This window comes from the organism of the source record quoted next, unplaced genomic scaffold, assembly GCF_019419815.1.
Source record: "Pyrus x bretschneideri cultivar Hongxiangsu unplaced genomic scaffold, Pyrus_bretschneideri_v1 Contig37, whole genome shotgun sequence".
NCBI lineage: Eukaryota > Viridiplantae > Streptophyta > Magnoliopsida > Rosales > Rosaceae > Pyrus > Pyrus x bretschneideri.
The window spans coordinates 2,488,356-2,632,534 of record NW_025999690.1 but is presented as its reverse complement, the minus strand read 5'-3'; the positions used below and the strand labels follow the sequence as shown (position 1 = coordinate 2,632,534).

Here is a 144,179-nt window from a genome sequence, read left to right as displayed (position 1 = left end):
TTATCCTTTTTGGAATTAAACAAGCTAAGTACATCCTTAGCAATTGTCTTATGACTAGGCACTCTCCACATAAGACATGCTTGCATGCAAAAACGGCGAAAACCTTCTCCTTCAACAAAAGTAAAAGGCAACTCATCTATAATTATCATCTCTACACAAGCCTTAGTTACTTCCTCTTGAGAAAAACCTATAGCTTCCAACTTATCTTTCATCCCGACAAAGGTTAAGATCTTTTGCCTATTTGCGGCAAATATTTCCTTATTAAGATCGTAGCTTCTACATCTTGCCATATGGTTTCTCAAATTAGTTATACCATTTTTATCCGGGCCGGCCATATATGATTGGGCGCAATACTTGCACAACCCCTTAACTCTACCACCCTCAATTTTTCTTTCAAAGTGCTCCCAAACTGTAGACTGTTCATGACTTTTTAATGATTCCAAAAGAGCTTCTTCTTTACTTATTTGGTCACTTGCATCACCTTCTTTTGGAGTTGCATTAGAGGGATTTCCGGAACCACCAAGAGAAGTTGGAGTTTGTCGAGGTGCCACCACGGTGTTTTGAGGCGGAGTTGATTCACCAACAATGTCCATCTAAAATAAGAGAATCGTACAATTGATTATTCAAATAAGAAAATCATTACAATTAATGAATTAATTATTAAACATAAGGGTTAAAGTAATAGAAATATATGACTACTTACTTCCAATGGTATACTTGAAGATGAGTATGTTTGATCATGAGAGCTATTTGATTTTGATGTCATTGAGTTTGAACTTGAGCTTGAGGCCTTTGAGACCTTTGACGCCTTTGACTTCATCTAATTCACACAAATTAATAGTAGTTAGTACTACAAACTTATACAAAAGTAAATGTTAATCTAACTGTAACATTCACCGTCAATACTCAGTAGTAGTAGAAAACTAGTAAGCATATGAAATATGCAGAGTGAAATCATGCAGCAAAACCTTAATGGTAAATCACCCTAGTTATCAAGCACATTATTAAATTTAAGTCATAAACAAAACCTTAACAGTCTCTATCTTAATTGCAATGTTCTCACCTAATCAACCTAAATCAAACTAATGAAGAAAGGCAGTTTATAATGCTATTAACGAAAGGTTGAATGTATTATGAGCCAGTTGATGTATTCATATCCATTTGCATTCTGATTATTGCGAGTTGATGTCATGTTTTAGAAGAGAAAGTTACTAGAGGCAGAAGCTAACTATTCAAAATTCCCAATACAAGAATGACTGAATGAGTGCTAAAGTATCGACGAATTTGGGAACATAATCAACATGCATTAATACATCATTTCTATGCCCAACTAGGTTAAAATTGACAAGTTGTATACCATATGTTTTAGTTGATGACTATATATAAGTATTATCACTGAATGGAAGGATTTGTCATTCATAAATTTGATTGGACTATTATGGTGATGGGCTCAAATTGTTTCTTTCTTGCAGGGGTGACGTTGTTCAAGTTGACACTTGAGTTAGTGCCTCTGGGAAGAATGGAATGCGTCGTGATTGGATTATCCAGGATTTGAAAACTGGCCAAATTCTAACAAGACCCTCCAGGCACTATCTTAATTGCAACGTCCTCACCTAATCCAAGATTTGAAAACTGGCCAAATTCTAACAAAACCTTAACAGTCACTATTTTAATTGCAACGTCCTCACCTAATCAACCTAAATCAAACTAATAAAGAAAGGTAGTTTATAATGCTATTAACGAAAGCCTGGCAATGAGTAAAAATAAATAAACGAAAGTTTGCTTAGTGCCAAGAATTACGACATACTTTTCAATAGAACTACTTTCAAAAGCAACACCAGGTTACAATGCTATTAACAGATTTTATAATAGAACTAGTCTAAAGCAACACCAGTTTCAAAAGCAATACTAAGCTTACACTCTATAATCCTCCGTGACAAATAAGGTCTTATTTGTTGAGAACAAAAACGAAAACAGGAAAGATCTTTCCCGACAAATTCGAACATACTGTCACCTAAACAATTGCTACGAATAAAGTCTTAATTGTTTAGTACAAAAATGCACATAGGAAAGATCTTTCCCTTCAAATTCGAACAAAGGAGATATTTAAGTGTCCAAAGAACAGCAAATACAGTTTTTGAAACATTTTTGGCAACCAAGTAAATCCTTTAGTATCCCATTCAGGATAACAAGTCCTCATCATTCTAAGTAAGGCAATAAGGGAATAATTAAGCATCAAGCACACCAACTTGTATATATAAATCCAAAAAATGCAAAGTATGAATCCCTTTAATCTTTATCGACAGAAAATGCAAACTAATAATTGAAAATCTGTAAAGGCCACAGTATGAATCCTTCTCTAATCTTTATCTAATCAGAACCAATTTGAACTGATAAATAGAATAGAAAATTAAACACAGAGAATTGAGAGTTTGAGACTAACCTTTTGGTGTCGAGACTCGAAACGACAGAAGAAGCTAACAGTAAGGTGTGAGAGATTGAAAGTGAGAAAGGTCGCAGGTCGCCGTTGGGAATAAGAGCAGAGAGTTTGAGAGAGTGATTCAACTTTGAAGACCGAGAGAGAAAGAGGAGGCTCACGAACGAAGACACGAAGTCGAACTGGGAAATGGGAGAGACAGAGTCACAGAGAGTCATGAGAGGAAATTAGGAATACGGGAGGACCTTAGGGTTAGGGCTGGGTAGTGGGTAAAACACTAAAATGTTGCCATTTAGAATAAAGACTATTAATTAATAAAAGAATTACAAAACGACGTCGTTTTGAAGAACTTCGGTTCGATTCGGTTCGATTCAATTTTCGAACCACAGAAACCGAAATCGAACCAATCATATTCGGTTCGGTTCGGTTTAACAGATTTGGTTCGATTTTTTCTGCCTCGGTTCGATTTTCGGTATGGTTTTTTTCAATTTTCGGTTTTTCCAACCTACCCCTATCTGGCAAGCCTAACTCTTATGGCTCTTCTCTAAAGTCCTATTGGTGACTGGTTCTCACCTGCTCATTCTTCTTTCCTTTATCCTATTTCTTCCTAAGTAAGGGAAACTAGGGGGTAGTTGGTTCTTTCTCCAGATCTAAAACTAGATCTCCTTCATTAACAACTCCCTTATCTGATGGGGAGTATTCTAACTCTAACTTTTTCTGTAATGTCCCCGTCAAAGAGTGTAGCCTGCTAATCTCCCCTAGTTTATAGGGGATTTTTTGCATACTTTTCAGCACTTGCATCATGATTTCTTGCAAGTCTTCTTTTGTTACTTTTCCTCCAGACTTTTTAGAATAAGTCAAGCTTTCTATGATCCTGGACTGAGTGGGCAGGAAAAATGTCCTAGCTGATCTGTCATGTCTGCTTCTACTTGGCAAAGAGGTTGCTCGAATTCTACCTTCCACTTGAATGTCTGATCATTCCTTCGTCTTGGCATACAATATTACAATATTAGGTCCCACTGGGTGTGCCAAAATTATGTTCGGGCTAGATTTGTCCCTTGCATAACTCTCATTGTCTTGCATGTCAAGCAAAGTTTGGTGCTTAGTCTTCTGCAATATAAGTTTGTTATTAGTTTGAATGGTGCCTTTGTTAGGCCTTAAGGCTCACTATCAAACCTAATTTAAGTCTAAGCGTGCCACTGTTCTTTTTATTTAACATATTGTTTTATTGGTTGTTTAGTTCATTGTTTACTTGCGCCACAAGTCATTTCAACTCCTTGGTTTATCAAGATTGTTCACAGATGTGTTAAGTTTGTATTAAGTTATTTTCTTGCCTTTGGATTGGATCAAGGACTTTTTATTATGATACCATATGTTCGTTTATGAAAGAAATTAGATCATTCAAGTTATTTCCTTAGTTTTCCGTTTAGGCCGACAACAATGAAACAAAAGTTATTAGTTTGATAGGATTAATCATGGATAAAACTAATATGAAAGTAGTTAAAAATGACATAAGATATAAAGAAAGATGCAAAAACAATAGATCTACTTTATGGAAGTGCACATAAGGGAGATTCGGGCAAGGTTCGTTTTCTTGCAGACATTTCTCCTTGTATTTTATAGAGATTAAAGTCTGGGAAAATGAAAATGTAAACAAGGTTTACTAAAGGGATTGGATACTACGACAAAGGAATGGTAGCAGAGCTTCTAAAAACTGACAAAAGGTAGCTTTCTATGGTGGATCTGCGATTAGAAAAAGGTAAGGGGTGAACAAACTAAAGCTTTCTGGTTTCTCACTGTTGAGTGCAAAGTTGAGTGTTGCTTGATTGATTGGTTGCAAGAGAGTTTTCTACTTGCATCCTTTGCTGTTTTTATAGACTTCTTAGCCCCAATGTCCAAGCCTTCCCTTTTGGTGATGACTTCCAAAGCACGGTGAGTCATCATTTGCTTTGTTAATTACCTACCTATGCCATTGAAAAGTGCTTTTTGCTGAGGGTGAGCTGCCCTTTGTCACTTGTCACTTTTCACATAGGCTTACTGCTTATTAGTTGCCATAAATGGTTAAATTCATTTTGAGGTGCCACCTTTCCCCACCCAATTCCTTTCTAATTTTTGCACATCTAGACCTTCAATTGCTTTGAGCTAAATGTTAAATATTCACCCAAGCAACTTATAGTGTGATTATTGATTTTATTTGATTAAAGTTTTCACCTTTGTTTTTAGAATTGGTTGATTCTTTATACTTCTTAACGTATACTCAGTTGAATGATGAGATGAATTATTTTGTCGGCAAAATTTAGTAGGGAGGCTGTCCCTATATGTTGTTGTCTCATTATCATGCTTCTTAGTCTGTCACTGCACCAAATGTTTTACTAAGTTAGTTCAGCTTAATGTATTCTAAACCAATCCGGCTTAGTCCTTAAAGATAGTCAATTCTAAGATGGTTTAGTCTAAGAAACGTACTCTAAGTGAACAAGAAAATACACCCACAAAGTGAATGCAAGTATTGTCCCTCATAAAAACTCGTCACACATAAATAAAGAACATCTAATTTATTAACAAGCGAATGGATTTTTATTAATTACATCATAATAACAATAGGCTAGATCAGGAGCTATTAAACCTCCATTGAACCTTCTAGCCCTGAACCTTTCCACCTCAGAAAGCTTATTTTAATTTATGACCAGATCTGCACCCTTCCTCCTTCTCGCAGCCTCTTCTACAAGGGTTGGATGGTGGAGGCATCCAACGTGAAAACCTACAGTGAAACGACTAGCTGGTCGTACCTCAACAGTGGATACTTAAGAAATTTGGCATTTGTCATTTCAATGCAAAGTGAGCACATTATAAATGTCTTGGTTAGTTAACTTCGAGCAGTTTCTTTGGTAACTGAAACAAAAAAGTTCTTCCATCCTTCGAACATTTGAACGTAAACAAGATAGTTAGTAATAAGTAATAAGTTCGTTAAACAATTACATGTTTACATGTTCTATACCAGCTTTAGGTACGGCCTACCTTCGTGAACGTTAAACTTAAGAGTAAATTGTAGCAATGGTCACTTAACTTTAACTTAATTTGACTAATGGTCCCTCAAATTAAAAATTCATTACCATTGGTCCCTTAACTCATCAAAACGTGCAGCTATGGTACCTCAACTAAAAATCCATTACCATTGGTCACTCAACTTTAATCCAACTGGAGAAATGATCATTCAACTTTAACTCAATTGTAGCAATGGTCCTTCCAACATAACTCATTTTGACAAAATTCTGACGAAAAGGATTATAGCTACACATTTTGATGAGTTAAAGGACCTCAATTGTAGCAATAGTCCTTTCAACATAACTTATTTTGATAAAATACTGACGAAGTTGATGAAAAGTGTTATAGTTACACATTTTTGATAAGTTGAGAGACCAATGGTAATGCATTTTTAGTTGATGGACCATTGCTACAGTTACTTTAGTAAAAAAAAGGAGGCAAAATCGCACTGTAGAAATGAACAGTGTTTTGGACGACATTTCAATTTATTTACGAAGCTGCTACTGTCTCTCTCTCTACCGCTGATCTTGATGCCGTGTGTTGATGATCGTGGAAAGGCAAGGCGCAATCGTTACTTTACCATTCTCTTCCTCCCCTCTTTCTCTCTCCCTCGAATCCTATTATCTTCATCACTCGCTTTCTCTCTCCCTCAATTTCAATCTTGATACAACCCAATTCTTAATTCCCTTAATCAACCTGCAAGTAACATAAGAAAACTTTGGAAGAAAAGGGAATGAAAGATGGAGGAGCAGAGCTCCAAATATTTTTGTATTTAATTTCTTTTTTATCAAATTTACCACTGGGCAAAGTCATTACACATTGGACTATTTATAGTACTCAGAACCCTACTGCCAGCTAGCAGAATCTAACAAACTTTCCTAATTACCTGTAATAGTCTCATTTAACTAACTTATACAATGACTAACTATGATTAAGCTAATCAGGGTCATAACATTGCCTACCTCTTAAGAACAACCTTGTCCTCAAGGTTGAAGGATTGAAAAACTTGTTTGAAACGAGCAGCAACTGAGTATTCCAACATAAGTGTGAATTTCCTATTTTCGTGAGGGGTGTGAGAATTCTTTTGAGCCAAAGCTGTGTTAACATCTCCAAAACAAGGGAGAAACTTGTTGATATACTGTGTTTTCCTCCTATCTCCTGTAACTCTAGAATTTTCCACTTTTAAACATCCCGTAAGGTCTACTAAATGAAGGTAATTGCGTAGAGTGCCTCCAAAAGTATCTTTCCCTTCACATTGACTATTAGGACATTATAGGAACGACTGTTGCAGTTACTGAATATGGATGAACTGACCATATGATTCCTCTCACCAAATTTCATAAGCTTGAAGGCATCAGTAGTAGACTTCATTGAATGCATCGTAGCATCTGAAATACCCCAACCATTATCCCCAGTGCGGCTACTTCTCTTTAATTGGGCAGTGTGTAAGTCTTTTGTCAAAATCTTGATGTGATATAAACTAACACACAAATTAAACCCTCTTTTTGATAGTTGTAGTATGTGAAAGTAGGGATCGTTCTAGGCCGGGATCAGGAGGGCTGCTAATCTATACAAATTAAACTCTAAATCACTAAACTAGACTAAAAAATAGAAAACTAAACTTAAACAACTCAAAACAAGCTAAACTAACTCAAATAACACAAAACTGACTCAAATAACCCAAAACAAGCACTAAGGAGTGATTTGGACGAAAATCTAACTAAATTGACTCAAAACATGAACTAAAGAGAAGTGCGGATGAAATTTAAACTAAAAAGACTCAGATTACTAAATGGGGGTTGTTTTGACGAATTTAACTAAAACTAAGTGAATTGCAGAAACAAACTAAGTTTGGTACGAAATTGAGTGAATTAAAGGGTGAAAGGCTAACTAAAGGGTCCTTCTCAACACATGACACATATGCATACAAATCGTTTTCCAGTTATTATTCCAATAAACCATGAATGACAATGCCCCAAATTAATTGTGAACAGCACTAATTAACTCTCAGATTTTCCTAATTTCATTGAATTAGACTCAGTGACGCAACCAAATTATTCTTATCAAGTTTCCTACATGAACTGCATAATAGAGATACATATCAAAGATCATTAAGTTCTATGAAAATCATAAGCATTGACAAGGCATTTGTAACTATGAACTGCATGATACTCCTGCCATGAATTTACTTAACACAATCATGACTAGTGACTTCCATTACTTATAAATATAAGTTCATAACGATTAGGTGAAATTCCCTTATATTTTAGCATCAGATTCATGCATGCAAACTAAGTAGGCCTCCTTAATCAACATACAAGAATAAGTTATCAATCAAACAGATAAGCAAATCGCATTCATATTTTACGAAACAATAACTGAAGGAAATCAATTCCTATAAAACATATGTTCATGGCTTCAAATTCACCTCTAGCTAAAAAGAAATTTAGTTACACATGTTTGTCATAGTTGAAAAGCAATCTAAAATAAACATCGAAACTAAAACTAAGGATAGAAAGAACCCAAGACACTCTAGCACCAATGGTAGATTGCACAATCCTTAGATGCAGCACAGCTCAAAACTCTGTCTCTCATTCCTTCCTTGCTGCGGCACAAATTGAAATTTTCTAATTTTTTCTCTCTAAGCTCTCCCTTTTCTACGGCAGAAAATATGTATTTATATGCTAGGGTTTCATGGTACCAATCCTTGGAGGACAACGATAGGCACAACACAAGTCCAGAAGGAAAAGGACTAGGGTTAGGTGCTGCAGAAACTAGGGTTTCTAGAAGGGGGATATTGTGACAGGTTTCTAGAAGGACAAAAGATAGGGTATGCGGCACCAATCTAGGGCAAGGGATAGGGCTTCTAGAACAAGATATTTAGGTGATTTAATGTGAAATTGAGTCCTCTTTGCAACTGGAATTAAGGTAGGATAAGATTAGGTTAGGATAAGATAAGATAGGTTTGGATAATGTTCCTTCCTTTTAGCTGATTCCTTATCTTCAATATCTTTAATTAATTCTTCCAGATGTTAAGCACATTCCTAGCAAAAACGTCCATCCACCTTGCTCATGCATGTATTATCCATTCCAAGCCCAAAACTGCTCTAAAATGCTCCAAAATGCCTTTTCTTGCCAACTTTGCCATTTGGACCTACAAACACACGAAAATAACTTAAATCACTATAATAAACAGAAACTAACTCACTAAATGTAAAGAAACAAGCTAAAAAAGTCGCATAAATATGCTCCTATCAAATTCCCCCACACTTAGCTTTTGCTAGTCCCCGAGCAAAACAAAGAAAACAAAACACAACTTAAACCTTCCAACAATTGCCTCAGAGATTTCCAATGAAACATGACATGTAAAAAATCACTACTTCCACAGATTTTAGCTATCCTTACCCTCAAGCTCATACTTAACCGCAGTCACCACTCACTAGCTTGCATTTAATCAATTAAAACAACATTTTGAATGTAGTAACATGCCTTAGAGAATCCCTCAATTCCTCACCGAATATACTCTCTATTTTCACACAGATTTTCTGACTACACTCTCTATACTAAGTATATGTGAGAAGATTGATGTAAACATGTAGACTAACACTCACATATGTTATAACAAAGAAGGCATTTTCTGGAATTATTAATATAACATGTGTATGATCTCATGAATGGAATGCCACTACTTAGACACGAGAACCAGGGATACCATATGCTCGTACCAATTTCAAATTCCACATATTGAAAAACATAACAATCAAGATAGAAGTCTAAGGGTTGTAACGGGGCTAAGGGGTGGATGGTAGAGGCATGCAACATGAAAACCTGCAGTGAAATGGCTGGCCGTACCTCAACGGTGGATACTTAAGAAATTCGGCATTCGTTGTTTCTATGCAAATCTATCTAATTTCGTCCTCGTTATCTAATTAGTCGGTAGAGATAAAGTAGAGCCATTTGTGATCAATTTGTTTTGAAGAAATGGTCATGTCCAAGGCATTAACAGTCTGCATTGTTGCTCTCTTGGTCTGCTCACTTTGTACACCAAGAGAGCAACAATGTAGATTGTAAATGTCTTGGACATGACCATTTCTTCATAACAGCTTGATTACAAATGGCACTACTTTGTGACTAATTAGATAATAAGGGCTATGGGAAATCAGATAGATAGCTAAGTACTAGAAGAGGTGATGATCATAAGATTCAGAAAGTGTCTATTTAATGTGATGGTCTTTGCCAAATTTAGTAAAAAATGTGACGGATTGAACTAGAAATATCGATAATGCTGTTACTTGGTGGTGTCTTTGATTGAGTGCCATCGGTTCCTAGCGGGAGGGATAATTAACCTAGAAATTTAATTAGTTTCAACTTCGGAACTAAAACAGAAATGTTCTCCCTATCCTTCAAACATAAACAAGACAGTTGGCATCGGTCATTCCTTGAACTGCAAAAGGCAGTTGCATAGGTACACGCCAATCCACAGAAAACATGGCTTACCAAATCAAACTTAACCGTATCCACCCATATCACAACCACTCACATCCATTACATCAAAATCTATCAAGCGGTAAAACAAAATTATTAGAAAACGTAGTTACAAATATACAATGTACAGTAAGTTCAGAATATAAAATAAGAAGAACAATGTATTCGAAAATACAACAGCTCTAAAATTATTGAACATAAGTGTCAAATACCTTTGTTGGCCGGTGAGAGATGGAGAGATTTGGGAAGAGAGGATGATTTTGGAGAGAGTGAGAGTGAAGTTTCCAATGAATGGCATAAATGGAGGGCTCTCGCTCTGATATATAAGGGAAGCAGGATTTTACCCGAATGGAAATTGTGTCGGTTAAAGACATTTTTTACACGTGTGTATGTAGTTTACATATCGGTTAAGTAAAAGCATTAAAAGCCGCAAACTGGAACGTTTTGACTAGAAAAAAAGTGGGGAAAAAACTTGGCCGATGGAATAGATCAAAGGTCGTTAGGCAAAATCAAATTTTGGAGGGACGTTTAAGCTTTTGGGAAAAAGCCAATGGGAGGAATTTTGAAGGTTTACCCGACGAAAAAGGGGAGTTAAACGACGGACAAGGTAAAGTTCACCCTTTCTTTTCCGTCGCGTAAAATTAATAATTATAATTAAGAAAACCCAAAGCTTTGTATTTTGTAATGTAGAGGTTAAGCGATAATCGAATTTGAAGATCATGTGTGTTCAAAGTCTGTTTCAACCCTCAAATAGCAATTTTTTCAGAAAATAACCGAAAGCAAAAGTAATATAGCTATTAAATCATGATCCAAAATTTGTAACCGTCCATACTTTTGGATTGATCCTTTGTTTGTGCAACTTTATTTTTGATGATTTTTATCGTATGCACTCTCGTACTATATTCAAACTATACTAGTTGTATATTATCATTCCAAAATCTTATAGTTGCTGCATACCCCACAATTAGCTCACCACAGATTACACCCAATCCTCCACCCACACACTTTGATTTCCTAAAACACAACCTCATTACTACAAACCCTCCCACCACTCACACAGCTTTACGAAACAAAATCCTTCCCTAAGTTCTCTAATCTATTCCATTTTACCACTCAAACACATTTTACAAGACTAGTATATATGAAAATGAAGGAGGAAGAGGAAAGCACCAAGTATGGAAATGAAGAGAGGAAGGCATTGATGAGAAAGAAGAAGACGAAGGCATTGAGAAGACAAAAGGAGGAGGAAGGAAGACATAAATAGTTGCTAAGTACATCTTTACCCAATAGAGATCCATCGGGCAATAACTATGTCAGTGATTTTCAGCATTGTGCGTAGATAGTTGTGACACTTTGAAATTCGTACTGGTAATTCTGACCTTTTCAAGTTTACCCAATGGATTTTCGTCGGCCAATAACTAGGACGCAGATTGTCTGCCCTCCTATTTGGGTGTCCTTCCCATCCCCTTCTTTTGTGCGGTCACAGTTAAGCCACGTCAACATTTACATTCGTATTGCTTTTTGTCTTCTTATCTCTATAAAAAAAAAAAATCAATATAAAATGTTGACGTGGCTTAATCGTGATTGCACAAAATAGGAGGGGATGGGACGGGCACCCAAATAGAAGAGCAGATAATTTACCTCCCAATAACTATGTCAATGGACTTTTCTACACCATTGTGTGGTACGGTGACACTTTCAAAATTAGTGCTAGAATTTTGACCTATAAGAGTTTAACTGACGAAGATAAGTTGGATAAGACATTGTCAGTGAACTTCAAAACCCATGTGTCAATAGGCCTGACACTTCGATGTGTGGAATTGGACCTATAAGGGTTTAACCAACAGAGGCAGATTCTCTGCCCTCCCACTTTCCGTGCTCTCCTGTTTGTGTGGTCACAGTTAAGCTACGTCAACATTTTATATTACTATTCCTTTTTGTCTTATTATCTCTATATAAAAAATAAAAAAAAACAATATAAAATGTTGACGTGGCTTAACCGTGACCACACAAAACAAGAGGGGCACGGGAAGTGGAAGGGCAGAGAATCTACCTCCTTAACCAATAAAGGTACACTGTGTAAGATTGTGACAGTGAACTTTCAAAACCTGTGTGTGAATAGGCCTCACACTTCAATGGGTGGAATTGGGTCTACAAAGGTTTAACTGTTGGAAGTTCATCGAGTAGGAGAGATTTTTCAGTGTAACAAGTTTGTCAATACATATTTAGGACTCGTGGACGTGGGTGGATAGGTGGAAGCTTCGGAAATTGAAAATTTGACCACCGATACATGTACGCGTGACGAAACTCCATCGGGAAGAGTATAATTACAATATATTTACATACATACATACATAATATAGTGACAATGTATATTTACATAGTATCCCAAATTTTTTTTATATAGATTCCGTACTACAATCCAATTTGATACCATATTATAATTACAAATAGAGTTTTCAATTAGAATTGAACTTTTGAATTTTTTTACCACTACTATCAATCTTTAAGCATATGCAAACATGTTTAACAGTATTGTGGAAATTTAGTGCTTTTTCTATACTTTCATTAAGTAAATGTAAATTTTCTTGAGCAAAGACTCGGTCATAGGGTTTACAGCTTTACAATCCGTTCCAAAATACTAAGAATAAAAGAAAATTTTGCGTGATACTAGCCAATGATGTGATACAAGACAAATCTCATTTTGTAATGCCTAATGCATTTGTTGGGGACTGCAAAAATTTATAAACTAAAAAACTAAATAAAAAACAAAAAAGGGCTATGAAATCATAAGGAAACTCTTTTCAAAACAATTCCGCTTGAGATTTAGAAATAAAATAAAATAAAAGGGTGAGCCATTTTTCTTGAATAGCCCAGCCCTAGGATATAGGGCTTTTCGCCCATTACAGTGGTATCCTCTCCATATACTCCCTAGACCTCCACCCACAATAGTCATGCTTTTGCTACTAGTGTTTTTCATGACCTTGTGCAAAGTGGTGAAATGGTAAGGTTTGGGTAAGGGGAACAATGGGTCTTGAACGAAAGAAGAATGGAGAAGGGAGACAAATAAATAGGAAGGTATGGAGTTGAAAGAGGAAAATAAAGGTATGGAGGAGAAAAAGGAAGAGGGACGCATGGACTTATAAACCGATGGCCATGTATTTACCCGATAAACACATCCGTCGGGCGTATATAAAAACAGACATCAAGTAAAATATATAGCAATGGACATTTACTACACGTACGTCGTTGGTGGACTTTTAACCACCAACATATATAGTTTTTAATTGTTGAAAACTCTTCCTCAGGCAGTAATTTCCTAAACGACGATCATGGTATTTGTTGGGCAAGTTTTTTCATCTTCGCACCATAAGGCCATCTCCAACCGAGGGCTGGCCAAATGGCTCATTTTAGCCCTCTGGCCCTCTAAGACCATCTCCAATGGTGACCTAAAACCTAAAAATATTTAGCCCATAAAATTTAGGTTTTAGCCCAGAAACAGTTTTTCTACTCCAACCATTCTGACCTAGAATTTTAGCCCCAGATTATCAAAGAATGAATTAAGGCTAATTTTTTTTTAAATTAACTTTTTTTTAAAAAACAAAAATTATGTGGACTATCTTAAATTAATTTTATGAACATTTTAACCTAAAAATATTTAAATTCCGATAAATTTTGAAAAATCACTAAATCAATACATGAAAATCATGATAAACCACATAAACTTAAAAAAAAAAAAAAAAAAAAAAAAAAAAGGCAATTAATAAACCACATAAACTAATACAATCGAAAACTCATAGACTATATAAATTTAATAATGATATCCATCATCTTGACTTGGTGATGGACTTGGGTGATAGTCTTGAGATGAATCATCATCTTGAAATATACTCCTTGTGGCATTCCTTCGTAAAATTTCCTTTTGTTTACCACGTAAGTATTTCTTCCTCTCTGGAGTGTATTTGTCGAGATCCTCCATTATCAAATTAGTTTTGGTTGAATTTTAAGTTAAATAATTTTTTTAAATTATTTTAGTCGTTGGATTTAAATTTGGACCGTTAGATCTTTTTTTTTACCGTTAGATTTGATTATATTCGATCTAAGTCGTTGGATTCAATAAATATATAAATATAAAACTTAAAAAAAATAATTTGAACCTAGACCGTTGGATGAAGAAAAGTAGCCGTTGGGCTACAGTGAAACTGGCAGCAGATAGGACAGCCTACGTGGGTGGGCTTCTGATGCACTTTTCATCCCTATTTGGCAGATTGGATTTTGGGTTTTGGGGTTTTGGGGTGTGGGTCCCACTTCAATTTGTGGGCTAAATTTGTGACTGGTATTTGGGTTCATTTTAAGTTTTAGGTTTTAGGTTTGGTTTAGGTTTTGGGTTGGAGTGGATTTTTTTTTGGGGGGGGGGGGAAGGGAAAATTTAGGTTATAAGCCACCATTGGAGATGGTCTAAGATATTAATATTTTAATGAACAGTACAAGGCCAAATTTGCCTCTGTCTCCAACCAATGGCCAAAGGGTCATAGGGCTCGTTTTAGCCCTATCACAAAAAACCGTCCCCAACCGAGGGCCAAACATAATTTACTATTTAAATTTAAAAACTACAACAACTTAAATTTAAAAACTACAATGGTAACTAAGCCCAAAAAACCAAAAAAAATAGAACTTAAATTTAATGAATGGCTTAGGTATTTATGGGAAAAATAAATTAGAATTTTTAAGAATTTACAAAAAAAAATTGACCCAAAAAACCAAAAAAAAAAAAATTTGAATACAACGGCTAGCTGGCTAGCCATTGGATTCAAATTTTTGTTTAACCATTCCTGTCGGTTATATCTGATAGGATTTTTTGAATTTCTAGCCAGCCCTTTGGCCCTTTCAGATTCCGTGGGGCCCACGAGCCCTCTGGCCTAGTCCTCGGTTGGAGACAGTTTTCGGGTTATTTTCGGTCCTCTGGACCTTTCGGTTAGAGATAGCCTAACTTTACCTGACGACCGTAATTTTTCCCTATGAATAGTTGTCGTCATGTACGTGAATCTGCTCAGTAAACCCAATGTGATTGAAAGGCTTCGCGTTACCAACTATAATTTTCATCGGTAAATAGATTTTAACCAACGAAATTTGGTCCATCGCAAAAAAATTTCTAGCACAATCTATATTTTCAGGTAGTGACTGGACCCCAAGAGAGTTTTTAATAAGGAAAATGAAGGATTTTCTGATTTATAGTAAAAGATTGGATACACAACTCTTTTGTTACAAAATTATTGTCAGAAGAAAATTTGAGTTAAACCACAAAATATATATGATGATGAAAACAATTGAAGGCTATTAGATCTTTCTAACTCTCGTGTCATCAACCCCATCACGTGTCCTTAGATGAACATCTCATCCATTCTATACGAGACCAAATTTTTTAACGATACTTGTGTTCCCTACATGGGTGCACATTCTTGCCCTTCCAGTTGTTATTAACGTATTTTTATTGTATGAACATTGTAATTAAAAATGTTCATTTTCCTTTATTATTATTCAAAGATATTTCTGAAATAAAATCAACCAAATTGTACATTGTCCAACCATTCAATATGCATTTGAAGAATTAGTGGACGATTTTGATAGATGATTGATTCTTTCCTACGGTTCATTCAAAGATATTTCTGAAATAAAATCAACCAAATTGTACATTGTCCAACCATTCCATATGTATTTGAAGTATTACTGGACGATTTTGATAGATGATAGATTCTTTCGTACAGTGAATATATGTTAATCACAAATAAGTGGAGAAGAAAATGCACTCATAGAGAATGGACGCAAATATTGTCCCTCATAAAAAAGTGGTCATTCATAAATGAAGAACAATGAATTTATTAATAAACGAGTATTTTTATTGGGAATTGTTCCAAAAATCTCATTCTACAATCCAAACTTTCTATATTAGGAAAGAAAAATACACTTGTGAGGAGTGTCGAATGAAATTTTTGGAGTACCAATAACACTTCCCTTTTTATTTATTACATGATAATAACAATAGGCTAGATCAAAAGCTATATAGCATCATTGAGAAAAAAAAGCTATATAGTATAGGGGTGTGCCATTTTACTTCTCACACACCCCTTGATAATTTTTGTCCGTTGATCTTCTTCAATTCATCCGATCCGACGGTCGAAAATTAAAAGGTATGTGAGAAGTAAAATGGGGTGTGTAGATATCACACCCCTATAGTACATATGTAAGTTCATATCCTCTCTTTGTTGTAATAAGCCCCATACCCTCCATTGAACCTTGTAGCCTTTAACCTTCCCACCTCCGAAGACTTACTTTAATTTACGACCAATTCTGCACCTTTCCTCCTTCATGAAACCTCTTCTATAAGGGGTGGATGGTGGAGGCATACAACATGAAAACCTGCAGTGAAACGGCTGGTCGTACCTCAACGGTGGATACTTAAGAAATTTGGTATTTCTTCGTTTCGATGCAAATCTATCTGATTTCCCGTGGTCCTCATTATCTATTTAGTCGGTAGAGACAAAGTAGAGCCATTTGTGATCAATTTGTTTTGAAGAAATGGCCATGTCCAAGGTATTAACAGTCCGCATTGTTGCTCTCTTGGTCTGCTCAATCTGTACACCAAAAGAGCAACAATGTAGAAATGTCTTGGACATAGCCATTTCTTCAGAACAGCTTGATTACAAATGACACTAGTTTGTCTTTATAGACTAATTAGATAATGAGGACATGGGAAATCAGATAGATAGCTAGAAGTACTGGAACGTGATGATCATAAGATTGTGAAAGTCTCTATATCAAGTGATGGTATTTGCCAAATTTGTTAGGTACTCAAGCTCAAGGGAAGAGCCCAACCCACAAGACTAGTCCAATAGGTGGGAGGACCCCAAGGACTTAAGAACCCCTACACCCCCATAAGTGTAGTCGATGTGGGATCATAACATTACATCACCTTTCGGAAGCCGACACCCACGGCAGCCCTTACTCTGGTGGCTTTCACTCTTAACGGCGGCACACCCTTTGGTCGTCCCGTTAAGGTAGCCCTTTCCAGGTCTCCCCCTCCGTCGCGTCGGGAACCTAGGCTCTGATATCAATGTTAGGTACTCAAGCCCAAGGGAAGAGCCCAACCCAAAAGACTAGTCCAATAGGTGGGAGAACCCCAAGGACTTAAGAACCCCTACACCCTCATAAGTGTAGTCGATGTGGAATCATAACATTACACCACCCTTCGGAAGCCGACGCCTACGACGGTCCTTACTCTGGTGGCTTTCACTGTTAACGGTGGCGCACCCTTTGGCCGTCCCATTAAAGTAGCCCTTTCCAGGTCGACCCCTCCGTCGCGTCGGGAACCTAGGCTTTGATACCAATGTTAGGTACTCAAGCCCAAGGGAAGAGCCCAACCCAAAAGACTAGTCCAATAGGTAGGAGGACCCCAAGGACTTAAGAACCCCTACACCCGCATAAGTTTAGTCGATGTGGGATCGTAACAAAATTTAGTGGAAAATGTGATGGATTGAATTAGAAAGCTGTTACTTGTTGGTGTCTTGATTGAGTGCCATCGGTTCCTAGCTGAAGGGATAATTAATCTAGAAATTTAATTAGTTTTGACTTTGTAACTGAAACAGAAACGTTCTCCCTACCCTTCGAACATAAACAGGATAGTTAGCATCGATCATTCCTTGAACTGCAAAAGGCAGTTGCATAGGTGCACGCCATTCCACATAAAACATTACCAAATAAAACTTTATAATAACATGATAATACCCGACGGATTAAGGGCTCATTTGGATGTGCTTTTAAAAAACTGAAAACACATTTAGTTAAAATTGATTTTGCGTTCCAAAAGCACTTTAAGTGCTTTTTAGTTGTGCTTTTAGCAGGAAGCACTTAAAGTGCTTTTTCAAGATCCATGTGAGATTTTATTAAGGTGATTTTAAAGGGAATTGTTATTAGCACTCCAAAAATCTCATTCTACACTCCAAACTTTCTATATTTGGAAAGAAAAATACACTTGTGAGGCACTTAGAATGAGATTTTTGGAGTGCCAATAACACTTCCCATTTTGAAAACATTTTTAGCAAAAACACTTTTAGTTATTTTAAAAACACTTCCAAACGAGCAGTAAATCCCCAAGTTTAATGAGCCAGCTGACTATATTAATGATCAATCATTAATATAGTAAACAATTCAATCAATAAACACAACATGTTAAATCCCCAAGTGGTTTTATTAACAAAAACATTATTAGATCATCTCTAATGGACATGTCAAATTTTAAACATAAATTTAAGGATAATGCTAGGAAGACCAAATTTTTAAACCAAATAATGTGTCCCCAATAAGAAACAAGCATGTTAAACGACACTTAATCAACAATCTAATCATCTACTACGACATCATTTGGTTTGCAAATTTGATTTTAAAAATTTGGTCTCCCTAGCATTACCCATTTCCATTAATGCTAGGGAGACCAAATTTTTTAAATCAAATTTGTAAATTAAATGATGTGGTTATATATTAGATTAGATTATTGATTAAGCGTGTTGGTTAAAGTGCTTGTTTCTTATTGGTGACCATTTAGTTTGCAAGTTTGATTTAAAAATTTAGTCTCTCTAACATTAAAATCGAATAAAGGCCGCCTCGGAATACTCCTATAAGAAAAGCTATAAAATTTCTCCACCGAACTCGATCAAGTAATTAAGATCGAACGAAATGGGGGATAGACTCGCACAATATTGTTAATTGATTTTGGATCGAGAGCTATACTTTTGGTTTGAGGAATCCCTTTGTGTAGTTGATATGTTTTTAGAAGATAGTATTAATGTGTAATTTTTTGGTCTATGGTATTTTACTTTGATCAGGTTGAAATTCTCGACAATATTCAAATGAGGTCACATTTCGAATGACAAGTACCCTTCTAATGCACTTTATTTTTTTTACTTAAAGCGAACACAATAGTAGTTCATTCACATAATCTCACGATTAAAAAGAAAAAAAAATTCTCATGATAAGATCGATTGCAATAAAATATTTCTTTCATAATTTGATTTCGAGTTACCTACTTCTATTTTCTTTCTGTCATTTCTTCTTCCTTGCTTCGGGTTGGAATGTTAAAGAATTGAGTGAATTAAAAATCACAGAAGGTTCATGACTTAAGGGTAAAGATGTCTGAGTAACAGTTATTTTGGAATGTACCAGTTGTGTTCGAAATTGCGTTAATAAAGAATGTTTTTGGCACCTTATCCTATGTGTACATATTCTTCTTACCATTAACAAAGATCATACTGCTTCAAAAAATATAAAAAGAATTAACAAATAGAAAACGATCATGTTGCAGTCTAAGATAGAGCAATGAATTTCCATTAATGAATGGAAGAATTATTTCATGTGTTACATCATGTATGCAATATGGCGTGATAAAAGAATTACTATAATAAATATAATGTCGTTATATTGTCTCAGTGTTGTAAGATCCAGTGGCCTTTCCGACGACTTATTTCAATTTACGACCACCCGTGCAGTACACGCTCACCATCTGGCAACTTTTGTTATTATAAACAAGGGATGGCGGAGGATTGGATGGCGGAGGACTGGATGGTGGAGGCCGCATGCAATTTGCCTCCCGGCAAGGAGACGGCTGCTCGGGCACTGTTACCGGTTTACTAAAATCGGCTTTCGTCGTTTGAATGCAGAGTGAGCACACCAAGAAAGCAACAATGCAAACTGTAAATGTCTTGGACATTTTCTTCGTAAAATAAAATTGCAGATTAACGATATAGAGATATCGTATTTGTGTAGACTTGGAGAATTGGTGAGGAGGTGATGGTTATGTGATTGAGAAAGTGTCTATTTATTGTGGTCGTCTTTGCCAATTATAGACAATGTGGCATGATGAGTCGATATTGTAAAATATATTTTACCCTATTCTTAGTTATAGTTTATTGGTTATTTTGGTAGAATTTTGATACTTTATTATATCTTTTCAATGTAGGACATTCGATTTCTTCTGAAACAAAAGTTGATCAAACGGATGAATTTTGAAGTGATTCTAATTGGAGGATGTTCATGAGTCTTTGAAGATGATTGTATCAAAATTTCAAATTTTTCTACCATGCCGTTTGACCGTAGTGAATAAAAGAAGGCCAGTGCGTAGTTTTCCCAGATTGACGTATTTTGAAGGTCAAGATAGCATATTTTGAGGAAGATTTCTTCTGAGGATTTGTTAGGGACATCTCAAGCTTAAAAAATAAAAATAAAAAAATAAAAAAAATAAAAAGACCTTTTAGGACCAAATCGGAGTTGATTTGGTCGGTCAAAAGTCTAATTTTCTAAGAAGTCCGAATTTCAATTTAAATAGGAAACCTTTTATTTTCTAGTTATCTTATTCTATTATGTTTCCTAGTTTTTAGAAGGCATTTTCTAGTAAGGATTTTATTTTGTAGTAGTATAAATAAGGCTTATTAGCCATTAGGAAGAAAAACGAACGCATCAATTTGGAGAACTTAGCTAGGCTTTGACGATATGTATTTCAAGGTGTTTTCTATTCTTTTGCTATTTCAATAAAATTCATTTTGTTTTATGGTTGTTCATAACTAATTTCCGTTTGCTAGGGCGATGTCTTGAGCCTTAGTATGAATATGTAGTCTTTATTCAATTGCTTATGATATGACATGCATACTTTGAATTATTAATCACTGTGTTTAAACTGTCTCTATATCTTAATGCTTAGCTACCATTAGGATGTTTAGATAAATAATCGGATGCAATTTGGTCGGAATGTCACCGGAGGATTGAATATTGCTTCTTGTGATTGATAGTTGTAAGTTCACCTAGGGTGAATGCCATATCTCAGGGGTTGCATGGTTTTTTAAAGGGTTTTCACAAAGCGTAATGAGTCATGCATGTTTATATTTGATTTGAATGCTACAGACGGATTGCATGTTTGATATACGTTCTAGCTTGAATGCCATAAGTAGAGTATGCATAAGGAAAACCTAACCTTCAAAGTTGCATGTGTAATTCATAAGTAATTGGTAAAACTACATAAGATTGTTAAGGTAATGGCGGAACCCTAGTGTCCTTTTATCATTATTTTCTAAGATTGTTCGCTTTCAAATTGGTTTCTTTAATTGTTTTAATTTAAAATTCGTTTTGAATATTCGAGATCATAAAATCAACCTTTCCGAAACTTTGTTTTAAATAGTTAATTGAGAATTAGTTTAAATACAAAATATTCAATCAATCCCGGTGGATACGAGCTTGCTTGAGCTGCTATACTACGATAACCTTGTACTCTTGCAAGTATTTTCAAGTGTTTTTATACCTACTTTTGCAGGTGGTAAAAATCTCTATCATGGCAGTAGGCAGATAACCTGGAATATTTGTTATAATTCATTTTAAAGCTCAATTAGAAACAATTACAATCTGGTTTGTTAATTTTGACTTAATTTGTAGCTGGTAAATTTGTAATAAGACAGTTTGGCTTGAACAAGCCACACACTAGAAAATTGTTTCAACTTTGAATTGATCTTGGTAATTCAAACAAGAAGCTCTCCCAGTTTAGAATATATATATATATATATATATATATATATATATATATATAAGGAAATAGACAAAAATGACTCATTTTTTTTAATCTTGGAACAAAAATAGGACAAATCGATCGTGCACAAGCCATACACATCATGCACAAAAATAAAATGACGAAAATACCCATATATAAATTGTATAAACTCACAACTCATGATATCATTTTTCTGATTTCAAGGAAAGATGTCGAGAAATTGCCCCAACTCCCGCAACAAATTTCTTCGACCGCCCAATATTCTATCTTCTCCCTACCTCTTTCTTTCTCTTTGTATTTTTCATTTTTTTAATCTTTATTTTAAAATCAATTTCAATGTTCCAGATCTTTAATTAATTAATTAAAGTTGTTTGTGTCCATTGTGACACCATCTCCAATCAATTTCATTGGTTCAGATTTTTAAAGATGGAGGTAATTTGGGTGGGAGGCCTGCGAATGGGTGGGGGAGAGGAGATGGGGACGGGAGATGGGGGAGGGGGAGGGGTTCGGGAGATAGGGGAGGGGTCGGGGGTCGGGGAGGACCAGCAAAGTATTGCAGGCAGCTGCAGTTCCTTACAATTTTTTAGTTTTTAAAATTTATTTTTCTGATAATTTAACTAATTTAAACAGCATATACCAAATTGATGTGTGTGAGCAAACACGAAGGAACAAATTGATTGAATTAAAACATAAGGGACCAAAACTATTGGTCCCTAACATCTGTGAGTCTTTCTGATTTCTGGAGGGAGTTTGTGTTCAGAGAAAATGAGTTGAATGTGGATGCACATGTCATGCTCATGCATCCTATATGGTCAAAGAATGATCATGTCATGCACACTGCATGCTCAACGCATGCACATGTCATGCACACTACATGCTCAAAGGATGCACATGTCATGCTTATGCACACTACATGATCAAAGCATGCACATGTCATGCACACAACATATTCAAAGGATGCACATGTCATGCTCGTGCACCCTATATGGTCAAAGGATGCTCATGCCATGCACACTGCATGCTCAACACATGCACATGTCATGCTCATGCACAATGTATGCTCAAAGAATGCACATGTCATGCACACTGCATGCTCAACACATGGACATCATATGCACACTGCATCCTGAAAACATGCACATGGAAAGACAAACATCGATCCGCTAGGTACTAAAATTACGATAACATTTAAGCAAATAATGGGTTTTAGTTACCAAGTGGGTTTTAGTTTAAACAAAAATTGAAAGTAGTTACTAAGCGGGTTTTAGTTTAAACAAAAAGTGAAAAATTCCAAATTATTTTTAAAAGGAATTTTGAAATATTTTGTTCCAAGAACTTGAATGAATATTGAAACTCTGAAAACTTTTGGATGAAATTGGAAGGCAACTCTGATTCTGAAAAACTTTGGATTAGAATTGAAACACTTGATCCCTAATTGTTCATAAAACTGGGGTCCACGCAAACAAGCAGAAAAACTGCGAAGTGCACATATAATCCAATATTACTTCAAATCTCTCGTTAACAATCAAGCCAATCTGCGGAATAAATTAACATATCATGTTTCAAAGTTCACCTTATAGAAAAACATCAATAAAAGTAAAAGATAAGATCAGTAAACTTATTTTCCAACCGTACAATTTACACCTCAATGGAATACAAAATATGATTCTAAAAACTTCTGGGTATAACAAGATATAAAACCGATTTCTTCTTGATCCCGAGAGAAGGTTGACGAATCTCGTATGGAACCACCGTGCGGACCTTACAAAGAAAATGGAACCATAGAGCATAACAGTCCTTTGTATCACTTGACCAAAAACATGCAACAAATTTATACAGATTCATCCACATGGTTTCCTAGCTTCTCAACTATCAAGTAAGACAAGGCTCTCTACAAAAGGAAGGCTCTTTAAGGAAGGCTCTTTAAGTGGTTGCTGCTGCCGAAATTCCAATGTCTTTAGCTTTGTTGGTCTTCAAACCCACCGCTACGAACGTTCGTAGGTTAACAGAATCAACAAATACCAGTTCATCCTGACTTTTAAAACCAAGAAGCATCCAATCCTGCCTTTCAAAATCAAGAGTTTTATACTACTTTTGCAGTCTTACACTAAGATTGAATTCAGTCCAAGATTCCGCCACACCATAAGTCTTCATGACCCACACCTGAAGCCTACATATTCTCCCGTAGGTTGTATAATCAATATCTCAATCTCAATATCAATCAAGGCAAGAGACTCTCCGTATTTCAAAAAGACACAGTTCGAACCTCTTTTTCTCAAACCTTTCGGAATCATAATCTCGCCAAATAATTCCGTGCTCAAATCAAAACACCTAATATTGATATGTTCTTGGCCATGTTCTTGCTCTTCTTTTGTCACGGAGTTGAACCCAATGCAGAGTTCCATTCACAAAAACACTTTTGGAAGAAACCCCACCAAGCTTCCCATAATCAGGAAGAACAGCAGCACTAAGGCGTTTCCAAAAGCCCCAGGTCGAGAGTGGCTTTAGCACTCTCTACTGCAACTTTGTCATCGGTCGCATCACGGCTCAAAATCCCTAAATCATAGTACTTTATATCCAATTCCAAGTCCAGATAGGGAAAAATAAGCTGCAATAGTATATAAACGAAAAACTCAGATTAGATATGTTCGTGGGAGAATGTGGATCTGGCCCTTCGCACAGCTCCCCAAGGGTTGATGGCACTTTGTAGATATATATGTTTGGTAGTCGGGCTCTTGTTGCTCAATGTGCTGCAAGAAGAGTACAAAGTTAGCTTTGAAAGGTGCCTTTGTAGGGCCTTAGGTGTAGGCCTTGAGGCTCGCAATCAAAACTATCAAAGTGCTTAGGCGTGCCTCTGCTATCTCAGTATAACAAATGTAGAACAAGTGTGTTTTAAGTTGATTACTTGCGCCCCAAGTTACTCAAACTTCTTGTTATCAAAGGATTGTGGCGGATGGGTTAAGTTTGCAATAAGTTCTTTTTCTTGCCTTGTAAACAAGGACTTTTAGTTTATGATCTTGTATGTTCGAATGGAGGGAGTCCATAGCCCTTTAAGTCATTTGTTTGATTCCAAGATGCTTTTTAATGAAAATAGATCTATTAAGTTAACCGGATCTAGATGCAAATAGGACTCTTAAAATAGGGAACAGATGGAAATGTCTTGAAATACATGTTGAAGAGTACATTAAGTAATAGATCTACTAATTTAGAGGACAAACAAAGAGATGCGGGCAAGATTTCACCATGTCTGGCAAGATTGAACCTCTTGCAACTACTTCTCTTTGTGTTTACAAGGGTTGTATGCTAAAAAGGGATGGATGGTAAACAGGTTCACACGAGAGAATCTATACTACACCACTAAGGGAGGTAGCAGAGCTTTTATAGTAGACAAAAGATAGCTTTGTAAGGAAACTATTGCTAAAAAGACTGAATTTGGGTTGATTTCAACTTTGTAGATGCAAATCTAGCTTGAGAGCAGAGTTTGTTTGTTTGTTTAATTAGTTGAGTGTCCTTATCTCTGATACTTGTCTCCCTTTTATAGACAATTTGGCCTAACTCCCCTTAGCTCTACCCTTGCCCGAAAGCACTTTTGAGGGTAGTGAGTCATCAACTTTTTACTTATAATGCCACTCAAAAGTGCCTTTTGGATGATAGTAGGTTGGTCTTCATCACTTGTCACTTCAGTTATAGACACGTGGCTCATGTCTTAGTCTAAGAAGGCTTCAATTTGCTTCAATTTTTTTGGCTTGGCTTCGGGCAAGTCTTCATTTAATTTGACATCTTTGGGCCTTCCTTCATTCAAGCCCTATATTCAAATATTAACCCAAACAAGATTAGATCAATTCTACAACAAAAGCATCAGTAAACTGCAATTCACATTGAAATGAATTTTCACACTTTATCTATAATCGTTTCTCATATGATCCTTATCATTTCATCTCCTAATTGACAAAATAAAACCACAATTAATACAGTACACAATCACAACATAAAAAACTTACAAAAAATAACTCTAATTACAAAAAATCCTCCAAAAATATTGGCAATTAATGATGAAGTAAAACACACAAAAAACAGAAAAACCCTAAATAACGAGAGATTATATGTCAAGAATAGATAGATTTAGAATTTGCTGAAAAATGATCAAACTGTTAAAATATCTCACATAGACCGTATCTTTAAGAATAAAAAAAGTTTAAATATAATAACCCCACTCCAACGAATATAGAGGCCTTTTGTGATTAAACCTCATACCTGATGGATTGTGCAAGTGGTAATTACCAGGTTGGGGACAATATCGGTGTTGTTAGAAGTGGGTCTTTAGCCCGTCTCTCTAATAATTCTACATGGTAATAGAGCCATGGAACGAGTCCATACACCCATATGATGGGAGGGTCCCCTTGGCCTCGCGCGATGATGGTGGGTCCCTTAGCCTTGTGTGTAGGGTGAGTCAGCTTAGCTCCACGTGGTTGTCGATGAATGGATCTCCCACATATGACCCACTTATCGGATCTCGTGTTGAAATATCACACATCGACTGTATCTCTGAGAAAAGAAGAGTTTAAATATCCTAACCCCACTCCAACTAATACCAAGGCCTTTTCTAAATGTGTTCACCCTGCTAAAGCATCGATTCCGAAACACTTGGTCTTTTTTTATGCTTTCATTAAGTAAAATACAAATTTTCGTGAACAAAAGGTCAATCATATGTTTTACATCTTTAGACTCCATTACATAATACTAAGAAATAAAGCTCAGCCATATGGTTTACAACTTTAGAATCCATTACACAATACTGAGAAATAAAGCTTCGCCATGGTTTACAAAGAAATAAAGCTCACTCATATGGTTTACAACTTTAGAATCCATTACACAATGCTGAGAAATAAAGCTTAGCCATGGTTTCCAACTTTAGAATCCATTACACAATACTGAGAAATAAAGGCAAATTTTCTTGATACAAGCTAATGCACCATGCATTTGTTGGGGATCAGAAAACATTTGAAATAAAAGCTCAGTGGTGAGCTTACAAGTAAACACTTTTAAATCCAATTTCATATGAGCTTTACCAACAGGGCTGAGCCTTTTTTCTTGAACGGCTCACCCTTAGCATTTAGGGCTTTTAACCCATTATGGTGGTGTCCTCTCCATGTTCTTCCACATGCAAGAAATTAATGTGGTATCGTCACCATGTTCTTGCACATTACGGTAGTATCCTCTCCATGTACTTCCCAGATCTACATGCCTATGCTACTACTATCTTTTCAGGACATACAGTTATTGAAGCAAAGAAGAAAAGGAGAAGGGAGAAACATGAATAGGAAAGCATGGAGTTGAAAGTGGAAAATGAAGGTATTGTGGAGAAAAAAAGAGAGGAGGCCATGGACTTATAAATCCATGAATAGGGATTTGCCCGACGAACACTTCGTCAAGCATATTACAGGTAAACATCGAGTAAAGCTTCTGTCACAGGACATTTGGTACACGTCATTATTAGACTTTTGATCATCAACATTGTAGTTGGTTGACGAACAGCTCTATCAAGCAACTACTACCAACCCGACGTTTGCCTACTTCGTTCAGTTAAAAAATTTCATCTTCGCGCCAAAAGTTTGCTTGACGATGTGTTGTTTGCCCTACAACGATGTGCCATCGCTTAATGAGTTTTGGTAAACCCTAAACGTTGACGGGATTTGCCCTATGAACTCAAGTATCCATCAGGTAAACAGCGTTAACCCGAAAGCATAGGAGAAAGAAAGAGTCACAGCCAGAGATCAAAATTATGAATTGCTCTCACCACCCGGAATGCTCTGCCGAGTGCCATTTCTTGCGATTTGGTCCAAAAAAATATCTAAGGTACGTTCAGAAAGCACGCTCGCCCTAGTCGGGTGGTTAAAGAGGATTGTCCGGATTTCGTGTCTCTTTATTACAACACTAATCGGGTTATATCCATCGTGCACCAATGCTGCTTCTATCTTTTTTTCTACCAGCACCTGCTTTTCCAGGATCCCCAACAATACGCAGTTATCCCGCCAAGTGTTTCGACCCATGAAATACAACCCTAACCGTAGATGAAGTTCTCTCGTCCGAAAAGCATCGCCCATTAAAGGCCGGTATAGCTGCGGAACTTCCGGCGGGATTTCATCAATCTGCACTGGTGCCCCTTGGGGAACACCGGTGTCGGCGGGAACCTCCGGATGTAAACCTACCGCCGGAGCCGGAGAAGAAATTCTACCGTCGCAGGCGGCTACGGTGCCGTTTAAGCACAACAAAGGATTTTCTTCCATCGTGTAAACTCTTGTAGGGCAAACATAATTTTCGGATACGTGAAGAATGGATCCAGAGACATCATATTGGCAACGAGGTTCATTCGTTAATTCCCAGCAAAGATGGTTGGATTTCTTTGGAAGGCTGGAAGCCGCGCCTTTGCTATGGAATTTTTTCTAGTGAGCAGAGTCTGCATCACAATGTGCACGCATACCAATTAAGATTGCGACGTAAGAAAAATTAATTTTAGCACTATTGACTAGCTAGTGTATTACAATATCAATTCATTTTCTTTTTAAATATTAGTTATGTAACTATCAGTTCACAAGGTGTTCTTCAAGGAGAAGGATTTTCTCTTCTCTTAATCTTTCTTTTATTCTCTTCTCTTCTACTTGAACGGTTACGATTAAAGGATGCTAATATTTTATATTAATTTTTTATAGAGAAAAAAAAACAAAAAGCAAAATGTGAAAAATAAGGAAGGAAGGAGATGAAAATAAAAGAAAAGAAAATTCTACTTCGTTCCTCAAATATCCTTTATAAAAAAGGGAATGATGTAACCATTTCATCCACAATTTTTTTTTTCAATAATAGTATTAATTTAGACACACAAACTAACACACTTTTTAATACAGGTAAGCTTTACTATTTTATATGAGATCCTCATATATGAGAGAGTATTTAAAATGTTGGCATATCTAATAATATTAGCTTCACTTCTTTCAAACAAAAAATATCTTGTGAGGGTATTTCGTTAAGATGCAGTGTTGGAAAAATAATATATACATGAAATTGAAACACTTGCTTTTATTGGAGTGTGTCACTAAGTGTATTAGTTAAGTCGTGCATGTGTATAAGTGAAGATTTTTTTTTACTTGTCATTAGTAATTTTTTTATATCACGAAACAAATTTGAAAAGAAAAAAAAGATGTAGTCTTCCTGTAATGTTTATGTCTCATTTCCCTTGTATTCTTTTTTAAGAAGAGTAAAGTTTATATCCTCTCATTTCTTGTATTTTGTTTTTCTTACTTTATAAGGAGTAAGGTTCATATCTTCTCCTAAGTAGATTTAATTTCTTTTTATATCAATAAAATTTCTCTTACCACCAAAGTTCTAAAAAATATTGGAAAAAAGGAAAACTGTGAATCTAGTTCAAGGCTTAACCGATAACGAATGAGAATAAAATAAGTGGATGTGCAAGCGGCTATATCTATACCTTGATAATTGATATGATCCTTATGATATCCTTTGACACGACAGAATTAGTATAAAAGTCGCCGTCACTGCTGATGGTTTGGCCATGTTCTCTTGCCCACTGCACATATAGTTCTCTACCACCATATTCGTCAAAGTTGTTCCCAAAGCTCAGTATTACATATACTCCATATCTTTTATCTTCTGTTATCACAAATTCCAATCCCTGCCACATAAAAATAAAAGATGGATGTTTAAAACAAACATCTTCATTTATCACCAAACAAACCCTATCTTCATATTAAGCGGCCGACGATTTACTTTTTCAGCCCTAGAAAGTTTAGGGTAAGGAGAGACAACCTCATCTCAAGGTTAGGGAATACCGCAATTCTTTTTTAGGACTTACAAAGGGGGGTTTTAGTTCCTTTTTTTTGTTTTCACAAAGCGCCTACCAAGAGAGATTTCTGATAGCGAGACTCGAATCTAGAGCTTGGTCTCACGAAGAAAACAATCATTACCAACTCAATCAACTCTCGTTGGCGTTAGTGGATGATTTTAATATGAACCATATGTTCAAACAACATTTCACTTCAGTTTGTACTAGTTTAGATTGTACATAACATGTGAGACGTACATATAGTATGAAGTACTATACGAGGTACCTTAAAAGAGTGTCCTCAATGTATGAACCAGGAGAAGGCTGAAGGGGTCTCTATCGTTACCACCGTCACTGAAAGCCCAAACCCTAGTGATATCCATGCCATGCTTGGAAGCTTGTTGGAGTGTAGAAGTGACCTTGGCCCTTTTAGATGGGTCAGATGCCATGTACATCATCCAATATATATTGAACCCGTTTATGTAAAACGGTTTTCTATTCATAACAAAACGGGTTCCTTGTGTTCGAGCGAAGGTAGAACCACGACGATTGGCCTTCCTCTTGCAATCTCCTACTTGAACATTGAAGATTAACACCAAAAAAGTTAACAAAACAAAGATACGGAGCAAACCCTTCTCGGACATGATAATTGAGTTCTCATGTAGTGCCTGAACAAATTTAATTAGACCCTTTTAAGTGCTTCCGTGATTGACAGTGACGAAAACAACCAAGGAGATTAAGAGAAATTCTTAGGACATCCCAGCTGGAGAGAGAGGAGATAACACAAGTCTCGTAATGCATCATTTTACGTATTATAATAAGAATAGACAAGAAAATATTGATATGCCTCACTTTTAGAATATATGGATAATTTGAGTGGAAATAGTAACAATGTATACTGAAAAATAGCTCAATTTATACATGTATGTATTCAATTATCAAGAGATTTGAGATTAAAAAAAAAAAAAAAAACTTATGAAAAAGGCTTGAAAACTTTGTGTTTTAATCAAAATGACAAAAATGTTTGTAAATGAATAGTACCAGGAGTGACTTTTTAGAGTAAAAATGTCTTTTTCGTTAAAAATGAACGGTACAGAGAGTGTTTCGTTAAAACTCTTTTAAAAAAATCATACTAAAAGATTCAGTTAACTTGTTTAATAAATGATATATCATAAATAAAAAAGAAAAAGTAATGAAAAGAGTTTGAAAACTTTGAGTGTTAACGAAAATGACAAAATAAAGGGTAAAGTGAATAGTACCAGGATTGACTTTTTAGTGTAAAAATATGATTTTTCGTTAAAGTGAACAGTACCAGAAGCTTTTCGTTAAAGTTTCCATAATAAAATTCTAAAAGACAAGTGTATCTATAAGTATATTACTAATATACCCTTCAACTCTGATGCTATTCTAGGCTACTAGAACATAATTATTGTGAAAGAAGGTGTGTGCCGTGTGGGGTTCATAGGTTACATAATTACCTGAGTAATGGTATTCATACCATGTTTTTGTACTACATTTTCATATCACCTTAGGTGGCATTTGATGTGAATGGCCACATCATTTGAATTAATCAGATTTTTAAATTTAGTTCATTATTTAATAAACTAATAATTAAGAAAAACTAGTTAATTAAATGATGATTGTGGTATTCGAGGAATCTTTCTCTTTCCTTTTCTTGAGTTTTGCAAATTTTTCAAATGATATGGCTGTCCACGTCAGATTCCACCTAAGATGGTATAGAAATATGCTATAAAAACATGGTATAAATAGCATTACTCTAATTACCCATATCATTGTTACATGTATTGGCATCATATTTAATAGCGGGAGAGGATCTTCTCCGGACCAAAATCCACCGGATTCTCCTTCTTCTTCTTTTTTCTCTGCAGATTAGGTTCTGCTTCTTCTTCTTCTCCGGATCGTCCTTCTTCTTCTTTTTTCTCTGCAGATCCTTCTTCTTTCTCTCTTCTTTGCAGTTTTTTAGAACAACTACCGTCGATGACTATTACGACGTTTCCGATAACCAGCTCCTAGGAGGCCATGAAGCCAACTTCGGGGGAGCACGACGCCGACTCCGGGAAAGCCCACAATGCCGACTTAGCCCTTAAAGAAGACGAATCCAGTAGCATCCAGTGGGTTTGGGTCCGAAGAGGATCCTCTCCCTATAATAGCTACTAGCTGATAGGACGGTTTATTGATTAATTACTATGTTTAATTAAATTGATTACGTCATTGCTAATTTGCTACATATTTGAAATTAAGGATCCATACGTGGTCAAAATAGTTGTTTGAATGGTGCATTAGGGAGGTGACTACGAGAAATGCTAAGCAGACTCTTAAAAGTGAAACTCTGAATAAATTATCTACCATTTATATAGTGCAAATGTAAGCCATGAATTTTCATTGTGCTTCAACAATCAATTAATAGCTTAGGGTACCAATATCATAGTAGATAAGACGTTAGGTTTCTACCCATGAGTACCAACATCAAAACTATCATTCCTCTAAATTATTATAATAGTTTCGAACATTTTCCCCTCCCTTAATTATAATAAAACAATATTTAATAGATTAGGGTCAACACTGAAGTTTCAAGGATCTTACACTAAAATCTAGAATTAACACTTTTAACTTGGTCTCACGATACAATATTGATTCTACCACGTACAGTTTTGTGATTGAAACGCAACATCAGTTAACACAATCATTGAATTTTTTTTTTTTTACGCTTGCATTGTGCTTGTATTTGGCCACTACGATAGATCATGTGTTTGTCTTTCTTTTTTTTGTTTTGCCAAGTTTTTCTTAGATGAATACAATGTGTGACTAGCACAACTTACATTCGCATTCTTAAGAGTATATAATTTTTTTGTTTCAACAAAGTAAAGAAAAATACTACTACTGGACCACAGATTCATTGGGATTTTTGGCCAAGTTGTATTGCAATTTTTGTGACAACCAGTCACGAATTTTTCGTTTTTATAAATTTTAAAAGAGTGATTTTACGAAAATGCCTTAGACGCAAGAATTTTGACTTTCGTTGACCGTCGGAAGAAGTAGGACTCATTCTTTTAGCATATTTGGGTATTACTCGACGATACGAACATGTGGACACAAGCGGATTTGAATTTGGAGCAAAAACGAGGATATTATGGAATTTGAAATGTAAGGGTATTTTGGTAAGTTCACAAATAGAGATATTTCTCCACTTTGGACACCACATGACTGACACGTGGCACCCCATTTCTGGTGCCCTTTTTCTTTCCCCTCCCGTGATCTCTCCCTCGAGAACTCTCTCGTCTCTCCTCTCTCATCTCTATCAACTCTCCCTCTCTATGTCACATCTCAGTCCCAACTCCACGATATTGTTCACTTTAGGCCCCGACCACGCTCTCACAATTTTGTTTCTGGGAACTCATGAGCAATTTCCCAATAGGGCACCCATCCTGAGATTGCTCCAGCCCAATCTCGCTTAATTTCGAAGTTCCTATGAAATACGAAGCCAGTGAGCTCCCAAAAGGCCTCGTGCTATATGGAGGTGGGCATGTACATATAAGGCATAGAAGATCCACTCCCCTGGGCGATGTGGGATCTAACAATCCACCCCCTTAGGGACCCAACGTCCTTGTCGACACACTTCCGGCCAGGGATTAGCTCTGATACCAAATTATCACATCTTGCCCCAGGCCCCCACCACATCCCAAGTTCGACTCCGTCGTATCATGATATTGTCCGCTTTGGGCCCAAACACGCCCTCACGGTTTTGTTTCTAGGAACTCACGTGAGCATAACTTCCTAGTGGGTCACCCATCATGGGATTGCTTTCACGCGAACTCGCTTAACATTGGAGTTCCGATGAACTCCGAAGCCAGTGAGCTCCCAAAAGGTCTCATGCTAATTGGAGGTGGGAATGTATATATAAGGCATAGAGGATCCACTCCCCTAGGGCAATGTGGGATCTAGCCACCACCCACTGCCTTCTCGGGCGAGTTTCGCCATAGCACCACCATAACTTTCTCATATCCAACTCTCTCTGCACCTACTGTGCATAGTGAAACTACACCACCATCACTGGCTTTCTTCTTAACCTAGTGGTTAATTGTGCTAGCATGACTCCTCAGGGTACTAGGTTCGAAGGCTGGTACTGGCAATGGTGATGATGAAAAATTGTTGAATGGATGTTTATTTTTAAGGGAAATGCTAAGGGACTTTCTCTCTCTCAATTTTCTATGCACAGCAGTGTGCAACCATGTGAGTCTTGAAACCCTCAAATTCTTCACGTTTCAAAGCCCTTTTAGTGTTGGTAACCTTTAAATGGTGATTTGATGACGATTTAATGTAGGAAGCAATCTGGGAAAATTTTCCCAAATTTCTGGGAAACATGACCCGTGGCCATTTGGCCATTTTCACACCAAATTTCCGGCCAACTCTGATCTCCGTTGGGCTTCCTAAAGGTATGACTCTTTTTTCTACATTTCTAATTATGACTCTCTTCTCTACATTTCTAACCTCATTATGGCTTTTGAATCATCAATTTTGGTTGAGTATTGAATTAGAAACTAGCTATGAAAGTTAGGAAAAAATTCCAAAATTTTGGAAAGTTTGGCCGTGACCATCAGGCCACTTTTAGGCCGTTCCCCCATTCAACACCGGCCATGATTGGACCCCCGAACTAGTATAAACCTTTTCTCCACATTCCTAGCTTCTAGTTGGCTTTTGAATCATTGAATTTGGTTAAGTATTGAGTTAGAAATCAGCCTTGGAAGTTAGGAAGAAGACCAACAAAATTATGACCTTCGCAAGGAAGGCGAATACTGATGTACTCGCGGCGCGTGCAGCACGTGGCGACACTGTGCGGCGGCGTTAGGAGGAACCCAAGGTCCTTCCTTAAGTTTCTAGATATGCCAGACCCGAATCAACTCTCCGTTTTTCGAAATTTGACTGTTTTAAAATAGTTCTTATTAGCCGTATTTTGCACGAAAACGCGTTTATATATTAGTGCATTACGTATTTACCTAAATGGTTTCATTTCTAGGTGAAATGCATCGCAAGGATTCTCGATGCTACGAGGTGGGTTCGACTTGGCGACTTGATTAGTGAGTGGGCATTTTGTTTACACACACACACACATACACACACACACACCCCTTGCGGTTTCCATAAATGTTTTAAATTGATTATGCATAGCATGCCAAGATTTAAAATGTGATATATTTGTAAATAATTGCATTTTTATGATTTTGTGTTTGCTAAATGATTCTGCAAAGGCACAGGTAAGTCAGGTAAGTTATTTTATGATTGAGATTGTTGCATTGTATCTGAGCATGTTTATATTCATTTAGAGCTCATCATTGCTGCACCCAGGTGTTAGTGCTCCTGCCCTGGGCCAGGGCACAACCTTTATGTGTATGTTCACCTCTCGCACCGCACGCTCGCCTTGGATCCAAGTTTGTGCTAGCCTGTCATACAGGTCACACTGGAGCATACATATTTACACCCAGCCTGTCGAATAGGTCACACTAGGTGACTCCGACTCGTGTGCTAGCATAGACTGATAAACAATAAATCCAGTCGTACAGGTCACATTAGGTGACTCTAACCAGCATGCTAGTTTAGATTGATTTATACCTAGCTTATATTTACTATTGCTGAGATATTGTGGCATGGCATGCTTCTGTTTTCATAGCTCTTGTACATTTATTTTCCTATTATGTAGTATTATTTCTAGAAATTATACGGGTTTTACAATGAGGGGTTATTACTTTCAGAAAAGATAAATGTGTTTTCTAAAGCTTTGTTTTTGCCCACTCACCCTTCTATTTTATTTTTTTTTTCGCCCTTCCAGGTTTTAGTAGCTGAGCTTCCATACCGACGAGGATTCTTAACATACCCTAGTATAGGTAGCTACCTATGATGGTATAATCCTTATCTTACCTTAGTGTACTTTACTTATGCTCTGTAATCACTTGGGAAATGGGTTCGTTCCCGCCCACCAACGCACTCTTATATTTAGGCACTTTTAGGTTTAAATTTATTCACATTTTCCACATCACTACACTTAATGGTTTCGTCACCTTTCAGATATCGGCCAGCACAACTCGATTCGGAGTCCTAAGGGACATACCGGATCGGGGTGTGTCAATTTTAGTAAAACTAAAGGATTTTCTACCTATCGTATATGATATCTTACTTTGAATTTATATGGTTGGATGTGTCATTTGTGAAGCAAGTTGTCGATGAACGTGTTTATGTTAATTATCTTTCCTTTCTTTTTTTTTTTTTTAATTAAACAACAACAAAAAAAGAATCGAACTTCATTTTGGTGATGTATTTGGAGAAACCACCTCGCAATACATGGTTGGATTTTGGGTATAAGCCTTTATGTTTGGATTTTGGGTAATGCTATCTATATGGTTGGATGGTGTTCTAACTTAATGAGAGAGATGTAATTTGAGATCTCATTTAATTTTGGGTAGTGCTATCTATATATCTATATATCCTTTTTTAATTCTCATACATCTCTTTCAATTTCCGGCCGCCAGATAGAATGAATTGAAGAAGATCAATGGCTAAAAAGTAATAAGGGTGTGCAAATGGGTGTATGAATAGAACTTCCTTAATTTTTCTTTTGTCTTTAATTATATCACCAAACGATGTAAAAAAGTATCAATATTAGATTTTATTTACGTTTTCCAGCTAAAATGTGTATTTTACATCTCTGCATTAGAGAATTTTCTAGTTAACAAAAAAACATAAAATACACATTTTGAAGCATTTTGCATCTTCCATTAGAGCAAGTCCACCCCTAAAAAAATGTGTCCGCACTCAGCTTATTTAATCCACTCGGTGAACAGTAATAGACCTCAATGAATAGTAATAAGCCAAATGCATCTCCGTCCCTAACAAAAAATAGCTAGCCTAGTTAATTTTATTAAAATATTATTTTTTATTATAAAATAATTAAAAAATAATAATTTTATTTTTAATTTCTGACTTTATTAAAAAATATTATTAATTTTTGATTTTTTATAAAATATTATTATAAATTACACCTACACACACCTATACATACAATAACACCACCGTCGCCGTCCCAAATCCTCTCCATTTTTCCGATACCCCGCCCTCTCTCTCACCTCCAAGCCTTCCTTGTTTGCTTTCTTAGTAACTCCAGCCTTGCACCGCCGGGCTCCTTCACGGCTAGTCGTGGTGCTATCTGCTTACAAACCTAGATGCCAAGCCCACTATCCTTGTCTCGGAGAAGCTCGGAGAACCCAGAATCAAAGTCAGCCCTGAGGAGCTCTGCACCAAGATCTCGCTCTACGACGCGTTGATCATGCGTAGCGAGACCAAGGTCACCTGCGAGGTGTTCGAGTCCTTCGGCGAGACGTTGAAGGTTGTGGGAAGAACTGGCGTTGGCATCGACAACATGGATGGCCAGGCTGACGTCAGATGGCCCGACTGTTAGGTCTGTCGATCATAGGCCGGTCTCTTGCCTGGCTTGGGCTGGGTACCAGCCTATTAGGCTGGGGTGGAGTGATTTGGTTAGGGGCTGGCCTGTTTTGGGTGCTAGGTGCCGGGCAATCCACTTCCAATGGACTTGCTCTTAGAGATGCCTTTATTGACACTAAAAAAAATTATGATTACGTCAGGCAGCAATAACAATTTTGAAAACAAAGTGAGTATCAATGACATTTTGCACGGTAAAGTTGAGGCGGTATGAACTTGCCATGTATCATTGACATTTTGCCATTTGTAATGTGCCCAAAAAGAGGGATTGTGGCTCTTAATTAAATAACAATGAGCATAGCAGATGCGCTTTTATTTACAAATTAATCCAAAAACAACAATTATATATTCATGAGAAATATTGATGACTGATGAGTAACCAGCTACATGAGTTAAATATAGTATCTTAATTAAGTAGCTCATGAGACGTTTAACTACATATATATACATATATATATTCATAGACTAGTCTTAGTTTAACCTACCAAGCTTACTAGACTGGTATGCAATGACATTGGCAGTGGTAGGGCTCTCCTCCAAAACGACTTCGTATCCATCTCTGAAGGTGTCCATTCCCTGTGCCATCAGCTGCCAGAAAATCCCACCTACAAGAGAACCCCCACTACTCGCACTTGTGTAGATGTACTCGTATAGTTTGCGAAAGTAGGCATTCCTCTTTCCTGGGGTGTAACCTGGTAACCTATAAGACTTGCCAAACTCTCCCAAAACCAGTGGTTTCTTAACTACTGTGTTGCAGTCTTCGATGTGTTGTTGCACCCATTTGTCCACAAAATCGGCTTGGCCCTCTTCGCTTGTCCCTGGTAACCTATTTCATCCAAGAATATTATATGCATGGCTTCTTTTTCTTCAAAAAGAAAAGTAATATCTATGGAGCTTGACTATAAACATTCTTTTAGTAAGAAAATCATCTAAACGTACAAAAAAGAACAGTATTGTTGTGGCAAATTTTCTAGAGGGAGAAAGAGGGTTAGGCGGCAGCAGAAATGTTCAAAGATATAATTATATTACAAGCAAACTTGGATTATTGAACTACATTACAGATTAACGGGCCTTACAATGTTAAAATATAGTTCACGTGTATTTCTACAAAAGTCAATTGTCTGCTCTTGTGAGTGACTCTTACTTGTTATATAAAATGGGAAGATTGTACAGATATATATATATATATATATATATATATATATATTGTACTATCTTATGGTATTTGAATAAAGCATGTTAATACTCTAATAACAAATAAAATATGCATAGGGGAAAGTATATACAGAACAAATAGAGAGTTTCTAAGTACGTACCATTGCTCAGCGTAGATATGTATAGTGGCGAAATCGATGTCGGGAAGCAAGTTGCTGGCAATGAAATCAGAACCATATTCTAGATTACCAGGATTGAACTGCTTCTTGTCCGGCGTTGTTTTGCCATAAAATCCTTCAAGCCCTATCTCTAGTAAATGCTTACTATCTATGTACTTAACGTGTGCAGCCATTTCTTTCACCCATTGCTGTACAATCAATTAGCTAAGGTGTTCAGATTCCATTAAACCATATACCAAAAAAATGAAAAAAAATAATAATTTAGGGAAAAAAGAAGTCGAGAGATATATACGTAACCTGAAGAATTGATCCAGATACGTCAGATTGGCAACGAGGCTCATTCATTAGTTCCCACGCGACGATGGTTGGATCATTTTTGTAAGCCACGTTTGTTATGGAATTTTTTCTTGTGAGCAGAGTCTGCATCCCAATGTGCACGCATGCCAGTTAAGATTCTAATGTAAGAAGATAAATCAATTTCCACAATTCTGTCTTCAATAATATTATTTAGACACACAAAATTAACATACTTTCTAATATAAGTAGATTTTACCATTATACGTCACTGTAAGACTCTTGTATTAGAAAATATTAACAATGTTGTTATTTTTTTGTGTCTAAATAATATTACCTTCATTTCATTGAACCAAAAAATATCTTGTGTGGGTATTTCTTTAATCAGGTACAGTGTTGGGAAATAATAAACACAAAATTGAAACACTTTGCTTCTATTGAATTGTGTCAGCAAGTGTAATGGTTAAGTCGTGTGTACAAGTGCAGATTATTTTTTTTTTTTCCTTCTTGTCATTAGTAATTTCTCTAAACGCGAAACAGATTGGAAAAAAGAGATGCGGGGGTAAGGTTTATATTCGTTCTTCTTTTATTTTTTATTTTTTCAAAAGGAATAAGGTTTACATCCCTTATTTTCTGTATTTTGTTTTTTTTTGCTTTATGAGTGGTAGGGTTCATGTCCTCCTCTATGTTGGTGTATCTTATTTTTTTCAGATCCATAAAATTTTCTCATATCATCGAAGTTCTATAAAAAAAATAAATTAGAAAAAAAACTGTAAATCTAAATAAAAGAATAATCGATAATTAATGAGAATAAATAAGTGGATATGTTAAGAGGCTATATCTATACCTTGATATGATCCTTATAATATCCTTTGACGACAGAATTAGTATAAAAGTCGTCGTCAGTGCTGATGGATTGGCCATGCTCTCTTGCCCACTGCACATATTGCTTTCTACCCCCATATTCGTCAAAGTTGTTCACAAAGCTCAGTATTACATATACACCATATCTTTTAGCTTCTGATATCACAAAGTCCAATCCCTACCACATAAAAAAATAAAAATAAAATAATAAAAATAAAAAGAAAAAGAAGTTTAGTTTAAAACAAGGAAACTTTAACGAAAAGTTTCCGATACTGTTCATTGTAACAAAAAACCACATTTTAACGCTAAAAAGTTAATCATGGTACTATTCCCTTTACCTTTTATTTTGTACTTTTCGTTAAAACTCAAAGTTTTCAAACCATTTTTATTAGTTTTCCTTTAAAACAAACGTCTTCATTAATCACCAAAAAAAAACCCAAGAGATATTTTTTTTACAAGGCCGTCCACCAAGAGATATTGTCGGTCTAGCGAAAAAAATGATCTTTACCAACTCAACCAATCCTTGTAGACATTATCAAACAATTTTAATATGAAACATATATACATTCAAATAGCATTTCACTAAATTAGTTGTAGTAGTTTAGATTATACATACATAAAGACATACGTACGGTATGAAGTACTGTACTACGTACCCTGAACGTGTCCTCGTTGTATGAACCAGGAGAAGGCTGAAGGGGTCTATCGTTACCCGTCACTGAAAGCCCAAATCCTAGCAACATTCATGCCATACTTGGAGGCTTGTTGGAGTGCAGAAGTGACCTTGGCCCTTGTAGATGGGTCAGATGCCATGTACATCATCCAATATGCATTGAACCCGTTTATGTAAAACGGCTTTCCATTCATAACAAAACGGGTTCCTTGTGTTCGAGCGAAAGTAGAACCAGGACGAGTGGCCTTCCCCTTGCAATCTCCTACCCGAGCATGGAAGATTAACACCCAAAAAGTTAACAAAACAAAGATATGGAGCAAACCCTTCTCGGACATGATTCAGTTCCTGTTGTGCCTGAACAAATTAGACCCTTTTAAGTGCTTCCTGTTTAACGTTTTATTCAGTAGCTGAGGACCATACTAGTATATATAGTACTGACAAATAGATAACAGTGATGAAAAGAACCAAGAAAATTAATGGCTCGTTTATGTAACCGTAATCAAAATCAGAAGAAATCCTAGAGTGAGAGACAGGAGGAAACACAAGTCACATGATGCATCATTTTACATGTTATAATAAGAATAAGAATGAACGATAAAACATTGAAATGTCTCACTTCGAGAATATATTTATAATTTGAGTGGAAAAGTAACAAAACATGGTCGTGTTCTGTGTACACCAAAAAATAGCTCAATAGATACATGCATGCATTGTTTTAAAAATTTCCGCCTAGCGCCACTTAGACGCTAAGCAGTTAACCACCGTCCGAATTAATTCCTAATCGTTTGAAAATTAAGAAATGGCTCGTATGCCTAGGCGTCGTCTGTCTAGCCCACCTAGATCCGCCTAAGCATCCGCCTAGGTCGATCGTGACTCTCACTTAGACAGAAAACAAATAATTTCATTTTGCATTTTATTTTTCAATAAATTATAAGTGACTTGTTGAATACTTGGATAAACGCTCATTATATGCATGTTCCTCATGTTTTCAATATGTTCTAATATTTGATAATCTATATGTCATTCTATTGTGCAATTTATGTATCACAATCTAATTATTTTATTTTTTAAGTATAAATAAATATTTATTTGTATGATATAATTCAATTAAAATTTAAATTAAAAAAACCTACGCCCCCGCCTAGACACCTAGACGCTAGACCCCTGCACGCCGCTCGACTAATCCCTATCGCCTTTTAAAACCTTGCATGCATGTATTCAATTATCAAAAACTACGGTCTAGTGGTATTCCTCTTTACTTGTAAGTGAGAGATTTTAGGTTCGATTCTCGCCAAAAACAAATTTGAACCACATTATTACTAACTCATTATGAAGCTTAGGCCACTCCTCCACCCATTAGTATAGAATTATCAAGAAATTTGAGATTAAAAAAAATAACCTACTAAAAGATTTCTAGAAAATAGGTGTATGTATGAGTCTATTACTAATATATCCTTCAACTCCGATGCTATTCTAAGCTACCAGAACATAATTATTTTGAAAGAAGGTGTTAAAATGGGATAAAAAATAGAAATTGGTAATGCTGGATTAGATGTGTGTGCCGTGTGGGGTTCATATGTTACATAATTACAAATTTGTAAATGGGAACAGAGAGACCCAGTATTGTACAACTTCCCATGAGAAAATTTACCTTCCCATATTATTGTTACGTGTATCGGCTTCATAGTACCTACTAAATTGTTTTTCAATGTACTGGAAAAGCGAGACATCAAGTGTTATAATAAAATTGTTTTAACTTTTTTTTCCTAAATTTCCAATCAATTGCATTGCACTTTTTGTACTGGGTTACGTGACCAACACACTCAAAAATGTCTCCTAATTACTTAGCTTCATAGGACGGTTTATTGCTTAATTATTGTGTTTAATTAAATTGATTACGGCATTGCTAATTTGCTATATATTTGAAATTAAGGATTAAAGGCAAACACTTATGGGTAGCATAAGGGATGTGACCATAAATGCAAATGCAAGCCCGTGAATTTTCATTGTTACCAATTTTTCAACAGCCAATTAAGAAGTTAGAGTCGGCTCTGAGATTTCACATACTATTGTTAATTTTTTATCATTGATCTTCTTCAAATTATTCGATCCACTGACCGAAAACCGCAAGAAGTGTGTGAGAAATAAAAATAGATGTAAACAACACTACCATATTGATGCTACGAAGTAAAATTTTATCATTAAAACTCAACATCAATTATCACAATTTTTTTTACGCTTTTATTGTACTTCTATTTGTAAACTACGATCAATCATGTGTTTGCCTTTCTCTTTTTTGTTTTGCCAAGTTTTCCTTACATGAATACAATGTGTGACTTGCACAACTTACATTCACATTCTTAAAAGTATATAATCCGTTTGCTTCAACAAAGTAAAGAAAATACCACTTCTAGACCACAGATTCATCGGGTTCTTGTTGTATTGCGATTTTAATAAAACTAAAGGATTTTCAACCTACCTCATATGATATCTTACTTTGAACATATATGGTTGGATGTGTCTGATGAGACGATATTATACCATATATTTTACCATATTCTTAGTATTAATTTATTAGTTATTTTAGTAGAATTTTTATACTTTGTTATGAATTTTCAATGTAAGACATTCGACTTCCTCAAGAGCAAAACGTCATCAAACGGATGAATTATGGAGTGATTCCAATTAGAGGATGTTCGTGACTATTTCAAGATGATTGTATCAAAGTTTCAAATTTTTCTACCAAGCCGTTTGACCATGACGATGAAATAAAGGCCCAGCGCGCAGCTTTCCCAGATTGACATTTCTGGACGTTTTGGATATTTTGGAGGTCAAGATGATATATTTTGAGAAATATTTCTTCTGAGGATTTGTAGGGGACGTCTCAAGCTTTAAAAAAAGACCTTTTGGGACCAAATCGGAGTTGATTTGGTCAGTCAAAAGACTAATTTTCTGAGAAGTCCAAATTTTAGTTCAAATAGGAAACCTTTTATTTTCTGTTTTATTATTTTATTATGTTTCCTAGTTTTAATCTGTCACATCCCGGCCCGGGGCGGATTACTTCCCAGGCCCGCTCCACCACCGTAGCACGATATTGTCCGCTTTGGGCTTACCATTCCCTCACGGTTTTGTTTTTGGGAACTAACGAGCAACTTCCCAGTGGATCACCCATCATAGGATTGCTCTAACCCCTTTCTCGCTTAACTTCGAAGTTCCTACGGAACCCGAAGCCAGTGAGTGAAGGAAGATTTGAGAAAAACAAGTTCATTTGAGAAACATCAACAACATGCAATTAACAATTAAAAGGCGGAATCATGTTTATATGCACTCAAAAACAAAACTTAACCCATGAACTTCAAAGCCTAGTAGATAGGTGAACCAAGACTCAACTCAAAACAAAGTGAGTTGAGAAATCAATACCTTTGTAGATTCCTCTTTGCATAAGCAAAGGCTAATCACCCAAAGAGAGGGCCTTCATTCCTTGCATCTTAGATCCATGGATTTGGATGGATGAAAAGGTTTCTCCAAGTTCCCAAAATTGAGAACCTCTAATGATTCATCACCAAGGCATAATGAAGAAGAAATGAGTGACCTTGGAGGAGTTTGATTGCTAGATGATCCCTCCAAGGTGGCCGAAAATTTTAGAGAGAAAGGAGAGCTTGTGTTCTCATCCTTTCCCCAAAAATTACCTCTTGTAAATTTTAGGCTATAAAGTCCTTTATATAGTCCCTTCAAATAAGTGACCTAATGGACCAAAAGCCCTATTCTTCTATCATGGCCGGCCTATAGGGTTCATTGGGCTTTCAAGCCCTTCGTTCATTCAAGTTGTCATACAACTTGAGTTAATGGACTTGACATTCAAATCCCATTGGGCCTTGCGGCCCAAAACTAACCCGAGGTCTTTAACGAACTTATTCGTTTGATTAATTAACATATTAATTAATCCTAGCCTTAGATAAATAATTAAACCATTTAATTATTCTTACTCATCTCCGTTGTTTCTTCAAACTCTACCTTACTCGGTGAACGATCCATTAGGTTCCTTTTAGCAAGGCAGTGGGCGATTAAAAACTCTTTCTAATCGATTGTGAATTGAAACTTACTTTCAATTCTCCCGTTAGTGATAATACACTTTTAGGGCTTCCACAAACCATGGTTGACGCCTAGCAGCATGTCATGGTTACCCAAGCTAATCAGAAGAGGTGGAGAACCTATTCAGTTTTAGGATTAGAAATGCAATACGGTCTTTCTCTAATACAATACTCTTGACCACATTGTTTGGTTTGATAGTTTATTCATGTCTACTATCCAATGTGAATCTTGTACTTATATGATTACCTTGAATGTGATCTGGAACGCATTCCAACATCTCATTCATACTCTGGCCAGAGATTCTAAATCATATCATAGAGTATTCTCCCTCAAACAGTTTGAAGGTTAGAGATCCCTTGTTGCGCATTCACTTGCCTCCATGACTAAGTGGCTTAACCCCGACGGTGCCGTGGACACCCTGATAGAGTGACTTTGACATAATCAAAGATCAAGTACCTAACCACAAGACAGCTGTGATGCCTCAGGTCAAAGGACTACTTTGCATTATCCCAACCATGAGTTCTCATGTGACATGAATATGAGAACTCTTCGTTGATCGTGTTCAGTGAACTCATTCTCTATTGAGCACCTACGTACTTGTCTTGATGTCACAAACACCAATGACTCGAGACTAGTCACTCTCCCTGAGAGAAGACACAGCACGTACTGATCTTAACGGACTGTCAATGCCCAATTGGCAATCCTATGATCAGGAACGTTTAGGATGTGTCTACGAAAGAATGGTCTCATGAATCAAACTTCTTTAGATCGCATTCTCCCAATCACATATTTCTTGGACTTATCGTTTAAGCATATAACATTTATATGAGACGGCTCAAACAATAATGTTTGCCCTTAATATTAAACTAGATTAGTTTAACATGTGAAATGTCCATAAAGTATCATCATATGATTGGTTTTAGGGCACATCTCCAATAGTGAGCTCCCAAAAGGCCTCGTGCTAGGTAGAGATGGGAATATACATTTAAGGATCACTCCCCTGGGCGATGTGGGATGTCACATAATCTATGACATTTTAGGTTTTTATTTTGTAGTAGTATAAATAAGGCTTTTTTAGCCATTAGAGAAGGTGAGTTATCAATTTGGAGAACTTAGCTAGGCTTTGACGTTTTGTATTTTCAAGGTGTTTTCTATCCATGTTTTTAATAATATTTTGTTTTATGATTGTTTGTAACTAATTTCCGTTTGCTAGGGCGATGCTTTGAGCCTTAGCATGAATATGTAGTTTTTATTTAATTGCTTATGATATTATGCATGCATACTTTGAATTATTAATCACTGTGCTTTAAACTGTCTCTATATCTTAATGCTTAGCTACCATTAGGATGTTTAGATAAGTAATCGGATGCAATTCGGTTGAAATACCACATGGGGATTGAGTATTGCTTCTTATGATTGATAGTTGTAATTCACCTAGGGCAAATACCACGTCTAAGGGGTTGCATGGTTTTTCATAAATCGTAATGAGCCATGCATGTTTATATTTGATATGAATACCACATTCGCATGTTTGATATACGTTCTAGCTTGAATACCACGAATAGAAAATGCATTAGAAAAACCTAACCTTCAAAGTTGCATGGGTAATTCATAAGTAATTGGTAAAACTACGTCGGATTGTTAAGGTGACGGCGGAACCCTAGTGCACAAATTTATTTTCAAAACTATTTTATTTTGTTTTCTTTGCTTTGCCAATTTATTTAATTATTTTTAATTAAATTCATTTTTAATATTCTAGGTCATAAAATCACCTTTTTCTAAACCTTGTTTTCAAATACTTAATTAAGAATTAGTTTAAATACAAATTATTCAATCAATTTATGCGGAAAAGGACCTTACTTGAGCCGTTTATACTACAACTATCTCGTTCTCTTGCAAGTATTTTTATCCCTACTTTTGCAGATTGTAAAAATTCCTATGAGTGTCATTTGTCAAACAAGTTGTCGATGAACATGTTTCTTTTATCTTTCCTTTTTCTCTTTTTTTAATTAAACAACCAAAAGCACAGAAACAAAGTTCATTTTGGTGATGCATTTGGAGAAAGTATGATATTAGAGTATAAGCCTTTATGTTTATGTACAAGAGGAATACCCTCTATTAATAAAAGCTTTTCTTAACTATATTTTAATTATTCTAATCCGACCTACTCTTGCCGACTTGTTTACGTGTTTCGTCTGCTTTATACACTTATTATTGAGGAGGGACGAACCAAACTCGAGGCAAAACACATCTGCAGGCCTCATTTCCCTGAATGTGCATATTAATGTAAGCTGTGTTTATTGGGAAACTAGCATATGCCCATACATAAAGTGTGTGTGAATATTTTTTTATTTTTATTTTTTAGATGGAAAGAGAGGAAAAGATTGAGTGAACATGGGGGAGAGATGGGAGAGATTTTTGTATATATAATATCAGAGATATGCTAGAATCACATGTGAGTGAGACTTTAAAAAAAATATAATAATAATGAAAATGGTTTGAAAACTTTGAGTTTTAACGATATTTACAAAATAAAAGGTAAATTGAATAGTACCATGATTGACTTTTTAGTGTAAAAATGTGGTTTTTCGTTAAAGTGAACAGTACTAAGAGCTTTTCGTTAAAGTTCCCTTTAAAAAAAACAGCTAAATTTGGTTTGTGTGAAATTATATTACTGCCCATGTTTTTTTATTTTTGTTCAGTTTTGACTAGAGGGTTAGAATGGTAATCTTATAGAATTTTGCTTGACAATCAAAGTTCTATTAATATGTAATTTGATTACTCTAAATTGGATTAAATTCATACTAAAAACATAATTATTGTTATTAACTAGTAACTTAAGTCCCTTGTTTATTTAGATATGTAAAAACCCTTTAATTGAACCAATTAAAAACTTGTTAAAATTTTATGGAAAAAAAAATTCCTAGCGCATCTCCAATGGAGAGATGCAAATTTGAGGTGCATAATTACATCTCATTTTACACTAATAATGAGGGAGATGTAGATGGGTGTTATACTTTAATGAGAGAGATGTAAATTTAAGATCTCATTTAATTTTGCGTAGTGATATTCACGCATTCATTTTTAATTCTCACACATCCCTCTAATTTTGGTCGTCGAATCAAATGAATTGAAGATGATCAATGATCAAAAATTAATAAGATATGTACGGAAGGTAAAATGGGTGTATGAATAGACTTCCTTAATTTTCTTACTTTGGTTGGCAGACCCACCACCGAAAGATGTAAAAAAATATGTATATTTAGATTTTTATCTACGTTTTCTAGCTAATATGGGTGTTTTACATCTTTCCATAGTAGAATTTTTTTTATTAGCAAAAAAAAAGGTAAAATACACATTTCAAAGCATTTTGCATTTTTTTTAATTAAAAAGAGGACCAGCCAGTGGCTTCACCGCAGCAATCCACCTTTCGGGGGCCAGAAAGACTCATAAAGACATTTAACCTTCCCTTGTACACTATCCTACAATTTACCAGCGGTAAGAATTGAACCCAGGACGTCATGTACCAATAACAATAAGGCCTCGTTTGGCACACCGTATAAGACACTGAATAGTATTAATAATACGGAGTACGGTGTACGGTGTTTGGTGTCCATTTGTATTAAATAGACACTGGATTAAACAATCCGGCCCATCTATTTTATACGGTAAAGGCCCGCTTGCTTATCCTCTCCAAAACCACAGTACAATTTAATCGGGCACTCCTTCTTCTCCAGACGCAGCCGTTCTCTGCTTCAAGTTAGTCTTCTCACACCTTCTTCTTTATCGTTGAATCCCAGTTCATCCTCTCATTTTTCTTCTTCTTCTTCTTCTTCTTCTTCTTCGTTTCCCCTCCCCGGTTCAACTCTTTCATATCTCTTTTCTCCCTCCACACTTGCATGAAAAAAGCAAATCCCAAGTTCGTTGGAAAATTGTCAGCCATGGAGAACGGTGAAATTCCTGAACACGCCAACGAACGTAAGCCCTTTTTTCTTAATTCTCCAGAGCTTTTCATTAATTTGGTGTTCGTCATTATTCTTATGGTTTAATTTTGTGTTCGTCGTGATTCTTATGGTTTAATTTTTGTGGGATACTGCTGGTTTTAGTGGGCCCGGGTTTCCTTTCTCTATCTTGCTCCTAAAGCTCTGTGCTTTTTGTTCTTCCTTTATCTGCAGCTTTCAACTGTTTTTTAAGTTAATTTCAACCTGTGCTTTTTGTGCTACTGCCCCTCTCCAGCCAAGACCTCCTCCCGCTCCTCCACCTCCTCCCAAGATTTCCACTTCTCCGCCGACATTGCACATAGTCAGCTGTTAGAATTTGGCCCTTTTAGCAGCTTAGTTTAATGGCTTTTCTTTGTTATTTGACATTCCATTTTCTTATCCGGTTCATTACCAAACATAGTATAAATAATACGATCATTAATCCGATATTGTAACAAACGCCCGATTAATTTAGTTAGTACTATCCGGTGACTATTTATCCTATCCGACAGAAATAATCAGTACAGTCCGAGCTGCTAAACAAGGTCTAACAGTTTAGCAAACAAAATGAGTATTAACAAGTTTTATCTGACAGCCCAATGTGCCTACATAGTTGGGCCAATTTTGACATGGAACTAAAGGCCCAATAACCCGTGTATATATAACCGCTTTCCTGTAGAACTGGAAGCAGAGTTCCCGCGCATGTTAAAGTTGGAGACGGAGACAGATATTTTGAATCGTCGTCCTCATCGCACAGTCAGTCAGATCGAGATTGCATCATTGAAGGTACGAATTTATGTCAAGTTATGCTTATAATTAAGTTAATTAACGATAATTAGAATCGATGCTGAATTTTGTACTGTTATTGTTATCGTAATAAAGGTGCTGTTTGGCTGGTTACTTAATTAGCTTAATCAACAATCGATTCAATGGAGAACGCAGAAAGTGAATCTACAAGGAAACGCATGAAACCAGATGTATGTATTTTTTTTATGTTCAATCCGTGTGTTTTGTGCTTCTTATTCCGTTTTGTGAATTAGATTGTGAAAATCTGATTAATTTTGAGGTTTAAGGAAGGAGAAGGAGTGATCATAGAATCAGAGATGGATCAGAGGGAAGAATTTGAAGGAATAGTTGCTGGATCTGAGGAGATGGAGCTCGCAATCGCTCACATCCTCGAGAAGATTGAACGCTTCACTCAGCTGGTATTTAGCTGTTAAATTGCAGAGTAAATGAATCATTATTTCCTTGAATAATTGTAGGTATTTGCAATTTTTTGGATGTTTTTTTATGTAATAAATTGGAATTATGCATAGGTATCTGAGAGTCTGGAATCAGGGAAGACGATGTTTCAGAAGATTAGCGATGAGTTTGAAGAGCGAATGATTATGTGAGTTGCAAAAAGTAACTTTATATTTTCTGTTGAATTTGTAATATTTGGGGTTTTGGATGATTGAAATTTGTGGGGTACAACTACACCTAAAGGGTGCACAAGGAACAAATTGAGAAATGGCAGGAAGAGATCCGAGAGTTGCGTATGCTTGATGCTTCAAACGAGGACGCCAGTGTTCTTCTGCATAATGCCCGACATGTATTTCAAAATGCTAACCTTGATTCCTGAAGGTAATAATACAATGGGCCATTCGTTTGTATGGGATGTCTGATATTATAAGTTTTATCTGTTTCATAAACTTCTCAGAATTTCTTGCCGTATTTAAAAGATTTCGTCCAACTAGTTGTTATATGTGGCTCAATATGCTTAGGAACATAATTTCCTTGGGTCTGATGAACTTTGTTGGTTTATTCTTATTGCTAAAAGCTTAAGCAGCTACCTAGGATGTGTGTCAGCTTAGATGATCTGATCTGGGTTTGAGCAGCTCAGCACTTTGGCTTGATGAATTTTCCATTGTTTATTCTTTGGGTCATGATCCGGTAAAGTTGAGGCGGTATGAACTTGCCTTATCTTTCCAGAGTTGCTGTGAATTATGCAACATGCTTATAGAAATTTCAAATATCCTCATACAGCCAAACCACGTAAAATTTGAAAATCTTAAGCACTGGAAGCAGTTAGAAGTCTAGTGTGTTTTGTTTTGAAGTGTAATTGGTCCAATTCAAGAACTTGGGCGAACTCTTCCGGTTTGTGTTCTTTGGCCTCGAAATTCAACTAGTGGGACTCATAAAGTAGTTTGGATAAGCAGCTAAAATGGTAGGGCTTAAGCTGTAAGTAGCATATATATATTACTGGCCAATATCCAGCTGATTGTTTCAGCACTGCATAAACCTTAAAATGTCGAGAAACTAACGAGGGCGCTGATATGCAGGTTTCCCAAGACCGTAGCAGATGACCACGGATTTTCGTTCTGCTAATTGGATGGAGGGGCCTGTCTCCGTTGTTGTAGGTAAAGTTACAAGCTAAAGCCACAATTTTAAGCTTCTGCAGTTTGAGTTGTTTGCTGCCTGAATCTGTTAGTAGCTGTTGGCATTACATGAGATTTACAGTTGGCATATATTTGTAGTTTTGACGTTTCTATTGGTTAAAAAATCGATCTGTTCCCTTGAATTTCTCATAAGATTGCGTATTCTGATCAATTTTAACTTCGTGAATGATTCATTTACCACATTTTCTTACATTTAAAGGAGAAATTTATTTGCTTCAACCATGAATTAATTAGTTTTCAAAGAACATGGCCGTTTGATCAAAGAAGAAAAAAGAATTCTACGTTATAAATTACATCATATTTACAAAATCGTTGGATCGAGAACTATATAGTGTTCAAACCAAGCACACTAAAACCTACTTCAATCCTTAAAGTAAAACTTAAATTTTAAGTTCTAAACCCACCCCGACCCTTAGTAGAATCAGTAGTGCTCACCTACAGGTCCTCAGTTTGAGGACATGTGAGGTCCTCTTTTATCTACTCCCTTAGATTAATTCTGACGGTAAATTCATGAATAACCTAATGTTATCCCTGTTACACTCTAACAAACATTGGGGACGTGAGTCAGCCGCATCCGGCTTCCTCTTTCAATTCTATCACTAGCATTCCCATATCGAATCCCAGTCAAAAGCGACACCACTGCCGCCACCAAATCTTCGTCCTCGGACAGTACGTACCAAAAAACCCACCTCTCAAACCATTACCCTCCATCGATTTCTTTGCAATGCCGCAATCGACTCTCTCGCCTGCCCTTGAAGACCAGGGTCAGCCCTAAGAATTTGAGAGTCCTAGGCGAGCCTTCAAAGTGGGCCTTAAAATTCTTTGATCTCCGGTTCTTTGTATAAAAAAGAATTCACTAAATACATAAAAAGTTATATTTTCACATCAAATATCATTAAAAATTAATATCAATAGAAGATAAATATACAAACATTATTTAAACATTACACGATTCACGTTTTTAGACACAAATGTACTAAATTTTTGCAGTCAATTTTTTAAGATTGAAAGTGAAGAACAATAAAACTTGATGATCAAGAGAGTTTTAACAATAAAACTTGATTGACGAGTATAATAAATTCAATGCCAATTGTTTCTCTTGTGTTTTTTTTTTCTTCTAAAATCAACATCACACTAACGAATTGAATATTAAAATAATCCATTGAATAAAAAGTTTTTGAAAAGAAAAATATATAATTCAAAGTTTTGATTACCTTAAAGTACAATCTTTAAGACCATATGATAGTTGGTGTAGACATCGAAATTTCAGTGAAACAAATGTTGACCGATGCATTAAAATTACAACCTTTATTCATTTCACCTACATCACACACTCATTTCACCTACAAACTCCATTCATTTCACCTACATCACACACTTACTTCACCTACCAACTCCATTTATCTCACCTACAACATCCACTCACTTCACCAAAAAAATGGATGGTGTGATTCACTCTCAAAGCCTATAAATAGGCTTCTCTATCAAGGGATAAAAAAAAAAGGAGGAAAGAAGACCAATTCACATCACACCAAAACCTTAAAGCTTTGAAACTCTAAAGCTCTCAAGCAAATCCCGAAGGATCAAGAAAGTCCTATTTGTTCTTCGTCAAATCCTCCTTCAAGATTAAGCCCCAACGACCCTTGAAGAAACTTCCCTCAACCTTCAAAATCAAGCCCCCAACAGCCCTTGAAGAAAGTTTTCATCGTTCATCAACCGTTCATCCTAAGATCAAGCCCCAACGGCCATTTGGATCAACAAATCCACACATCCAACCGTTCTTCAAGATCAAGCCCAAAAGCCCTTGAAGATCCGTCCATCACCGTTCATCCAAGATCAAGTCTCGACGGCCCTTCGATCAATCGCACATCCACAAATCAACACCTAACGGGGATCAAATCAGGGGATCAAATTACAAAGAAATTGTAACCCCAAAATCATTAATACAAAATATATTTTGTACACGTATTCTTGTCTCGTTCATTGTCAGGAATTTTCGTGTTTATAGTTGGTTTAAATATTCAATAGAAATGGAGAGAATGAGAAGTTGAAAGAAAAAAGATTGCAAAGAGACTTGAGTTTTATAACTTTATATGCATTTGGATAGATGGATTGGGAGTTGGACAGATGGATTGGCAGTAAATTTGAAAAACAAGAAAAATCTAGTGACTAAAAGGTAGCTTCGTGTTTTGAATTCAACACCCCAAAGAAAAATGAAGCCAACATTTCCACTGCTCTAGCAAATGAATTATGATATTTCTTACTTTCTTTTACATTCCCATTACTCTTATGTAAACGCACTCTAAACTTTCTATGAAAACAAGACGGATTCAAAGCCGAAACAAATTTTCTAGTTTCGCTCTTTAAGCCAGATTGTCGCTTCGATTCAGGCCTAACACTGAGGGTAACCGAAGTAGAGGGCCACTACTCTAAAAGGGCTCCCAATTTTTTTGTTTATTACATATCTTTTAACATTACAAATCTTGTGTTTAAAGCTAAGAAAATAGCAAGTGAGATGGGAATTCAAACTGTTTTTTTTTTTGTGAGAAACACATCATTTGAAGAAAGAAACAGTTTGATGAGAGTGCTAGTGAAATGGTAACTCAATCAGCTGTTGAAACTTTTAGAGTTGATTACTTTATTTATATAGTTTATCAAGCTCGTAACTCACTTGATATCAGATTTGAACAATTTCATAAATATGAAGAAATTTTGAGGCTTTTGTTTAATTAAATGAAGTTAAAAGCTGCGGACAATGACAGTTAGAAGAGTTTTTGTATCAATCTTGAAGGATTTTTGAAAAGTTGTGAGCATTCTGATATTGATGGAAAAATACTTATTTCTAGAGCTAAGAAACAAGTTTTTCAAAATTAAAGTTGATCAAATCTTATCTTCAATCAACTGTGTCACAAGAAAGATTAAACGGTTACCTATTTTATCAACTGAAAAAGAGTTGCTTGAAAAATTATGTAAATTTAATCATTTCGTAAAAAGTAAGTCAATATCCTTGTTAAGTTTTAACGTGAACGACCACGTGACTACTTTTTTAGGGGTAGTTTTGTCAACCAAGCCCCTCCACTTAATAAGGATATTGACAGTTTTTTCACGAAATGACCAAAATAATTTACAGTGGGCAGACCACTTCTATCATTTTTATTGTAAAGGGCCAAAGTGAAGAGTTATACCAATCCCATGGACCATTAGCAAAAAAGCCTTAATTACCAACTTTCCATGTCATTACAGCTGCAAACTTAAGGTCATAATACACCAGGAAACTATTTTTGTCATCTTTATCTTCTACCACTAAATTTCGTTACTTCCACTAGTAGAAAAAATAGTTTGTGCGACAAACAATATTTCGTTGCACAGGATGTACTTGCGTGATGGAAAAAAAGTTTCGCCACGCAAAATAGACAGGAAAGGAAACAAAAAATTTCGTGACAAATATACATTGTCATCGCATAAAGTTAACAAGAAAATGCGGGGTAATTTTTTTGGTGCAAAAAACTTGCACAACGAAAAGGACACCTTTGTTCAACACGCAAGTTACTGTCAGTTTTCACTCAGACCATTCACTGTAGGTGAATCAGAGGAATCAATACCACATTTAATTACAGATGTTTGTGTGACAAAGCCTTCATCACGCAAAGGCCCTAACCTTCCTATAAATATGCACTTCTGTTGTCTTTATTCTTCACAATTATGTTCTCCTTATTCTTCAAGAACAGATGGAGGATAAAAACAAGGATCAGAGCGTGCCTGCCGCCAACCCGAATGATTTGAGGCAACATTTTAAGTTCGCGCATATGATTGTTGTAACCATGGGGAATAATTGTCCTACTGTTGAGTAGCTTTCTTGGAAATATGTGTTCAAGAATGTGAAGAATGTGGTGATAGATGAACTATTAGTAAGTATATTGTTTGTGAAATTTTTAGTTATATGTTGGAATTAATTATTTGTATATATGTGTAATAGTGTAAGTATACTCTTAATGATGATTGGAATTAATTATTTGTATATATGTGTAATAGTGTAAGTATACTCTTAATGATGATAAGAACGAAAGTTGATGGAGCATGCGCTGGTGGAAGGTTGCAATCGGCAGCGTTATGACGTCTAGTGGAATGGAGGACTATCGAAATGGTAGTTTTAAATTTATGTTTGTGAGGACAATATTTAAATTGAAGGTTTTTTTTTTTTTTTTTTTTTTACAAGTTATGTATTTGGACTTAATTAGGCTTTAATTTATGTTTGTTTTTTTTATTGAGTCTCAATGTAAGCACCCTATCCTTGGTTTGTACGTGTTTTCAATCTTCAATGAATATCGTACTTATGCTCAAAGTAATTGTATGGATTAACGTATTAATTATTTATAGATTAAATATTTAAGGTATTAAATACTTTTAGAAAAAATATTTGACTGAATATGACACACCCTTGATCGGAGTCGATTTATGCTAGCCGTCACCCGAAGGTGACGTAACCAAAAGTGTAAGCGATGTGAAAATGTGAATAAATTAAAACCGAAACTAGAACTTATTTAAACTAATAAAGTGAGTGCTCAGTAGTGGGTAGAACCCATAGAATACAAATATTCAGAGCATAGATGACAAAAGACTGTGCAGTCGAAACTAGTTAAGTACTCAACACACAACCGGGAAAGGCTCCCTATAATTATTTAGGTACCTCAAAATCCACCGGAGTTTCCTCGTAAGCCACAGAGAATTCGATTGTCTAAGACCTAGAGGGGCTAAAAACAAAAAGGTGAGTGGGCACAAAAACAAAGGTTTATAAAACACATTTATTTTCTGAACATACTAACCCCTCACTGTAAATCATGTATAGTTTCTAGAAAATCATACTACATATAAGTATGAAAACAACCATAAATAAGAATGATGCCAGAAATGCGCCAAACTACAATATCTCAACAATAACATAATGAATACAGGTTACTCATCAATCTACACTAGCACGTGAGTTCATGCAGATAGTTTCTGACATGAACAAGACTGTGGTGTAATGTATAAGTACCCTATAGTGCTACAATCACGTGAAAACTAGTGATAATCGCGGTCACGTACAAGTCGGAGTTGCCGAATGCAACTTGTATGACAGGACTGACACCTACTTGGATCTAAGGTGAGCATGCGGTGCAGAGGTGAACATACACGTGAAAGACTAACCCTTGCCCTGGGCGAGCACTAACATCGAGTGCAGCAATGATAAGTAGACTACATAAATATAAACATGGCATAACCATTCAATAATTCTAGTCAACATGGTAAACTTACTTGCGCATCCCGTATGATTATTTTAGCATTTTACAGTCGTATAACATTTCTTATAACCTATGTAATCATGGCATAATAGGTGTAATATCAATCTAAAAACAATAATGGAAACTATAAAACTATACACACACACACACACACACACACGAAAACAAATGCCCACTCATTGGTACGTGGTCGGATCGTAGCCTTCTAGCCTCGCTTGACCTCGTACGTCATTGGGATAATTTTCATTTATATATGAAATAACTAAACTAGTAAATTAAATAGGACATATTAAAAAAGGCTAGGTAAATCTCCCATACTTTGCTCAAAAGGAAGGTTTGAATATACAAAAATGATCTACATGAAGTCATGGGCACGTGTCAAGCACTCGTCGGTCGGAGGTTGGACGCGCCCTCACTGCGCCGCCTAGCCCACGGCCACACGCAGGTTAGAGGTGACAGAAACCAGGGAATATTCTTTCAGAGTTGACAGAATATTCTGTTAAATAGTAATTGAACTTAATGGGTTACCTGAAGCTATTAGAATATTCTTTCAACTTTGACGGAATATTCTTCGTCTTCTCTGGTGAGCCTCGTCGCTGTCTGGTTCGCCGGTTTCTGGGTAAATTTCAAAGCCTCATAACTTGCTCATTTCTCAACCATTTCCAGGTGAAATTTATATGGAATTGAAGCTGGAGAAGAGCATAACAAGATTTTACCTTCCAAAAGTCCAACAAATGGATGGGAAATGACCTGAAAAATCCTCAAAAGATTCGGCCTAAACTTCGACTCCTCAAACTCGCTTGTTCTGATGTCAACTCGACTCCGAACTTAGTCTAAGGACCCTAGGGAGTTGTGTAGAAGCTTCCCCACATCCTAAAACCTTGTAACTCGGCCTAAAACTTGTCCGAGGAAAACTCACCAAGCTGGACCTTCTGAGCTGACGGGTCAAAACTCGTCCATTTCGTGATTGGTTGGTACGCCTGGTTCGTGATGATGAGAGGAACACGATGAAGGTGATTAGAAGTTCAATTTGTGAAGTTTTGTTGTCGTTCTAGAGGGTTGCAGAGAAAGGGAAAGTGTCAGTGAGAGAGGAAGAGAAGAGAGAGAGCAGTTTCTGATTAGGGGAGTGGTGTAAGGAATGGGTTCTCTGATTGGTGAGGGAATTGTGGAGAGATGTTGATTGGTGAAGAGTGAAATGAGGGAAAAAGATTGGTTGTGAGTGAAATGGGGGACACGGGTCCAATTTAAAAAGAAGAGAGGATAAGATTTTTCAAATTTGCACCATAAGAGTACTCAAAAAATCTATCCCCTTATCAAAAACAATGTTTCCCTCATTGAATAATTAATACATGTGCGTAAAAATTTTACCCTGCTGTTACGTACTTTGACTGAGCCTAACTTTTTCGTTATAAAACCGATTTGGGTCTAACTCGTGCTCAAGTGTTCATAATGACAAGTACTATTGAATTATGATAACGAGAAAAATAAATTGAAATTCGAATACTACTGTCCATGTCACCTGCCAACAAGGGCATAAATGTCACTTTACACACTTGGGGAGAAAATTACATAGAAAATTAGGAACGGGTCGTCACAGAATATTTGTTTGTAATTATAAAGTTTACGTAAACATAGATATATATGTTTACATAAACTTTATAATTACAATGATTCCATTCGTCACTAAATATATTGCGCGATGCTATGTTTGTCGCTTAAGACAACTTTGCGCGATGAATAACAGTTGTTTGTCTTGCAAAGCATGGTCAGATTGTGTTCAAACCTTCCCGTTTATTGCCCATTTATGACGCGTTTTGCACGATGAACATGGCAATTTGCGAGACGAATGGGTTTGTTGCACAAAGGTATCCTAGTACTATATAAACACAGTTTCAGAACCCTAGTTTTAAAAAAAAATGTTTGAAAAAGAATGGCCTATTTTGGAGAAGGTTCTAGTAAAAAGAAACTTGTAGTGCGATCAGAAAAGTATTGACGGAAGCAAGTGCCGTACTTTGAAGGCAAAAATATGGTTGATGCGTTCGTCGAATTTAGGTATGACATTGGGAATTTGGTGTGGAGGGATTGTTCTACCAAGTTTGAGTCTTGGAAAAAGGTCCCTAAGGTGTTGAAGAAGTTCATGCTGGGGGAGTTATCGATAAGTTTGTAGTAAATAATGAACAATTATTTTTGTTAAAACGTAATATTTTTTAAATTACTAATTTATTGTTATTGGCATTAATGTAGGTTCATTGGGATGTTGATGAAACCAATGAGAAGCAACAGATTTATGTGGATGGGCTTTCAAGCAGAGTTTTCGACATTGGAAGTTTGATGTGTTGCGGGCGGGGAAGGATTGAAGTTGAATTGTAATTTTTTTTTTTGAAATAAGATTTTGTGGACTTTATAAGTAATTGAATTAATAAATTTATGTTATGTGGATGAGTATTAATATTTACATTAATTATAATTTATATTTGGGATAATAAATTAGTTTTGTTAATTAATTTAATATTTAATTAGGTTTGAGTTTTTTATTTATAATAAAATAAAATTTTACATTACATACAAATAAAATGGAAAAACATAAAAAAAAAAAATATGCATTTTGCGCGACGAATGTTGGCATCGTCACGCACTTTGTTTAAAATAATAAATTATAAAGTGAATGAAAAAAATTGTAACCTTGCGTGACGATACATTGTTTTTGTCACTCAAAGGGTATTTGTGCGATTAACATGTTTTTAGTCATGCAAAATCAATCTTCCAAAAGTAAACCTTATAATCTGGATTCACCTGTGCAGAGGTAAACTACAGTAAAATTGCAGATTTAGCCTCTGCACTCATCCTTTTAGTTTTTCTTCAATCCGACATACGTCATTTTCATTTTCTCTCAATTTCATCATCTAATACTCCCTTCATCTTCTTGTATAGGTTGATCGAGCTGTCTCAGTGTGTCTAGTAAGTTCTTTTTTTTTTCTTTTTTTAGGGTAAAAGTATTAATGTAAATTCATACTAACACCATGAATTTCATTGTTTATAAGGATATTTTGTTGATTAGTGATTGGCGGAGAACTATTGAGAATGTATTTTCTTCGTTTTATTTATAAAAAAAAAAGTACATTAATACAATTATGTTGTTATGTTTATATTGTGTTTTGAAATTATATTCATATTATGTTGTTAAATTTGTAGGTGAAGTACAAATATGTGTTGTGATGTATGAAGTTAGTTGTAATTAACTTCGTACTTGTTTCTTCTTTTAAGTAAAACTTAATTTCCTGTTCGAGGATTAGTTGGATTTCACGCATGGATGCGAAAGCATGATTGCGGTCCAATTGATTCTTGAATTGTCCCATTATTTAGATAGTTTGGGAATGCACAGTTATGGCGCGTAGTTTATGGTCGGAGGATTAGGTTTCGGTTGTGGAGATTTTCGGTGTCATCTCTGTACGTTCTTCAGGTGGCTCATAGGTATTTCATATCTACGTCATCCATTTGAAGAACTATACTGAGATGCTGCAGAAATTCATCCATGTCGATATCTAATATGATGTAACCATAGATTACGTGACATAACGATGTATTCCCGAATGGGATAGGGCCCTTACCAGAGGCATAAGGTGACATTATCATTTGTATGAAGTTGTTGTACTATTATTGTGATTGTAGGAATTATGAACAGGATGTGGATACAGAACCCGAATAGATGCGTGAACAAATACTTGGATGGAATTGAGGATTTTACTGACTTCCGCTGGGTGCTTACCATCATCTTCAACTCCATGTGGGACGGAACTTGTGCAATCAACCGACTGCCATAGGAGAAACAGGGGTGGCTGGCAAGAACCCCCATCGATAATGTCACTGAGTGAGTGAACAAGTCAAAGTTAAAGCATAAGCTTAAACCCCAAGCAAGAAATTCTACACGTTAAACCCTAAATTCTGGAAACGGAAAACAATCCGAGGCAAAACCCCAATTTGAGTATTCAAGATTAGAAAGCACAATAATGTCTCAAATCTAAAATGATATTGGGCCTTTTTATTATGGCCCAAGCTTATTTCTTGTTTTTTATTTTTTATTTTTTATTTTTTTATTTATTTTTATCATGAAGACAACTTTTGTCACATCCCGGCCTGGGCCCCCACCACATCTCGGCCTCGACTCCACCGTAGCATGATATTGTCGGCCGACTTTAGGCCCCTACCACACCTTCACGGTTTTGTTTCTGGGAACTCACACGAAAACTTCCCAGTCGGTCACCTATCCTGGGATTACTCTTGCGCGAACTCGCTTAACTTCGGAGTTCCAATGGTACCCGAAACTAGTGAGCTCCCAAAAGGCCTCGTACTAGATAGATATGAGAATATACATATAAGGCTTACAAGATCCACTCCTCTGGGCGATGTGGGATGTCATAATCCACCCTCCTTAGGGGCACGACGTCCTTGTCGGCACACATCTGACCAGGGATTGGCTCTGATGCCAAATTGTCACATCTGGCCCGGGCCTCTACCACATCTCGAGCTCAACTCCACCGTAGCACAATATTGTTCACTTTGGGCCCCTACCACACCCTCACAGTTTTGTTTCTGGGAACTCACACGAGAACCTCCCAATAGGTCACCCATCCTGGGATTGCTCTCACGTGAACTCGCTTAACTTCGGAGTTCCAATGGAACCCGAAGCCAGTGAACTCCCAAAAGGCCTCATGTTAGGTAGAGATGAAAATATACATATAAGGCTTACAACATCCACTCCCCTGGACGATGTGGGATGTCACAACTTTTATTATAATAAAAACTAGTACAAAGCCCAAAAAGGACCAGGTAAACAACTACAGAGAAAGTAAAAGGCCCAATTGAAATGAGAGCAGTAACTCAAGATACAACGGAAGGTCCACACAAACTTAATCTCGAAGGCTGTAAAAAACAAACAATAAAAAAACCCTAATTTCCAACAATAAAGACCACACCGTCACTGCCATCACATCCTCAAAGGAAGCCAAACTCTGAACAGATCCAAGTTCCTTTCACGAACCCTTGCAAATATATACAAACAAATTAACTTAAGGGTAGAGAGTGAGGCTAAGGGAGTATGTAAAGTACCCAACACTTGGCCTTAATGGGGATCCAGTATGGCGGTGGGGGAAGGAAAGTGAGGGAAGGAAGTGGATCTGATATCTAATTTTTGATCGGAGTACGTTGATCTAAGCACTTGATGGGATGAAGATAAAGTATCACAGCTAGGAAGAAGGGAGGAATGAAAATGAAAAGACATAAAGCATTAATAGCAGCTGAAAAATGTTGAATAAGGGGCATGAAGCCTAGGATAGTTGAGACTTGGCTCAAAGAAAAATGAGATTAAACTCAGGGGAGAACCGATAATTAAAAAGGAAGGGAGAAAAACTGGAAAAGACGAAGGAAGAGGAGGGGGAAAAGTAAAGGAGATGATAAGGGATGAAAAGAGAGAGGAGAGAAATTGAGCAAAAACTCATGAGGAAATAGAGAAGAGAAAGGAAAAGAAGGAAGGAAGGAAGGTGGATGCCTCCGGCACCCAAGGCAAAGGCTAAGGCCGACGACGAAAGTTTCTGGGATTGTCTTTCAGAGAGAGAGTTTTAGAGAGAGAAAATGAAGACTTTTAGAGAGAGGCTTTTTTAACTTGTTTTTGTTAGCTTCCGTCTTGTTTAAGAAGATTTTTTTTTTAGTGCATCAAAAGTGCACATTTAAATTACACATTTGAATAAGAGTTGTTAGATTATTAGCTTAGCAAAATTTAACAGCTCTTATTCATTTATGTAACTTAATGTGCACAAGAAAAAAAAATCTCTATGCTATTGGACTAGATGAAATGAATAATGAATTAGCCCATCTACTTTTACCCACTTGATTAAGTAGATTAGTTTGGGTTATCCATGCATGCATGAGGAACATATATATGGTCTAAAAATAAAGATCTTATGTTTTTTTTTGTTATTTAAAAAAAAAAAAAATGATGAATTGTGTTAGATTAGTCATTGATAGAGTTTGAACTCACATCATCATATAAGGGTTTAACACATTTCCACAACTGTCGTAAAATGGCTTGCTTGCAATAAATATCTTATGTTTAGATGTTACCATTCAATTCCTAATTTATGATTTTATAACATTAGCAATTTATAATAGTAACAGAAAATGTAAGCATGTGATAAGTAGCCAATAATTAATGTGAATTTATGGTACTTTTTTTTCTTTTAAAATGAATACAAAGTTTCTTTTTTCTCATACCATATCCTAACGTATTAAAATTATATTCATTTGTATTTTCGATCTCATTGATTATATAATAATTCATTAAATATATGAAGTTGTGATCACTAGACATTCAAAAATGGCAAAAATAAAAATAAAAATTTCATTAATATAATGAAGAGGATTAGACATTTAAAAAGACAAAATATGTAAATTGATACAATTTCAAAAGGAATTAACTTAGTTGCTGAACAATTCAGTATCTACTCCTCCTTACATCCAATCCTGTGTGGACACGAATTAAAACTTAGACACGTGTCCACACATGATTGGGTGTAAGCAGGGGTGGCTGCTGAATTTTTAGCAGCCAAGTCTTGTTCATTTCAAAATCTCAAAAAGCAATAAGAGAAAATTAAAATCTCAATTAGACGTTAAAATTTATACATTTATTTATGGAATTGTTATTAGCATTTTAAAAATCTCATTTTACACTCCAAAATTTCTATATTAGGAAAAAAAATACACTTATGAGGAGTGTAAAATGAGATTTTTGAGATGCCATAATACTTCTTTTATTTATTTTGGACAGATATTAGAAAGTTTGTTTTTTTATACCAAAAAAAAAAAAAAAAAAAAAAAAACAAGAAATTGGAGCACAAGAAAAATAAAAATTGAATTACAATCGCGTGGGGCAACTGGAGCGCTCTATTTCTCGGTTTCTGACAACTACGGCGGTGCTCGCTTCCTCCACCTCCTCCTCCTCCTCCTTTCTTCCCCAAATTGCTCTGTTTTTTTCTGAAACCCTAAACCCTGAACCTCCAATCAATCTTCCTCTTCCTAAATGCCCTCAAGTCGATATCCCTCCTCTTTGCTTTCAGTCTAGCAGTTATCGCAAGCGAGGTCCAATTGAATTCTCTGATAGGCGCAGCGAACGAGAACTGAGAAGGGACGGAGGCGAGCGTAAATGACGATGTTCGAAAGAGTTGTTAGTCAGGTGATTTTGGGCTATCTGGGTCGGTACTTCAAAGATATTCAGAAACACCAGCTGAAGATCACCCTTTGGAAAGGTAGTATTTTCAAGCATTGAAGTTATATGCTGTTGTTTTTCGTTTTCTTGTGGAAGTTGGTTGAGTTTTGCGGGTTTTCGATGTTATGAGTACTCAGGAAACTATGAATTTATGTATATAACAATGCCCATGTAATGAATTTTAATGTGTTGCGTAGGGGAAGTGTTCTTGGAAAATGTGGAGCTAAGTCTTGAAGCATTTGATTATCTTCAGTTGCCTTTTGCTTTAAAAGAAGGTACTTTTGACATTTTCTTCGTACTACTATTGTTAATACTTTTGACATTTTCTCTACTTCTTCGGTACAGGCAATGTTTTTGGGTTATATGTCCATAGGTTTAAAGTTTGTGTAGTTGTTAGTACAGTTATTGAGGACCATTTGGTGGAAGGATTCCATTGTATTGATATGCCAGAACTTTAACAAGGTCCAGTTAATCTATGTACATTATTGAAGGCACTGGTTGTGATTGTCTAGTTGTGCTTTATTTAATTTTATATGCTGTATCTTTTGGGATGGGAGGAAATCTTATGTCTGTAGAGCTGTTGGGTCGTGCATCGGGTCCTACATGATAACTTCTTAACTGGTGCATTAGATTTATGGCATGATTCTATATATTTCTTCATTACTATTATTGGTAGCTACATCTGATCATGGATTTTTTGATAGGCCGGGTAGGAAAGTTAAGCATCAAAATTCCTTGGAAGAAGCTTGGTTGGGACCCCATTGAAATTATTTTAGAAGATGTCTTTCTTTGTGCATCCCAACGGAATGATCAAGAGGTAATTTTCAGTCTCAGATATGTTCATTTGAAAAGAAAGTGTTCTTGGAATTGACCGGTAGAATTACTTGGAGATTGTATAGATAATAGATATTAGATCACAAGACTTAACTAAAACAATGATTTTAAGGTTTTGCGGATGATCTAAAGGTATCATATATCATGTAAATTAAGACAGTATCTGAAAAGGGATAATTTCATGTCGTTAAGTGATTTTGTCTGTTTTAGTGGAGTTCGGATGAAGTTGAAAGGCGAGAGCTTGCTTGGAAAAAGGCCAAACTTGCTGCAGCAGAGTTGGGAAAACTATCAAAACGTGTTTCCGGTAAGCTTTCTTAAATTCCACTTTCTGAAGGCAAATAATGAACAGCTCTGATATTAATGCCCCTCTCTTTTCTTTGGCAATTTTATTGAGTGCACTATTATTGATTTAAAGTTACTAGCCACGTGTAGAGTTCACCAAGAAAATGAAGGGTCCCTTGTAGAAATTTAAATTGGGGCCTTGGGAAAACATCACTGAATTAACAAAGAGTTTTGCTTTTTGAATAAGATTCTGAAGTTTCAATTTAATCTTCCCTTATTCTATTTTTCAATTTTTAAAATATTTCTATTAGTTGAGCAATGCAATTCTTAGAATATTTGAGTCACCCCGAATTCGAGGCATGAACACTTCTGATTGGTTTTAGTATCTTTGTGTACACACTGCAAATGTAATACCTTGCCCTCCAAGTGGGACAAACCTTGGCCGGTAGTCTGTATGCTAAATTGCTAATGCAAGTAAAGTCATGTAGGAAACTAAATCAGTGTACCTGTATCATTATAAAAGTGCAACATCTATACTTTTTCACTGAAAGATAATGTATCTGTATCATTCAATGTTTTAAAAGGCTCGCCTTAGGGCGTGCCTAGGCGGCCTCTGAGGTTGGGCGTGAGGGTTGCTGCCTCTGTTTTGAGGGAGTGGGTGGAAGACGTCGCCGGAGCCGCCTATGCAGCGGAGGCGCGCCTCAGGGAGTCCATGCATCTCTGTTTGGCTGCTTTTTTATTTTTTATTTTTTTTAACTCCCAAATCCAAATTTTGGGTAGGGTTTTAACTGCCTCGTACCTCGTCCTTGCATTATCGTCTCTCTGCCTTTTTTTTTTTTTTTCTGATTTTTATTTTTTTATATAATGGATGTGTGTGCTGTCTGCGTGCATTGTTATATGTGTGCTCATTGTGCTTTTCATCCTTTATTATATATATATATATATAATATAATATATGTATATATGTGTGTGTATATATTTATAATATATGTGTGTGCTCAGGGTGATTATTGATTAATAATCTTCTTTTATTTATTTATTTTTAAATATAATATATGTGTACCCTCAGTGTATATATTAAAAAAATTTAGGTCTTACGCCTCACGCCTAGGCCAGGCTATCCCTCGGACGCCTCGCCCACACCTCACGCTTTTAATACACTGGTATCATTAAAAATGTAGTTATTCTATGTAATATATTCAAATTACCAGGGCATTAGCCACATTTTTAAAAAGAGTAGTCAACCCATAAATTATCAAATGAGGGATATATTATTATTGTTGAGCTAACACTTATGATCTTTAGTTCACATAACTGTTTGGTTTACTACACAAAGAAGGTGTGCATATTGTTTGGAATCAATTAGGCGCTAAGCTATCACCAGATCTTTTTGTACTCATGGGATGTGGCCTACAGCTCATGTGCTGCTGCTCATTGTCTAAGTGGCTAGGACATATTACATTTATTTTATTCTTGTCCGTCTAGTTGTCTTAGTCTCCATGACAGTTCAGTTTTTTAGCGGGAGATGCAGTGTTAATTCTTTTCAAAGTATATTCTGGCTGCCAATTTGTAACTTTTGGTGCTTTAATGGGTTTTCTTTTTCTCTCTGCAGAAAATCAGGCTGGGCTTATATCATATATTTCTGCTAAGGTGATATTACCTTATTCTGCAATTTACATTTTGATTATTTTTAGCTCACAGAGCCATCATATTATTATGCTTTCTTTGTCTCTATTGTTCCATCTCAATACTTGAAAAGAAATGAAGTGTATTGTATAATTTGGTACTGTTGAAGATATATTAAGATATTTGGAGTTTGTGATCATTGCTGAACACCACCTGACATTTATGCCTTTTGCCCTTTAGGTTCTTGACAGCATCCAAGTGTCAATCAGAGATTTTCATATCTTGTACCATCACAAGCTCAGTGACTTGGTAAATTTTCTCCATGTTATAGTCCCTTGCTAATTTTTTTTCTTTTATGTAGCTGTCCGTTCGACTCATTATTTGGAACATTTGGTTGGAGCGTAACAAAAGAATTTTTGATACTGGTGTGGGGGTAGCAGATCTATGGGGAAGAGTAATATATTGGGCAGCCCTCTGGGCTTCAGTTTCGAATGATTTTAAGAATTACTCTCTTTCTCACATACTGTGGGATATGTTAGCAGTTGTAAAGTGATTTTGGTTGAGGTTTTCCTACTTGTAATCAGATCCTCTTGAGAGATTTTCTTGTTCTGTTCTTGGTGGATTTCTTATCCTTCTGTGTATTTCACTTTTCTTTTTTAATAAACTGTTATAGTTTCTTCTCAAAAAAAATATGCTAATGGTACAGGTGTAGGTTTTTTTTGAAGGAGAGGGGTTGGTCTTATTTTATTTATCTACTATGTTTCCCACTAATCCTAAATTATAAATTAAATTGATCAAACTTTTGATTTGTAATTTATTGTTCTTTTACAAGTAAAAGAACTATACAAAAAACCTTCATTTATTTGTTGTTTTCTAAGATGTGGATATTATTTAGTATCTGAAGTTACTATTCTATTTGCACGACATTTTCTCTTGAATAACATAGCATAATTTTTATTCCTGTTTATTGTTTTGCAGGCATATACTGTATTTGGGTTGAAGTTATCCAGCTTGAGGACAATGAAGCAAACTCCTTTAGGGTAATTCACAGTTTCTTCTGGTTATATTGGCAGTTGCCATTGCTTTTTTTTTTTTTTTTTTCTCCAAGTTCTTTCTGTCTTTTCTTTCTTTCTTTGTTTCTTTCTTGTTTTTACCTGTTCAAACTCAAGAGAGTCTTTGATTATTAGGCATATAGAGTTTTTTGTCTTTATGGGCCCACATTACTTCAACTATAAGAATGTTAGGCAGAATTTTTAAAGTTGCAGTGCATCCCTTTTTTCAGTCTTTGCTAGTTTATATTTGGACAAAGTTTGCATGTGACTGGTTTGCACAATGCTTATGATTTTGGTTAAACGTAAAAAGAAATAAAAATAAAAACATGATTTTACCGTTTGTGGATTGCCATTTGTGTCTTACTTGGGTTGACAACACTGTTAATAAGAAACGAGATACCTGAATTAGGAAATGCAAAGTGTACAATCTCTAGTGCATTGCCATTTGTGTCTTACTTGGGTTGATAACACTGTTAATAAGAAACAAGATACCTGAATTAGGAAATGCAAAGGGTACAATCTCTAGTGGGCAAGTAGTCCACAAAAGAACCTAGCCCCATCCAACAGAACATGAAACTAGCAGGAAATAAACATCCGAAACGTCAGATAAAAACCAGAAGACGACTACATTCAGACCATAGTACCATCAATTGAAAAAGGATAGAGGGGAGCAAGTCAATAAACTTGTCAAGTAACTCTCAGTTGCCCTTTATAAAACAACAGATGTGGCTGCAGAGCGTGGACCTGTTATGGTCTTATGATATGTTGCAAATGGATTTTAATTTTTTGAGCCTTTAATATCTCAGGCCATCAAGTGGAAGAGGGGGCCAAGTTAATAAAGTTGTGGAGATTACGGGTTTGGAATTTTACTGTGGCACATTTTGTGGAGCAGTCGAATTGATGACTATGAACAATGGTGGGGACTCCAAACTGTGGCACGATACAAGACCTGATGGGGAGAAATATGACTCAATATTGTCCCCTTGTGATGTTTCCATGTCACTTTCGGTATGAAAGTCAATTTCTTTTCTTCTTTGTCCTTTGCGTTGTAGTTGCATCTCTTCTGTCCGTCCGTCTGTCTGTCTGTCTGTCTGTCTGTCTGTTCTCTCTCTCTCTCTCTCTCTCTCCTCTCTCTCTCTCTCTCTCTTGGTTGTGGAATGATTGTCCTGTTTTCTTCAAAGTTTGTTTCTGATTATTGCCCGGATTTCAATTTAAAAACCTTGAAAGTGCACTAGCAATTGCAAGGGTTGTATTTTTTATTATTTCTGATGTATCTTGATATAGTTAGTTGGTAAAAGCAGGGTTTGTTTTTCAAGCCCGGTGGATATCTTGTCCAGTCCACTGCATTGTACATTTTCATTTCTAGTAACAAAAATTTGTTTCTTGTAAAAAATAATAATAGATGAAACTCCAAATCTGATGAATATATATATATGTATGTATATGTATGTGTGTGTGTACACACACACACACACACACAGAGCCTTTATCCAAAGGGATAACCATTTTTTGGTAAAAATGGGGACTAATTGTCTGGCCCTTATACATCGAACTTCAATGAGCTAGACCGTCTATTATTTAAGTCTTCATTCAGAGATTATCCTTGCAAAAAATCAATTTAATCCAAAACCATTTACTCATTTGATTGCCCTGATGAATTTCAATGTTTCTTGGAACATAGTGTTCATCAATTTCTTTGAACTCAATTAGGTGCCTCAAACATTTTCGATTTGGCTATATTTTGCAAGGATGATCTATAAAGTGCAACTTGAAAAATAGATGGTTCGGATTGTTGAAGTTTGATGTGGTGTGGGCCCCACAACTAGTCCCCATTTTTACTAAAAAATGGGGATCCCTTTGGATAAAGGGCCTGTATATATATGTAACACTGTTGCTTTTGCTCTATGCTTTGGTATCAAATGTGATAAACAGTAAGATAAATATTTTGGTAACTAATTTTTTGTTACATTAGCCTGGTGCATGTGTGTGTATGTGTGCATCAAAATGAATTGGTAGTTCATATAATACATGTTTTAAGTTAATAAACTTTTTACCCATGCATACTGAGTTTGAGTAATATGCATGCTCTTGAATGCCAGGTCAACAGATCAGGAGAGCTTGATAACAATACTCCACAGTACTCTATCACCGCTGAGATAACTGACTTGGTTGGTAAATTGTCTGTAAGGTGTATATAAATTAAATTTAGGGCAATTCCCACTTTACTACCCTCAAGTTTTGTCAAAACCGCACTTTACTACAGTTACTTTTTTTCGTCTCACTGTCATACCTAAAATTGGATTTTTTTGCCACTTCGATACTTCCATTAGCCTACCCGTTAACTTTTCTGTTAACTGATGACGTGGTAGGATCCTGACCCACTAATTCTCACTTGACTACTCTCAAGTATCGTGAAATTTGCACTTTACTACCCTTTGTTTTTTTTTTGTCTCACTTTACTTGAGAGTAGTAAAGTGAGAATTAGTGGGCCAATATCCTGCCACGGAAGTTAACAGAAAAGTTAACGTCTAGGCTAATGGAAGTATCAAAGTGGCGGAAAAATCAAACTTTAGGTATGAACGTGAGATGAAAAAAAAGAAAGTGCAGTAAAGTGTGATTTTGGTGAAACTTGAGGGTTGTAAACTGGGAATTACCCTTAAATTTAACTGGTTTACTATCTTCTCATCTCTTTTCTTGATGTGCATGTCAGGTGATGTCTTTAAATGAGGTTCAGTTGCAACAAATCTTAATTCTTTGGGATTTTTTAGGCACGTGTGAATTGAGAAATAAGTAAGTTTTTTGTTCATACCATTTTTAGCTATTATATTTACGATCGTTGTGTTGATAAACTGAAATTTTGTGTAACTTCTATGTAAAAGCTCAAGTGGCTTTTAATTGATCTATGGTTATTGGATTTTGAAGGTATGGGCGCTATCGTCCCTGGTATAGTCCGTTATCAACAAAAATGAAGGGTTGGCAATTGCAGTGGTGGCATTATGCGCAAGAATCTGTTCTATCAGATGTTCATAAGAGATTAAAGAAAAGCTCATGGAGATATTTTGGACAGAGGCTGTGAGTCCATTTCTTTTTTGGTTTTACCCTCTTCTATACCAAGTGCAATGTTAACAAGTACAATTATGTTCTGTTTTTTTATTGCTCACTCAATTTTTTCATATTGTATGTATGTGTCAGTGTGTATTTTTATTAAAGAAACAATTATATTGCAAGAGGAAGTAAGCAGTAACAACAGAAAGGGTGGTCAATCAAAACAACCTAACATATATATTCATAATGAATGCTTTTTATGTCTCCAGAAAGAGTAGAATTATGTGCTAAAACTGCTGATTCATGAACAACGGGCATCTGAAAAGTCTTGTAAAATATTGTTTCTTTTGTCCTGTAAAATGGGTTTCAGTATGTAGTATGTACACAACCATATGCTGCAATGTACGAAACAAAAACATGGATTCCAGAGTGCAAGGATTATTCTTTCTGTGTCATTCTATTCAATTGGAAAGCTTTGGCATGCTTAGTAATAATGGTCTTCCCATTTTTCCCTTTAGAAACATAAGTTCCAAACCATCAGTGCTACGCGTACTCATTAAGAGTTTGAATTCTTATCTTCTGTGAATATCAAGATGTCCATCTAAATCAAAACTACAATATTTTGGTTTCAAAATTCCTGTAAATCAGTGTTATGCTAAAAGAATATTTTAAAAATTCATTCGTCAGAATATCCTAACTTGTTAAAAGAAATTTTGTTGTTTTACCACCACTTGACATTATGTGTTTGGGATAATAGTTCTGTTTCTTATGACATACTTTCTTCTCTCATAGATACATTCCTTACCTTCGATACCTTTATCATGTATCCCAACAGCTTTTAATTTTTAATGTCCTTGTTCCTTGAAGGAAAGTGTTTTCATTCGTAGAATGTTATGTGATGATCATTTCCCAGGTATGCATACTCAGTAAGAGGTTGTACTTGTTTGAAGTTTTAACATTCAGTATTTAATCTGGTTGCAGAAGTTCTTGTCGGAAGTACGTTAACCTATATAAGACTAAGCTGAATTTTCTTCGCCATGATCAGGTGATTGTTGTACTTGTCGCTTTCTTCTTATGCGTGTTTGATGCCCTTTCCTTTTTATCTCTTCAGTCGGTGATGTGTCATTTCTGCATGTACAAAGTCCATCTTTTATGTGGTTTGATAATATTGGGCATATAGTCATGCACAAGCAATGTGTTGATGTCTCTAGTTTCTGCTGATTTTATTTATCATAAATGTTATTTAGTTATGGTAAATAGGAAGTGTGGTGGACATGTCATTTTATTTTTTAATAAGATTTGTGTACTCTTGTTGATTATTTCTATCTTGGTTCCACTTTTGGCACAAATGGTAGGAATGTATTCAACGCTTCCCACTATGCCCCCCCTGTAGTGTGGAATGTCTTCACTATGGGCTTTAGTTTCCACAGAATTCAGGGGTTTATCGTATTATAGTATTTGGTTAGATTGGAAAGCTGTTGTAATTTAATTTGTGTGCTCTGTGTTTATGTCTATGTACAGAACTTTGCTCTTATGATTTTCCATTTACTTTGTTTTTAAGCCGTGGCCATCTTAAGAGAGAGATTTGGGTTTTGACAAAATTCACATTAACAGGCAGCAGTCTGTTTCTTGTGTAAAAGTGCTATTAATAGTTATAGTATAATAGTTGAACTTAGTTGGATGAGGATTTGGTCAACTTTCTCCTTTTTATCTCCCTTGAAAATATTGAAATGTACTACAATTTTTTTTTATTACCATATTGTATGTCCTATGCATATACAGTAATCTTGAAAAGGAAGCAATGCAATATCTCAAACATCATAGTGCTTTTTGTTTCTTTTCCTTTTGATCACTTTCAGACCATGTTCTTCTGGGCACAGTTGCTGTTAAATTGTACTTCTTATTCATGCACATTATCTTCTGTTTAATTAATGAGGTATGAACATTCAATTTAAAGGTTGGTGTCTTACTTGTGAATTACACATTATGCTTTTTTGTTATCAGCCAATTGACGAGAGTACTCAATGGGAATTGGAGCAAATGGAGAAAGAATTGGACATCGATGATATTTTAAGTTACAGGTCTACTGCTGAATGTGAGCTGCAGGTATGAATGGTATTCATGTGTAGGTTGGGAGACATTGACACATAAGCCGCATTTGTTATAGGCCCCGTTTGGCAGACCGTATAAGACACCGAATAGTACTAATAATACGGAGTACGGTGTTTGGTGTCGTTTGTATTAAATAGCCACCGGATTAAACAATCCAGTCCCACCTACTTTATACAGTAAACACCCGCTTGTTTATCCTCTCCAAAACCATGGTGCAATTTAGTCGGGTCCTTCCTCTCCAGACGCAGTCGCTGTCTCTGCTCCAGGATAGTCGTCCTTCTCGATGGTGATGATGTTGCCTCCCACCCGGTCCCAAGCCTCTGTGACTATGACATTCGGGATGGCATCGCCGTGCTTGGTAGCCAGCACCTGAGCGATGCAGAGCCCACTGATTCCATCGCCCACCACCATGCAGTTAACAGAGATGAACATCTTCTTCTTCGTTTCCCCTCCCTCTGTTCTTCCCCCTCCTTCCCACAAATTTCAAAACCCAAATCCTTCGCCGGTGAACCTGCAAAGCAGAAACGCAGTTCCCTTCCATTGTATTCTTCTTTTTCCTCCTCCTCAGTTCTTCCAGCGAACCCAGTCCTCCTACTTCGGTTCTTCTTCTTTCGCAGCCACTGTTTGACGGGTTCGATATCACCATTTGCTCGATTGGAAATTTAGCAATTTGAAACGTGAATTCTTGCAATGATTCAGAAAGTTAGCAATTTGAAAGAGGAAAAAAAAAAATTTCCTCCACCTGCATCTTCTTTTGGCTACCGGATCTCCCTTCCTCTTCTCCACCGTTGCATCTCCGACCCCTACAAACAAACAAAGATTTCTCAAATTTTTTTTTTCTTTCCTTTTCTTGTATGGTTCAGTACCAAACACAATATAAATAATGCGATCATTAATCCGATACTGCACCAAACGCCCGATTAATTTAGTCAGTACTATTCGGTGGCTATTTATCCTATCCGACAGAAATAGTCAGTACAATCCGAGCTGCCAAACGAGGCCATGGATTAGCTCGGATAGGATAACTTACTAGATTGAAGGCATACTGAAGGAACAAATGGATGACAAATTCCAAATTTTGTCCAAGTTGAATGTAGGAGATGGATTACTTATGAAGGAACTTTTTCTCGTCTTATCCTCACAAAAACGGTAGGATTAGAAGGGATAAGTTTCGTTTATGACTACTCTGTCTTCTTCCTTCAACTTGGACAAAATATGGAAGTTGTCATCCACTTCTTCCTTCAATATGCCTTCTTTTTTGTAAGATATTCTATCCAAGCTAATGCTCAGAGTATTACTTTCAGTACTTCTAGCCCTTAGAATCAACTCAACTTTTTATATATGAAAAATTTGTCAGTTGGTGAATTTAGATATTTCAGTTATCTATATTCCTGCAGGAAATTTTGTCGAACTCTTTAACTTCAAACACAAATAATGATGAGCATTCAACTGGCAAATCCCGGGGATGGTTGAACTGGCTATCCCGTGGCATGCTTGGTGCTGGTGGAACAGATGATTTGGGTCAATTTTCTGGTGTTGTTTCTGATGAAGTTATTCAGGTATCTCTATCCAATTAGGTAGCAGAAGACTATATTTTTGCTAAACATTAAATACAATGTTCTATTTCATGTGCAGGATATATGTGAGGCCACAGAGTTCAATCCTCCAGTTTTATACAATGGGGATGTTCAGGCAAATGATAAGATCAGTATATGTGCACTCCAGTTCAGCATTCATCAGATCTCTGCAACACTAAGGAACATGTATGAGTAACTATTTTCATTACTCAATATGGCTAAAAGGAATACAAATTTGTTATCAACTATTTGGCAGCTTGAGTTTGCCTTTGCATTGTGCTTGAGCTTGGCTTGAGTGAGGCTCCAGAATAGCTTCACTAGGCGAAGCTGAGCAGAGCTGGTGTTATTTCTGCATGTTGTTTTCGCCTTTGACCTTGTCTTCCTGTTGAAGAATTAATTAAGCTCAGTGTTAAAATAACCTTAAGTTGAATACTTGTATCATGATTCGTGAACTAAAATAGTAGGTAAGCTTTACAATTAACACTCTAGCTAGTCTGTTGTGAATCTTGTGATAGGAGTTAATTTCCGTTTTTCTTGATTCAATGGTTAATATTTACAATTATGAAATATCGTCTTCAGGACAAAGCTCCTATTCTAATTTGTAAACAAGTGGAAGCCATTGTGAAATATTTTCTTTCTATGGTTCTGGTCTAATATTTTGCAAAGCAACGTACTAACTGTCACTGTTTAATTGTAATGTATAGTCAGATTAGTGTCGCATTTTCTTTTTATGTACTGTCATGGGTTTCTTTTGTACAGTATGTATATACTTTGTCAGTTACTAAACTGGCGTGTCTTTTAGAAAGTGAATCATTCTGCCAGCGAGACAGCTTATTTCTTACATTAATTGTTTCATATGTGTCAGTAAGTGATCAATTATTTACCAGACTGAAGATTCATGTAGTGGCATTGCTCCTCCCTCTCTGTGTTATACTGTATTGACTAAAATTCACACTTTTCAGGAAATATGGTCAAGAAATTTCTGAGACAATGTTGAATGGGGTGATTATTGAGTGCAAGTTTTGGGAAGAATCTGCAACCATTTTTTCCGTTGTCCAATCAGGCCAGATGGTTTATCCTTGTAGCAAGAAAGTCATTCTGCAGATGAGACAGGTTTGTAATTAATTTATTCATTTCCTTTTCTAGGAGTTGATTGTTTTCGTACTTTTTTTTTTCAGAAAATCTACGGACAGTATCTTTAGTTGGACTCTACGACCTGAGGACATAACTTATTTTTGTTTTCAGTATTTAATAAGAACAATGTTTTTCACTTAAGGGGACTAAATGACTTGTTATATTACGTATTAAGTGATTCTTTGAAGTCCAAGTGGATAATCAAGGCTCATTCAGCTTGCCTTCCTCGGTGGCCTTCTGGGCAATATGGTTTAAGTTAGAAAGAAATGGAACATGCTATGCAATTTAGTTCTGAATTTTATTCACTTAGAGTACTTGGATCTAAGGGGAGACGTGACACAGAACTGAGTGCAATGGCGCTCTAGGATTCATATAGCCGACCCCGCTTAGTGGGAAAAGGCTTTGTTGTTGTACTGTTTCTTGTACTTCTTCATGTGTCTAGCGCTGGCTAATATCCAAACCAGTTAACCACATGCCCAAATCTCCTCTCATTCCACTATCAAATGTAGTTTAAATAGCATCTTGATGGCATCTCTGTTGACACTCATTATTGTTCTTTGTGAAATTACTTTCTGGTAAGCAATCTTATAGAGGACAATTTCAGTGATTGACCATTTTCTTTTCAGCCTACTGTTGAGAAGGAAGTATTAGACAATGAGCATCCATCTTGTAGATTGCAAGTGGATGTATCACCAAACCTTGAGGTTGAATTGTGTATTAAGGTACCATACTGTTACCATCTATTGCTCTGAGATGCCGAGTATGATATAAGAAACCTCTCTTGGATAACTAGATATGTTTCAATGAGTATTATTTGTCTGGATGTCGTTTATTGACAATTGCTTCTTCCGAACGCTTGTACTCAGGGAATGCTTCAACCATTGGAAGTTAATTTTGATGCAGAATTTTTCCTAAACTTGATGGACTTTTTTGGAGTTTTAATTCCTTTGAAGGTCAGCATGGAAGGGTAAGAATTGATACATTTTGTTACTACAAGTTTCTTTTTTTATTGGTCACACATCTCTCTATCTTTCTCTCTATGTGGGGTTTGCTTTTTCTATCTTTGGTGTCTCAAATTGATTCATAGTTGCTGCTATTGTCTTCAGATCATATAATTTTGGTTTTTCTGTTTTATATTTAAGAGCTCCTTGGACTTTCAAGTTTCTAAATTTGCTAAAGTTGGAGAGTTTTAATTAGCCAAAAGTTACAAGGGATATGTAAAGAAAAAGTTACAGTGTTCCACATCATAAATCATCTTTGATGAGGGTTTAGATATTAGTATGTTTTTATTTGTTGAAAAATTTGTTGGGGAAAGAAAGCATAATAGTTTCTTTCCCTTGTCGTCGTTGATTTTGTAAAATTTCTATAGACTGAGAGGTCCATTTGCAGATTGGAGCATTTAAGGTTTCTTTATTTTCCATCTCCTATTTTTGTTGGCATATGGAGGTCTCTATTATGCCCTGCTTTATGGTCTTTTTAACTGTTATTAACTTGTTATTACTTGCATATGTTTTTTGAAAAAAAAGTGCACGTGAGAAGTTGATAACAATCTTTTGACATTTTATATAAAAAAAAGAATAAAGAAATTAACTGTATCCTGACTACAGCATCGAATATGAGATCATTTTAAGAGTGTTCTCTGTTTTGCTTGCTCAAGGAAACATGGTTTAAGAATGACATGTTTTGTTCAGAATTGCTTTCCTTCTCACATTATTTAGGTTTTGGATGGCCTTCTTGACTAAGGGTTTTCTTGTTTTGACCCATGATGCTTGTAATGTGACTTGCTGCAGGTTCTCTTGTCACTAAATGGGATAGAAAATGTAAATGGTCGATTGTTATCAAAAACTGAGTAAGCTTTCTTGTTGCGACTATTATGTTCCATTGCTAGTTTCTACCTTATTCAGATTTTTGATGCCCATGTTATTGTCCATATATAAACAGATTGATGAGTTATATCAATGTTATTGCTTGCAGATACATTTTATCCCATCTTAGGAAAGTTGTGTGGGATTTTAGCATCATCAATATTATCATAAATGTTCCTTGGAGAGATGCAATACCAGAGCAGCATAACTTGGTAATTCTACTGATTAATGTGCCACAGAAAATTTTGGTTTTCGCCTTTTGACTTTCTTGATGCTTGTTATATCTGTTTTATGAAAACAAACAATTTCAATTGGTCAACTCAAAATGTACACTAGATGCAGACAACATTAGAATTACAAAAGAGATCTACATTCATAGCTAAAACATATGATAAGGACCAGTCTTTAAATTCTGCTGATATTGATGCCCATGACGAAGCCAAAACCTAACTCTAGCCAATTCTTTTCTACATCTCCCCCTTTATGATTTTCGAAGATTCCTCAAACTCCATGGCATCTACAATTAAATTTATGCTCTAACCTACTTATCCTCGAAGAATCCAATATCACGACTGCCAAAGGGTAATATAATAACCATAATTGGTTGGAATGCCCAGTCTTTCACCACAAAGTAATCATTCAAGTTTTTGGCAACTGGTTTCTGTTGGCTTATGTGCTTTGTGGAAAGAATGCTCCGCAGTTGATACTATTAATTTAACTAAGCTGAGAAAAAAGTAAATTCATTGCTTAATGCAGGATTTGATTAACTAAATGCAATTTTTGACAGGTAATTGAAGCAGGCTCCCTTATTTTTATGACTAGATGTGATATTGGATCTCATCCATCAGATGATGGACAATCATATACTTTCAAGAACTTCTTAACTTCGGTTTTCAAGTCTTATATTCCTTCGAGCTTTCAACTTAAAGATCTATGCGATCACTTCGAGGTCAAGTTAAATGATTTTGAGGTAGGTTCTAATCAGATACTCTGTACCTGTTTGTTTCTCTAATTGATTTTTGAGGATCCTATTAGTGATAATACTGATATTGTGCAGATGAAGATGATTATGCCTTCTCATTCTTCTCCAGTCTCTATCTTGGAGAAACTTAGCACTTCTATCTCTTTGGAACGTTGCTTAATCCAAGATGAATCAGTACTGAAACAGTTGGAGGCATGTATAGTTGTAAATAGATGTTTTTTTTTTCTAATAATTTGGTCATGCCCACTCTGTCTTGATTTAGCTGAACTGCCACGAACCTTATTGTAGTTTTAACATTGGAATCCATTGTAGTACGAACTTGAACATATGGTTTAGATACATATTGCATAGAAGCAGCTTGCTTGTGTCATCTGTTATTCATGCCATGCTCATGCCGTTGAAGTTTTTCAATTGAATAACAGATGGCATAAGCGTTGGCATTTATGGTAGAATGTAAAATAGTTCTGAGTTCACCTTCCATTAATTTAAGCTTCTGCATCCCTGTTATTCAACCCCCAATTTAAATTAAATTTGACGTGCTGGTCTCTCAAGTGGGGGGAAGAGGTAGACATGTGAGTGGGAGTGAATTAAGATGAACTAAATGTTGATTCGCATCCTAATAGTTTCAGATCTTGAAAATAGTGGTGAACAACAAAATTGATCAATTGGTAGACAGCTTTGAATCAGGAAACTGTTTTAATTTTTTTTTTTTTTTTTTTTCTAGTTCATGTATTAGTTTGGTTGTTCTCACTTCTACTTTTTATTCATTTATTTATTTATTTTTAAAGATGCTCAGCTGTTCTTTTGGTTTCAGGTGTACATCAATACATCATCACTGAATGCACACTTTTCTCCATCTATATATGCTGAAATTCTGGGATTGATTGCATACTTAGGTGCTCTGCAGTCAGCTCTATCTTTAGAAACTATTGATCCACTTAAAGTCGTATCCAATGGATCAAGGACTGCTGTTTTTGGGTTCTCTACCAATGTCAAACTGGAGACAGTCAGCTTTCAAGTAGAACTTGAAAATGAGAAAGAAATTAATTCATCCATCATGCTTGCTTGCCAACAATTAGATATCAGGTATCTTGTATTTTAATTTCTACTACGAGCATTTTTATGAGTGTACTGTTGAAATCGGACAATTACACACTTGCACATTTTTCTATTGGTTTATAAATTTGTAGCCGGATTGCATGGCACAGGTACCGGACAATTTTGAGAAAGCCTATTAGTCAATTTATTTTTAATAGTGTATTCTGCCTTTCTTTCTGTGCCATGTGTGTTTTTTTTATTTTGGGGGCGGGGGAGGGGGGGGGGGTGTGTTTTCCCTTATAGTTGAAACCAGTTAACGTTTAGTGGCCCATGTATTGGGCAGCAAATTTACATATTTGTTTTTCCTAAATTGGATCACTAACACCTTGCTTGAGGTTGACACTTGGTTGTTCAACATGCAGATATGCTATTACAGAGCTTGAGGAGTGCTGGATCTCTATGAAAGCATTAAGTACCACTTTGCCTTTGAATGGTGAAAGTGAGAGCCATATTCTGTATTCATCTGCAAATCAGTCTTCTACGAATGCTTTACATCAACGTAATACTGGGTTTAGCAACAGCAGTGATGATTTTGCCACAAACATTGAAAATACTGAACCCTGCTTTATTTTACAGTATGAGTCTCTTAGGAATGAGTCAGTTAGCCAAAAATGTAGAATATGCTTGAATAACACTGATATCCACTGCTACCCGTATGTAATCAGACTGTTGATTGAATTTTTTGATAAGCTAGCTGCATATGGTGCATCTAATTATGGTATGAACTCCTTTAACTCATCTGCGGATGCTGGGAATCCAAAGAAGGTTGGTGGTTTTGGGTTTGAAAGGTTTGGTTTCTCAAACTTCTTGGAAAGTGGTTCCTGTGAGCATGCAAGCATACCTGTAGATCGTTTTCCTTTTGTTACACTATGCAATTCTGGTTCCCTTGGTAGCCTTGAAGGTTCTTTACTTTATGCCAGTCATGACTGGAGAAAATATTTCACTTTGAAGGACAGCAGAATCATCAGTCCACAATCCAACACAAAGAAGGTATCTAAATATTTTCATGCCACACCATTAGAGTTCACATCTATTGCTGCAGCATCTGATGTGGATGGGAGTTCTGCTGACAGTGGTACTGTATTTGTTATTGATTTAGATCTGTGTGGAATCAGAGTGCATTTTCATGATTCCTCATGCATCATTGGAACAATTTCCCTGCCTACATCTCACTCATCTGTAATCATTTCTGAAGACAACTTTGACATCTTAAGTTCTGCAGAGGGATTAGTTCTCACATCATCTTGGTGGCCACAGAACTTACGTGAGTTTCTATGGGGGCCCTCACTCCCGAGTTTATCTCCTATTTTAAACGTACGAGTGAGGAAAGAAAGCTGTGGGCCATTGAGTTCTTGCATTGAAGTATGCTTCAGCATTCAGCATGTATATTGTATTTTACCTCCTGAGTATCTGGCAATAATAATTGGTTACTTTTTGTTGCCTGATTGGAGTTCAGATTCAACTGAGCAGCCTGTCACTGTATCGCATGACCACACTGGAACTGAAAATGAGTGTTCACTTGCATATAAAATTGAGATACTAGACTGTACTTTGATATTGCCCATCAAAAGCAATGAGGGTCAGTTTCTAAAGGCAGAACTTCAGCAGTTGTATTGTAGCTTTATTCATCACAGCAGTTTAACTAATGTATTGAAGGATATTCCTGCTGAATGTTGGGTTCCCGGGCATAAACTTTCAGAAAGAAATCACTGTTTGAATTTATTTGGACGAGACTTGCTCCTATCATTCCTCTCTTTCAAGGATGATGAATGCAGTGTCTCAAAGTTTGATCAAGATACTGATTGTGTAGACATTCCATTAGTTGTACGCTTATGTGCTGACGTTTGGGTCAAGATACCTTGCGAAAATGAATTATCAAGTTCCTCAACCACCTGCATCATGATGAGGATTGGGTACTGTCAACTTATGGTTGAGGGTAGGAGTTTCATCTTTAAAGTTCTGAACCAAAACCATTAAGTATTATCTTATTATACTGCATGTATGAATTTCTCTTCACCAGAAGATGTATGTATGAAATTTTAACCCTTTCTGTTTTTCTTTACAGGTGCTCACTTTTTTTGTGGATTTGAGGGACTAATTGATGTCATAAATGAATTTTCCCAAGTTGCTGATTTATCGAAATGTTTCAAATCTGATGTTCCACAGTTTCTTCAGTTAAGAGGTGCCTAGAACAGAATAATGCAGTTACACCTGTTGTTTCAAGCATTACATTTTCAGAAGTTAAATGCTATTGCAAATCATTGTCGATACAGTTAATTGGCTGCAGAAGAGACTTGAAAGAACCTATAGCTAAGGCTGAAATGCAATTTATGTGTTCCGCATCATTGAGAGATGACATTCTCTTAAGTGTTGTGGTTAGCTTTTCCTCATTGGCATTATATTCTTTACCTGGTTCTGTTGTATTAGCAAGATTCAAATCCACATCAACCTCATCAGTTCTTGATTTTTCTCTTTCAAAATCAAATGAAGGTGGGAATGAGCTGCTGGTTTCTTTGCCTTCTGTTGATGTGTGGTTTTATTTGTCTTACTGGACTGATGTAATTGACTGTTTGAAATCTTATCCGGGACATTCATCCCCAACTACACTTGACAACTTAAGGCAGGAGGCCGATGTTCTGATTGTTAGGTCAGAAAATATTTGCGTAACATTTCACTTTCCTGTCTGGATTGGTGATGAAGGTTGGGGGGAATATCAGGTAGATGAAGATCGTGTCGAGGGTAATCAAAATGATTTATCTGACTTGGTCAAAGGAAAAAACTTTAGATGCCTTGCGGTTACTTTATGCAGTAAAAGTAGTGAACTTTTTGTTGATGCAAGAAGTGTGAAAGTCAAGTCCGACTTGGAAAAACTGAATGGTACCGTATTGCTAAGCGAGGACAAAAGTGTTCTATCATGGCCTCTTTTCCAGATATGTCAGGGTACTTTTGAAGCTGAGATTAACCAGAATGAGCTTGTGCATGTTGAAGTAGATGCTCAATGTGATCATTTAGATGTATGGATTTCACACAGCATTCTCCACTTATGGCATGGTATACCATTCACTGTTTCTGAAGGAGGGCCTTCTCAGTTTTCGTACGGTGGAATTGCTTTTAAAGTCCAATTTAGAAAGGTTTCTTTTCTTCTAAGTGATGGAAGGGTATGCTGACCTTGACTACTGAAGCTATTAGTTTTTTTTTTCTTGGTAATATGCATATCATTTGATTTTATCCCTGTGTTGTTTGTGCCCTTTTTTCTGCAAAGCAAAATCATAATAGTTGGGTCATTTGGTTATTTCTTGAATCTGATTATTTTACTGTCAATTGGTTGTATGCTGGGCATTTTGAATCTTTACTATGCAACTTGTAGTGTGCTTATGTGACCCAGGAGAAAATGAAAAAGAAAAAGAATACTATTCGTGTAGGTACATCTTGATTTTAAATTTTTTATTGGCAGTCTTATTTTATTGGGCCATTCTAATTATTAAACAGGGAACAGTGAATTTTGGTTACTATCAGTTTAGTTCGTATATTTGTGAAATTTTATTTAGTCCTCTTTTGTTTTATTTCACAAAGATTATTAGTCTGTTTTTCCTTTGAAGGTTTTTATTTTTGATATCATTGATTACCCGGACTCTTTATTCTGTCTTCTAAATGCATGATGCTTTCCATGCTGATAATTCCTGTTTGGCTTCATGTAGTGGAGTTGTAGTGGACCGCTGTTTCAAATTCTTATGGGTAACATCCTCTTTTGTGGTAATGTGACTCAAAAAAGCCTTGAAGGTTCAGTCAGTGGTGACCTTCAAGTGAACTACAATAACATTCACAAGGTATTTTTTCACAAACCATTACTTTCACTTCTACTTCAGCAAGAATGATATCTCATAACTTCCTGCTTTTAATGGATAAAGGTCTTCTGGGAGCCTTTTGTCGAGCCTTGGAAGTTTGAGGTTGATGTGATTAGAAAGCAAGAGATGAGTCTCAACAGCTCCATGTTGACAGATGTCAATCTCAAATCGCCTGCGCACCTTAATCTGAACTTCACTGAATCCCTAATAGAGGTGTGAATTCCTTTCAATTCCTTTGACATTTAGATCTATTTTCAGAAAATTTCAATTAAAAGTCTCATGAATCTTATCAAGGGTGTTATTGAGGAACCTGAACATAGCACCTGTTTGGTTCATATATCTTGAATGTAAATCACATTATCATTAACTGGACTACTAAATACTCACATTGGAAGGAGTGAAATGTGGGCTTGTTCATATATTGTTGAAAATACCTATTGAGACTGAAAAGATGATCCACTTACAAGTTATACTTGACCTTTGAAACCATGCAACATTCCCCACTAATTTTGATATTTTGTTTTTCACTTAGTGAATTATATTGGTTATCTTAAGTTGTCATATTTGTAACCCATCTCATTATCGTTTATTACAGTGTGTTTTCAGGGCATTTGAGATGATTAAGGATGCTTGGGTTCTGATGGGTCCAAATGATCTTCCCGAAAGCCAAAATTTTTTAAATTCTCCTTATTCTGAATATACATATGCAGGAAAATATGCTCCTTATGTACTTCAAAATTTGACATCTCTGCCTCTGGTATACGATGTTTATCGAGGCCCAGTTAATCTTGGTGTGTTTGATGTCTCAAAGATGAAGAACAGAAAGTATGTGCAACCGGGTTCCTCTATTCCAATCTATATCAATGATACTCCTGAGGAACAACTGATTAATGTTAAGACAGCACACTTTTCTGAGAGGCTTTTTGAGCAGAAGGCAAATGGGGTTGCTCATCAGTACATTACCATTCAATTTGATGGATCATCAATATCGTCTGATCCTATCTCAATGGATCTTGTAGGACTTACCTACTTTGAGGCTGACTTTTCAACGGCTTACAATGACAATATGGAAAATAATAGAACAAATACAGTTGGTGGTTTTGTTGTTCCAGTTGTATTTGATGTTTCAGTGCAGCGTTACAGCAAATTAATACGATTGTACTCAACGGTATAATACAAACTCAACGTATGACATAATTTTATGTTTGTCGGCTATTGGTTACAACTTATATACACTTGCAGGTGATACTTTCAAATTCAACTTCAACGCCACTTGAGCTGCGATTTGATATTCCATTTGGTGTTGCCCCTATGGTAGGACAAAAATATTTTCCATTTTTATGACTTGTATGGTTTTTATACGTTAATAATGTCAAATGTTTCTACTTTTCAGATATTAGATCCACTATACCCTGGTCAAGAGTTGCCACTGCCTCTCCATTTGGCTGAGGCTGGTAGGATTAGATGGCGTCCAGTTGGAGATTCTTATCTCTGGAGCGAAGTTTATAACCTTTCAAACCTGCTTTCTCAGGAGACTAAAGTTGGATTTCTTAAGTCCTTTGTCTGCTATCCAGCTCATCCAAATAGTGATCCCTTTCGTTGTTGCATTTCCATTCGAAATATCAGGTTGCCCTCATCTGTTAGGTCAAGGAAGACTTCACATCTCAAGAGTAGTCTAAACCAAACAGTTGGGAGTCGTGATGAAAGATTGAAAAAGTTAGATGAGTCAAAGAAGCAGTTCGTTCACCAAATGACTCTCAGTATCCCTTTAGTAGTTAATAACTACCTTCCAAAGGAAGTGACATTGACGATAGAAAGTGGTGGGATTACTCGGACTGCATTTCTTTCAGAGGTTTGTAGTGTGATGATGTTAATGAGATCTTCCTTTAGCTGAATGAGGAGTTCTGTGCTACTTTGCATTTTTTTTCCCATCCTCATAAGGTTAATACCATTATTCAAGAGGCTCTTCTCATTGATCTTTTGTCCTGTAGGTGGAAACTTCCTTTCATAATGTTGATCCTTCACATCACCTGAAACTTGAGATCCATATGCAAGGGTTCAAACCAGCTGTTTTGAATTTTCCACGTACTGAAACATTTTGTAAAATGGCTAAGTTTGGTGGAGCCAAGTTTTCACTTTCTGAAATTGTGGCCTTTTATACAGACTCATCAAATGGTAGTTCATTTACTGTTAGTGCTTGCTTCTGTTGAAAGTAACCGTATTACCTTATGCTCAGTAAGATTTTTAATTGTTTTGGTGTTACTTTGTTAGGTCCTGCATATGTTACCGTGGAAAAGGTGTTGGATGCATTTTCTGGTGCCAGGGAACTCTTCATTTTTGTTCCCTTTCTGTTGTATAATTGCACTGGTTTACCTCTTGTCATTCAACATGCTTCCAGTGAAATGAGAGTAAGTTGTACAGTTCCTTCTTGTTATCATATGGCTGAACAAGAGCTTCTTCAGGACAAGAAAGATGGTCTCAGTACGGTTTCTTCTAGCCATCATCTGCGTGCTACAGATTCATATGGTCTAGGAAATTCTTCCTCAAGAGGTCATGTTGTCTCAGTTAGAGAGAATGTGAATCCACACAAAGAAATATTGCTTTGCAAACCTTTGAATCCATCGAACTCTGAACAAAATCTTCATGAGTTTTCGAGCAAAAGGGATTTAGACCGTAGCAAAAGTGATTTAGATGGTCAAAATTCTCTTTCTAATAGATCACATAACAGATCGAGTTCAAGCAGTCAGTTGACCGTAAAAGATTCGAATTTTAATGGTTTTGAGCGTGGAAGGGCTAGGGCATGCATGTTCTCACCTAACCCCAATTCCTCTGCTGGTGAAGTTATGGTTAGAGCAAGTAGGTGTCTGCCTGAATATGTAATTGAAAAGATGCCAAATTCTCTATGGTCAAGTCCATTTTCCCTTGTTCCACCTAGTGATTCAACCACCGTCCTTGTTCCACATCCATCATCAAGTGCAGCAGTCATGTTATCTGTAACATCTAGTGCAGTTGCTGCACCATTTGCTGGAAGGACAAGTGCCATCACTTTCCAGCCCAGGTAACAATAACTACTCAGTAACCAAGGTTTTAATTCCTATGGTTATTAATTTCTGTATCTAAAATTTCTTAAATTTGCAGGTACATCATCAGCAATGCATGCAGCAAGGACTTATGTTATAAGCAAAAAGGGACTGATATCGTTTTTCATTTAGGCGTAGGAGAACATTCTCATCTTCACTGGATGGATACAGCCAGGTAAATTACCTTTTGCATGCGGAATCGTCTTGATTTTTTTTGAATTGGTTGACTCCACTCTCACATTCAAAATTTAAGGTGGGCAATACATTAGATATCGCATGCACGTTTTTTGTTTCTTATCTTTATTTTTCTTCCTAGCCAACCCCACTTAGTGGGATAAGGCTTTGTTGTTGTTTATTTTTCTTCCTCTTGCTTATTTCAACCTTCTTCAGGGAGTTACTGGTTTCCATCCGTTATGATGAGCCTGGATGGCAATGGTCAGGTGGCTTCTTGCCTGATCATCTTGGCGATACTCAAGTGAAATTGCGGAATTATCTTTCTGGTTCATTAAATATGATACGGGTTGAAGTGCAGAATGCTGATGTCTCTCCAGGAGATGAAAAAATTATTGGAAACTTCCATGGGAATTCTGGGACAAATTTGATTCTCATATCAGATGATGAGACTGGATACATGCCCTACAGAATTGATAATTTTTCAAACGAGGTTGGTATAACAATTAATTGAACTGAAAACTAGAATATATCCCATAATAGTTGGCATAGTACTCCGAGTCTGAGTTTGGCTGTTTTGTTGAATTGTCTTCCCTATTCTTGTTATCCTGCTTCTTTGGGTTGAGGCATGCTTCTCAATTGTCATTGAGTTCATTCGTTTATCTGTTTTACAGTTTTATTATTCTCAATAGTATTGCTGGCAGTCTTATTTTATATTACTAGCTCATTATCTGGTTTGCAGCAAACTTTTGTTTGGTTTTACATTTGTTGAGTCATAAGCAAATGCTAACATTCATTATTGTCAATCTTGTTTGTACTGTTGAGTGAAGCATGCTTGCTAAAGCTTAGTGAACTCATTTTTGCATTCTAAACTTATCAGACCTTTTTCTGAAACAATTTTGTTGTGCTTCTTGGAACTTTTTAGAGGCTAAGGATTTACCAGCAGAGGTGTGAAACTTTTGAAACAATTGTTGACTCTTACACATCTTGCCCCTATGCCTGGGACGAACCATGCTATCCACACCGTCTCACCATGGAGGTACACCCTTTTTTCTTGTATGAATTGTAACAATAAATATTTTATGCTGTCTACTAAAGAGATTTTTTTTTTTTTTTTTATTAATTATTTGGACGCTGTAAGGTACCCGGAAAGCGTGTTTTGGGGTCATACGCTCTTGATGATGTGAAAGAGTACAGTCCAGTGCAAGTACCATCATCTTCTGAGGTTGTTACTTTCCCACAATAAATTTTCGTAGCTTAGCACAATCAAATTCGTGGTGTGGGAACAGCATTGTTGCCTGTTGGTTTCAAGATTTTCTGACATCTATTTTCCGTGTCCCAATCAACATAAATTTGAAAAGAATATTTGCGTAACTTAGCACAGTATAGTTAACTTTTTTTAAGCCTGTTACTACATGTTAGTGGGATGTTAACGATACTTTTCTGGCTGTTTTGAGTTCTTGCTGGATTCTTTCTTCTTCTTCTTTTTATGTATTTATTATTTTTCTTATGGCGATGTATTGAATCACCACACACACTTCATATATATGGTTCACCTTCTAAGCTCGATTTCTACATTTTATGTGAAAGTTAATTTGTGTTAACTTTTGCCACCAGAAACCTGAGAGGACATTGCATTTATCCGTCCATGCTGAGGGAGCAACTAAGGTTCATTTCTATTACCTTGGCACATGCCACGAACTATCAGAACTTATCTTTATGAGCTTTGTGATTACCTTCCTTTATTGCAGGTCCTCCATGTTATTGATTCAAGTTACCATGTTGTGAGTGACATGACGAATCCAACTGTTCCGCACTTGAGAGAGAAAGGGAAACATGAACAGAAACAGGACAAGGTTGTAGGTTTCATGGAAAGAATTTCAATTGTTATTCAACACATTGGTATCTCCATGATCAATATTCATCCACAGGTAGGTAAAATTGCGAAATCACATCTTCTACTCAGGTTCCATGGAGCTTATTCAGACTATGTTCATCTGTTGTTTCTCTTGTAGGAATTGATTTTTGCTTGTGCAAAGAACATTACAATTGATCTTGTACAGAGTTTGGATCAACAAAAGCTTACCTTGCAAATCACATCATTGCAAATTGATAACCAACTGCGTTCTACCCCATATCCTGTTATCCTGTCCTTTGACCGTGATTATAAAAGCAATCCAATTGGCCATGCAATTAAGGATGACGTCATGAAACCAATAAGTGAAAGACTGCTTCAAAGGACTTCTCACAGCTCTTTCGAACCTGTTTTCTACCTTGCTGTATCAAAATGGAGAAAGAAAGATGTCTCATTGGTTTCGTTTGAATATATCAGCTTAAGGTATGCATACCTGCATTTAAAAGAGTTATGATAACTTATTAGCTTTCAGTGCTTATTTTTCTCTGTTTAATGTGTGCAGAGTTGCTGACTTCTGTCTTGAGCTGGAGCAAGAATTGATATTAAGCCTGTTTGACTTCATAAAAAATGTTACTTCAAGGTTCCAGAGTAGAGTTTTTCCATTGTCGGATCCATTCCTGCGCTCTCGTATCAATGACTCAGGTTTAATGGATTCCTTTGCAACAGAGAAACAACTTCACTTAATGACTGCTCCTGTTTCTACTGAAAACCACAAACCGAGACTCTCTCTACCTTCAATTGTTCCAATTGGAGCTCCATGGCAGCAAATTTACCTATTGGCTAGAAGACAGAAAAAGATCTTTGTCGAAGTGTTTGATTTTGGCCCCATCAACTTGACCTTAAGGTGACTGGTTAATCGATAAGAAAATGCCTCTGTGTACTTAGTTTTGTATTAAAAGTTGCCATTTGACAAGCTATGAATTTTGTCTGCACAGCTTTTCCAGTGCTCCGTGGATGCTTAGAAATGGGATTCTTACCGCAGGAGAATCTGTTATCCATGTAAGTAGTATACTGATGTCCTAAGAGAAGCTTTACAAAGTAGATAATGTAATCACATAAAATGGAAGTTTGAAAATATTTTGTCGGAACTTTGCGCATGCATCGAATCACAGGCAAAGGTTGAGGTAATGAATGTGAAGATTTCATGTAAGAAGAATATATGCATTTGATACAGAGACACACAAACACCCACATCTAACAGCGGCAACTCTATCCTATGATTCAAAAAACATGTGAAATCATATTTGGTTGCCTTACAGAGAGGTCTTATGGCTCTTGCTGATGTTGAGGGTGCACGAATTCATCTCAAGCAGCTGACAATTACACATCAAATTGCTAGTTCAGAGTCCCTTCAAGAGATCCTTGTAAGGCATTATACTCGGCAACTTCTTCATGAGATGTATAAGGTAAGTATGAAAACTTTTCTACTAAGGTTCTTGAGACTTGGTAATAGCGAGAAACTTTATACTGTGAGTCACATTTGGTTAGTTAAACAGGTTAATCACATTGACACCCCCTGATTCTAGTGGCAGTTATTTGTTTGCTTTCTTTTCTTGTTGGAGAGCTGCCGGTTCTAAGTAATGCCTTATTTATAGTCCTCAATGTATCTTGCTGTCTTTTTACTTTTTTAGCTTTTGTCTACATGTTATATAGCACATCATGCCGTGAATTACCTAATAGATATTATTGTACATGAGTCCTGCAATGAATTTTCTGTCTTTCCTCCATTAGAACATAAATTGACTGATGGGCTTATAACAATTTCAGTATGATGTTTAACTTGCTCTTATTATGCTGTATATTTCCAGGTGTTTGGTTCTGCTGGTGTTATAGGCAATCCCATGGGATTTGCAAGGAGTATGGGGCTTGGCATTAGAGATTTCTTGTCAGTGCCTGCTAGGAGCATTTTTCTGGTAAGTTTATTTTTATATGTTTTGCAACTGTCCTATTTATCAGTATAATAATGTTTTTTTTCTTTTGTGTAGAGCCCCACTGGACTAATTACTGGCATGGCACAAGGCACCACCAGTCTTTTAAGTAACACTGTCTACGCTATAAGTGATGCTGCCACGCAATTCAGCAAAGCTGCGCACAAGGTAACTGCATGTCGACAACATCCTGGTGGCCGATAGATTATTTTCATCTTTTCATTATTAATTGGGTTTCTATTTGTAGGGAATCGTGGCATTTACATTTGACGACCAGGCTGTTTCAGAAGTGGAACAGCAGCAGAGTGGTATTGCTACTCATTCTAAAGGTGTGATAAATGGAGTATTTGAGGGACTCACAGGTCTTCTTCAATCACCAATTAAAGGAGCTGAGAAACATGGCCTTCCTGGTGTCCTTTCAGGTATTCGATAGTAGAATGCAGTAATCATTGCGTTTCTTCTTTACCTTCATGTTGATATGCAGCTCACTCATGGAAGAAACGATGCTATCACCTTTAGATCCACATGATAAGATTTGGTTGCCTGACTCTTGACAACGCTTTTAATGCTTTTCATGTCTATGGTGCAGGCATAGCTTTAGGTATTACAGGACTAGTAGCAAAACCAGCTGCTAGTATTCTTGAAGTTACCGGAAAAACTGCACTGAGTATCAGAAATCGGAGTAGGCTCTATCAAATGGGACAACAGCGCTTAAGAGTCCGTCTTCCAAGGCCTTTAAGCAGGGAACTCCCCTTAAGACCTTATTCTTGGGAAGATGCTGTTGGAACTTCAGTGCTTGTTGAGGCGGATGATAGTTTGAGGCTCAAGGATGAGATTTTAGTCTTGTGCAAGGAACTTAGACAAGCTGGTAAATTTGTCATCATTACACAGAGGCTTGTATTGATTGTTAGCTGCTCAAGTCTGGTGGACTTAGGCAAGCCTGAATTTCGAGGTGTTCCTGCTGACCTTGACTGGGTAATTGAATCTGAAATCCGTTTGGATAGTGTTATACATGCTGACTGTGATGAAGGAATAGTGCATATAGTCGGAAGCAGTTCAGATGCCCCTTTGCGGCAAAACCAGCAAACTAAAAGCAGCAGTGGAACACGGGCAGTTCGTTGGAACAATCCTACTGTTCCTCTCATACAGACAAACCTGGAACTGGCTCGCAAAGACGATGCGGATAATTTGTTGCAGATTTTGTTGTCTGCAATAGAATTAGGAAAGGAGCACGGGTGGGGATGTAGGTATGTTCTGCAACGAAGTAACATCAAATAACTCAGTGGCGGAGCACACTTGTTTGAAGGATTGAATTTCGTACAACACTAGTAGACAGAAGACTTGTTACAGAGATCACGAGATGTGTGATACAATGGAGTGTGGCAAATAGGTAGAGAGTTGAGCTTCTTTACCACAGTTTTGAAGGGATTGAGTTTCGAATGGAGTGAGAAACGGGTCACTTGTTCGATGCATTTTGCTTTTGAACTCTCGCGACAAAAAAATAGCATTGAGAATGCCCGAAGCCGAAGCCAACCTTTCCCCTTGTGATGATGTCTTGCACAATGCAAAAGATGGAATTTCGATTCTTGTGGTAGATACTGGATAGGTAACTTCTACAGAAAAAGTTGTAGAGTATAGAGATATAGGTTACTTCATATTTAACACTTGTATATTTGCTGTTTGTGAACCATTTAATGTATATAAATGTTAGTCAGCAGTTCTAACCAAATGAGTTCAAAACACAGTTATTTGTCTTTCACCTGTTCAGGTGGTTATGCCTAAGCTTTGTTCTTGTCTATTTCTGGTTTTTCGGTTGTCTTCGATCTCTTGGTTTTCGTGTGTTCTGTTGGAGAATGACATGGGAGGTCAAGTGATACTCCCAATCGAGCTCTTGAGTCATGTTGTACCACCAATACCAATACAAATCTTAGGATGGAAAATGACAATCACACATTACTTTTCTCCTTGTGCACATCTATTTTTTTCCCGCGTCTCTCCCTCTCTCTCCGAAAACTGAAAAGAAAAAAATAATTGAAATAAGGCAATAACTTGAGCCACCATAACTTGTGGGATCTCATTCAACATCTCTAGGGCATCATATATAATAGGACCAAGAAAAGACAGATCTGTCTGTATTATTTTGTTTCAGTGTCACCAATGCCAACAAGGAGATCAATCTCAATCAATCAGTGGCGTAATAAAAAATTTACATTAATTGGGTCACAAAAAAGAAATTTTGAAAAACTAAATATACTTTCATTTTTTTAACAAACATATTTTCTACACTAGCGGGTAGCAATAATGTGATTCAAATTCACATTTGGTGAGAGTCGAACTTAAGACCTCTCACTTGCAAGTAAAGAGGAATATCACTAAACCATAGGACTAAGTGGTAGCAACACTCTAACTTAAAACTCAATCAAACTTAAAAAATTGAAGGCTTAATTACCCCTGAAAGTGTTTTGAGTCCTCAATTGCCCCTTGAAAATCGTTTTGTCACAACTTGCCCTCTAAATCATTTTTTGTGTCCAACATTAGCACATGTCGTTAAGTCCGCTAACTTTATGTTAAAAATGTTAATGTGGTGTGTGGGGGGAACCAATGCTTTGCTTAAAATGTCAAATGACAATAATGGACCCACAAAAGGATTGTAGTAAATCTGAAAGCTATGATTGGGCCTCAATGTACGGGAATTTTCAAGTCAAAATTGGGCCCAAAACATTTGAACCCAATTCCAATCCAATCATCCAATCCAAGCAGTGGTGTTGTGTTCGTCTCCAACACCAGAACAAACCCTTTGATCCATCCCAATTCTTCATTCAATTCCCAATTCGAAACCCTAATTTTCCCTAATAATCCCCCGCTGCCTGGTTCGCTCTTTCCCGGAACCCTAAAGGGGTTGAAGAGATATGAACAGAGGTCGAAATGAGTAGACTTTCATTCAGGCCTCGCCCTGTTGATATCCACAAGAAGCTCCCCATTGTCAAATCCGTCAAGGATTTCGAAGATGATGACACCCCAACTTCCACCCGCAATTCTCAGCTCTTCCGCCTCGCCGCCGATCCCCCGGCTGAACCGGAGGCGCCCCCGGCCCCCGCCGCGCCCAAGAAATACATCCCTGAAATACCCACTCCTCAGTTTGTTGTTGTTGACACTTATGAGAGGGACTATTCTCGCACTTTTGGCCAGCCCAATTCCTACCTTCGCGCGAGAGGAGGTTTTGTTTTCAACTTCACACTCGTTTGTTACCGCCATTTTGTTGTTAGTATTACGTTGCTGACGATTTTTTCGATGGTTTTGCAGCTCGGGCCGAGCTCGGAGAGTTTGTGGAGTATGACCTAGACAATGAGGATGAGGACTGGCTGTATGAGTTGAACAAAGAGAAGAAGGTTCTTGCACCTGAAAAGTAATCACTTTGCCTACCCTTTACGTCCCCATTTTTATCAAGTAATTTAGGACAATAGAATTAGCTTGTACGAAAGCAGCAGCAATTAATCACATTCTAACTCTTCATTTCTATTTAGAATGTAATTTGATAAGCGCAGTTTAAAAAAAAATTGATGTTGAGGAATATGTCGAGAATCAAGCCTCCAGGATTGAATCTTGACGTAGCTTTAATCAAGTTTTCTTTATTCTTCGATCGATGATGGTATTTTGATCATTAAGGTATTCTCACACTTACAGGCTTGAAAGTCTTCTTTTTAAGTTGGAGGTTTTGGACCATAAGGCACGAGAAAGAGCAGGAGTTATAACTCCTACTCTTGCTTCACCAATCCCTGTACTTCTACAGCTTGATGTTGCTAGTGAGGTGATGTGCGTTTTGATTTCTTTTTCCTAATGAATTGACCAATATTGATGCATGATGTTAAAAGTTATTTTTCATTCATTAGCTATATCCAACTGCTGGTGGCATCGTTCATTTATATTTGTCAATTTGGTTCTTGTTAGGTCTTACTAAATGAGACTGAGGTACGTAGTATCATGTTCCTAAACAGAAAAGGTTGCCGTTCTCCCTATTTATGAAGATGCTAAAAGATAATTTCTGGTCGTCTTTTATTAAAGCTACTAGTTGTATTTATCTGTTTACAAGTGATCTTTTATGGTTGCATTTTAAGTGTATATTTTTTCTAACTTTTGGCCGTGTTGAATCATTTCTCGAAGTTAATAGAATTTTGTCTCCTTTTGCTGTAGGCTCTTCAATCTCAGTCTCTCAGATATGCTGTTATCCAGTCTGTTTATAATTATTGGAAAGAGAAGGTATGTATTATCTACCAAGCTTTAGAGGTTAAAGGATATATGACGTTGTTTGGAAATGAATTAGTCAACAAGAAATGTTTAATATGCAGTGAGTTCTGTTCCTTGTGGGTTGGAGAGTAATCAACATTATTGAACAAGCAGCTGATATTCACTGATTTGCATGATATACACAATAAGTTGTGGTTCAGTCCAGTCTAATTATTGTTCGTTTTTTAATATTTCTGATGATATGTATTCTTTTCACTCAATTTTGGCAGCGTGAACGTTGGCAGAAGCCTGTTTTGCGGCGTTTGCAGGTTAGGTTTAATTCTTGATTATGTGCTTATTATGTCACCTGCCTATATGTCCTTGCATATTATTTATTCATCGTTGTGATAAAACTTTAACATCATGATTCTCATCTACATTTTTGTTACAGCCTCCTCCACCGGTTAATGACACCAACCCGTACAATGTCTTTAGACCAAGGGAGAAAACCCACAGACTGCACACAAGAAGGGTACAATACAAACTTGATTGTGTTTTTCTTTTTTCCTCAGGCGACGTCTTTTAGTTAATGAAATGTTTTTGTTTATACACATTTCTTAAATATCTCTTCTAATTGTTTGTCTTTTTCTTAGATGCAAAGAAGGGAAAATAATGTGCAGTCATTTGAAAAGCTTCGCCAGGTTGGTATTGCTTTTTCAATAATTTCTTTTTTCCAGTTGCATATGTATTTGACAATCACAGTCACAGGCTTTTCTTTTGGAATTGACTATTCTCAGGTTAGGCGCAACCTCGAGCAAGCCAAGACCATAGTAGAGGCTTTAATCAAGGTGCTTTTATTGAAGTGTTTAAAGTTTCCTTGAGTGGTGTTATATTCATCTTGCCATGAATTTGTCCTCACTGCAGCTGGTTGCTTCTGTATAATTTGTGTGCAGAGAGAAGAGAAAAAGAGGGAAGTCATGGAGAATGAAGTTAGTCTTCAAATAATCCAAATGAAGTACAAGGTATGCACAGGGCTTGTTACTCTCTTGGTTTGCTTTAACGATAGCAAATCCCCAGCAGCTTTCTTTTTAATATTGGCCTTGACAATCTCCTCATTCCGTTTGACTTTTTATCTCAATTTTTATTTGGAATCGGTCTATCTTTTGGGGGTGTGTGATGTTTCAATTGTTGGTTTATGCCATTAGTTTATTTTTTCCTATTCTGGATATTTGTCTGTCAATTCCTTGTACCTTTTTCTTTTATTGTAAGCGAGGACGCTGGAATTAGTAGTTGATACTCGAAACAGTTACATGGTCCTATGAAACTCAAGCTTTTCCCTCTGAAGCTCAAAGCTTTTCCCTTTTATTTTCTTTATGAAATACTCTTTCATCTCAAAAGAAAAAAAAAGTAAGTGAAAGAAAAGAAGGTAGAAAAAGGTGAAGGAAAAGGAAAACTTTGTTGCTGGTTACTTTTTGTTGTGCCTTCCATCATGCATATATTTCAGTAAATCTTCTGCGCTATGTAATTCGTAATGGTTTAAATTTAATATATGTTGCTGATTGGTGCATGACTTATTCAGCATGAAACTGAGCTCCTGGAAGATAGCTTGGCGCTTCCTGGATTTCAACCTGTATCTTGCAAATTTGGTTCAAGCGAGGATGAATTTGTTGATTCAGATGATGTTTCAAATGGTCGGCCCCGCACGCGGCCTCCTGCAATACCGAATCCGCCTTTAACAGATTCGAACATAATTATGGCTTCTACAGGAACCATGAAGCAAGAGTTTAGGCGGCGGCATGCACCACAAGGGTGGCTTCATAAAATGGTACTTTCTTTGGCTTTTTGTGAATCAGATTACCTATCTGCTGTACCATTACCTCCATTCCTTTCTTGTTTTTTCTCTCTTCTAGGCAGATATATCAATAAGTAATTGCTGAAGTTTTGTCATTGTCATTAATTCAATATGTGGTAGTTTGTTAGGGAATTTTAGCGAAATTAATTCGCATTGTAGATTAGGTTTGAATTGTTCTCTTTTTTGTCGGAATATGAGTTTCAGTAGTGAATTTTAACTGTTGGATGGGCGTCATGTAGGATCCCCTTGAGCCAGTTTTGTTATTTACAAGACCTCTAGTTCCAGAGAAGTTGGCAGCAGCAGGCATTGTACCACCATCAGATTCTTCAGTAACAAATGGAGCAGCCACACCACCTTATAAATCCCGAGGAAGAATTGGCCGAGGAGGCCGATTGATATTTGATAGGTGGAATCCACTGATGCATACGCCAATCGACTGTGGGAATTCTTTTTATATACCACCTAAACCTAGACCTGCAACATACAATTGATCTTCTTGCCCCTCATGTTTCGTCTTGCAGACAACTCATTGGAAAGAGGTGCGGTAAACTATTCCTATGACACGACGGGAGATTTGGTAAAATGTGTGGTTGCATTAACCTTCTGTCATGCCCGGATATTGGATATCCATGGGAGCATGCCATTCTTGGAATTTTGACTTGAAATTAAGGGTATTTATGGAAGGGTAGGAGGGTGGGAGTGTTGTATTTTCCTTGTTTGTTAAAACTGTATTCGTCTGTCTGCCCAGGCCTTTCCCATGTAAATTTCCTTACCAATTCATATGGCAATCAGCTAATGTTGGTAACTTCTCTATTAATACAGCCATTTAGTTTCTTTGACCTTTTTATGATGAGGTAGTCTCCTTTGGCTTTTGTTGTGGCCTTCTGTTGTCCCACATTTGGTTAAGCGTCTTTTCTTTCCCCTTTTGCCCTTGTGGCAGACTGGTTTGTTTTTTTTTCATTCGTTTCTATTTTGGGAAAGGAAATTTGATGTTCTACGTAAAGGTTCTTCGTTCATTCATGATCCGGAAAAAGAAAAAATGACAAATTTGGAAATGTTGAAATTGTTGACATGCACATGGTCTAGTTATTGGAATCGACCAGAAAATCGTATCCAAATCCAAGTCCCCAGTTTGGTTAATAAAATCTCCAAGTTTCAACATATAAAAGGAGTAAACGGACACTTTCAAGGAACAATTTCTTCCCCAAGGAGAATTAATGCTTGCCAGACTAATCTGACGGTTTTATTGTAAACGGGAGCTTAATGAATGGTTGTGTTGTAAACTATATTTTGAAAGTGGATAGAGGTGGGGGACGGCAGAGAGAGAAGAACTCACGTGTAGAAGAATTGTTCTTTACCCTTTGGCCTTGTACCCTTATTTATATTAATCATGGTAGACCTTTTGGCTTTTCAAGTAATACAACCTATGAAGATTAGATCTCTAATCCTATTGGGATTATACTTTAAGTTTACTGATGCGAATTATATAAGCACACAAATTAAAACCCTCTTTTGACAATTGTAGTATATGTATAAGTAGGGATCGTTCTTAACTGGGGATTAGGAGGGATTGCTAAATCACTTGGAAACTGACTCAAAAATGTAAAACAAAGGTTAAAACACTAAACTAGACTCAAAGAATGCAAAACTAAACACTTAAAACACTAAGACAAACCAAACACTCAAAACTGCCTTAAAAACACAATTTGGGCAGTTTTGAGCACTTTGACTAATTTGGACGAATTTGGGTAATAAATTGAATCAAAACACTTAGAAACACAAACTAAGACACTTTCTAACTAAATTGAACACTAAAGTAAAGGGGGATTGAGTTTTTGACGAATTTAAATAAAATGCACAGATTGTAATAAGGGCAGAATGTAAATACGAATTTGATGAAAATATGGATGGAATGCTAGCTAGAAGGTTCTTCTCCACACATGTCACACTTGCATGTAAGATGATTTTTAGTTGGTCTTTTGATGAATCATGAAACTCAACACCCCGGGTTAATTAGGTCCGCTTAAATTAACCTTCAAGGTCTCCTTAAGTTAATGAATTGGATAGGACAGCGCATACACAATTCAAAACATTCTCCAAAAGTCCTTTACGTGAAAAGCACAATAAAGATACATTCAAAGATCATTAAGCAACATGAAAACTATAAGTGTTGACGAGGCATTCGTTACTATGATGAGCATGAAACTAGTGCCAAGAATTCATTTAACGCGATTGTTTATAAGCAACCTTCACTACTTGTGAATATAAGTTTGTAACTATTAGGTGAAACTCACTTATATTCTAGCGTCATATTCATGCATGAAAACTAAGCGTGCACTCTCAATAAACATACACAAATAAGTTATCAATCAAGCAGTTAAACAAATTGAATCCACAATTCATGAAATTCCAACCAAAGGTAATCAATTCATATTGCAAGCATAAACATGGTTTCGAATCACCCCCTAGCTAACTAGGGGTTTAGCCTCTCATGTTCACAGAAAGAGAAACAAAATTGAAATTAAACATAAAGAACACAAGATTGAGTACACCTAAAACGCCCAAGGAATCCACTTGAATTTCTGCACGTTTAAGCTCCTCTTTCTCCTTTCTTCTTGCTACGGCAGAGATGGTGTGGGTGGTTTTTGGATGTTATTTTGGGTTGGGAATGGATTTAGGGAGGTATGGTGGTGCGGCAAGGTGGTGGGATGATGTATGGAGGTGGGAATGGTGGCTGCAATGGTGGGAAGGTTGCGGCAAGGTTGGATGGTGGCTGGAATTGATGGAGAAGGTTGCGGCAAAGGGAGAAGATGGAAGGGTTCTTGCGGCTGAGAGGTTTTGTGGCTGAAAATATGAAAAGAATGAATGATAGCTCCTTAGGGTTCAGCTAGGCTTTAGTTTATATAGGGTTTCAGAAAAATAAAACCCTAAGTTATTTTTATTAACTAAAATTAAATTAAAGGCTGCTAGAATTAGGGAATTAAATAAGAAATTAAAGGGGATGGCTGCAAGGTGCGGCTAGGGTTTAGGTTAGGAGAGGGAAATAGGGTTTAAGTGCATAACATTGGACCTAAATACCCCCCCTTGCACGGCAAGGGAAGGAAAGAAAGGGATTGGGCACAGCAAAGGGTTTTAAGGGCCCTAGGGCCTTCGTTTTGTGTGTCTAAAGTGCAGGCCTTCAAAGTGGTTAGAAAATACGGACGTTTAAGATTAGGAAAGGTTACCAAAACGGGAAACCTAGGGGTTAACTTTCCTACTTCAAGTAGGAATCCTTGTTTGAGTAGGAATCCTCGTTTTGGTAGGAATTCATCGTTGGAGTAGGAATTCATCGTTTCTTCAAGTCTTCAACTCATTCATTCCTCTTTTGCTCCAAAAGGCTCTAATTTGCATTTTCTTGCACACTTTGGCCTTATAATCTGAAAATACACAAAAGTGGCTTTAAACACTAAAATAACTAAGGAAACACAACATAAATGCATGAGAACAAGTTAATTAAGTCGCATGAATATGCTCCTATCATTTACACAATCACATTCCTAATTAGTAATACTATTTACAACACTCTCCCTTAAGTATGAAGAACTTAAGAAGTAATCGCATTAGGTCGTCATCATTATGAGATAATGGTTGTTGTCTTTAGCTTTTGCATGTACAATAGTTTCTAACAAGAGAGTCTCATAGTAAAGGCACATATCAAAAGAAAAATCTCACAAAAACCTTGTTGCGATAATCCAGTAGTTTTAAGAAGAAAAAGTGAGTTAAAGCGAACGTCTCAATATAATAGTGAGAGTGTTCTATGGTCGAGAATTATTTGAGCCGGTCCATGCAAGTCCTTTTAGAACTTTCATGTAGATATCTGCATCTAGGTCCCCATAAAGATACGTAGCGATCAAGTCCATGAGCGACATATTTAGTGTTTCAAAAGCTACCAGACTAAAAAGGTAGTGGAAAGTTGCAATTACAAGATAATTAGTATACCCATAGTAAATTCTAGGGCGTTAAGAGAAGCCTTGCGCCACAAGGCGTACTTTGTAACACACTATTTTATTATTCTCATCCACACCCACTTATAACTAACATGCTTCACATTAGGTGGAGTTAGAACAACATGTCCAAAAACTTTATGCTTCACTAAGGAATCAAGTTTAACTTGAATTGCTTTCTTCCATTTTGGCCAATTGGTTCTACATCGACATTCGTCAATGAAATGAGGTTTGATGCCATCGCTAATCAGAATCTTGGTAGCCATTGTAAATGCAAAGGCATCATCAACGGTAACCTCATTCTAATCCAAACACATCCAAGCTAGCAAAATGGACCGAAATCTCTTGATTCTCAGGAGGTGGTTGTGTATCATCTAAGATACTACCATAATCTAGAATATCCTCATGTGATGGACCAGATGAGATAGTGATATGATTTTGAACTAGTTTGACTAGTCTGTATTGTTTGTTTCCCCTTCCTAGGATGTGAATCCTTTGAACAAAATGGGTCTCCCACGCTTCAAGGTAGGTACGTGTGATTAGCTACTGTCGAGGTACTAGTGGCCTTGTAGAGGTGGACAACTGTCTTTTAAGGTTGGCACATCCTTGCTCGACGTTAACTTGACGTCCTTTAGAACTGTCTAAGTGCGAGATATCAAGCAGTAACCAACTATAACACAGAATAAGATTGGGTGGCAACGAGTTACAAGCGAACTAACATGGTTGCATGTAAGATTGTATAGCCCTAAGCATAAACATGTAGCTTGGTGTGCATGACCAAGAACCTTGCAACTTTTGGAATCGCTTAACGAAAGCTCATGCTAGACCATTTTGGGTGTGAACAAGGGGAACTAGATGTTCAACTTCAATACCCAGAGAAATGCAATAGTCGTCAAAAGTTTTCAACGTAAACTCTTCAGTGTTATCCAATCAGATCAACTTTATAGGAGAAAGTTCAAGTGCAAATGTGTCTGGTGTGACCTCTCACTCTGTGGATACTGAAAGTGAGCCAAGTCTTGCAAATGCAAGAAGTTCAAGTGAAATCAACAACGTCATTTTGGGACAAGTCTTAAAAAGAAAAAAAAAAACTCACTGAAACTTATGAATGCACTCCAAAGAAGTGAAGAAAATTGGAAGATGTGTTCATTCAATGTAAACTCAATGTGATTGATCCAGAAAGCTCCAAAGATGCCTCACAAGATCAAGCTTGGAATAAAGCAATGCTAGAGAAATCTCAATGATTGAAAAGAATAGCACTTGGAAACTGGTGAATAGACTAAGTGGAAAGCCTGTTGTAGGGGTAAAATGGATTTGTGAGCCTGTAGTTTGATACTTTGCACTAGGAGCTTGGCAATGCAGTGTTTCTTGTGGACAACAAGAAAATATGTGGTCATCTTGTCGATGCATCAACCAAAACCATAAAGTATCTAAATGGTTGGCAGGATGGTTGGATTAGTCACAAATTCCCCTTGTATTCTTGCAGAAAAGATGAAAGATTAGTAGTAATCTTTGTAGGGGATTATCTAGAATTTAATTTTCCCAAAAAGCAAGCTTTGGCATGGTGTGCTTGAACGCACAAGGTTGTTATTTTAAATAAAGAGATGCCCATGTGAAGAACCAAGTATACGACAGATCATACTATAACTTAAGTGTCTTAACGATCATGCCAAAGAGAGTAAAGACTAGGAAACATAGTAATTGGGGCAAGCCGGCCACATAGTGGGCCTCTATAACCTGAATGGTTGTTCGGAAGGCATTCCATCTTATGTAGAATATACTTACTACCATATTCAAAGAAAGTTATGCAAAGATAATCCACTCCATTCTCATTAGTGGTTTTAGCATGATAATCATTATCTCGAATATCCTTAAAGCTCTACAACGTTCTACTAGAACGAGGAAAATATAAGACCTCTTTAATGGTGAATTAAATACCATTGGACAACCTTAGGAGCACAGTGTTATGTCCCTCAATCAAGTTAGATGAACCTGAGAGCATTGTCAAATGTGTCAACTTAGGTATAAAGTTAGTAAAGTACTTACGCTTAGGCACTATGGTACGCGTCGTAGACTATCAACCAAATAATAAACTTGCCTAAACACACATCTAAAGATAAATTAATTGAATTTGTCACATGAACAAGAAATTAAAACTTGATATTCAATCAATCACATATTTGAGAAAACATACATTCATTCATATATCCAAACTTAAAACCAAATGAAACAATCACCAAATCAAAATCCAGAAACATAAACTTGTTCACAAATTAAACCAAAAAGGGCCCTAGCTCTATGTCCTAACTACGTAACATCAAGCACTCCCTACTAAACTAAGATGTCAGATGTCTTCAATGTTGTATTTGCATGATTCTCGACTTGGGCATAGTTTGTCTTTTGTGAAGTTAGTCATTCTATCTTTCTTCTTTGTGTGATAGTCCTCCATGACCTTCTTAAGAGCACAACACACATGAGCCTAGTACGACAACCTATAATTGTAGCACATGTCAAGGTCAGGAGGATTTTTGGCAGTTTTAGGTTTACTTTTGAAGGTTTTGGGCTTTGAGAGCAAAGTAATCATGCCTACGATCATCTCATCTCTTCTAGCCAAAGTTATGTCTCCCTAAGCTTGGTTTTAAGGTCCTTGCTATGTCATCTCTGCCTTTGATGGCATTTATAATTATATAAAGTAATTGCATGTGCTTCAGGATCAACTCTAGTGCTAGTGGGTCAGACTTGATAATTCTTCATTAGCAATTGATTGTTCTTTTCAGCAATCAACAAGACATATATGATATTCGAGAATTTAGTAAACGTTTGTGCTCGATATTGTTGTTACAAAACAATATTTGAAAAATTGAAGGTTGAGTAGGTCTTTTCCATAATATTCTCTTCAGTAAACTCAATTTCACAATACTTGAGCAATGATTAGATTCTGTATATTTCAGAGTTATAATCATTCATAGACTTATAATCCTATATCTCAGATTAATCCAATCGTGTCTAGCTTCAGGCAAAGTGATCAACTTCTAGTGACCTAAACGATTAGCTAATGCTTGCCAGAGAGTTTGAGTTTGAGGGTTTTCTTTCGCCATGTATTAATTTGTAATGCAACATGCATGTGGCAGCGGACAAAGATCGTTGCAGTCGCCTTCTCAGCTTCAATTGTCTCGTTCTCAGCTTAGATGATTGCTTAATATCCTTTGCAATATGGTCGAGTTTCACATCATGAATCCACTTGAGGTAGTTTCTTCTAGATACCTCCAAAGCAATGAAATCGAGTTTAGCAATGTTCAACATTTTGTACATAACCAATACATGAATTAGTGATTTGAATAGAATTTACAAGCATTATAGCTAGAACTATAACTTCTAGGGGCATAGTTTGTTTAATAGATCTACATCATGGAGATCAAAAGTTCTCAACATGGTTGGTGCGCTTCTTTAGAAAAACCCCAGGTTTTTCAATGGCATGCTCGAAAACTTTGGTTTCAAGATTGGAATGAACCACATGTTCACTCAACATGTATTTATAACAACCACATGGGAATCAGTGTCAGCTTTGAGGATGAGCAATATGAGCCATTGCACAGGGCCTAATTGAACAAGCCACCAATGTTTTTTTCAACTCATAGATATTATGATATAAAATTTCTTCAATAATAAATAAATAGAAAATAATCTAATAGGGAAAAGAATATTGGATTAGTTCCTCTCATATGTCCATAACTCATAATACCACTTTAAGTAAATCCTGAAGTAAATGAGATCATTCAATTACTTGGATTTAAGTGCTAACAATTTGATTCATGTAAGGCATTTAACATATATTATAATGTGATTGTTGATTGAATTGGCAAAGTAAATTTAGATGTTTTATGCTTTTTAGTATTATGAATTTGACTTGACTGTTTCTTAATTGATGATGAACTTTAGTTTTAAAGTTTACGTTAGTTTTAATAATAGATTTGTTTATTTGCAGGTGATTTTCACACACTGTTTTTAGCTTATCGGATGCTATTTTTATTTTTTGGGCATCAAATTGAATAAATCAAACAAAAACAGCGGACAAGATTAAATGTAGGTGTATGAGAAGCTAAAAGGGTGTGTGTTTATCATTTCCCTTGTATAGTGTCTAAAACAAAAGTTAGTATTTTCTCAAAAGATTATATTAAAGAAGGCCCCATTTAAAATTCTCGCACGTGACTCCCAAATTCTAAGAGATGGCCCTAAATGGTACACATAGGTACATATGCAATATAAAACATAAAACGGATGTAACATTGAAACATTATATGAAAGCACATAAAGAAAACTTCAAACTGTGGGTAGTCTTCCAGACTTGTCATTGAGTATATTTGAGCTTTCAGGCCTAAGTATCGGGACACAAGTATGTGTGAACTTCAAGCACATTCCAAAATCAAAAGGGGGACAAACCAAATAGAGTTCGGAAAATTCTAGCCAAAATTGGAGGGTTTGTTTGGTACCTTTCCTTTGAAAGATCAAGTTTGATACATCCCAACTGAAACTGGGAGTGTGATTTGGTAGGTTTTTGCTAAAGCAAGACACTCTGATTGGTACATCTTTGTTAACCAGGGCATGTCTTTCATTACATCTCTGCTAAAGCAAGACACTCTGATTGGTAGACTCCTTTTAAAGTAGGGTCTATATTATTCGATATCTTCCAGTTGAATCTTTGAAAGAACCTCTCTTTCGTTGAAGTTGCCAGCCTCATCATATTATTAACACAATGGAAGCAATAAGTTAGGAATCATAATAATTATAACAATATTATTAACACAATGGAAGCAAGAGCTAAAATTAAACACAATGGAAGTAAGCATTCATAATCATTTCAGTACACGTTCTAGTATAGATAAACATATCATTATTATCACAATTGAAATGAGTTCCTCTTTTTATGAGGAAGAAATGTGAGATTGAATTATTATTGTGAATGAATTCAAATATTTCCAAGTATATAAACTTATTATTTATTGTTATACTTACTAACCTCCTGGGCTGCGTGCTTAAGTACACGATTACACGTGCTAAGCATGCAGTTATGCTTATAAACTGTCTTTTAAAATTTTAGTTGCTTTCTGAATTTGTTTTGTTTCCTAAAAAAGAAAATTTCTTATACTCATAGTTTTAGAAGCGGGAAGAATGAGGACCACCTCCTCATATTGAGAAGAAAAATATCACTATATATTGAGCGAGAGACCATAAAAGAGATAAAAATGAAAGGATAACATATTATTTTTGATGAAATGTGGATGAAAAAAGGGGCACTTATGTCAATCAAAGCTTTGTTTGATGGAGTACACTCGAAAAACACCCATTTCCTCTCTTTATCTAAATTTATTTGCGTTTTAGTATTACGGTCTGATAATATTCTTCTTCACTTAGAAATGAGAAGTCTTAAGTTCGAATTTGGTGGATAGCAAATTCGATACCAAATTAGACAGCTTATTATGTAAATTTGCTGAACCCTCTCTCTTATTAATGTAAAAATATCGATGTATTAAAAAAAAAAAAAATCTATCTGCGTCCCTCTTGTAGTCCTCGTTTATGTCATTTAATTCAATTATTTTGGTAATTAAATCATAAACATATATTTTTGGTGAATTAAATTTTGGAATTAGAATAATTTCTCGGCAAATTAAACCCCCCAATCGAGCAATTGAGCAATTGAGCAATTGAGATTTGAGCCCCAAAAAGGCCCAAAATTTCGAGTGCCTCTCGCTTTCTTCTTCCTTCTTCTCCTCCTCCTTCGTCTTTCGTCGTAATTTCGCATTCGATTTCGACCCCTTTTCGGCTTCGTGTCAATTCGCACGTGCGGTATATAATTTGGGGGCGACGGTGCGAACCGACTCTCTCTCTCTCTGTCTCTCTCAAACCCAATCCCTATTGGTCGCTCTTTCTCTCTTTATCTCGCATCGCCGATTGTACTGGTCGTGCTTTATTAAAGCCCTCTATCAATTTTGATCTCCGATCGCTTATCTTTCAGGTTCGCTTGCAGCTAGGGTTTGCTTCGATTTTTGATTTGATTTGATTGAGTATGATTGGGTTGATTATTGTGAAATTGGGAATTCAACTTGTATTTGTTGATTGTTGAATTACTCAATTGCCCCTTTGATTGCATATGTTTAGGTTGCAATCTTCCCTGGCCCCAATTGCCCCCTTGGCTGATTGATTGTATTTTTCATTTCTTACAAGTTCATTATCTGACTGCTTTAGGATGTTCAATTGTAGTAAGCGAAATTCGCAATGATTGCGTGAAAATGGCGGTCGATTTTGCTTAAACTCAATATCATTTTCAAAGATTTGTTATTGGTTTACTAATTTGATTCACATTTTTCTGAATTGTTTTCCATTGTATTCGCACTCGCCCAATTTAATTTTTTTACTTGGTTTCCTGCTACTAAAAGCCCCAAGTAGTAAAAGTTTAAGTGAAAAATGGAAGCGATTCTCGTTAAATCACTTGCATTTTTGAATGGTTTCTTATTGATACAAAAATGTGCTCATCATGTTGTAATTATGTTTTTTTCCTCCCCGCAACTAGTGTTTTTGTCTGTGCTGTTTCTCCTACTTAAGTAGACTCATGATTTTTTTTTTGTTTTCTCACTGTATGTACAGTATGGAAGGAGTTTATTATGGCTAAAGCATGAGTTGGCAGTGCAGTTCTAAAGGTTTTGTTTTTAAGTTATGCGGTACTTGCTAGTTACAGTCAGCGTGGTGAAGGATAAAGGAGATGAATGTGCAGACACACACTTCAGGACCGATATCGGGGCAAGTGCCCAATCAGGCAGGATCTCAGATGCCTGTGCTCTCCCAGCATAATGGAAATGCCCTTGCTCCCCAAATACAAAATTTAGGTGGGCCTGCTCGTGTTATGTCCAACATGGATCCTGAACTTCTCAGTGCACGCCAAATTGTGCAGGATAGAATGTAAGATGCATTTCCTTTTGTGTTCTATCATTATTTTATGGGCAGTAAGTTGCTTGTTAGCATGTCTCAGCTAACTTGTTTGTTATTTGTTCGTTTTTTGCAAAGTATGTTATTCCTTATTAATTGTTGCTATATAGAATTGATATTGGTTATCTCCACCTGCGTATGGAATCAAAAGACATGTTTTAAAATCAACTGACATTAACTTTTTTATTTATATGAAGAAACTATTCTTCTGCTTTTTGCGTTTTGATTCTCTTTTTATATATATTTTTTTAGGGTGGTGCTATCCACACACCCATTACCTTTAACACACCCCTCTCAATTTCTGGCCATTGGGGATCGAAAGAATTGAAGGAGATCAATGGACAAAATTTAACAAGGGTGTGTGGGAGGCAAAAAGGGGTGTGTGAATAGCACTACCTTTTTTTTTTTAAACATGATATGGTTGTTCTAGCATGTACTTTTGTTAATTCATATATAGGATTCTTCTTTTTATGTTTGAGCAATTGTTTACCTAAATACTGATGCTACCATTGTTTTTTTCAGATGCCAAATTATACGGCAGCGACAACTTCCCCAGCCAATGAATGAGAGGAGGTTTTGGGAGATTGTTAAAAAATTGGATGAGGGTTTATTGAAAACGCTCAGGACAAGGTTTCTCATTTTAATTTTTTTATTGTCTCTATTCACTTTCCCCTTTAGCCTATTTAGGCAGATTTTTTTTCTCTCTCTTTTCTCAGTGTTCTTGAAATGGCTAAAATTTTTATGTTGTGTTTATTAAATTATTATTTTTTGACATTAATTCTGAATTCAAGTATGCTGGTTAACCTTTTGATTTCTTAGCAGCTATTGAAGCTCACCATACATGTATATAGCGATAATGATCTTACTTGATCTTATTCTTATTGTGTATGAAATGGATATCGTCTTAGTAGGCTTATGATTCTGTTGTGTGCAAATCCTATTTCAGGACGACTATATGAACCCGGAAACGTTAGAGAGTCGTTTGCACAATTTGATTAAGCGACCCCCAAATCAAAGCCAACAGTTTCAACAGGCTGTTAATTCTTCCTCTCCTGCTGGTGTGATGATACCAACTCCTGGTATGTCACACAGTGGGAATTCAAATATGATGGTTACTTCTTCTATGGATGCTTCTATGAACACGACTAGAGGAAGTACTGGCATAGCGCCTATGACAGTCAACACAGGAAACTTGGTGCCCACTGGTGCCTTACATGGCGGCTCGTTCAATAGATCTGATGGTAAACCGAGACTACTGAGTTGTATCATCTTTTCCCTAAATTACTCAAACTGATTCTTTAAACCACTGTTACGATATTTTTTTTGTAGGTTCTATATCTAATGGTTATCAGCAGTCTCCTGCCAGTTTGTCCGTTGGTGCTGGAGGGAACACATCATCAATGGGTGTGCAAAGAATGGTTAGCCAAATGATTCCTACCCCTGGGTTTAATAGCAGTAAGAACCAGTCTTACATGAATTTGGATTCTTCTAATAGTGGAGGTGGGTTCTGTACTGTTGATTCTTTAATGGTAACTCAACCACAACAGCAACAGCAGCATATTGGTGGTCAAAATAGCCGTATACTTCATAGCCTTGGCAGCCAAATAAATACTGGAATAAGGTCTGGCATGCAGCAGAAGTCTTATGGGTTGCCAAATGGGGCTCTAAATGGCGGGTTGGGATTTGGAAACAGTTTACCAGTGGTTAATGAGTCTGGCACTTCTGAGGGCTATCTGACCTCAACACCCTATGCTAACTCTTCCAAACCATTACAACAGCACTTTGACCAACATCAGCGGCCAGTAATGCAAGGTATGCTCTAGCTTTTTTGGTGTGCATGCACATATGTTCATGTCTAGTATATATTCATGTCATGAATCTACTGTTTGTCTATCACTCTATCTATGCACTTGAAGGTTATGATTTATTTGAGTAGTATATCATAAAATAGGTAAATGTTTGACCAATGAATCATGTATTTACTAGGTGATAGCTATGGAATGAGCAGTGCTGATTCTTTTGGGCCTGGAAACTACTATGGTGCTGCGACCTCTGTTGGGTCAATGTTGAATCCTCAGAATTTGAATTCAGTCAGTTCGACACCCTGTGTCCAAGGCCATCTCTCCCCTTGTAAATAGTCAGTCAAATATGCATGGTGCACAGCAAAGTGTTAATGCGAAGCCTCAACAACCTGATCAATTGGAAAAGATGAATTTCCAAACTCCTCTATCTTCAAGAGAGAATATTTTCCATTCTCATCAACAACAACAATTTCAACAGCAACCTAATCAGTATCAACAGCAACCTAACCAGTATCAACAACAACAGCATTTAGGTCACCAACAACGTCAACAGAAGCAGCAAAATCAGCAACCCCAGCATTTGTTAAACAACGATGCTTTTGGTCATTCTCGGATCACACCTGATGTAAGTAGTCAAGCAAATCGTGGTGTGGACCACCATAGTGAAGTTATGCACCAACAAGGTACAGAACAGTTCCAATTATCAGAGATGCATAACCAATTCCATCAGCACCCTGTTGATGATCGGTTGAGGAATGCGCAGCATATCCCATCCCGGCAACATGGTATCTCCTCTTCGTTGTCTCAAGCTTCTCAGCCGATGCAACAGATATTGCATCCTCACCAACTGGTTGCAGAGTCTCAAAATGATTTCAGCCCTCTTTCTGCTGGAGCTCAAGATCAATGGCATCCTCAATCACAAGATGGGAGTCACAGACAGGTCAACATGTCCCATGAGCAGCAACTCCAGGAAGATTTCCGTCAGAGGATATCTGGGAAAGATGAAGCCCATTGTAATAATTTGTCTTCAGAAGGACCAATTGCTGTTCAAACAATTTCATCTAGAAGCACATCTCGTCCCCCCAATTCATCTAGTGCTGTTTTTGGATCTTCTAATGGCAATCAGGAGAAACAGTTCAAAAATCAACAGAGATGGCTTTTGTTCTTGCGCCATGCTCGGTGTTGTTCAGCCCACGAAGGCAAATGTCGCGAACGTAATTGTGTAACTGTTCAACAATTGTTAAAGCACATGGTAACATGCAATTTACCTCAATGCCCACATCCTCGTTGTCATGTTACCAAGAAATTGGTTCATCATAACAAGACTTGCAAGGACCCAGCTTGCCCTGTTTGCCCGCCTGTCAGGAATTATCTGCTGAGACATCCGAATAAGGCACACAATCATCTAGTTTCTGATTCTGGTTTGCAGAATTCAATAAATGGATCATGTAAAGCCTATGATAGTGAAGACGCTTCAGCTAGATTGGTTTTGAAGACAAATCCGGCTGTTGAAACTTCTGAAGATATGCAACTTTCTATAAAACGCATGAAAATAGAGCAGTCCTCTCAACCTGTTCTTTCTGATAGTGTTAGTTCTGCAGTAAAAGTTTCTGCGATTATTGAACCCCATGTGCCCCAGGATATACAGATTCAGGATTACCAACATGGTGAGATTTCTATGCCAGTCAAGTCTGAGGTTGCAAAAGTGAAAATGGAGGTTCCTTCAAGTTCTGGACAAGGGAGTGTTGATGAGATGAAGGATATTGTTGAGGATAACTGCAATCAAAGGCATGAAGGTGAACCTGTCTCATATAATGAGCCCGCTGGTTTAGCTAAGCAAGAAAACATCAAACTTGAGAATGAAACTTATCCAGCTAAACAAGAAAATGCTACGCATACTGTGGAAAATGCAGCTGGAACAAAGTCTGGGAAGCCTAAAATAAAGGGGGTATCAATGACTGAACTGTTCACTCCAGAGCAGGTTAGGGCCCACATTACAGGTCTCAGGCAGTGGGTTGGCCAGGTTAGTCAATGGATGAACTCCTTCATCCTTTCCCCGTATTCTGTTAGTTTCTTTCTCTGTGTTCTATTAGTTCACTATTGTAGGTAAATCAACATGTCAATTTATGACGCAATTGAAACTTTGTTGGACATGTCTAATTCGGTTGAGGATAATCAATCTCGAACGAGTTTAGGTATTATTCTCATTCCATGTATTAGTAGCTGCAAAATGAGTTTGGGTTCAGGTCTTGGCTAGTATTTTAGATGGTGGGTTTCATATCCACCTGTAATAAATCCTTCTGCTGTTTATAAAAGTTTTGCATCTTGGCAAAATAAATTTATAGAAGAAACAAGTCCTTTGTAAAGATCCTGAAGAGGACAAGATAAACAAATCAGTATATAGTAGTACTCCTGAAGAGGACAAGTTCTCACATGCATAGATCTGGATACTTTAATTTGAGTAAAGATTTTCCCTTCGTTTCTTTCTAGCCTGTTCTTCCTTTCCCTTCCTCAAGTCTTTTTCTGTTTAGGAAGTTTCCTCATGCCTATTGTGTGTTCCGTACTCTTGCCGTGTGTTTTCGTGGCACAAGCATCATGTCTTTAACTGTTAGTTTCCTCATGCCTATTGTGTGATTCTTCACTTTTTTGGAAAGTAACTTTTATCCTTTTTTATCTTGACGTGGTGGTTGAAATTGTTTACAAACATTGCAGGTAGTTTAATTACATCATCTACTTTTAAAATTTAGAGTCAGAGTTTGCTGCTTGCTAATTTAACTTTATGGTTACATGGTCTCTTTCTCGCTCTCTTGATAGTATAAGAGAATTCTTTAGTATCCCTTTTAAAGGTTTGTTTATCTGCTGATAAGTCATAATGTATGTTTCTAACAATTTTCTTCTTGTTGGTGTTTACCTTTTTTTGCATGTGTAATTTTCAAGGAAAACAGATTCTGGTTTGAATGCTTCACCAGAAGTTTGATTTTAGAATTTAGACTAATTTATTTCTTTTCTTTTCATAGAGCAAGGCAAAGGCAGAGAAGAATCAAGCAATGGAGCATTCAATGAGTGAGAACTCCTGTCAGTTGTGTGCAGTTGAGAAGCTTACATTTGAGCCACCGCCGATATATTGCACACCTTGCGGTGTTCGTATCAAGCGCAATGCAATGTACTATACAATGGGGGCTGGTGACACACGACATTATTTCTGTATTCCATGCTATAATGAGGCTCGTGGAGACATGATAGTTGTTGATGGGACTAACATTCCAAAGGCAAGGCTAGAGAAGAAGAAAAATGACGAAGAGACCGAAGAGTGGGTATGTTCTTTTTTCTGGAACAATTCTTTTTGGGTTCGATAGTTTGATTGTTCTAGGTAATCAATCTTATGTTTTTCACCTCCTTATATGCAGTGGGTCCAATGTGACAAATGCGAAGCTTGGCAACATCAAATTTGTGCTTTGTTTAATGGCCGAAGGAATGATGGTGGGCAAGCCGAATACACTTGCCCTAATTGTTATATACAAGAGGTTGAAGGGGGAGAGCGTAAACCTTTACCACAGAATGCTGTTCTGGGGGCCAAAGATTTGCCAAGGACAATACTGAGTGACCACATAGAGCAACGGTTATTTAAGAAACTGAAGGTTGAAAGACAAGAGAGGGCGAGGCAGCAGGGAAAGAATTATGATGAGGTGATTTATATAATATTATGTATTTGAAGTGGTATGAGGGATAGAGTACCACATGATGCTTTTCCTGGTGCTTTTACGAGTATTGTGACTTTCGAAAATGGAAAACTGGAAAAGTTTTTTTCTCTGAATGTGATTATTGGCTGATTTTTTTCCTTTCCGTGTACTGGTTCCACCAGGTTCCTGGGGCAGAATCGCTTGTAATCAGGGTTGTTTCATCGGTTGACAAAAAATTGGAAGTAAAGCAGCGGTTCCTTGAAATTTTTCAGGAAGAAAATTATCCAACAGAGTTCCCATATAAATCTAAGGTAGGAAGATATTTAAGGTTTAACTGATAATAAAAGGGTTAAACTGTATTGTTTTAGCTTAAAAGGGAAAGGTTTCGATATGCTGATTACATATATCCCTCTAGGTTGTATTGTTGTTTCAGAAAATTGAAGGTGTAGAAGTATGCCTATTTGGCATGTATGTTCAAGAATTTGGAGCTGAAAGCCAGTTTCCAAATCAGCGCCGTGTTTATCTATCGTACTTGGATTCTGTTAAGTATTTCAGGCCTGAGGTTAAAGCGGTCACGGGTGAGGCTCTCCGCACATATGTTTACCATGAAATTTTGGTGAGTCCTAGGCTTTCATTGATCTTGTTCTTCATGTTATCTGTGTTTTCTTTAATTTGATATGTTCCTTGGAGCCATCGTCCTTAGTTAGTGGTTCCCATTTTCAGATTGGATACCTTGAATATTGCAAGCTACGAGGGTTTACAAGCTGCTATATATGGGCTTGTCCTCCGTTGAAGGGTGAAGATTATATTCTATATTGTCATCCGGAGATTCAGAAAACACCAAAATCTGATAAGCTTCGTGAATGGTGAGCTTATACAATTTTGTGAATTGTGTTGCAGTTATTTCTAGCATCAACTATCCCGTTTCTTACATTTTATTATCTCTGTTTTGTTTCAGGTATTTGGCAATGCTTAGGAAAGCTGCCAAGGAAGGCATTGTTGTTGAACTCACTAATCTATATGACCATTTCTTTGTAACTACTGCTGAATGCAAGGCCAAAGTCACTGCAGCTAGGTTGCCCTATTTTGATGGTGACTACTGGCCTGGTGCAGCCGAGGATCTGATTAATCAGATGCGTCAAGAAGAGGACGGGAGAAAACAGAATAAGAAAGGATCAACCAAAAAGACTATAACAAAAAGGGCTCTAAAAGCTTCGGGTCAGACTGATCTTTCTGCTAACGCGTCAAAGGATCTGCTACTAATGCACAAAGTAATCTTACCGTCTTCGAACTGCATTATTGTTTTCAGTCTTTGTAGATTTTCTGTTAGATATTCAGAGTTTTAGCACAAATAAGCTGAAGGGTTTCAATTTATTTTTGTAGTTGTCAGTCTTCTTATGAAGGAATTAGTCTTTGAAGTCTTCTTGTAAATTAATATATGAAAGCTGTTCAATGGGATGATTATTATTAGACTTAATTACACTTTTGTACAATTTATTATAAAAAAGAATTTGAGATAATCTTTTTCTTCTTTTTTGCTGACTTTTGTATTTATGTTCACCCAGCTTGGAGAAACCATTTCACCAATGAAGGAGGATTTCATCATGGTTCATTTGCAGTACGCATGCTCTCACTGTTGTATACTAATGGTATCAGGAAACCGTTGGTCCTGCACTCAATGCAGAAATTTTCAGCTTTGTGATAAGTAAGATACTGAACTCCTGCATTTATCTGTTACCTCCCTCCCCTGCACAGCTTCCTAATACTACATTAATTTTGGTTTGTATTACCTATTTTCCTGCGTATAGTGCTTTATTGCTTGTTCATGTATCACTGGATTGTGCTTATAGTTTGTTTGGAGAAGAAGAGACGAAGGTTCTGGTATTGTTGCTAATTGAGTTCAAGGTTCTGTTAGAATTTGTGGTTTTGATCAGATATCCTCAGTTCTGATTCTTTTGAAAAGCTGAAATTTTCTTGCATTTTTATACACTCGAAGTTTCTTACTGAATGTTGAATAATCAACTTTTTGCTATTTTTTTTTGAACTGTTTTTAAATTGCAGTTGGAATAAGGTTTGCCAATTTGTTTTGTTCTAATTACTTTACATGGGACAACAGGTGTTATGAAGCAGAGCAAAAACGGGAAGAAAGAGACAGGCACCCTATCAATCTGAGGGAAAAACATGAATTGCGTACTGTATGTGAATTTGTCCTTAGTTCTAGCTTCAATTCTCATGGCTCTGCAATCTCTTCCTTCTTTTTTCATAAAATTTCTGCTTAGTACTGACATCATTATATGTTGCAGTTTCAAATTACTGATGTACCTATGGAGACAAAGGACAGAGATGAAATTCTTGAGAGTGAATTCTTTGACACTAGACAGGCATTTCTCAGTCTTTGTCAGGGGAATCATTATCAGTATGATACTTTACGGCGGGCTAAACATTCCTCTATCATGGTCCTTTACCATCTTCATAACCCAACTGCTCCTGCGTTTGTGACAACATGCACTATATGTCATCTTGACATTGAAACAGGACAAGGTTGGCGTTGTGAAGTTTGCCCTGAATACGATGTGTGCAATAACTGTTATCAGAAGGAAGGCGGTGTAGATCATCATCATAAGTTGACAAATCATCCATCCATCGCTGATCGCGATGCACAAAACAAAGAAGCTAGGCAAATGCGAGTTGTACAGGTGCTTTATATTTGTGTTTACATACTTGAAGATTGATGTTAACATCGATGTATTAGTGGAGGAAAGGCTTGGATTTCAATGTATATGGAGAGTCAATTTTTTATAACACTGTTTTCAATTTTGCAGCTTCGGAAAATGCTTGATCTTCTGGTGCATGCATCACAATGTCGTTCTGCACAATGTCAATACCCCAATTGCCGTAAGGTGAAGGGACTTTTCCGCCATGGAATTCAATGCAAAGTCCGTGCATCTGGAGGATGTGTTCTCTGCAAGAAAATGTGGTATCTTCTTCAACTTCATGCTCGAGCTTGCAAAATATCCGAGTGCCATGTGCCGCGTTGCAGGTTCGTAGGTTAATTGTCTCGTATTATGAGATATGATTCTCTTAATTCCCCCCTCCCCAACACACACACACACACACACACCCCCTCTCTTCAAGTGTAATATCGTTGATTCTATTTAATAAATGTATGTTATCAGAGATTTAAAGGAGCATTTGAGGAGACTGCAGCAGCAGTCTGATTCAAGAAGAAGAGCTGCTGTGATGGAGATGATGAGACAGAGGGCTGCCGAGCTACACAACAGTTCTGGGTGACCAAATTGTACATATATAAACAGTTGCTTTGGAGAGGGGAAAATACCGAAGGGGACAATAGTTTTCTGCTGCTCAGCTACCACACTACTGGGAACCAGGTGGTGACAGCAAAAGCGGCGTTAGATGGTTAAAAGGGGATTGCATTTTACAGTACAGCATATTGGTTTATAATTCACTTTTTCAGGGAACAATTTTTTGGCTCTGATCTTCACAACTGAACTCTCCCGAAGAGGGAGAAAGGTGAAGTTCGTCAACGAGCGCTTGCTTGCCTACCCTATTCGACAGCTGCTAACCGTGCGCCCGTGCGAGTGAAGTAGATACTGATGCGTGTCTGATTCGGGCTCGATTTGGTGATTCTTTGATTTTATCCTCCTGTAAACTGTCAAGTGGCTAGTGTAGTGTAATCTTAACTAAAACGGTTTATTACAAATGAATGTGGGAGGGGAGATGGTTTCAGATCCTAGCTTTTTGCCCCTTCCCTTCCTTTTGTTTATGGATCTTTCTTTTTGTACATTTGTTTTCTTATCAATGGAAGGATTTTAAGTTATCTCTATTTTTTTAATGGTCTTTACTCTTACTTGCAGCGGTGTTGCATGTTAGGGAGAGTAAATTTGCAAACAAAATTTTGTAACATGAAAGTTAATGATTGAATTATTATTTAAGCGTTGATTAATGTACTTATTTTTTTATTGGTGACATATTATTTAGCTTGCAAATTTTATCTATAAATTTTGTCTTCCTAGCATTACTCTATATATATCACATTTCTCTCTACAAAAAACGAATTCACTTGGTTCTCTCCGTTCTCTTGCACTCCTCTTGCTTTTAGTCAAATGGTTAAATAGATTAAAGTATTTATCTTCTTTTGCACTTTCTCTCTTGTTTTTAGTCAGATGATAAAATAAATCAACGAAAACAACCAAAGGATTGGAGGACATAGGGTTTGCTTTGACATTTTGGCTTCTCACAAATTGCTCAAAGCCTATTCGGCTTGTGCATTATGAGTGTCGGCTTGTGCATTATGAGTGTCATCGTATTTTAAATTAATCATGCATTAGTGTGTGGGACACTTAAAAGTTAAAACACACTATCTTTATCGTTGGATGTGAAAATGAATTTGTGTGGCAGTGAAACACAACATCGACATTTTTGAATGAAAAAGTTAAAACACATTTGATTACACTAACCTAGGGGACAGATATTACACTAAGACCAAACCCAACCCTGTGCTAAATGCTATTTTTTAGGTTTTATTCCCTCATCCACCCCCCCCCCCCAAAAAAAAAAAAAAAAAAAAAAAAACCAACCCAATCCATGCTAAATGTGTGGGTTAAAAGCTAAAAGCCAAACAAAAGCTAAATTTCCCTCAGGATTTAGCCTAGAAAATGGTGTAGGCACCACCAGCGGAACCCCACCCACATGGGCATGTCTCACAGGATTTATTGAATCCAACGGTTGAGATCGAATATAATCAAATCTAACGGCCCAAATTTAAATCCAACGGTTAAAATAATTAAAAAAAAATTATTTAACTCAAAATTCACCCAAATTTATTGATTTTTCAATATTTATCGGAATTTAAATATCTTTAGGTTAAAATGTTCATAAAATTAAATTATGACAATGTACATACATTTTTTTTTTTAAAAGAATTACTTTAAAAGAAAAAATTAGCCCAAATTTGTTCTTTAATAATCTTAGGCTAAAAAATTTAGGCTAGAAGAGTTGGAGCAGAAAAGCTTGTTTCTGGGCTAAAACCTAAATTCTCCGGGCTAAAAATTTTAGGTTTTAGTTTAAGGGTTGGAGATGATCTTAATGAAGGGGGCAAGGGTCCTCTATGTGGCACGTTTCGTCTCATGACTGTCACTCTCTTTTCAAACCTCAAATTACGTGTTGTGGATATTATGGGATCCTCTCCAGATCCTTTTCCCCTATGTGGTATGTCTGTCTGCTATGTCAAACTCAACACTCCAACCATTCATTTTCCCATTTTCCAACTATTTATTCATTTCTTTTCACACCAAATTAAAAAAATCAACTATCCATTAACAAAATAGAATTTAATTAACAGCAAAACCAGATTCTAAATATTCACAAACTAACGGCTCTAGTTGTTGTGATTGTTTTTCTTGGCGCTAAAGCCACGATGATCGTCACTAAAGCCGTCAGTAGCGCCAATTTGAGTAACAGGAGCAGCGGCAATAGCAATAATAGCATTACCCACCATTACCAAGGGCAGAGCCAAAGGTGCTGGAGGCCCATTTCCCTCCTAATCCCAAAACCCAACTCCCAAAACTTCACAATTGCCACCGCAAATCGCTCGTTGCTGATTCCCAGTGGCGTCTGTAGCAAGAAAACCAAAACCAAGAATAAAACAGTTGGTTTTGCTTCTGCTGAGGAGAAAAGTGATTCCCCTATTAATCAAATCCAAGAGCAGCAGGAGCAGAAGCAGTTGGGATTGGATTTGGAAGACATGAACCCGGTGGGACTTGGCCGGAGGTCACGCCAACACTTTGATGAAGTGTGGCACAAGTTTTCTAGGCTTGGGTAAATCTCAAGAACCAGTCTTTCCGACAAAGGTGACGCACTTGACACTCGCTCATTAGGGAAGGTCCCATGTATTGAGAATGCTAATATTTCATCGATTGAATAATGATAAGTTACATGAGGCTATTTATACTTACACTTTAGAAAAGTAAAAGAGGTAAAAGTAAAAAATATACAATGGTAACTTTCCTAACAAACTGAGTAGCAACCTAACTAACATTTGACTTGTGGTTATTATCACTACAATTTACTGTAGTAACTTTCTCTTCACACCCCCTCAAGCTAAACAGAGAAGGTTAAAGTGAAAGCTTGGATTTAAGAAGAAGATAACGTTGTCTAGGAAGAGACTTTGTATAGATATCTGCTAATTGATCCTGACTGCATACAAACTGGACTTTGAGAAATTTAGATTGTTACCAATTCCCGGATATAATGATAATCAATTTCGACGTGTTTTGTTCTAGCATGAAACACTGGATTAAAGGCTAATGCAATAATGATAACATTATCACACCAAATATGAGGCAGAGAAGGCAACTTAAAGCCTATATCAATGAAAAGTTGGCAATTCCAGGTTATTTCAACAGCAGTGAGCCAGGATCTATATTCAGCTTCAGTAGAGCTTCGAATACCAAGAAAGATACAGAAACCACCCGTAGATCGTCTATCCCAAGAACAACCAGCCCAATCAGCATCCAAAAAGGCCTTAAGTGTAAGAGGAGCTGTGGTTTTTGGAAACCAAAGACCATGGTCAAGTGTGCCCTTGAGATATCTGAGTATGCGTTTTACTGCTTGAAAATGAGGTTCTCGAGGAGAATGCAGAAATTGACATGCCCAATTAACTGCATAAGACAAATCTGGTCTAGTCCAAGTTAAGTATTGTAATGCTCCAACAATAGAGTGACATTCCTCTGGATTAGACATCAAAGAACCTGTGAGATCCAATTTGGCAAAACCAAGTGGAGTAGAACATGGCTTTACACCATCCATGCTTGACCTTTTGAGAAGATCCATGATATATTTAGATTGACTGATGAATATCCCTGAAGATGATCTCTTCACTTCCAATTCGAGAAAGTAATGCAAGTCTCCTAGGCCATTGACAGGAAATTGAGCATTGAGTTGATCAATAACAGCTTGATAGGTAATGGAAGAAGGTTTTGTTACTATAATATCATGAACATAAACCAGTACTAGAACAAGAACAGGTTTGTGAAGAATGAACACACTGTGATTAGAGTGAGATACTTAAAATCCAATAGAAAACAGTGCTACTTAAAGCTTTTCATATCAAGCTTAGAGAGCTTGTTTGAGACCTTAAAGAGACTTTTGAAGATGGCAAACATGATGAGGATTGTCTTGATGAACAAATCCTGGAGGCTGGACCATATAAACATTTTCTTTCAGATAGCCATGTAAAAAGGCATTGCTTACATCTAACTGATGTAAGAACCAATTAGATTGCAGTGCAAGAGTAGACAATATCCTTATAGTCATAGGTTTGGCAACTAGACTGAAGATATCACTATTGTCAATACCCTCTTGTTGGTTATAGCCCTTGGCAACAAGACGGGCCTTGTACCTATCCATAGAGCCATCAGGACTTTCTTTTGATCTGAAACACCCATTTGCAACCAACCAAATTATGTATAGATGTAGGAGAAACAAGGTTCCAAGTTCTAGTATTTTGTAAAGCATTGAACTCATCCTACATTGCAGCTCGCCAATGAGGATATTTTGATGCCTGAAGATATGTAGAAGGAACAAACTCACTGTCTAAGTGAGAAGACACATGGTGTTTGGTTGTTATGAAGGCCTTTGGTTTAAAAATACCTGATTTGGACCTTGTTTGCATAGGATGAATTGAGGTGATAGGTAGAGATTGAGAAATAGGAGCTGAAATAGTAGGTGAGGTTGAGATTGAAGGTGAATTTGGTAGTGAGGTTGATATAGAAGGTGAGATTGAAGGTGAATTTGGTAGTGAATTTGATAATGACCCAGTGGGATTGGGATTAATAGTTGGTGTGGAGTTGATAGAATGAGAGGGTGAAGGATAAAGATTTGGGAATATTGGAGAGAAAGAGGAAGTTAGTGAAGGTGTGGTATTGGAAATAGTGGATGGTTAGGGCTTGGTGATATCATGGAAAGGAAAAGTGTGTTCATCAAAATGAACATGTCGAAAGACACATTCCATGTTTGTAGAATGATCTAAACACCTGTAACCTTTGTGAACCAAGCTGTAACCAATGAATACACGCAATTTACTCTTAGGTTCCAATTTCAAAGTAGAATAGGGTTTGAGCCAGGGAAAGCATCTGTAGCCAAACACCCTTAAAGTTGTAAAATCAGGAGCTTTGTGAAAAATTTGTTCCCATGGAGATGCTTTATGAGATGGAGGCAATCTATTAATAAGGTAGACTGCAGTGAGGAAGGCCTCCACCCAAAACTGATAAGGAACCTTGGAGGCAATCAAAAGAGTCCTAGCAGTTTCCATAATATGCATGTGCTTCTCTCAGCACAACCATTTGGTTAAGGTGTGTATGGACAACTTAGATGTTGTTGAATACCATGAGAGGAAAAATGATTTCTGAACCGAGAACTGATAAACTCACCCCCTGAATCAGATCGTAGTGTACCAATTTTGTGACCATAAATATTCTCAACAAGAGCTTGAAATTGGACAAAAACATGAAAGACATCTGATTTATGTTTCAGTGGATACAACCATGTATATTTTGTAAAGTCATTGACAAAGATGACATAGAATCTGTAGCCACTGATATAACATATAAGAGCTGGACCCCAAACATCTGCATGAACAAGTTCTAAGCTTCTAGAGGTAGTACATATAGAATTCTGAAATGGCAATTTAGCACACTTGCCTAAAACACAATTCGAGCAAAACAGTTGCTGAACAGAATTAGAAATAGGCAAACTAGACTTTGACAAAAAAGATTGAAAAGTCTTGAACGTTGGATGCCCCAAATGTTGATGCCATATAGCAGATGAGGTCTTTATTGCAGTATTAGCAGAATACTATGCTGCAATTGAAGAAGATGCAAAGAATGGATGAAGACCACAACGAACAGGTGCTCTAAAAAGCAACCTCCCCATAGTAAGATCCTTGACATTGAAGTCAAATAGATTTAGAGTCAAAGAACACCAATTGTCATGCAAGAACATATTTGTAGAAAAAAGATCATAATTGAGATGAGGAACATGTAACACATTATTTAATGTAAAAGTCGCAGATGGTGTTTTAAGAAAAGTAGATCCAGTATGAAGAATTGTCAAACCTTGACCATCACCAATGTAAACTTTCTCTGGCCCTGTGTAAGGCTGAAGATTTTGAAGGTTCTGAATGTTCTTGGTTATGTGAAAGCTTGCTCCAGAGTCTAAGAGCCATGGTAGAGGAGAAGAAGCATTAGAGAAAGCACACATGGCAAGTTTTGCAGGTGGAATACGCCCCTGGAATTAGGATTTATGCGATTGACACAATCAATATCAAGATGGCCAAGATCTTCACATATTTGACAAGGAATGGCCTTAGAATTGTTGTTGTAAGAATTATTGGAGCGAAAACCACGATTACCATTGTATCGATTGTTTCGATGTCGATTGTTATAGCCTCTTTGATAGTTATTCCTTTGATAATTGCCTCAATTTGCATTGTTGAAGGAATTGTGATTCTGAGCATTGTAGGCCTGAGATTGTGAAGGTGTAGGGAGCAGCGGAGGAGCATTGGAAGGTGCTGGCACAGAAGTGAAGGCTTGAAATGGTTTAACAGAAGATGAATGTTGCTGTTTCTTACGAGCAAGAGCCATCTCTTTGCTAATCAAGAAGCCATGTAGATCATCAATAGTAGTATTAGTAAGGCAAAATTGCATAGAATCAACAAAAGAATCATATTCATCTGGTAAACCATTGAGAATGATGATGACAAGATCGTGATCATCAACTGATGCATCGGCGGCAGCAAGAGCATTAGTAATCTCTTTGATGCGCTGCAAGTTCAGAAATTGAGGAAGTGCCTTTGCTCATAGACTGCGAACTCGATCGCAGTTGATGAATGTGAGAGCGAGAAACTCCACCAAAATGTCGCTCAAGATTTTGCCATAATTCACGTGCAAATTGAACGCCGACAGTGAACAGAATAAGATCTTCAGAAAGTGTGGAGTTTAGCTAGATTATGATGTTCTGATCCTTCTCATACCAAGAATCAAAAGCTGGATTCGGAATCGAGGTCAGATTTTCAAAATCATTAGCAAGAAATTGAGGCGGTGGCGGTTCAGATCCATCAACGATGCTGGTGACTTTGTAATGGCGAAAAATCAGATTGAATAGAGAGCTCCAAACAAGGTAGTTGTGACGTTTAAGCTTCGTCTGAACTATACTACCAATGTTTTGGATGAAGAAGGAGTAAACTGACGCTTGAAAAGAGAAATTAGGGTTTGTGTTCATCGGAGAAGATGTATTATTATGCAGCTGAGAAGAGGGATTCGCAAACACCGGCGAAGGAGCAGGGTTTGCAGTCGTTGGAGAGGAAGAATTCGACGAATTTGTTGCCATGGATGAACAAGATTAAAGCGGAAGGTGTACTGTTTGGTTGGTGAGAAAGCTGGAAAGTATTTTTTAGGAAAACAGGATCGAAGATCGGTGGACTTAGGTGATGGGTACCATATTGAGAATGCTGATATTTCATTGATTGAATAATGATAAGTTACATGAGGGTATTTATACTTACACTTTAAAAAGTAAAAGAGGTAAAAGTAAAAACCATACAAAGGTAACTTTCCTAACAAACTGAGTAACAACCTAACTAACATTTGACTTGTGGTTATTATCACTACAATTTACTGTAGTAACTTTCTCTTCACCATGTGCGAGTTCGTATCCCGGCGACCAGAACACCACCGTCTTGGTCGTCGGCGCCACCTCGATTATCGGCCGGATAGTCGTCCGCAAGCTCATGGTCAGAGGCTACACTGTAAAGGTGTTCATTTGTATCCAATTTTTTGAAATTCTCGACCTTTTAGGGTTTGTTTATTTGGTTTTGGAGTTTTCGGGTTTTGTTATGTTTTGATAGTTATATTGGGGAAGGGGAATCAAACTCGGAACTTCGGTTAAAGGGTTTAACGCTCTTACCAGCTGAGCTACAAGCGATTTGGGTTTTATTTTGTGTGGAATGTGTTGTGTGATGGTGAATTAGGCACTGGTAAGGAATGCTGATCAGGAAGTGGTGGAGTTGTTGCCAAGATCGGTGGAGATTGTAACTGGGGATGTGGGTGATCCTGCTACCCTTTACGCTGCGGTACAGGGCTATAACAAGATTATCTATTGTGCTACTGCACGCTCTACTATCAGCGGTAGACCTCTATAGGGTTGATCAAAGAGGGGTCTACAATCTTACTAATGCATTTCAGGTGTGATCCTTATTGCCATATCCTTCAAATGCTCCTTTTGACATTTAGTAATCTGTTTTGGTTTCGATGTCTTTAAGTCCATGGGCTGGTTCAATGTTGGATTTAAATTTTGCCGTCCGAGTGAAGCTTTTGACTGTTTGCATTGCAGGACTATAACAACAAAATCGCGCAATTACGAGCAGGAAAGAGCAGCAAGAGCAAACTTACTATTGTAAAGTTCAAGACTCCGGAGTCAGTGGATGGATGGGAAGTTCGTTAGGGGACTTACTTTCAGGATGTGGTTGCTTCTAAGTATGATGGAGGAATGGATGCCAAGTTCGAATTCACTTTCACCGGCGATGCTGTTTTCTCCGGTAAGAGAAAGACTAAAGTGGGGTTTTGAGATTCTAAATGGAAACCAATTATTGTTCCTTTTACTCTATTTCTTGCTGCATTGTAGGATATGTTTTCATCAGAGGAGGGTATGTTGAACTGTCAAAAAAGCTTTCACTTTCTTGGGTCGGACCCTCGACAGGTATGCCATATTTGCATTCTCAAATGGAGCTTTTTAAGACCTGGCTATGATAGATTTTTTTTTTATCGGAACATCCATCGCCTAAACTGCGAAGGCTTATCAATTTTTGTAATCTATATTTTCAATGTACAGGTATGAAGGTCTAGTTCTTTCTATTGGTGGGAATGGAAGATCTTACATATTAATTCTTGAAGCTGGTCCTTCAGCGGATACATCTCAAAGTAAATTATATTTTTCTAGATTCAACACAAAAGCAGGATATTGTAGGGTAAGGATCTCTTTTCTCCTCTGTGATTCTTTTATGGAATGGTTGCAATATTTGCTGTCCCTAATTCTATTACTCTGTAATTGGCAGGTCAGAGTACCGTTTTCATCATTCCGCCCAGTGAAACCAGATGATCCACCACTAGACCCATTCCTTGTACATACATTAACCATACATTTTGAGCCCAGAAGACAGGTTTGTACATTTTCTGCTTTCTGTGTGTGTGAGATAAGTTGGTGAATCTGTTTCATATGTTTTCTTCAAATCCAAAAACAATATAAATTATTTTTTTTCTGTTATTTTGATGAAATACATTTCTTTGCATCTTTGCTGAATCTACTTATTATTTCTTCGCACAGAAGGCAGTTGAAGTCCGCACAGGAGTGAAGCAGCAAGACCCAAGAGGCTTTACACTTATACTAGAATACATAAAGCTTTGCCAGTAAGTCTTTAATTTGAGTTGTGCTGATTGTTATATCAGTTATGTTCTATATTTCTAGTTATTTTTGGTTATGTTGTTGAGTTACCAAGAATTTCTATTATTCACTCTTGACAACCAGGTAGACTCGCATACACGTCTTTTCCAAAAATGTATGCAGTTTTCACTTGAAAGTCTCAATGCTGAAAAATTTGCTCAATGCTTTCAGGCTTTAACCCTAACAGAGTGAATATCTACATAGAACTCATAGTCTCTTGAGTATGCTTGTGATTCTTGCTAGTGGTATCCCGTTTTCACATATCTACTATGAGAGCCAATGTTTTGATCAATGAGTTATAAACCAAAAGTCAAACCCTTTCAAAGCTGATCGTTCTTCCAATGAACCCATTTTCTGACAGTCAGAAGAAATTTTCGAAGTGAATCATTTTATTAACAACTACCATTCTGACCTTGAAGTTAAATAACTGTTTGTGTAAATCCTTTTACATCAATTGCTTGCTTAAAAATAATACTGACGTGCTCTAGATTTTCGCATCGACAAGCTATGTACTATTAAGTGTGGTTAGTGAGATGGAATGGATGGTTTAGTTAGTGTTGACATATGTAGAGTAACGATCATGTGTATGTGTATGAGTTTTATACAGAGACTAGGATTGCATAGTATTTTGTCTTAAATGAATGTGATAATGGAACCTTCTGCAGACTGGGCAAGAAACGGACTTCATATTAGTTTCATGTACGGGATCAGGAGTATAACCTAATAGAAGGGAGCAGGTTCTTAAAGCCAAGAGGGTTAGCTCTCTTTCTCTCTGTCACTCTGCGAACAGGTTCCCTTTTTTCATTTGTAACTTAGCTAATTCTTGTACTGTTGAAATTTCTCCAGGCTGGGGAAGAGTCATTGCGAAAATCAGGGCTTGGATACACAATCGTTCGTGCCTGGTCCCCTGAAGGTGGAGTGCCTACTCTAAAATTAACGACTTTTTACTTAAGTGGGGATTTGGTTTTCCCTCTATCTGATGAGATCCGGTTTGGTTTATACAGGAAGAACCAGGTGGACAATGCGCTCGTATTTGAACAAGGAAACAGGATTTCTCAGGTTAGAATGATCGTCTTATAAAAAGTTTTGCTACAACTACCAATTGAAATCATCTCAATCCCTTTTCACTAGACGAAAGCAGGGATTTATCTTTTGGTTTCTATGTGACATCATTGAACATCTAACTTAAAGTTGCATCTGTGAATCAGGGGATCAGCTGTGCTGATGTGGCTGATATCTGCGTGAAGGCGTTGCATGATTCGACTACAAGGCACAAAAGCTTTGATGTGGGTGAAATCTTTTTGCTGTTACCATATTACTCTCAACTGACATAATGCTAGGCAGATATTGAAATTTTCCAGGTATGTTATGAATGCATTGCCGATCAAGGAAAGGAACTTTACGAGCTGGTAAGTACCAAGTAAAGTCAATTCATTAGATTCTGAAGAAAGTTGGGGTTCACCCATAAAACCAATTGGCAATATGGGGAGTAGCCCAACCTCTTATAAGCCTGTGCAAGGTCCCTCCTCTCATCAATGTGGGACTCATTCTCAACAGATTGTGTATATCAAAAACAAATATGTATCACAAATATACACTTGTAACCACCTTGATTCTCCGAATTCTCTCTACAGGTGGCGCATTAGCCTGACAAAGCCAATAACTATCTGACACCGGCGCTATCCGCTCTAGAGAAGAATACCTTATCACGCGGAGCACGGATGATCTAATGTTCATAAGATAAGAGTACATTTGTACAGCTGCATATAGAGCCTGTCATTTTATCTTCGCAACCCAGATACACGATCGCATGTCAACATTTTCGTGCTGTAAATTCATGTGTAGATGACCAGATGGGTTTAAATTGTTCGTTGCCATGAATCGGGTCGAAAGTGTATATAACAAGCACTACAATTACATGCTTAATTACCAAGCTCAGTTTCTGACTTACACAGGCGCAACTTCTTGATACCCTTCTTTCAATGCAAAATAAAAATTGTGTTCTAAAGACTGGATTTGAAACGCCCTTATACCTGAAAAATGGAAATACAAGGTTTAAGTGTGTTTAGGGTTTACGTGGAAGACGATAAATTTCAATGGTAATTGATCCCAAAATCAAAACACCCCGAATGAGCCAGTGAGTCGGTGCAAGTTTCTCACATGGTGGACAATCCAAAACAAACATCTCTCTATCTGTCGCACGTGACTAGGTCATGATTACAAAAATATATGTTCTCCGGTTACATCCAAGAATTTACCCACATATGCATATATCTGGAGGTTAGCATAGGTGACGCGTCAAGCCAGCAGAGGAAGGCAACTCTTGGCCAAGGACCCCATATCACAGATTCACAGACACATGATGAACGGATAAGAAAATCTGAGAATCCATCCAACCCTATAAAGAAATACTACTTTCAGAATTATACAAGAACATGCTAATTTGTTATGCCCCAACTTCTCCATTGCTTCTCAATAAAATCCCATTACACCTTGAAAAAATCAGCATCACACACAAGATTAACAATGCCAATGGTATCACCATCAGAAGCACTTCCCAAGCCTCCACCAGCAGCAGCAGCAGCAGCAGCTGCAGAAGCAGAGTCGGAAGCGGAAGCAGATGCATCATCCTAACAACTGCAGGGTTTCTTGCAGCTGCTGCAATTATCATAGCCTCGGCCGGAGCCGTTGAGTCTCCTGAGCAATCTGAGAATCTAGAAAATATTCCCCAGACACTATCTGGGGGTGTGCTTTGCGCAAGGATTGCAAGAAACCAAGGATTCAAAGACCAAAGTCGAGAAAGGCAGAGTCTTGCACGATCAAGTGTGTCACCACCTGCATTAGAGGTGGTGATGGCTCGCCTGGTGAAGGTCCCTTCAATGTCAGGAGGTACAAATATTTTATTTTTTAAATTATGTTTCTTTATAGGCAATGCTTGGCCTTAATTAAGAAGTCATTCCACCTTACATGAAAATCGCAATCTGACAAACTATGCGCGCATAATACTAAACTCACAGAAATAAATTTTTTGTACACGTATGAAATTGCGACTTGACTGTAAGGAGGAGTGACTGGAGTTGGAGTATATTACTTTCTTGATCGATCAGCTATATATGTGTTTATTTTTCCTGCCTTTCTTAAATCGTATGCCCTACCATTTGGTGTTTGAAGTTTTTGTGATGCTGCAGGCCTATAGTTGTTCTCCAGCAAGGATTTAGAAGCCGGCAATATGGTACATATTGTATGTTCTTGTATTTGATCTAAGATCTGTATGTGTCCGCAAATACTCCATCATATTTCTAATGCTTTGTGAAATTGGATATTTTGCAGTTTGGTGGAGTGTTCAGATATTTGCAATTTGATTAAAGATGGTGATGACGGGTCTTAATTAAATTAAATTTTTGTAAACCAGCAAATTGTACGTATAGCTTTCAATTTCATTCCTTAACAAGGAAAAAAAGGATATTTTTTTTTTTTTGTTGAAAAAAGTATTTTTTTTATTTTTACTTGTATTATTTAGAAAACAAAGAGGAAGTGGGCGAGGCATTGGGGATGGGGACCTTTCAACTTCCACTTCCACTTCTTTCATCTGTTTCGTTCTTGGTCTCATCTTCTTTCCCATGACCTCCACCATTTTTAGCTTCCTCTTCTACCTTATCCACCATCTGTAATAATTTTTTTTTTTTGAACAACCGATATTATCTACACTAAAAGGGAGGGGGTAGGCTTAGCCTCACAATCGGCTAGCAATAATGTGGTTCAAATTTGCCTTTAGCAATAATCAAACCTAAGACCTCTCACTTACAAGTGAAGAGTAATACTACTAAACCGTAGTATTAAATGGCTCCACCATCTATAATAATTTAAAACTAAAATATGTTCATTCTTGAAAGAATTATCATGCAAACACAGTCAAACAACTCACCTAACTATATATATATATATTTTTTTTTTATTTTTATTTTTTATTTTCAGTTCAACTTCATATATGCCATACGCATGAATACGTAGAGCCAACTGGGCAAATATAATGCAAACCCTTACCGTACAATAATTATTAAAGCGATCCCACACTAACATTATTTTCAGCCTAATTGTCTGTAAAGAAATTGTAATTTGTTTTGTCGATCCTCCCACATTTATTTGTATCTAAATCGTAATTTTATTTTTGTCAAATCTCCGATGTCTAACAATAATAATTCATTTCATGTTGTGGCCTATATTTAATTGAGGGTGCGGTAAATGGTAGAGAGAGATGGAGAATAGGCCTGAGGAATTGTGTATTAATTCCCCAGTCCTAGTACCTTTATTTATAGTATTAAGGAGGAGAGAAACTTGTACTCAAAGTAATACAAAGTTTATTAGGAAAGATCTTCTACATCCCAAAGGATTCCTAATCTATCTCTACTTAGGATTTACACAATCACATTATGTATTAGAACATATGTCACAACACTCCCCCTTAAGTGTGCAAATACTCAAGTAGATGGTGCATCAGATCATCAGGCAAATGTAGAAGCAATTGATGAAGTCGTCTCGTCTAGTCGGCATAAGTATCGAATCTGAGTCTCAAAATGAAAGAATGCATGGGTAGTAAAATTCACAAAAGCTTGCTATGGCAAAACCCAAGGTGGGACAAAAGCCCATAACTAAAGGAGAAAAGTGAGAAGTTGCATTAAGTCAAAACTATACGTCTTTGGGACGTAAGTAGAACGTACATAAGGGTATGACCAACCCAGTATGAGTCTCTCGTCAAAACCTAGTCAGGTAGCAAAAACCCAGTGGGAAAAATGCTCCTAAGCGTAGGGAAAAAGAGTACATGAAGGTCAAGTGAGTATACTTCTAGATACTACCCCTAAGTTTGACAATACTTCCAAATGAAACTACAAGTATCGCAAATGAGAAAGTTATGCATACCAATTCCTTAGACAAACTTCTGGAAGGTAGACTTCGGCAGTGACAGTCGTGTAGAGGTCAGCAAGGTTGTCTGGGATCGGACTGCTTGGTGTTGACTTTGTTGGATGTATCATGATCTAGTTGATAAATACGGCGTTGTCTTCATGGATCGTTATCGGGACTTAACAATAGATGAAAATTGTAGGGACTTCGAATTTGCTCAACAAGAGTTCTCGACCATATCTTTCACGTGATGAGATATAGTGAGTCTTGGAACGCTTCAAAGATTTCGCAATTAAAGGTCTATATCATAGACCTCCAAGATACTGCGGTGTTCCTTAATGGTAAAGATATAACCATTCGGGAACGTACCTTGTACAGTCAGATAGATAGTCTGATTCTGCGAATCCCATAAGGTAGGTGTCATTTTGAAGATCAAGGGGGTGTGATCTATTCTGAGATGTATGGGGATAGATAAGCCCAAATCCGTAGTAACGGAAAAAAGTCTTTAACACCAAATTTGGTGGTGGCGTGTAGGCGCAGTGCTGCCTTATGCCAAATGGTTATTAGCACATAAGATATCTAATTTAGTGCATTGAGCTAAGTACAACAAATGCCGATTGTACTCAGATATGGTTGCCTCACGTTCCAATATGGAACCTTATGCTTCATAACCTCTGTAAAGGTCTTATTTTCATCTAGCGTACAAACAATCATGATACACTCGAATGTAACACCTTCTGAGACTAGTTCGACTAGTGGACCAAAATACCATTAAAATTAGCTCAAAACTTCAGGTCAAGGTAATGTCAAGTTTTTCTGAGATTATTCATCTTAAAGTCCGACTTTAGGTGCGAGTAAACTTTCTCAACTCTAGCAATTTCGGATTTTGTACATGTAGGCGCATATATCCCTAACTGATCAAATATTCACTTAGACGGGTATACCACATCCTCTCGGATATTCTGCATATGCAAAGTAAAGGCCTCATCAGAACTGAGAGGGTGCTCTTGTGGTCTAGAACTATTTGGATCAGTACATGTAAGTCCTTTAGAAACTCCATGTAGGTTTTGTATTAGGATCCCAGAGATACTATAACCACATTTGTAATGCTGCAATCAATCACATGACATATAAGAAAAGCCTTGCGCCATTGATGTGGAAATTAACTTGACACACAAATTAAACCCTATTTGTGAGAATTGTAGTAGATATGTAAGTAGGGATCGTTCTAGACCGGGGATTAACTAGGGATGCTAATCAATACAAATAAGACTCAAAAACACTAAACTAGACTCTATAGACTCCAAATTAACTTAAGACACTTAAAACAACAACCAACAATAAAAAAGACTCAATTCTAGACCTAACAAGTGATTTGGACGAAAATAGGACTTAACTTGACTCAAAAGACTCAAAGAAAACAGATTTTGATTCAAATAACAAAACTAAATGAAAGGGGGATTGTTTTTGACGAATTTAAAACTTAAAACAAAAACTTTGTAGAAAACACTTTGGAAAAACGAATTTAAGTGAATTAAATGGGTGAAAGGCTAGTTAGAGGATCCTTCTCCACACATGATATACGCATATAAACTAATTTCCAATTATTTTTCCTTTAGACTTTGAATGACAACGTCCCAAGTTAGTTGCATCGCACAACTAACCATCAGATTTTCCTTATTTTATTGAATTGGATGGAATATGCATTGCAACCAAATTATCTTTCTCAAGTTCCCTATATGAAACGCATAATAAAGATACATATCAAAAGTCATTAAGTTTTATAAAAATCATAAGCATTGACAAGGCATTCATCACTATGAAACGCATGAGACTCATACCAAGGATTTACTTAACACGATTGTGACTAGCAACCTCCACTACTTGCGAATATAAGTAAATAACTATTACTTGAAACCCCCTTATACTCTAGCATCAAATTCATGCATGCAAATTAAGTGTCGACCCCCAACCCACATACATAAACAAGTTTTAATAACTTAGATAAGCAAATCACATTCATGCCTTAAGAAACAATAACTGGACATAATCAATTCATATAAAACATATAATCATGACTTCGAATTCACCTCTAACTAAAAAAAATTAGTTCCACATGTTCATCATAATTGAAAACCAAATTAATATAAACATTGAACTAAAACTAAGGATAGAATACACCTAGAAACACTCCACACTCCAATGGCAGATTTCAAACCCTCCTTGGATGGCAGATTGCACAAGTCTTCTTTTCCTTCCTTCCTTGTTTGCGGCACTAGGGTGGTGTAGGGTGAATTGTGGTGTTTGATGGCTGAAAGTATGAATGAATGAATGAGTGAATGGATGGATTTAATGGTGCGGCATAGGGTTGTATTTATAGGCTAATTTATGCACAATTTCTGAAGGAAAAGGATTGCACAATCCAATGGGAAAAGGGTTAAGTCCTTGCAGAAACCAAAAGGGAAAGGGATAGGGAATTTTCACCAGAAATTAAGGGCTTCTACAAACTAGGTATTTTATGGCAGAATTTAGACTTCTAGAAAGGATAAAGGGCAGATTTCTAGACCTAAATGGATAAGGACTCACGACATAGGTGTAGGAAAGGGATTACAACTCCTAAACCTCCAAGGAATGGCCTATATGCGGCATGCACATGGATTAGGTTTCTAGAATCTGAAATAGGTGTTTAAATGTATAACTAATCCCTCCTAAATAGCTAGATTTAAGGCACAACCTGATTTAGATAGGATAAGATAGGATAATGTTAGAATTAGGAAAGGATAAGGTTGGTTAGGATATGATAAGATAAGGTTGGATAAGGTTCCTTATTTCTTGCTCTTTCCTTATCTTCTTTGCATTTGGACTTCTTTCTCTAGATTTGTAGCCTTTCCTAGCCCTTCTTGACTTCAATTTCGTCCATCCACATTGCTCCATAGTTAAGATATCCAATCCATGCCCAAAACTACTCCAAATAGCTCCAAAATGCACTTTCTTGCTCCTTTTGCCATTAGGACCTAAAAACATATGAAAATAACTTACAAGACTTTAATAAGTAGTAATTAACTATCTAAATGCAAGGAAACAACATAGCTAAGTAGTATAAATATGCTCTTATTAGCCATAAGTCATCATATTGCAGTATTTCATTCATCATGGATTTATTCTTTTAGTTAACCAATCAGTTCTAGTTGACACTAATCAACGAAATGCGGTTCATTATCGTCGCTTTTCATTTATGTTGATAGTTACCATATAAGTGAAACATCATATATAATAATGTCATTTCTATTCCATATCTCATCCAAACTAGTATACTGGACCAAGAACTTCAGGTCTTCGGAGTAATCCGAATTTAACCTCATGAGATTGAAAGGATTGAGACATCGATCGAAGGGCGAATTCGTTTGTGCCATGTTCCTCCACTTTGGGGGAGGTGAATCTTTTGAACTGAGTGATTTACCACGCTTCTGGCGCATGACAGATTGATTGGCTAGCCACCAATGTCAGACAGTAGTGGCGTTCCTACTTCCGGGGATGCAGGTCCATTGTACATTTGGTACATTCATCTTTGCAGGCACTTTTGCAGCTAGTATATGTGATCTCATCACTTTTGCTAGATCAGAGGAAGCATCTGGTTATACTCTGATGATCTAGATTGGGATCGAGTCATTTTTTAGGAATGTCAACGTTCTTCTCTCCCCTTAACAGCAGGAAGACTGTCTTATAAAAGTGACAATCTGCAAAACGAGATATTAGAAGGAGAATCATAACTGACATAGATTTCCATCCTTCTCTGAGGACCTTTATTTATACGTAAGGGTGGCACAATCGGTACATAGACCGCATAACCAAAGACGTGCAGATGAGATATGCCGGGTTCGTATCTAGTAACCAACTGACATACGCTTTATATGGTTAGTTCATGATGAGCCTCAGGCGGACCAATATGGTTGCTTGCAATATTGCATGCCCTAAGCAAAGATCGGGAACTTGGTACGTATGACCAACAATTGCACAATCATTTGAAGACGTTTAATGAATGCTTATGCTGGGCCGTTCTGGGTATGAACATAGGGGTATTGGATGTTTAATTTCAAAACCTAACTGACATGCAATATCCATCAAAAGTTTTCGATGTAGATTCTCTAACTTATCCAATCAAATAGATTTGATAAGATAATCAGGGTGGTGAACCCTGAGCTTGTTAATCCGAGTTACCAGTGTGGAGAAAGCATCTTGTCGACAATAGCCACATGTGTGACCAATGTGTACAAGCATCAACCAATACCATAATGTATCTAAATGGTAAACAGGGTGGTTAAATCGGTCCACAAATGTCCTCTTGAATCCTTTGTAGAAAAGATGGAGGATGTTAAGGCATGGTGCGCTTTCAGGTATGATGTCTTTACTTCTGGTAAAGGGATGCCCAAAACAGTGCATCAATCATCCTAGATATCCCAAACATAAATCCATAGCAAAAATTCCTTAGGAATCTCTGGCTTCTGGCTTGCCACATAGTGGACCTGAATGGGTGTAATCCACTCGTTAGGCATTTCATCTTCTACAAAATATGCTTCTGGCTATATTCATAGGAAGTGCAAAGAAATTTTACTCCATTTTCTAAATTGTTTCAATATGGTAATAGTGTTCTTGAATATCTTTAAAGCTCAAAAAGGCATTTTTCCGGAACGAAGTGAGTATAAGGCTTCATTTTATAGTAAAATTAGTACCATTAGACAATATAGGGCACTGCCATGCCCTACAATTAGGTTGGATAAGCCTGAAAGGGTTGTTAGGGGGTTGATTAGGTATGAAGTTAGCATAGAACCAGACAGCTAACTTCCCCACAAAACATACCTTAGCATAAGTTAATTGTATTAGTCACATGTGGTAATTTTTGTTAATTAACTCTTATTCAAGAATAATAATGACATCCAAACACCAATCTTAAAAACGAGAACAAAATAAATTGTTCACAAAGTAAACCAAATATACAAAAGGGTTCAGCCAATAGTCCTTCCATTTCAAATTTCGCTCTTCCAAATGTGTTATATGGAGCAAAATTAGTCTCACGGATTGACTACGGGAATGTTACTCCTCAACAACATTGATAGAGGTATAGACAAGTGCAGAACCAATGATCTATTTCATCAAAACTGAATTAGATTCTGCAAGGTTGAGGTTCGGGAATACTATTCCTTATTCTTGAAGTTTTTAGGTCTTAGGTACCAAGAATCATGCTTCGAGTGTGATACCACCACTTGGAAGGCCCTGATTCTACCGTATGTTGTAAAACAAACTCAAAATGAGATTGTGAGAGAAAAAAAACCCAGACTTGGGTTCGGTAGGCTCCAGCCGAAACTGGAGGGGTCTATTCAGTAGGCCTTTGCTGAAACAAAGCAATGCCGTTTGGAGCATCTCTGCCGAAGCAGAGCATGCCCTTCAGTGCACCTCGGCCAAAGCAGAGCATGCATGTCAGTGCATCCATGTCGAAGCAGGGCCCTACCATTTGGTAGACTCCAGCCGAAACTGGGTCTATAATGTTTGGTAATTCCCAGCCAAATTTTTGGGGTACCTTTCTCTCACAAGTGTGGTAGTAATCAGATCTAAGAATTTCGTAAACTTTCGTTCTCTATACTGCTACTTTAGGAGCAATTTAGAGATAAAGAATAACGAGAAAGATTTTCTTCCAGTCTAAATCAATTAGATATAAACTTCAGAATTATACCTATGCATAAATGCAAGGGTTTCAATCATGTTTTTCTTTGAGCAAGAATTCATCTTTGCATGATATGAAACGGTCTATAGGAACGAGTCAAAGAGCCATGAAGTCCTCGGTAGTGAGGTACTTCCATTTGATATGCTTTGGGCATAAATTTTCGAATGAAAATCATGGTGGAGAATTATTCAACTCTTCCACACCATAACTGGTTACAATGATTTCACAACTAGTCGTAGTCAAGCAGGGGTGCCATGTCTTGTATCCATATAAATTAGTTTCTTGTTTGAAGCTTCCAAATCAGTGAAATCAAACTTGTGACGATTCGACAATACACTGAATGACGGAAACAAGAATGTGATTGGTGCTTTAGGAAATAAAATTTCCATAAACATCAAAGTTAGAACATTCAGGTTCTAAGATATGGTTTGGTTTAAATGGATTTAAGTATGGAGAACTTCGAGTCTCAACATAAGTGTTGCGCGTTAAGAAACTTCATGTTTCTATGACACTTTTCTGAAACTTTGGGTTCTGAAGTATAAACTTCATGTTCATATTACCTGCAAACAAACACAATATATACAAGACATAATATATAAAGCAAAAGAAAACAAATAAATTAATCGTGGGTAGCTTCGAGACCCTTTGTGTGAAAGTTTGGGGAAATAGCCCTAAAAAGAGTATGGGGCTTGAAGTCCAAAAATTATTATTTTCATCAGCTTGGCTGTGGGACCAGTGAGAAAAAAATTATGGGCTAAGAGAGAAAAAGGTGAAAAACAACTCCAATTAAATAGGGCAGTGACATTGACCCATAGCAAATGGGTTTCGAGTCAAGTCAGTCGTGGTTTGTTTTGGGGTGGAGCCGGGGGGGGGGGGGGGGGGGTGGTTAAGGCAATGTGTGTACGAGAAAAGTGACATTGACCCATAGCAAATGGGTTTCGAGTCAAGTCAATTAATTCAACAACTATAAGGTTTGGAAAATCTATCTTGTTGTATATAACTTTGTATTGTTTATCTTCTATCTTACCTCTTATTTATGTTTAGTGTTTAGAATTTTTTGTTGATTCTCCTTATTAAAATTAATAGTATAGATGACAAGGTTGTCATGCAACGATTAATATTGTACATGTTAGGAAGTCCTTTTAAACTAATTGAAAGCGTTTTTTGGAAAAAAATTTTGTGTTCCAAAAGCATCGCAAGTGAATTTTGGAAAACTCACTAATTATATACTTCTTACAAGAAGTACTTAATAAGTTCATTTTTAGGATTCCCTTGCATTTTAACTAAGGATTGATTCTAAAAGCACTTTCATTAAAAGCGTATTCAGTCATTTTCAAAGCACTTTCAAACACACAATTATCAAGGTATATGTTATTATGATGTTTTGATTAGTAACTTTGTAATTGTTATCTGCCATTTTTTTTTTTTTTTTACATTTGTGAAAAGACTCTCCTCACAACAAATCTTGGCTTCACCATTGGAAATTACTGTGTGTTTGGACGGGGAAAAAAACTTTGAGTCAAGGTTGTAACTTGCTAGTCAAGTGGGATAGGAATTACCGTGTGGTCCTCTTCATTTGGAAGTGAGAGATCTTAGGTTCAAATTTCGTAGATGGCGAATTCGATGTCAAATTAGGTTGCCCATTTAGTGTAAAAATATATCGTTGTACTAAAAAGAAAAAAAAATAATTAAACCCTAATCAATATTTAATTGACAAAAAAAAAAAAGAGTGGTGATAAACCCACCTCATTGTCTTATTAATTCATCCCATTTTTTTAATAAAAAATTTAGTATCAATTTTACCCTTTTATAAAATGACATCAAGGACCAGCACAAAAAAGAAGAAAAATATCTCTCCTGATCATCCCTTCAGTTGAATTGAGAGATGTCGGGTCGGATTATTTTGACAAATGCGCCCTCAATTGTGGAGAATGTAATTTGATAATTGAAGCAACCTTGATTGAAAAAGGACCCAACAGAACATATTCTCAAAATTTTGATCTCATGCTCCATGAGAGAATTCGCTTTGGCTCGTCTCTAATCACGCTAATGGTCCTCTTCTTCCCTCCCCTTTATTTTCTCTCCCTAGACTTCTCTCTAGCTCTCTGTCTCTTCTTTCTTCCTCCATCTATAACACCACCGTTTCATTTGTGTTCATGTCCTCTCTCTCTCAAATTTCACACTCGTTTTTGAAGGTGTTTAATCATTTAATTTCAGTTTTTTGCAAGGGCAAGTGGAGGAGGAAGGGATATATTATAGCATATTTATTTTAGAAATAATAGTGGGTGGGAAAATAACATTTCAATTTTTTCACCTTTTTGAGGTGGGTGTATAATGTGGGTAGAAAGATAAGACATTGTGGTGGGTCTAGTAACACTCTAAAAAAATAACTAAACCTCAACCCAACTGGCTATAACGTCATTTTACTCTCCAGCTCCTCCTTATAAATTTAGTACTTCTCTTCTAGTCTTTTGCTCACAAAACCTAAACCATATAGAAGTTAACGAGTTAATAAAAAACATGGCGCGAGGAGAGTTCAAGGTGACTATGAGCAAGCAAGAAGTGGTGGCAGCTACCTTGCCAGTGCAAGAGCATTGGCTACCACTCTCCAACCTTGACTTGCTTTTGCCACCTCTGGACGTGGGAGTTTTCTTTTGCTACAAAAATAAGCAAAGCATGAGCTTTGGGTCCATGGTTGGGGTTCTGAAGAGTGCCATGGCTCAAGCTATTGTGACTTTCTACGCCTTCTCCGGTGAGGTGGTGCCGAACTCTGTCGGGGAGCCTGAGATTCTATGCAACAACCGCGGCGTTGATTTCGCTGAAGCCTTTGCAGATGTTGAGCTTAAGGAGCTCAACGTTTATAATCCTGATGAGAGCATTGAGGGCAAGTTGGTGCCCAAGAAGCAGCATGGCGTATTGGCTGTCCAGGTCTGTGTCTTTTACCTCAAGTCATTTACATATTACAAATTTCGAACGTTTTTACTGTGTACTTGAAATATATAATGTGTTCCGGAATCTAATTATGAATCTGAACTGGTAACACGAGGCCTATTTTAAACAAACAGTGCCTGCCACTTAGTCTACAGGGCACTCACCCAGTTTTTATTCCCTATGTATATAGTGGCGGATTCAGGATTTTAAGATCACAGGATCCCAAGATAAAAGTTCAAAAAAAAAAAAAAAATAGACTAGTTTGGTTCCATATCACTATTTTTTATTGAATTTGGTTAATTGAATTATCAAAATTAATCAACCACATCAAGTGACCCAGTGGTAAGGGTGCGGATTTCGGCTCTCAAAATACAAAAAATAGGGAGGTCCCGGGTTCGAGGCTCCAAACTGGTGAGTCTGATTGACTGTGGCTAGGAGAAAGTTGAAATGCCTCTGTGAGTCTTCCAGGCCCCTAGAAGGGTGGATAACCGTGGCTTGCCACTAGTTGTCCCGCTTTTAATTAAAAAAAAATCAAGATTAATCTCAAAGGTAATAAAACCAACAAATTCTCCTCAGCAACATAACGCATCAATTGATGAATCTACAAAGATGAAATTTGTTAATGTAACATATATATATATACATATATATATATATATATATATTACAATTGAGAGTTGAGACTCTAAGATTAAAAAACTTAAATGAATTTGGAAGAAGTAAAATTAGGCAGCTAGAGGTGGTGGAACGGCAAATGGTGCTAGGGGATGGGGTAACTTGAGTTTAAATTCGGAGGTTGCGACAATTTGGAGGATTAAAACAAAAATTAGAAACTTCTTCTTTTTCGTTATAAGCATTGCTGCATGCACATCCATGGAGGCAACAACCCTCTCCGCTGCATTTGCCCAAATTGTTAGAGGGTCCTGAAGGTCGATCGCAAGTGTTTCTTCGGGCTTCCGGAGGGTTCCGGGACCTCCCGTGTCCCCATATGGATTCGCCCATGTATGCATGGATGGTTTGCTTTGATAGCTATTTCCTACACAAAGTGAGAGTGTCAATATTTTCTAATTACTTACAGTAAAATTCAGGGTATACAATATTTTGAACTTTTTAACTGTTTGGTTTTGTATTTTTTACCCAATATCTAACAGTAAAAAGATCCATAATAGTGTATACTTTGAATCACCATAAAAATATCTACTTACAATAGCGTACGTGCTAGGAAATATCTACTTATTACATCAATTACGAAGTCCGTTACCAATCAATCTTACATTTTAGCAAAAATGTACGGAAAATATAGTATTTAGCAGTGTTCTAAAAATTCCTACCTAGCACCAACCATGCCCCGCTTGGCAACCACCCTGATTAATCCCTAGGTGTTTGAATATAAAGAAAGTGCGCCTAGACCCGCTTAGGCGTCTGCCTAGCCCGCCTAAACCAGCCTAGGTCGTGACTCTCACTTAAACAAAAAATCGATAATTTTAGTTTGCATTTTATTTTGTCAATAAAATGTAAGAGACCTGTTGAATATTTGAATGAACTCATTATATGCTTGTTCCGCATATTTTCAATATGTTCTAATACTTTATAATATATATGTTCTAATATATATTTATCAATTAATGTATCTCAATACAATTGTGTTTTTTAAGTATAATATATACTTATTTATATAAGTATATAATAAATTTACTTAAATCTGTTTAGTCCGCCTAAGCCCCCGCCTAGTCACTAGGCCCTAGCCTACCACCCAACTAGTGCCTAACGTCTTTTAGATCTTGGTATTTAGCATTACTATCATTTGATTCTTACCCTCCCAATCCGAAGATTTAACACACGCACACACACACACACAATTCTAGTAAATTCTGTGTAGAAATCCTATAAGATGATTACAACTTGCATTACTTGGAGAACAAGTTTCTATCTCCCTCACTAAATTCATACTACAACAATCATATATTTTTAAAAAGAAATTCCTAACATTATAGAAACAAATTAAATTGCAGGTAACTGAGCTCAAGTGTGGTGCGATAGTGGTGGCATGCATATTTGATCATCGCATAGCAGATGCCTACTCAACCAACATGTTTCTGGTGTCATGGGCTGAGATGGCTCAGTCCAAATCCCTCACTATCCAACCAACTTTTCGTCGTTCTTTGCTTAACCCTCGTCGTCCTGGTCACATCGACCCCTCCCTAAACAACATGTATGTGCCCGTCACGGCGTTGCCACCTCCCAGTAAAGGCAGTACTACTGATGATCATGACCATCTCATCAGCCGCATATACTATGCCACATCCGAGCAGCTTGAAAATCTCCAAGACCTAGCTACTTCCAATGGCTGCAAAAGGACCAAGCTCGAGTCTTTCTGTGCATTCTTGTGGAAAATGGTAGCAAAAAGTGAAACTAGTAATGATCGTGCCCAAAAATTATGTAAAATGGGCATTGTGGTTGATGGACGGACAAGATTAAGTGAGGGACATTACCAAAACGACCATCCAACATTAATGGCTACATACTTTGGAAATGTGCTGTCTATTCCATTTGGTGGGGAAAAAGTTGAAGAATTAACTGACAAACCACTAAATTGGGTAGCTGAGGAAGTCCATAATTTTTTGGAATGTGCTGTGACGAAGGAGCATTTTTTAGGGTTGATAGATTGGGTTGAGGCACAAAGGCCAGTGCCATGCATGGCCAAAATATACGGCTGCGGGAGCGATGAGGGACCAGCTTTCGTTGTGTCGTCCGGCCAGCGGTTCCCCGTTTCAAAGGTGGACTTTGGGTGGGGCTCGCCGGTTTTCGGGTCGTACCATTTCCCGTGGGGAGGCAATGCTGGGTATGTGATGCCAATGCCAAGTCCAGTCGGAAATGGTGACTGGATTGTATACATGCACATGTTGAAAGGGCAGGTGGAGTTGATGGAGAAGGAGGCTGCTCATGTGTTAAAACCCTTGACTTTTGATTATCTTAATCAGTTAAATTTAGATATAATCAAGTAGTATTGCCTATGGCTATGTCATTATCCCTTACTTGTAATCTAGCTCTTGCTGCAAATATATTGTATCTTGTTTGTATCAAAAGCATGCAAGAGACTGGTGCTTTGTTTGCATATATTTATGGTTAATATGTAAACAATTTCCCAAGTTTGTCACCTACTTATATTTGAAGCGCGTGTATCAATATTAGTCATCTATGGTTGATATCAAACTCATTCTATTGCAGTCCAATCTTCCACTACATTGTTAATTAATTTCCTAAATATGTGTACTATCTACTTTGTAGATCCTCTCTCAAATCAAGGTATAAAACGTACTTTTAAATTAAAGACGAGTATACATAATTTTCTGAACGTATCAAAAAAATCGACCTACATAGCGTAATTATCCTACTTAAATTTTAAAATGTGAAATATAAACATATAGGACGTGTTTCCCATACACACAAAAAGTTTTTCCAAGAGATGTGATTTATATATGTGTTCCAAACATAATCCCAATAGTTTAATTATTCTTGTGTTGCATCTTTCTCTCATGTTCTTCAATCATACGTCCGATTAATGGATATGTATACGAAATTGTTACTCTTCTTTTGTCCATATTATATTGGATAAATTACATCTTACCCACTTAGGTTTGGAATCAATTTCAATTCATTAAAATATCTTTAAAACATTTTAATTTCATACATTTAGTTATCATTTTATTTTAATTTCATACATCCGTTAGAAAATCTGTTAAGTAAACATTTAAGTGATGATGTGGCTTTCAAATTGTGCCACGTGACAAAAAAAATTATTTTTATGCATTTCAAATATTATAATATTTATCCTATTTATTATAAAAAAAATTTTATGCATTTCAAATATTATAATATTTTTTCTGCACCAAGGCGCTCGACAACAGCACGATCCGGACTGTGGCGGGGATCGACCTCAACCACGACGACATTGCCGAGTACTTGCCGGAGGAGCTCGGGCTGCTCATGGATCTCGCATTGCTCCACATCAACTCCAACAGGTTCTGTGGAACTGTTCCTCACAAGTTCAACCGCCTCAAGCTGCTGTTCGAGCTCGATTTGAGCAACAATCGGTTCGCTGGAAAGTTCCCTCGGGTGGTTCTCCAGCTGCCGAAGCTGAAATTCTTGGATCTGAGGTTCAACGAGTTCGAAGGGACGGTGCCAAAGGAGCTGTTCGACAAGGACTTGGACACCATTTTCATCAACCACAACCGGTTCCGGTTCGATCTGCCTGATAACTTCGGGAACTCGCCGGTCTCCGTCATCGTCCTCGCCAACAACAAGGGGGTGGGATGGGATGGGGGTTGCGGGGAAGGGGAAGGGTCGGGGAAGGATTTCTGGTTTTTTTATTTTTATTTTATTTTTTAGGGTAAAGTATTATAATATTTTAAATGTATAAAAATTTATTTTTTTGTCACATGACACAAATGTGACAGCTATGTCAATACAAATGTGGCAGCCACATCAGCTCTTAATAAATGGAAAATGTAATGGATATATTATATTGAAATAAAATAGTACTTGAGATATGAAAATGAAATTTTTTAAAGATGTTGTATGAGGTAGGGGTCAGCAAACGGGTAAAGGAACCGCGAGTCGGGTGGGTATGGGTCGGTTCCAAAAATTGTAGAGAGAAAACGGGCTAGGCTGGGCCGGGCCTCTGTCAATTACGAGGCAAGTCGGTTCCATATAATTAAAACAAAAGGGTACTTGAACCGACCCATTTCTAATTATAATGAACGGCTGAGATTGAATGGTAACTTATCATCCAATCTCAACCATTAATTTCAACCCTAGATAGTTCCTCCTGAGTTCCAGAATCACTTTCACTCTCACTCGCAGACTCTGAGTCCCTCGACTCCCTTTCCTCGACTCCAATCGTCCACCTCCTTACAGTGCTCACCAGCCGTTGATTCTCCCTCGGCGAACACAACGGTACCACCCATCATCTTCCTCGACAACATACCAGAGAACCTAAGCCATCACCCCCGCCGTCGCGACCGCCATCACCCTATCACCATTATTAAGGACATTGGTACTAGCCATCATCCCTCTAAAATTTAGGTAATTTTGAATTAGGTTTTTGTTATTAATTTGAATTTTAGGTGTAGGGATTTTAGGATTTTTAAATTGGAATTTGGGATTTTAGGGTTTTCGAACTAGTTTACTAGAGTTAATTTTGCAGTAGATTGATGATTGAATTGATGATTGATCTGTTTGCTTCTGAGAACCTAGAGGGCCTTTGATAATCTGAATGTTTAGAATTCCTGTTTGCAGTACATATGCAGCAACAACTTTGTCAATTTGATGAATAAATCAGGTCATATTATTCATAGTTGTTGCATTTGAATTGTCTTATTTTTTTCAATGAGAGCGTGTTGTGTAATTTGTTGCGTTTAAGGATGGTTTTTAGTTGAACTTGTTAATGCTACGTTTTCGATAAGTTGGGCCAACCTGATGCCGCTGCAGTTTCCCATTCTCTTGGTTGATACGTAATGAAAAGTGTATATGAAATTTCTATAAGCTTTTTTTATTATGGAGGTTTGAGAAATGACAATTACTAGCCGAAGCATGGATGATATTTTCGTAGGCATGAACGAGGATTTGAATTGGATGTTGGAACTTTGTATTTGTGCAAAATCTGCACAAATGCAGTATGGACTCTACACTGGTACTAGTAGTGAATCTGTGCAAATTTTAGGTTTTTTTTTCCCCTCTTTCAAACAAAATAAATAAATAAATAAAGGACCCGTGTACCCAGCCTGAACCATCCCATTTCAATCGGGCCTGGTAAGGTCCGGTTCCTATATTAGAAAATGTAATCCTCGACCTGTCTCCTTTGAACTCGGGTCTGGTCCGATCCCTTCAAAATAAGGCTCGACCCGGCCTGGCCCATGCCCACCCCTAATATGAGGTTGC

At 36.8% G+C, this 144,179-nt stretch overlaps 6 protein-coding genes, 1 long non-coding RNA gene and 1 pseudogene across 10 annotated transcripts; 7 read left to right on the top strand and 1 right to left on the bottom strand.

Moving 5' to 3' along the window:
* Positions 1-36,525: 36,525 nt before the first annotated feature.
* On the bottom strand, positions 36,526-40,612 carry LOC125468335 (mannan endo-1,4-beta-mannosidase 4-like). Its single transcript, XM_048563981.1, is given in 7 exon segments — positions 36,526-37,012; positions 37,380-37,720; positions 38,211-38,416; positions 38,526-38,648; positions 39,370-39,564; positions 40,043-40,099; positions 40,101-40,612. Coding segments are annotated over 7 exon segments (1,395 nt in total). The 5' UTR covers positions 40,395-40,612; the 3' UTR covers positions 36,526-36,833.
* An 8,116-nt stretch (positions 40,613-48,728) lies between these two features.
* Positions 48,729-50,691, top strand: LOC125468354. Of its 2 annotated transcripts, none has more exons than XM_048564008.1 (6): positions 48,729-48,917; positions 49,041-49,108; positions 49,205-49,336; positions 49,448-49,521; positions 49,617-49,754; positions 50,453-50,691. In XM_048564008.1, exons 2-5 carry the CDS (start codon positions 49,061-49,063, stop codon positions 49,750-49,752), a joined length of 390 nt encoding a protein of 129 aa, XP_048419965.1. In that variant the 5' UTR covers positions 48,729-48,917; positions 49,041-49,060; the 3' UTR covers positions 49,753-49,754; positions 50,453-50,691. The 2 variants fall into 2 exon arrangements, with proteins under 2 accessions (XP_048419965.1, XP_048419964.1); XM_048564007.1 differs by having other exon boundaries at positions 48,749-48,917; positions 49,014-49,108.
* A 12,062-nt stretch (positions 50,692-62,753) lies between these two features.
* On the top strand, positions 62,754-91,453 carry LOC125480897. The gene is given in 48 exon segments (XM_048592139.1): positions 62,754-63,149; positions 63,307-63,384; positions 63,814-63,926; positions 64,154-64,247; positions 65,838-65,875; positions 66,092-66,160; positions 66,830-66,891; positions 67,710-67,911; positions 69,003-69,071; positions 69,614-69,693; positions 69,826-69,975; positions 70,930-70,993; positions 71,953-72,054; positions 73,440-73,619; positions 73,696-73,823; positions 74,600-74,750; positions 75,398-75,493; positions 75,638-75,738; positions 76,379-76,436; positions 76,562-76,620; positions 76,746-76,848; positions 77,424-77,606; positions 77,694-77,810; positions 78,433-78,704; positions 79,079-80,652; positions 80,782-80,889; positions 80,892-81,874; positions 82,415-82,543; positions 82,625-82,774; positions 83,157-83,729; positions 83,804-83,875; positions 83,955-84,413; positions 84,553-84,736; positions 84,833-85,619; positions 85,700-85,816; positions 86,032-86,305; positions 86,738-86,851; positions 86,954-87,037; positions 87,430-87,480; positions 87,564-87,743; positions 87,828-88,150; positions 88,230-88,571; positions 88,663-88,726; positions 88,987-89,133; positions 89,536-89,640; positions 89,713-89,823; positions 89,903-90,077; positions 90,245-91,453. Coding segments are annotated over 48 exon segments (10,467 nt in total). The 5' UTR covers positions 62,754-63,046; the 3' UTR covers positions 90,934-91,453.
* A 988-nt stretch (positions 91,454-92,441) lies between these two features.
* Positions 92,442-96,570, top strand: LOC103936849. Of its 2 annotated transcripts, XM_009346728.3 has the most exons (12): positions 92,442-92,872; positions 92,959-93,061; positions 93,340-93,463; positions 93,604-93,624; positions 93,847-93,912; positions 94,170-94,208; positions 94,331-94,411; positions 94,533-94,580; positions 94,677-94,727; positions 94,833-94,901; positions 95,459-95,704; positions 95,971-96,570. In XM_009346728.3, exons 1-12 carry the CDS (start codon positions 92,581-92,583, stop codon positions 96,220-96,222), a joined length of 1,392 nt encoding a protein of 463 aa, XP_009345003.2. In that variant the 5' UTR covers positions 92,442-92,580; the 3' UTR covers positions 96,223-96,570. The 2 variants fall into 2 exon arrangements, with proteins under 2 accessions (XP_009345003.2, XP_009345004.2); XM_009346729.3 differs by lacking the exon at positions 93,604-93,624 and having other exon boundaries at positions 92,443-92,872.
* Positions 96,571-105,394: 8,824 nt separating this feature from the next.
* LOC125468323 (histone acetyltransferase HAC1-like) lies at positions 105,395-116,012 on the top strand. Its single transcript, XM_048563947.1, is given in 18 exon segments — positions 105,395-105,724; positions 106,354-106,665; positions 107,215-107,321; positions 107,637-107,933; positions 108,022-108,504; positions 108,679-108,788; positions 108,790-110,517; positions 111,512-111,808; positions 111,902-112,180; positions 112,357-112,485; positions 112,590-112,790; positions 112,898-113,040; positions 113,133-113,445; positions 113,740-113,879; positions 114,291-114,369; positions 114,478-114,870; positions 114,997-115,214; positions 115,351-116,012. Coding segments are annotated over 17 exon segments (5,229 nt in total). The 5' UTR covers positions 105,395-105,724; positions 106,354-106,468; the 3' UTR covers positions 115,466-116,012.
* A 6,819-nt stretch (positions 116,013-122,831) lies between these two features.
* On the top strand, positions 122,832-126,640 carry LOC125480872 (annotated as a pseudogene).
* A 683-nt stretch (positions 126,641-127,323) lies between these two features.
* Positions 127,324-128,098, top strand: LOC125480873. Of its 2 annotated transcripts, none has more exons than XR_007261151.1 (3): positions 127,324-127,579; positions 127,879-127,922; positions 128,021-128,098. It is a non-coding gene; the product is annotated as an uncharacterized LOC125480873 (long non-coding RNA). The 2 variants fall into 2 exon arrangements; XR_007261152.1 differs by having other exon boundaries at positions 127,879-127,931.
* A 9,703-nt stretch (positions 128,099-137,801) lies between these two features.
* Positions 137,802-141,388, top strand: LOC125468351 (coniferyl alcohol acyltransferase-like). Its single transcript, XM_048564005.1, has 2 exons — positions 137,802-138,236; positions 140,252-141,388. Exons 1-2 carry the CDS (start codon positions 137,829-137,831, stop codon positions 141,242-141,244), a joined length of 1,401 nt encoding a protein of 466 aa, XP_048419962.1. The 5' UTR covers positions 137,802-137,828; the 3' UTR covers positions 141,245-141,388.
* The last annotated feature ends 2,791 nt before the right edge of the window (positions 141,389-144,179 follow it).

Excerpts from the sequence above, each read along its gene's own strand:
- LOC103936849 (XM_009346728.3), top strand. The coding sequence starts at position 92,581 with ATGAGTAGACTTTCATTCAGGCCTCGCCCTGTTGATATCCACAAGAAG. Across the intron at positions 94,728-94,832 it reads TAGTAGAGGCTTTAATCAAG|AGAGAAGAGAAAAAGAGGGA; the intron begins GTGCTTTTATTG and ends ATTTGTGTGCAG. Across the intron at positions 95,705-95,970 it reads AAGGGTGGCTTCATAAAATG|GATCCCCTTGAGCCAGTTTT; the intron begins GTACTTTCTTTG and ends GGCGTCATGTAG.
- LOC125468354 (XM_048564008.1), top strand. The coding sequence starts at position 49,061 with ATGGAGAACGCAGAAAGTGAATCTACAAGGAAACGCATGAAACCAGAT. Across the intron at positions 49,337-49,447 it reads TTGAACGCTTCACTCAGCTG|GTATCTGAGAGTCTGGAATC; the intron begins GTATTTAGCTGT and ends AATTATGCATAG. Across the intron at positions 49,522-49,616 it reads TTTGAAGAGCGAATGATTAT|GGTGCACAAGGAACAAATTG; the intron begins GTGAGTTGCAAA and ends CTACACCTAAAG.
- LOC125468351 (XM_048564005.1), top strand. The coding sequence starts at position 137,829 with ATGGCGCGAGGAGAGTTCAAGGTGACTATGAGCAAGCAAGAAGTGGTG. Across the intron at positions 138,237-140,251 it reads ATGGCGTATTGGCTGTCCAG|GTAACTGAGCTCAAGTGTGG; the intron begins GTCTGTGTCTTT and ends ATTAAATTGCAG.